This window comes from Dromiciops gliroides, chromosome 1, assembly GCF_019393635.1.
Source record: "Dromiciops gliroides isolate mDroGli1 chromosome 1, mDroGli1.pri, whole genome shotgun sequence".
Taxonomy (NCBI): Eukaryota; Metazoa; Chordata; class Mammalia; order Microbiotheria; family Microbiotheriidae; genus Dromiciops; species Dromiciops gliroides.
Genome location: NC_057861.1, coordinates 555,116,216 through 555,260,394, shown reverse-complemented (window position 1 = coordinate 555,260,394; position 144,179 = coordinate 555,116,216). Strand labels below are relative to the sequence as shown.

Here is a 144,179-nt window from a genome sequence, read left to right as displayed (position 1 = left end):
CTGGTATAGTCTCTTCTTTATACAAACTGTCATGTATTATATTGCTAGGATGGTTTGTGAAAAAATTCACACCAATTTCTTTAAAAAACCATTTTGAATTAATAGAAAAACAGATTTAAAAACACATGATCACAACTATGCATTTACATTTTCAGCTCACCCAAAAATATGTTGCAACATATCCAAGTTGTATCTAGCATCAGTGAAGACCAATATTAGGGCCCATGATAAGGAGCCATATCATTTATATCAGCCAATGTTCAAGCCCACAGTAAGAGAACTGTTTTTAAGCCTAATCTCATGTCTTTCAAGTCTAGTAGAATTTTCCTGGGAGGGTTGGAAAAATAGCTATGTGTTTTAGGAACCATGAAGTCTGTTTTTCAACTACTGTATTGATTGCCATATGACTTGACAGGAAGATAGACCATCTACAAGGAGATGAGGCAGAGGGAACCGGTCACATAAATATAACTGATTATGTTTTTGTCCAACTACTGAAGCAATTATTAGTATCTGGTACATAAAGCTTTGTGAGGAATCTAGCTGTGTGCAGCAGGGAGCCTGATATCAGTTATTTTTATTTTTTATACTTTCAATAAATTGAATGATAATAAATAAGCCTGTCCGACTGAAAGATGATCGTGTTTTCTACCATACTGTAACAATCATGTTATATCAAACCTCTGTTCCACAGAAAGAAAACAGATAAGAAAATTTCTCAGGTGTCAGTTCAATATCTTTCTAAAGTAAAGATCTCATGGGGAATTCTGTAAATTCTACAGCTAAGGATGGTGGATATCTAAGTATTCTGCTAAGGAACCTGCTGGCTATTTCTGCATACCTCAGATAGACTAATAATAATAGTTGGTATCTACATAATCCTTTGTAAAGTTTGTGCTTTACACATGAATTCATTTGATCCTTGAAGCAGCCCTTGGGGAGGAGATGTTATTCTTGTTCCTGTTTAATAGATGAGGAAACAGACTTAATGAGGTTAAATGACTTGGGGGAGGGGGGAAGGTCACATAACTAGTGTCAGAAGCATTATTTAAAACTAGGTCTCAAAGTTTGGAAACCTATCTCCCCTGCAACACTGCTTTAGTATAGAGTATATGTAGAATTGGATTCTTTCTTCTTTTCAGCTGATTAATGTCACTCATTATGTCTACTAAAGTGTTTAGGTAGTGATCTACCTAAACTGGTGTGACTGAAGTGATTAGATAAGCAACCCCACTGCTCAGATCATTTGAAATATAGAAAAACTCTTCTCTTAGGTATCAGACAAAGGCAAATTGTTTTATTTTTCCTTTATAAAATAATTTCCCCTTAATTGCAATAGGAATTGGATATTGAGTTCATGTCTTCAAAATGAAATCATATTAGGCAAGTTTGGAATTTCAAGGATCAGAGATAGAGCTATACCCATCTTAAGCTAATTGAAAGCTTCATTTCTAATATCCAAAGCCATAGTCTTTTTTTTTCCAATTCATAGCCACCACAAAGAGTTGCTATAAATATTTTTTGTACAATTTTTCCACCTTTTCTCTTCTTCACAATTACTATAGTTAACTCTTTCCTTCCATCCTATTCCCTTCCCCATGATATTTACTCTATTATCTAGCTTCTTTCACGTTATCCCTCTTCAAAAAGGATTTGCTTCTGACTGTCCCCTCCCCCAATCTGCTATCCCTTCTTTTGCCCCTCTCTCTTTATTCCCTTCCCCTCCTATTTTCCTGCAGGGTTAGATAGATTACTCTACTCAATTGATTGTGTATATTATTTCCTCCTTGAGCCAATTTTGATGAGATTAAGGTCTTTGAGCCAATTCTGATGAGTGTTAGACTAATTTACTGCTCATCTTAAATAGATTACTTCACCTATTTAGGTGTATGTATTAATCCCCTCCTTGAGCCAGCTCTGATGAGATTAAGGACTTTGAGCCTATTCTGATAAGTGTAAAGTTCATTTACTACTCCTCCCCCATCTCTTTCCCCACTCCATAAGCCCTTTCCTGTTTCTTTCATGTGGGATTTCACCCCACGCTGTCTCTCCCCTTCCGCTCCCCCAGTGCATTCCTCTCACCCCTCAATTTTACCCTAACAATTTCATCATGGAGCAGCTAGGTGACACAGTAGACAAAGCACCCACCCTGGACCCAGGAGGAACCCAGACCTAATCCAGCCTCAGACACAAGACACTCACCCACTGAACAACCCCAGGTATGTCACCTAACTCCAACTTTTTATGATTCTCTAGGGTCATGTATTTGAAAGTCAATTTTTCCATTCAGTTCAGGTCTTTTATCACAAATACCTGAAAGTTCTCCTTTTCATTGAAGTCCCATCTTTTCCTCTGAAAGATTATACACAGTTTTTCTGGATAGGTGATTCATGGTTGTAATCCCAATTCCTTTTCCCTCTGGAATATCACATTCCATGCCCTCCAATCCTTTAATGTAGAACCTACTAGATCTTGTGCTCTCCTGACTAGGGCTCCACAGTACTTGAATTCTTCTTTTTCGCAGCTTGAAATATTTTCTCCTTGACCTGGGAGCTCCAGAATTTGACTATAATATTCCTGGGAGTTTTCCTTTTGGAATCTCTTTCAGGAGGTAATCGGTGGATTCTTTCAATTTCTATTTTACTTTCTACTTCTAGAATATCAGGGAAATTTTCCCTGACAATTTCTTAGAAGATGATGTCTAAGCTTTTGCCTTGATCATGGTTTTCAGTAGACCCATAATTTTCAAATTATCTCTCCTGGATCTATTTTCCAGGTCAGCAGTTTTTCCAAGAAGATATTTCACATTGCCCTCTATTTTTTCATTCATTTGGATTGGTTTTATTGTGTCTTAGTTTCTCATAAAGTCACTATCTTCCATTTTTTTAATCCTAATTCTTAGACAATTGTTTTTATTGGAGAGCTTTTGTATCTCCTTTTCCATTTGGCTTTTCAAGCTGTTGACTTTTTCTCTTGTCTTTCCTGTATCACCCTCATTTCTATTTCCATTTTTTCCTTTGCCTCTCTAACTTTATCTTCAAAGTTCTCTTTGAGCACCTGTATGGCCTGAGACCAATTCATATTTTTCTTGGAAGCTTTAGATATAGGGGCCCTGATGTTGCCATCCTCCTCTGAGGGTGCACCTTGATCTTCCTTGTCACTAAAGAAACGTTCTATGCTCCTCACCTTTCTCAGTCTGCTCATCCTACTTCTCTTTTACTTGACTTTTAGCTCCTTAACGTGGGATACTGTTTCCAGGCTGCACTGTCCCAAGATTCAGGGGGTCCCAGGTGATATGATTTAAGGAGGAGTAGGTTCTTCACTTGCCTGGCCTGGTCCTTTGTCTGTAGATAACCCAAGGCCAACTTTCTAATAAACCAGGCAGCAAAACTTTTGTGTTCTCTGGTTGTCAGCTCTGAAAAGCCTGTGCCCTTCCTCTGCCTGGGCCACTGCTACTCAAGCCTACCTCTTGGTTCCCAATAGGGGTGAAAAACCCAAGTTCTGCCTCAGCACCAGCAGAAACCCCTGTAATCTCCTTGCCCCCTGCCAAGGGCTCAGCCCTCTCACCAGACCGTGAGCTTAGTTCCAGATGACACTGGCACTGCAGCTAATTCAGAGGCTCTGGGGGTCTCTTTCTCTGGCGAGGCCTTCCCGGGACTGTGGCCTTGGGCTCTACTCCTGTTCTGGCCCAGCATCTCCTTCCTCCTGACCATCCAAACTGTCCTTGGTTGGAAAATGATCTCAGTATATTCTTCTGTGGATTTTGCTACTCCAGGAGTTGTCCTATGGCATTATTTGGAGGTTTTTTGGAGCGATCATGTCATGAGTTAAGGAGTTCACTGCCTTTCCTCTACAATCTTGGCTCTGCCTCAGAACTCCATACTCTTTTCTACAAATTATGCTCAGTAGATTCATTGTCCACTATAGGGTTTTCATTTCTAAATAGAATGGAAGTCTGAAGGCTAGAGTAGTCACTGTTCCCAGGGCTCTCTCCAAACCATAATCTGACCACTGCTTGTTCCAGGCATCTTAGGAAGTATGAAGCTCAGAATTTAGGTATACAAAGGAAACTAATTAATTCAACTTAAAGAAGAGAGTCAAGAAAAAGATATGTTTACTTAAAATTTCTCTGATAAGGTTCTGATATAGAGTGGTAAGATAGAGGTATCAAACTCATGTTCAGTCTGTAGTGTGACCAACACCAAATAAAAAATATAATTGGGAAATGGGTAAAAAATTAAAAAAAATAAAATTTATAGAGATAATATTAATTTGTAGCTTTCTAAGTCAATATGTTGCATATAGGGATCATTTTCTATTTGAGTTTGACTTCATTAATGTAGGGAACTAACACAAATAAAAAATAACCAGATGTTATTTTTTAAAGAATAAGAGGTTGGGGAAGCTAGGTGGCACAGTGGATAAAGCACAGGCCCTGGATTCAGGAAAATCCAGCCTAAAACACTTGACACTTCTTAGCTGTGTGACCCTAGGCAAGTCACTTAACCCTCATTGCCCCACCAAAAAAAAAAAAAAAGAATAAGGGGTCAAAATGTTGGAAGAAACAGATCTCAAAAGAAGTCTTGCAAACTTCGAGGTGTCACAAAAATCTTAGTGCATAAAATCACTAAGGCAAGTGAAAATCAAAACAACCCTAAAATTTCATATCATACTCAGAAAATGGGCAAAGATAACAAAAAAAAGTACTAGCTGATGATGGATGAATTGTGGAGTTTTATATATATATACATATACATACACACATGCATATATATGTGCATATGTATATATATATATATATATACACATATATATATATATATATATATATATATATATACACATACATACATATTTCCATTTTGGTGAGGATGTGAATTGGTCCAAGCCTTCTGAACTGGAAATAATTTGGAATTATGCCAAGAAAATGACTTAAATGCTCATATCTTTTGGTCTCATCATTAGGTATATATCTCAAGGAGATCAAAGGTACAGAAATAAAGGGATCATATTCCAAAACATATTTATAAGAACATTTTTTGGTATATCAAAGTATTGGGACCAAAGTAGATTAGGGAATAACTAAACAAAATTTGGCATGTGAATGTAATGGAATATCATTGTGCTATCAGAAATGATGCATTTAAAGATTTCAGAGATGTTTAAATCCATACATGTGTACTATGTTCAGTCTGGATAGTTTGGTGCCTAAATATAGACATCATCCTTTAAAAAAAATTCTTCTGCCTTTAGATCACCATCTCATATTCCTGGGAACCATTTACTTAAAAGTTTGGCTTATACGTAGGGTGTCCTAAAATGAAAGAGTATAAAGTTACTTACTATATAATTAAATCAGGTATAAGATAGCTATTTATTTCCTCCATGCAAGAGATACACTACAAAACACTAGTCCTTTTAGCATTGTGCCATAACATTATTCCTGAAAGTTGCAAGGAGAGCTCTGAAACATGTTTCCTTGGGATCCTCATATGTACTATGGGATACAATCCCCATTACATATGTAATATCAATAAAAGGACTTAAAAAGTTCTCAGGTTTTATAAATGCTTTAAAATTCTCTAAATCACTACTTATTAGAGAAATGGAAATTAAAATAATTCTGGGGTAGTACCCACATATATCAGATTGGGTAACATGACAGAAAAGGAAAATTACAAATGTTGGAGGGAATGTGAGAAAACTGAGGCACTATTGCACTGTTGGTGGAGTTGGGAACTGATTCAACCATTCTGGAGACCAATTGGAACTATGCTCAAAAGACATACCCTGTGATCCAGCTATAATGGTACTATGTATCCCAAAGAAATAAAAACCATGTGCAAAATACTTACAGAAGTTCTTTTAGTGGTAGGAAGGAATTGGACATTGAGAGAATGTCCATCAATTGATGAATAGCTGAACAAGTTGTGGTGTATAATTGTGATGGAATGTTATTGTGCTATAAGAAATGATGAATAGAATGCTATCAAAAAACCTGGACTTACATGAACTGATGCAAAGTGAAATGAACAAAACCATCACAACATTGTACATAGTAAGATCGACATTGTATGATGATTAACTGTGAATGACTTAGCTATTCTCAGTAATGCAATGATCCAAGACAACTCCAAAGGACCTATGATAAAAAATACTATCCATCTCGAGAGAAAAAGCTGATGGAATCTGAATGCAAATTGAAGAATACTTTTTTCCTTTATTTTTGGCTTCTTTTCTTTTACAACATGACTAATATGGAAATATGTTTTGCATAACTGCACATGTATAACCTTTATTAAATTGCTCACCGTCTCAATGAGGGGTGGAAAAGGAAGGAAGAGAATTTGGAACTCAACATTTTAAAAACAAATGTTAAAAATTGTTTTTACATGTAATTGGAGGAAAAGTAAATTATTAAGTAGATATATTTAAAAATAAATATTAAATATGTGCTACTACTATTTTTGATAATTTTATAGGATATGTAGCACTGTGATCAAAGAGCCATGTATCTGCTTAGTAATCATAGACAAATTTATATTACAGCCAGTAACATTTTAATGCCTAAATTCTAAAATCACTGTATCAGACAATGTTGATCAATTACAAGAGATGTTATTTTTCATTCACATGACTACTGATGCACTTTACAGTATTCACTCAGGTTTGCAATCAGTTTTATTATCTATAAAATTATACTATCATTTGAACTACCTACTTCGGTGGTTTATTGGCAGGATCAAATATGAGAACACTTGTATGGGGTATTCTAATAATACTGAGCTCTATAAATGTTGGCTATTAATATCATGAAGACTTATGGTTATTCATGGTGTAGTCCCTGGTACATAGAGTAAATTAGCTGCAAAGAGTGCCAGTGCTTTAGGCACAGATCTCTTGTTGGTTCTCTCTTTGGTGTAGAATTTCTTGTCATCATGTATTTCCCCTATGGTGAGGCAATTTTCCTGCTTATTACTGAATTAACTGACTCAAGGAACTTCAAGAAAATTCAAGAGCTACTTCTGGGCCAGAAAGGATATGTGGTCTTGACTGATAGTGCAATCAGTGCAACTGGAATTCAGCAACTCAAGTACCAAAAACTAAACTTGTGCCTATCTCTTCTGTACTTAGCCTTGGAATATGCTACATTTTGGTGAATTTTCTTATATACATTTTCACATGAAGTCAATTCTACCCTTTATAAAATAAACTAGAAAAGGAGTTCTAATAGATTTAAGATGTTCACATCTAGATCTGGCAAAATTATAGTGAGGGACAAAAAGAAAAAGTAAAAATTTTATCTTTCTCCCAGAAGTGTTTTTAGAGCTTATTTAAATGTAAAGTTGGAATCTGTTCTCGGGCCATTACTATGTAAATATATAATGTTGCTATACAAATGATATGTTACATTAGAAATTAGGAATGTTTTGGAAGAGTGGTTTATTCCATTAGGTCACATATATAAAAACCAAACAATAATTTTCCAGCATTAGTAGTAGCAACAGTAGCAGTAGGAATGGTTGTACAAACTATGCCATGTAAATTTCATATTCCTGTTGTTATGAAAATGTGTAATATGGATTCAATTTTAAAAGAGTCAGGCTTTTAAGTAATCCATGGTTTCAAATGACTTATTTCAATCAATAAACTGAAAATCCTCTTTGGAATAGTCTTTTCCTACAGACCAAATAATTTACCAATATCTCCTAGATGTCACTTCTGAAGATTTAGAGCTGTTACTTTTCTTCTATCATCTCTTCCCACTGATCTCTTATGCCAACATTAACCAGTTGAACTTGTATATTTGACAGAATGTTTTGCATCTTAAGACAAACCCATATCCAGTTTGTCTTAGCAGGTCAAAAGTTTCACACTTCCTCTCACTCATCACAAATTATCACACCTTTTTAGCAAGTAGACTGTTGCCTGCTGTTGACTTCAAAAGGTCAATTGTAATTACAAACTTTACTTTCAAGCACCATTTTAAAGTTTGTTCATGCTGTGCACAGCATTCATTGCCAATGAAATTTCAGTTGGCTGGACTAAGGACTAAGGGGAAGAAAAGAGCAAAAGTTTTTAAAAGTGTATTTAAATAATGCTAAGATTACATATTACTTTAATTTTCTATGAAGAAATATAGGGTTAGTTATAAACTGATTACACACACACACACACACACACACACACACACAAATAGTATTAAATCTCTGCCCTTATGCATACAAATGTATATAGGCAGAGATTTTTCCCTAAAACTTTTTTTCTTGTACTCTGAACATGAAAAGGAAAATAAATCAACAGATATGCTTGAATGTTTTTAAATTATTTGGTTAAATACCTAAATAACGAATGAAGAAGAGGGGGAATATATATTTATATATATGTGCATTTATACACATATGTATACATGTATGTATATTCACATATACATGTGTATGTTTTACCACTTACAGTGATTAACTCTTCTTTTTGCTAAAGTGTGATTATCTCATTTGTTTAAGGTAAAAATATATCTGCTAAACAGCTGTCTGAAAACCAGCCTAGCTAAGTATAGAGGAGCCTACTACCAAAAGGTGTAATGCTAGGTGATGAATTCTTTGTTTAGATCAACCCTTGAAACATAGAATTGTAAAATGATTCTCAGTTCTTGGCTAACTTTTTCTACTTTCATGGTGATGGTGACAGAATAGTGGGAAAGTATGTAACTTTTTAGATAATCTACAATTTTTTTTAGAATTACCCATGAGCTGATATACTACCAGAAGAGCTACATATATATTTATATTCTCACTTTAAATTAATTCAAACAACAAAAAGAAATAATAGCTAAATAGAACGATGTCTCATCAGTTCTCTTCTGATAAAGGATTTAGTTGAGATGTTTTCATTGTATAGTCAAGGACAACAAGAAACACCATTTCATGGTATATTTGGTCATTTTACTTTACTGTGTTAATGATAAACAAAAGTAAAATGATCACTATAATCACAATTATATATATATATATATATATGGAGACAGACAGACAGACAGACAGACCTAGAAAGAATTCTGGGGATCATCTAATCCAGTCCCCTAATTTTACAGATCAGCAAACTGAGCCAGAAGGAAGTTAAGTGACTTACCAAAGGTCATATTGTTAATAAGGAGAAAAGTCAGAAATCTTGTGACTCCATGTTGAGTTCTCAGATTTTAGCTACTACTTTTTTTAAAAGGATGAAAAGGTATAGAAACTCTATAAAAGTTGATATAAAAGGAAAACATGACAAATGCTGAAGGAACTGTGAGAAAACAAGTATTTTGATGCACTGTTGATAGAGCTGTGAACTGGTCCAGCAATTAATACTGCAAAGTAATTTGGAACTATGTCCAAAAAGCTATTAAACTATGTATATATGATTTGAGACATAATTACAACTACTAGGTCTATACCCCAAAGAGAAAGGAAAAGGACTCAGATTATAAAAATATTTATAGCAGCTCTGTTTGTAATAGCAAATAGTTGGGAACTGGGAATGGGGTGCCCTTCAATTAAAGAATGGGTGCATGTTATGGTATATGAATTTAATGAAATATTATCATATGTAAGAAATAATGAAGAAGATGGTTTCAGAAAAACCTAGGAACACTTGTTTGAATTGGTGCAGAGTAAAGAGAGCAAAATAAGGACAATTTATACCATGATATCAATATTAAAAAGAATAAACTTTGGAAAGTTTAAAAACTCTGTTCACCACAATCACTAAACAAGACTTCAGAGGCCTCATGATCAAAGAGATATATCCTGATAAAGAGATGATAGACTCAGAGTGCAAGTTAAGGCATAATACTTTGGACATGATCAATGTGGGCATTTGTTTTGCTTGAGTATATAAATGTAAGAGAGATTTTGTTTTTCTTACTTTCTCAATGGGGTGAAAGGGAGAGAAAGCAGATCTTAATTTGAAAAAAAAATCTAAAAAGAAACTCTATGAAAACCTTGAGAAGAGCCTCAAAGTTAGATGAACATATACATTGGGAGTTGGCAATTTCATTATGAAGGTAGGCACAGGGAGGATGATGAAAATGTTTGAATTTATGGTCTGAGATTCAAAGAAAATTAAAAAGGTCAAAATCTGGTAAGTTACTCAAAATCCACATGATTATTTATAAAGATTTTCTTTACTAAGAGAATATGAAGTTACCTGAAATCGTGAATTCTAAACAATATCACAACATTTTAAAGTTGCAAATATTATAATGCATAGGAAATAACTGGTTACTAATAAGGAAGTCATTTTTAAAAATAACTGCTTCCTATCTGATTCCTGGCTTCTCTGGCTTCCTTCAGAACTCAGCTAATATCCTGCCATCATCAAGAAACCTTTCCAAGTCTTTCCCAATCTTAGTGCCTTTCCTTTAAGACCATCCCAAATTTATCCTTGTATATATCTTGTTTGTATATAGTCATGTGCGTGTTGTCTGCCCCTTTCTTGAAATCAAAGACTATTTTTTAAAATTTAGTTTTGCCTTTCTTTGTATTCTCAATTCTTTGCACCATATAAATACCAGGTCTTATTAAGGAGAATTGTAGCCCCAACTACCTGCTGTAGTATGGATGAGGGCATCATTCACTCTCTTCATCTCTTCACTGATAGGTTCCCCAGTGAGCATGATTTTTAATGCTTCCTTTAAGACTCAAATCAGGTGCTACCCTCTACATGAAACCTTTCCTGATGCCACTTATTATATCAATATTCTCCCCTAATTAAATCATTTTGTATTCATTTATCTGTAAGCATGTTGCTTACCTCATTAAATTTTAAGTTCCTAAAAAATAAATTTTTAAAAAATTAAGTTCCTTGAGATCTGGGACTTTTAAAAATGTATATAGATCTCACATGTCTACCTCAATTTTTTGGTCATAGCAAACGCCTGATAAATACTTGTTTTATTTTTACTCTTCAGTTCTTACACATATTGCCTTCTGGAGGGAATGATAACAGAATAGGAAGAATTCCTGAGTAACATCTGTCAGAATTCTTCAAGTATTTAAGTAATTTTAATGTAAGGGTTGGATTAGTCTTACCCATCAACTTAATTGTTTCCTGAGGTTTAATTGTTGATAATGCCTATTATTTAAGGCTATATAATATGTCCAAGAATATGCAGAAATGTGACTTAAAATATTTACTAAGATTATTTAGTCTGGAAATGTGAAGTTTGTGGAATTTAATGATGGTCATAAATTATGTAGATAATGACTACAAGGAAAAACTATTCTTTTTCTGTGAGGACAGAATAAGGAGATGTAAAGAAGTTTCAACAATAGTATGAAAGATTGTTGTTATACAAAAGAGAGAAAGTCTATGATAGTGAGGAAACATGATTAAGGTCTCACTGACCTCTTCTCAACAAAGTATTATTAGTTCCCATTATGCTGTAGATTAAGAATTTTGTAGCATATGAAGTTTAAATATTATGCCAAATTCTAAACCTCAAGGCAATAGAAGGAGAAGGAATCCAGATATCCTGATTACTTGGATGCATTATTTTCTTTCAAATATCTATGACATAATTATTTGTAAAGGGCTCCTATGATGCAATGGCCCAGGTTCTGAATACAACTGTCTGGTTTGGTTCAGAAAGAAGAGTATGACTCTAAAATGTCATCTAGGGGGATGTGACAGTGGTATAGTAGTTTATTTGAGTTTGTTCTATGAATGGGGGCTATTAGAATACCAAAGCATCATCTTCAATGGCCAACTCCATTTTGCAAAGGATGCTATAGGGAATTGCATTAAATGATAAAATATTTCCCTAAAGATGTAATGATTATAGGGGCAGGTAGGTGGCAAAGTGGATAAAGCACCGGCCTTGGATTCAGGAGGACCTGAGTTCAAATCTGGCCTCAGACACTTGACACTTAATAGCTGTGTGACCCTGGGCAAGTCAATTAACCCTCATTGCCTTTGGAGGGGGGCGGGGAGATGCAATAATTCCTAGTGTCTTACTATCACTTACTTTGCTATCTTCAGTCCTGGAGGTCAATATTGAAAACAGGTTCCTTTGGAACTAATGAATCTCACATAGAGTCCAAGGTACTCCTGGGCAAATCTAGTGCATCAAAGGGCAAACGGTGATAATGAGAACACAGCAAAAATCAGGAATGGGAAGAGGCAACCTGTGTTTATTTCTGGGATTCTGGTTTACATAAAATCTATCAAGCAATCTATCAATGAATGATTCAGTTTGTTTATAGGAGTACTTATAAAACATTTCAGAAGGCAATGTAGTACAGTAGAAAGAACGTTGCCCTGGAGTTAGAGGAGCTGCCATCAAATCCTAGCTCTGATCATTACTAATTGTGTGACCTTAGACAAATCAATCCCTTCCCATGGATTTCAGTTGCCTCATCTGTAAAATCAAGGAGTTTGACTGGATAGACTCCATATCCTTTATAACTCACCTCCTATGATGCTATAGAAAGGATTGGAAGTATGTGGAAGTATGTGGAATATGTGGAAGAAAACAAACAAACCTTTAGAACAGAAATGAGAGAATGCCTGCCTTGAGAGTTTGAATTTGAATTTTGAGTAACCCATTCCTTTTGTCACTACAATCTATATTTCTAAATAGCAAGGGTGGCAACAGATCTCTTGATTAGTTGGTATAAATTATCTGGTAAAACAATAATAACTTACAAAAGACAATTTTTAAAATCCCAAGTAATACCTGCAAGCATACCAATTGCAATTTTTTGAGGTAATAGGGTCACACAGCTAATAATTGTCTGAGGCTAGAATTGAATTCAGGTCCACCTGGCTGCCCCCAATTGCATTTTTGGGGGGACAATGAGGGTTAAGTGACTTGCCCACGGTCACACAACTAGTAAGTATCAAGTGTCTGAGGTCGGATTTGAACTCAGGTCCTCCTGAATCCAGAGCCGGTGCTTTATGCACTGTGTAACGTAGTTGCTCCCCCAATTGCATTTTAATATAGACCATCAAAAGGCATATAGTCTTGTCTATGACCACTAAAATAATTATTAAGGTTAACAAAGTTCATTCCTGACAAAAACTCAGAATAAGAGAGAGAAGACAGCATTTACAAATAGTTTTATAAATACAGATGAATATATAAGTGGAAAGTAAGCATGTGTGTAGTCTCACAAGTTTGACAAGCAGATTTTTAAAAATCTGGTAGATAAAAAGAATAACTATTAGGTGCTCTCCATTCTTGCCTATATTTATTTATTCCCTCCCTTTCTTGTATCTAAAGACCATTCATTAATTCAGTGGAGAAATAAATCAATTAAGTATTTATGATGTATATTATGTACCAGATACTGAGGAAGTTGCCTGAGGCACATAAAACTTGTTCCTTGCCTAGTGTTGGTCACACAGCTCATAAACAGCTAGAGTAGGATTAGAACCCAGGACTTCCTGACTTCAAGTCCAGACCTTTATTCACTATGTCATTATGCCTCTTTTCATATCCCTAGTGTGGAAGAATTATGGGCCATGAATTAGCTCACAGTCCTTTCTCATTACTTATTGATATTTATTAAACTTATTCTTTTATTCACACTGAGTTATTGCTATTCAACTTTTGCCCACTTCTGACAGTGAACTCTGGAGATAACTGAATGAGCATTGATATCTTCTATTAACATTATCTAAAATAATCATGGTACATTTGCTCACCTAAAGCACCCCATGTCATCCTAGCTCATGTTCAAGCAGTGTTTAATTCCTTTGTTCTTGTCCTCATCTTATTGGCTTTCCCTGGAGCACGTTCAGTGGCTTCTCATTGTTGGTTTGATTCTTTCCAGTTAAATGAGTAAATATTTCAGAGGCCAGCCTTTTTTTTTCCTTCTAGTTTTCACAGATCAAGCTGCAACTGGTTAATAAGAAAATCAACACAAGCATACAAATGTGGGATTTTCTGATTTGTGGAGATTTATTTTTCTGCACAGTTCTCTACAGAACTATTGAATATCCCTGATGGCAAAGAGTAAACAAAAAAATGCCATATGACCAAACTCAGGTTAAACAAAAGTGACATGCTGCACCCTCTGTGCTAAGATGGGCCTAGATGTCTTTTGCTTATCATTTGGCTTCCAGTATTGTTCAATAGCCTGAAAAGCTCAAACTCCAGTGATGTGGAAACAGCAAGACATACCATGTGTCTACAGAGAGCCTTAAAAACAAGATTGTGTTCCTATTGATAGCATTTTTGCCCCTAAGTTTAATTGATCTCTTTCACACCTGTAACATGGCTAGCCAGAAATTGGATTCCAAATATGTGATTGTGTGATGTTATAATTTGGGACTAACCAGTAGTTCCTATGCCCAGGGTACTGACATCGCTAGCGTGTCCTCGAATTTGGGACACGCTGCAGCTGAAGACTCTCTGTATGAGTTCCCACAATTGTCAATTGGCAACAAAATGCTTTTTAAAGGTGTAATTACATGGAAACTCACAGTCTCCCGGGGGGGGGGGGGTAAGGTGTTGAAGGGGAGGGAGGAAAAGGCTGCCACACAAGATTTATTAAAGAATATTCTTTAAGGCCAATTGAAGCCTCAGGAGGTCTGGAGGCAGGGGTTGGATACTGTAGTCCTCCCAGCAATCATCCAAATAGGTTAGTGCTATGCAGCTGGCTTTCCAACTTCCCCTTCTTAATAGGAAAGGTCCCATTTCAGTTGTAGATATTCTCTCTTTCAGGGGATTCCAAAGTGGTAACTGGTAGCATAAGGAATTTTCTGCTACCTCCTCTTCCAATCTTTGAGACTGTGAGCCACTGAAAACTGGCAACTCAAAAAAGACAATTTTAAAATCCCAAGTAATACCTTCAAACATATTAATTAACATTTTAATGTAGACTATTGAAAATGGTCTAGTATGCCCCAGTCCCTAGAATTCATGCATGGTAAAGTCTAACTGGCCCAGAAAGCCAGATATTGTTTGCCTTCCCAGCTGTACTATTGCAATCAGTTTCAAGCAGTGATTTGTGAGACTCAAATGCCATGCAGAGTGTAAACCATTTTGCAAATTTTGAAGTGCTGTATAAATGCTAGTTACTATTATTATTAGCTTGCAGTCACCTGGCCTCCAGTTCAGTAAAGATTTCTTTCTCCAAGCCTTCTAATGAGCTCTTGTTGAGTTCAAGCAAAGTTTATAAAGCAATGGAAGAGTGTGCTGGTAAAGGTTTACAAACTGAGAACCCCACCAAATGTATATACACATACTTTTTTTTCAGGACAAAGCGACTTGCCCAGGGTCACACAGCTAGTAAGTGTCAAGTGTCTGAGGCTGGATTTGAACTCATGAATCCAGAGTCAGTGCTTTATCCACTGTGCCACCTAGCTGTCCCCATACACACACTTTTAAGTTTGATATGAATTGCTGACACATTTCTAAATCTCAACATTCAATAAAACAATACATTAAGCTTTGTTTTGTGCTCATTTGCTCTCACAAGAGTATTAATACTGATCCCAGGACATCACCAGAATTAAGTTTCTGGGGTCCTTATCCCCTATTCTTCATTCTAATTCAGAGAATACCCTGATTTAAGTGGTCTAGAATACTCCACTGCCATTCCTCAGGGGTGATGGGATAGTCTCATATTGGTGCCACACCAGCTCGTTGTCTAATATTTTATATAAGTTCACGTTCTGGGTGACTTTGAGTGAGTCTTGGTTCAGAGTGTAGTTTTTTTTTTTAATTCAATTTTATTTTCATTCCCAAATTCCCTCCCTTCTCCTGTCCCTTTCCCACCTATTAATAAGGCAAGAAAAACAAAATCTGTTACAAATATGTATATATGTTCATTATATCTATCTATATCTATAGATATCTCCAAACTAAACCAATTCTCACATTAGATATATGTGTGTATATATATATATATATATGGAAGTACACATACACTTAAATCTACTATCTCGGTCTATTATCTCTTTAGCTGGAGACAGATGTTTCATCATGAGTCTTTTAAAATTATGATTGGTTCAATGTATGGATCACAGTTCCTAAGTATTTCTATTTTTTTTCTTTTTAATATTATTACTATCATAGAAATTATTCTCCAGTAACACTTAGTATCACATCATATAAGTCTTTTCAGGTTTTTCTAAAACTATCCCTTTATCATTTCTTAGAACATATACCATAATGTGTTCAGTCATTCTCCTATTGATGGACACCCCCCTGGTTTCTAATCATTTGCCACCACAGAGCTGCATGAGTTCCTTTCTTCTTTATTTGATATCTCTAGGGCATAGACATAGTAGCAGTATCACTGGATTAAAGGGTATGCACAATTTAACAGCTTCTGGGGACCACTTCCAAAATGATTTCCAAAATGTTTAGACCAGTTCACAACACTACCCACAGTGAATGACACATATCTGTTTTCCCATAGCCCTTCTAGTATTTGTCATTTTCCATTTTTGTCAAGTTAAGAAATCTGATGGATGTGCAGGACTACCTTGGAGTCATTTTAATATTATTTCTTTAATTATTAATGTTGGTTTAAGATAGGAAAGGGAGTATGAAAAGGCTGCATATTGTCATCTTATTTATTTAACTTCTTTGCAGAGTACATCATGAAAAATATCAGGTTGGACAAATAAACCAGAATTAAGGTTTCTGGGGAAAATATCAACAATCTCTGATAGGTAGATGATACCATTCTCACAACAGAACATGGAAAAGAGGGGGAAGCTAGGTGGCACAGTGGATAAAGCACCGACCCTGGATTCAGGAGGATCTAAGTTCAAATCCAGCCTCAGACACTTGACATTTACTAGCTGTGTGACCCTGGGAAAGTCACTTAACCCTCATTGCCCTGCAAAAAAGAAGTGAATAAGAATTAAGAACCATTTTGATAAGGGTAAAAGAGGAAAATGAAGCTTGAAGCTTAATAAAAAAATTTAAAAACCCTAAGATATTGAGAACTGGTCCTATTACTTCCTGGTAAATAGAGGGAAAAGAAATGCAAACAATATCATTTTTTATATTTTGGTGCTCAAAGATCACTATAGATGGCAACCGCAGTCATGATTTAAAAGACACTTGCCTCTTGGAAGGAGAGTTATGGCAAATCTGGATAGCATACTAGAAAGTATCACCTTGCTGACAAAGCTCCATTTAGTCAAAGCTATGATTTTTCCAGTAGCAATGTATGGCTGTGAGAATTGGACTATAAGGAAATCTGAACACTGCAGAACTGATGTTTTCAAATTGTGGTGCTGGAAAAGAACTTTAGAGTTCCTTGGACAACAAGGAGATCAAATTAGTCAATACTTAAATTAATTCAGGCTATACATTGGAAAGTCAAATACTGAATCTGAAGCTTAAATACTTTGGCCTCATAATTAGAAGATGAGATTCATTGGAAAAGACATTGATCTTGAGAAAGATTGAAGGCAAATGAACAAGGGGATGGCAGAAGATGAGATGGATAAATAGTGCCATCAAAAAAATTAACATGGACATGGATGAGTGTGAGGTTCATTCACTGTCCCTCTCCTCTGCCATCTCTGCCCCCACTCCATAAGCCTTTTCCTGTTTATATGGGGTAAATGGAAGGTTGTCTCAGCTAGAAAGCACTAGCTTGTGCTAGGTAGGAAAAGTAGAGAAGCAGAAAAGTCTTCTTATAGAAGTTGGAATTCAAGCTGTCTCCAAATAAAGACAGGGCCCATCTGTAGTGATGGAATGGGCAACTACCTCTTCAGAATAGAGGTTAATTCTTTCCTAGTGTAGGGAAGCTGGGGTTCAGCTTAAGATATCATCAAGCATAAACCAAAATGTTGGCAGGGTCAGTACAGGGGAATTTTTAGAGCTGAAAGGAGGAAAAGAACAGTTGCCAAAACATTCTTCTATCCCATCAATTCCTATCCATGATACTGAAATGCCCCTGGGGTCAAGGAAGGATCCATATATACACTTACTGATATGCCCTCAGGCATTGAGCTCATACAGAAATATATTCTGACCAACTTCTGTGGGACATTTCACAGACCTGAAATTCATTTATTGGAGGGATTTATATTATTTGAATCTTTCAAAATTCCTGGATTCTTTAGTCTTCTGAAATACACAGAAATAGATCCAGAGAAATCAGGCAGGGAAAAATTGGAAAGACAACATAGGTCTGAATGCTGCTGCCTCTGACAGCTACAAGCTATGTGGCTGAGGCCAATTTAGTGAAACTCTCTGAGCCTCAGCTTCCTCATTTGTAAATACACAAAATAGTATCTACCTCATTAGGCTGCTGGAGGGAATCAAATGAGATAATATGTGTAAAGTACTTTGTAAACCTTAAAGGGATATCAAAATGCTAGTTCTTTTTATTATGTAAATTGCAACAGCTGAGGCTGAGTCAACAGGACTGTCAGACATAAAAATGTTATGTCAGGGAAACCAGAGTGATGAAGGAAGAATGAGAAAACAATCATCGTTCTACTGAAAATGTTTGACATTTTGAAGCCCATGTTTCTTCTCTAAAGGAAAGAGAGGCAGCCTTGGAGTCAAGGAAGATGTGGTAAAGAGTTTTATCTCCATACTATCTAAATGAACATAACCAAGTCACTGAACCTCTCAATACTCCAGGAAACTTTCTAATATTATGAGCTGCAGCCCAGTTCTGGATGTGTGTTGCTAGAGGGAGTCTCCCCACAAGGAATTTCTTAATGTCAATGAAATCACAGTTATAATTTTTTTTTAAAAAATCCCTCTCTAAGAAATCTATATTACTCTTGTAATAGAAGAAGTTCAAGTTTGGGGTATTGAGGGATAAGGAGAGAACAACAAAGGGTGGAAAACTTTGTAACATCCATATCTAAAAAAGTTAATTCTCATAGGTATGAAACACCCATCTCAAAGAGGGGGAAAATGCCTTTTGAAATAAAATCACCAGGTAAACATACCACAATACATATTAACATTTAATGAACTGTTCCTGAGGAAAGTTACTCTGAACATGGGAAATTAATTGTTTTCAGTGAGCAAAAGTCACCAGAATTTCCAGGAGTTAAGAAATGCTTTTCTTTCTTTTTTCAGGGAAGGTCATAGACCAAAGGATAAAATTAGATTGTAAATTAATGATCTTGATTGAAGACCATCTATCTCTGGCTTTTCTCATTAACTAAAAATATTTAAAAGGTTTGTTTTTATTTGAAAGTATTGATATTTTTAAAAAGTATATGTGAGGGGGGCAGCTAGGTGGCGCAGTGGATAGAGCACTGGCCCTGGATTCAGGAGTACCTGAGTTCAAATTCAGCCTCAGACACTTGACACTTACTAGCTGTGTGACCCTGGGCAAGTCACTCAACCCCCATTGCCCCCCCCCCAAAAGTATATGTGAGCAGTGGTCTAGTTTTCAAATGTTATTTTAGGATATTTTTTCAAGTTGAAATGGTACATTAGCTGTCATATGTACAAGACCAGATTAGGTACACATTTGTTTAGATCTAATATCCATTCATCCTTTTTTTACAGGTGAATTTTGGATGACACTTTTATTTTGGTATTTCCTGATGATGTGACCCAGATGACCCTGGGTTCTCAGAGGTAGTACCCAATTGATTATGAATTCTGCTAGGTCCTGTCAAATGAGAAAAGGTTTCAAGTATGAGTTTGATGATGTGGGTTGCCCAAGAATAAACTTAGCTAATTTTAGACAGGCTTATCACCATATTGACTTCAGTGAACTTTTTTGGTTTCTCTCCAGGCACTCAACTGCATCTTAGTGTAGACAAAATTCTCCTATGTGACACATCAGAGAATGCTATGACCTGGGACTTCACCATCCTCTGTGCCCACTTGACAAGAGGCAGCTAGATGATAGTGCCTTCTTAAGGTCTGGGCCCTTAGAAAATCTGTTAAATTTTTGAACATCGCTTAGATTAAAAAACTGCAATACATATTCCAGATCAGTTTAAGCAATAGCTAGAATAGCATGCTGGACCTGGGATAAGGAATACCTGAGTTCAGATACAGCCTCAGACACTAGCTGTGTGACCCTGGGCAAATCACTTAACTTACTGCTTTAGTTTCCTTAAATGTAGAATGAGGATAAGAATCATACCTACCTCCCAGGTCATGAGGATAAAATGAAAAATTAATTTATAGTGCTTTGCAAATCTTGAAGTGTAGTTATTATTAGTTATCATTAATTATCATTATTACTGTTCCTATAAAATATAACCTCTCTTAAGGAGTGTCTGTGTTTTGATTTTAGAATATTCTAAATCTTAAAGTCCTGCTTCATCTGATTTTAAGATGATACAGAAGCTAGACACCCTTACTTTGGGCCTGAAGCAACAAAGGATCTTTGAGGCTACTCAGTGTGCTGTCTTCCCAGCCCCAGTCCAGTTAACAAATAGTTGACTTTACTGTGCCTTGGCCACAACTAAAGTCAATGTGCCTCATGAAGTCTCTGGACAAACTATGATGCTCACTCTTTACCTACGAATTCTTGAAGAAGGCTGATAACTACCCACTTCTCAAATACCAAATTCTGCCTACCAACCTTGCCCTCCTAGAAAATTAAAACATTAGAGGACTGAAGAGGATCATTCCAACACAGAAATCTCATTATTTCATGGGTGAAAGGAACCAACTTTAAAATGAATAGCTCCATAGCAGCTGAGGGTTTGGGAAAATGCCTGCAACCTCTTGTGTATTTGCACAATATAACTTGCTTGTTTGCATTACTTTGGGTAAGTGTATCTCTTACACCCAGCCTCAGTATCTGTTAAACCTATCTTAGAACATTATATTAATAAAATGTGACTTGATATATTAACACAGCCTACATAAATGGAATAGGGCAATAAATACCCATGTTACCCAATGAAAATCACTATCTCTATACCCAGGAAAGTTCCTCCCATATCATATATGAGTGATCTCTGAGTTTGCATGCCTCTCTAAGAATGATATCCTAATGCCCTGACAGAAAGAGAGAGAAATAAAGGAGAGAAAACAAAAAGGTGATAGATCATAGTGATTATAGTTCTCACTCCTCAATTCTCAGCTAGCTACTTTCTCCTAACCATAAGAAATTTGAAATTTGCAAAATAAAAACAGTAAGCACTACTCATTTCCCTTCAAAATGCATTTCCAACATCCAGCATCCTAAGGATCTGTATATTTAAGAGCCTTTCCCATCAAGAGAAATGCATTTCCAAATAAGATGGAGGTGGTAAGAATCAAAATCAGGGCCAATTTTTCAGATCTATGCAGCAATACATAAGGTTGAACAAGTCTTAAACAACATTAAAAAGCAATTTAACAAGCTTTGATCTGAAATAGCTGTCATGGGAAATATTCTTTTAATAATTTGCATTTCTTTTCCAGTCCTTGATTATGTTCTCTTTGATTACAAGCTCAAGCCTTATTCCTCTCACTTGCCTCTGACAGTTTTCTTTGAAGCCAGAGCATTCCCTACTGAACTTTTTCAACTTAAGAAGGTAAAGAAAGCTGCCACTTCTTTTCTTTTTCTCTACCTGAAATGAAGAAGAACAATCCACCTCAAAGTAATTTAGATCGTGAAGTAGCAAAATGAGGAAGATTTCTAAAATTTTGTCTGAAGTGTAAGAGTGTTATTCACTTTTTAGAAATACTTGATTCAGAAATAGGACTTAGAAATGAAGTCTTAGTTTTACTTGGATAATTAATCATTTGCTACTTTATCACTCTAGATACTCTTTCAACCAACATAAATTGCAACTTCAAAATTTTTCATCCTATGTGAAAAGTGTTCACATTTAAATTTTACTATCTGTTTTCCTTATATAGTGTTGGGCTTCCTTCTTATTCTTGTGTATTTCTAGGGTTTCTCTCCATCATAAAAACAACATTAACTGATTATTTCAAAGACCCCAAATTGTGAAATTCTATGATGTCAAATTACACTCCTTACAATAAGTTACTTTACAAAATTTTTAAAAATCATAACTGAAAAAACTAAAAATCATAAGGTTATGAGATGAATGTGAAACTTATTGAGAATGGGTGTTTTCCAGAGGTTTAGTCAAGATGACAAATAAGAGAAAGTACTCATCTGAACTTTCTCAACATTCCTCTCCAAACAACTATAAAATAATACCTCAAATTAAATTCTGGAGTGGCAGAGTCCATAAAATGTCAGAGTAATACATTCTATAGCCCAAAACAACATAGGATATAGGGAAAATGATATGTGACGTCAGGGTGGAGACTAGCCTAGAATTCATGTTAATAGAACAGTAGTGATGGGACTATGTGGTGGTGACAAGAACAGTAGCAGTCAAAGCAGTAGAGGATAATTTATGTCTCTAAACAGGTACTTCAACAAAAGAAAGAACAGATCAATGAATTGGGTATGCAACAAAACCCCAATTAAATACCAAAATGGAAATCCTGAAAATCAAAGAAGATATCAATAACAATAAAAAATGAATAAATAAAACTAGGAGTTGGTTTTATGAAGAAAAAAAGATAAGCCATTATTTAATTTGGATTAAAAAGAAAGAAGAAAACCAAATTACTAGTATCAAAAATAAGTAAATACAGTACTGATGAGGATGAAATTAATTATTAGAAGTTATTTTTCCACACGAGTCCAGGAGCAGCAGTCTCATATCTAACTCAGAACCCTTTGCAGCCTGACCATCAACCTAGATTTTCCCCCAAATGGCAACTACTGTCAAGGACCAGCTGATTCTGAATGTCCTAAAAGAAGACCAGGTTTCTCAAAACAAGATCACTGTTGTTGGGGTTGGTGCAATTGGCATGGCATGTGCCATCAGTATCTTAATGAAGAATTTGGCTGATGAACTTGCCTTAGTTGATGTCATAGAAGACATCAGGGAGAGATCTTGGATCTCTAACATGGCAACCTTTTCCTCAAAACACCAAAGATTTTTTCTGGCAAAGACTACAGTCTGACTGCAAACTTAAAACTGGTTGTTGTTACTGCTGGGGCATGTAGAAGGGAAAAAGTCATCTTAATTTGGCCCAGCGTAATATGAATATCTTTAAATTTATCATTCCCAATATTGTTAAATACAGCCCTAATTGCAAACTGCTTATTGTTTCCAATCCAGTGGATATTTTGACATGTGGCCTGGAAGCTAAGTGGCTTTCCCTAAAAACCATGTTATTGGAAGTGGTTGCAATCTTGATTCTGCCTATTTCCATTACATAATAGGGGAGAGACATGGTGTCCATTCTTCAAGTTGTCATGGATGGGTCCTTAGGGAACATAGAGACTCAATTGTTTCTGTATGGAGTGGTGTGAATGTAGCTGATGTGTCTCTGAAGAATCTTTATCTTGCTTTGGGAACAGATTCTGATTCAGAGAATTGGACAGAAGTTCATAAACAGGTGGTTGAAAGTTCTTATGAGGTGATCAAGCTGAAGGGCTATCCTTCCTGGGCCACTGGATTGTCTGTGGCAGATCTGGAAGAAAACATTATGAAGAATCTTAGGAGAGTGCATACAATTTCCACCATGATTAAAGGCCTATATGGCATTAATGAAGATGTCTTTCTTAGTGTCCCCTGTGACTTGGGGCAGAATGGCATTTCAGATGTGGTGAAAGTAACCCTGAATCCAGAGGAGGAGTCCCATTTAAAGAAGTGTGCAGATACTCTGGGGAATTCAGAAGGAGCTGCAATTTTAAAGTCTTTTAATGTACTGCCACTTTACTGTATAGAGAACATGACAGTAGTTAAGGGATTAGGTATGATGCGCTTTTCATGTAGGTCAAATCTTGCCTTTGATTAGTGACACCAGAAATATAAAACTTATGAAAATACTTTCCCTAAACTTAGAAATGGGGGAATAATACAGTTTGGCTATTTGTTAAACCCTGTTTGCCTAGTGATGCTGGATATGACTTTTACAGTTTTGAAGTAGCTGCAGTTAAGCAGAGCCAACACTGTCCCCCCCCCCAACCCCACCCACCCATGTATATAACTGCCTGCCTTGTAGGTGCTATAGGTTCTAGTAGATCCAGAAGACAACATTCCTGGACACAAAACACCATACAGTAGTAAAACTTTGTTGATACATTGATTATCTTTGTTCTCCACTTCATTAGGGCTCTCAAGCATGGCCCCATGTATCATCTTTCCAGAGGACCTGATTTTTTTCTCCATATCTATCTATCTATCTATCTATCTATCTATCTATCTATCTATCTATCTATCAATACTTGTAAATTGCAGATTAACAGAAGAGGAAATAGAATACTTAAATAATGCTTTCTTAGAAAAAGAAATTAACTAAGCCACCAATGAGCTCCTTATGAAAAATTTCCAGCACTAGACAGATTTACAAGTGAATTCTACTTAATATTTAAGGAACAATTCATTCCAATTCTACAAAACCTATTTGAAAAAATAAGTAAAGAAAGAGTCCTACTAATTTTTTTATGATACGAACATCGTTTTGTTACTTAAACCAGTGAGAGCAAAAACAGGGAAAGAAAATGATAAACTAATTTCTATAATAACTATCAATGCAGATATTTTCAATAAAATATTAGGAAGGAGATCATAGCAATATTTAACAAGGATTATACACTAAGACTAGGTGGAATTTATAACAGGAATGTAAGACTGGCTCAATATTAGGAAAATTATCAGTACAAATGACATGAATAACAAAAACAGCAAAAATCATATGATTATACCAAATGATATAGAAAAACCTTTGACAAAATACATCTATTCTTTTTTTAAGCTTTGCTAGCACTTCACTTTTTAAAATTTAATTTTATTATTTTCCAATTACATATTACATATAAGGATAATTTTCCACATTTGTTTTAACTAAATTTTTAGTTCCAAATTTTTCTTTTCTCCACCCCCCCCACTTCACTCCCTCCTCCCCAAAATGGAAAGCAGTCTGATATGGGTTGTATATGTACAATCACATCAAACATATTTCTATATTATTCACCTTGTGAAAGAAGAATCAGAGTACAAAGAAAAATCTCAAGCAAGAAGGAAAAAAATCCAAAAGTAGAAACAGTATGATTCAATCTGCACTCATAATACACAGTTCTTTTATCTGGACGTTGAGAACATTTTCTATCATGAGTTCTTTGAAACTGTTTTGGATTGTTGCACTGCTGAGAAGAGCCAAGTCTATCCCCATTGTTCATTACACAATGTTGCTGTTACTGTGTACAATGTTCTCCTGGTTCTGCTCCTCTCAGTCAGCATCAGTTCATTTTAGTCCTTCCAGGTTTCTCTGAACTCCTCCTGCTCATCATTTCTTACAGCATTACATTCATATACCACGACTTGTTTAGCCATTTCCCTACTGATGGGCATTCCCTTGATGTCCAATTCTTTGCCACCAGAAAGAGAGCTGCTATAAATATTTTTGTACATGTGGATCCTGTTCCCTTTCCTATGGTTGCTTTGGGATACCGACCTAGCAGTGGTATCACTGGATCAAAGGGTATGAACAGTCCCATAGCCCTTTGGGCATAGTTTCAAATTGCTCTTCAGAATGGTTGGATCACTTCACAGCTCCACCATCAATGCATTAGTGTTCCAATTTTTCCACAGCTTCTCCAACATTTATTATTCTCCTTTTTGTCATATTAGCCAATCTGGTAGGGTGTCAGGTGCTACCTCAAAGTTGTTTTAATTTTCATTTCTCTGATCAATAGTCATTTACAGCATTTTTTCATATGGCAATAAATAGCTTTGACTTCTTTATCAGAAAACTGCCTGTTCATATCCTTTGACCATTTCTCAATTGGGGAATGACTTGGATTCTTATAAATTTGATTTAGTTCCCAATATATTTTAGAAATGAGGCCTTTATCAGAAATGCTGGTTGTAAAAATTGTTTCCCAGTTTTCGGCCTCCCTTCTAATTTTGGCTGCATTGCTTCTGTTTGTACAAAAGCTTTTTAATTTAATGTAATCAAAATCTTCCATCTTGCTTTTCATAATAGTTTCTATCTCTTCTTTGGACATAAATTGTTTTCCTCTCCATAGATCTAAGAGGTAAACTATTCCTTCCGCTCCTAATTTGTCTATGGAATCACCCTTTATGTCTAAACCTTGAACCCATTTTTACCTTAGTTTTGAAAATACCTCTATTTTTAATAAAAAACATTAGAAAGCACAGGAATCAATGGAGTTTTTCTTAAAATGATTAAGTAGTGTCTATCTAAAACCAAGAAGCCTACACAAGAAGATGAGGAGAGAAGCAAAGATCTTCATTACACCACTATTATTTAAAATTTACTAGAAATGCTAGCTGTAACAATGAGAGAAGAAAAAGAAATTGAAGGGATTGAAATAGGGATTAATAAGGAAACAAAGTAATGATAATAATATTATTTACAAATAATTACTCAGAGAACCTTAAAGAATCAACTAAAAAAAAAAAAACTAGTTGAAATAAATAACAACTTTGGCAATACTGAAGGATATAAAATAAACCCACATCATTCATCAGCATTTCTATATACTACCAACAAAACCCCATAAGAAGAGATAAAAAGAGAAATTCTATTTAAAATAACTCCATACAAGATATAATACTTGGAAGTCTATTTGCCAAGACAAACCCAGGAATTATATGAATGCAGTTAGAAAACAGTTTTCACACAAAGAAATATTTAAACAATTGAAGAAATATTGATAGCTCCTGGGTAAGCTGAGACAATATAAGAAAAATGACAAGTCTATCTAAGTTAATTTACTTACTCGATGCCATACAATCAAACTCCCAATGAATTATTTTAGCTAGAAAAATAGTAACAAAATTCATCTGGAAAAATAAAAGGTCAGGCATATCAAGGAATCAATGAAAAAAAGCTAAGGAAAGTAGCCTAGCAGCTCCTTATTTCAAACTATATTACAAAACAGTAATCATGAAAACAATCTGCTAATGGCTAAGAAATATAGGGTGGATCAATGGAATAGATTAGGTACACAGTAAATAATAATAAATGACCGTAGTAATCTAGTGTTTGATAAACCCAAAGATCTAAGCTTTTGGGATCAAAATGCAACATTTGAAAAAATTGCTGGGAAAACTGGAAAGCAGTTTGGAAGAAAGTAGGCATAGTTCAGTATCTCATACCGAATACCAAATTAAGGTCAAAATGGATAGAGGATTTTTACATATAGAGAAATATCATAAGAAAATTAGGGGAAAATAGAAAATGTACCTGTTAGATCTCAGGATAAGGGAAAAGTTTATGACCAAACAAGAGACAGAGAGGATTACAGGAAATAAAATAGGCAATTTTGTTTACTTGAAATTAAAAGGTTTTTGCAGAAACAATAGTAATGCAGCCCAAATTAGAAGGAAACAGGAAAATGGGGCAAAGTTTAGAGCAAGTCTCTCTAATATCTCAACTGTATAGGTAACTGAGCCAAATTTATAAAAATAAAAGTCATTCTCCAATTGATAAATTGGTCAAAGGATATAAATAGGCAGTTTTTGGGAGAAAAAATGAAAGCTATCGATTGTCACTTTAAAAAATGCTGTGAATCACACTGATTTAAAAAAAATACAAATCAAAACAACAGTGAGATATCACCTCATAACTTTCAGATTTCTAACATGACAGAAAAGGGAAATTTTCCTGTTTTCCTTTTCCCATTGCATACACTATTTGTAATATTCCCCCTCCTAAAGGGGACTGCCCCTTTAGTCTTTTTTTTTATTTATAATATCCAACTAGTAAAGGGGACTACCCCCTTTAGTTTTTGTTAATGTGTTGTTCAAATTTCTTTTCTCTCTTTTCATTCCCTTTACATTGTTAGTCATCATAGAACCCTTTTTAGATCTGTAATGTTATTGTTTCATTTAAGGAAACTGTTTCTTAATGAAGCACAGGGGTGAGAAAATAATGGGTTTTGGAACTCCCAAAGACCCCAGCTTGAGGGGATTGATTGGATTGACTGACCTTGCTGATTAACTCACTTAGAGTTAATTCAATTAAAACCACACCTGCCTGGCCCTCAAAAGGGTCTGTTCTCAGAGGGTATGAATTCTGACCTCAACACGGGACTACCCTTAAGTCAGGTGAACCAATGGATATAGCCTATTAGCTTGAAGCAGGGTGTAAGGACTGCCTCTTCTACGGAGTCAGAGGGAGCTTCCACTAGGAGTTTGGCTCTCGGTAGGCTTGTGGTGGAGGACTTAGAGGATGAAGCAGGCCAGGCTGGAGCTCTAGGCTAGATAGGCCCTTTCTTAACTTTCTGCCCCAGGTTTTCTCTTTTTACTAACACTTGGTATGTTTTAATAAATTCTTAATGCCCCCAAACTGGTGCTAAAGCTTCTAATTTATAAGTAACAAATGTATTAGAAACCCCAGTTAATTTTCCCCAAACTTGGGACAGAAGTAAAGTGACCAGACATTTAGTTTTAATTGCCGCAGTTCCAAATTCTCTTCCTCCCTCCCTCCCCACCCCCACTTAAGAACTCAAGCGATTCAATATAGGTTATACATGTGCACTCATACAAAACTGTTAATATGAGTGTATGGATCACCTGCATTTGATGCAGCTGCCTTGTTATCCAAACGGATTTTATGAGACTCTGGATTAATGGGAGCAAAATGCCCTTTGACTAAAACTCCAAACTGAACCCAGATGGCTTGCAGATAAGTCCCTATTTCCTAACTTCTTTCCCCAAGAAAGAAGTATATAAAATAAACCCACATCATTCATCAGCATTTCTATATACTACCAACAAAACTCCATAAGAAGAGATAGAAAGAGAAATTCTATTTAAAATAACTCCTTTTGACTAAACTTCAAGTGGCAAGTCCCCATTCACTAACTTCTTTTCCCAAGAGAGCAAATAGATGTTATTGTTCTCCTCCAAAAATATAGGCATCCTTGTCCTTGGTAAAAGCTGCCTGTTATAGTATTTGCTTTGGGTTAATTAATCATGCTAATAAAATTGACATTACCATGTAATCAGTGAGCAAAGAAACCTTATATACCCTCAGAAAGGGGGAGTCTATGAGATTCTTCTTAGGAAGGAATTTCCAGCATGTTCATGCTTCTTTTTTTTCTTGGAACAAAATAAATTGGTACTATGTTTTTCCTGTCTGTCTCTTATCTGGTTCTTCCTATAGGAGACATTATGTTCTCTGATCTGTTTTGTTCATAGGAGGACAGGTATGGAAAGAAATTGTAGGTGATATTATAAAATTGATTTCTCTGATCTGTTTATTGATTTTTGTAGGAGAAAGGCAAATAAAAATGTATTTAAATTTTGATAAAATATTTCCACATTAGTCAGCTTGTGAAAGAAAACAGACAAAAAAAAACTTTAGGAAGAGGAACTAACAAAAAAAAATTATACTTCAATCCGTATTCAGATAACATCAGTTCTTTCTCTGTGGATGGATTGCATTTTTCATAAGTACTTCTTATTATACCCTTGGTCAACACCAGTTCAATGACACACCTGAAAAATTATTTAAATGTAGTCACATTTACAATCCTTCATGTATGATACTTATTTTAATGCTGTATAACACTCAATGTTTCTATTATTGCTCATTGTCATTATGGGATAATCCTTTAATTACATCCTTTTAAAATAGTAAGAACAATAACAATAACAACTAGAATTTACATAATGCCTTAAGCTTTAAAAGGTGCTTTTTATAGGTTATGTCATTTGATACTCACAAAAACCCTATAAGGTGTATAGTCAATCAAGTATCATTTGTTAAATGCCTACTATGTGCTAGAAAGCTCAGTGTATAGAACACTGGGCCTGATGTCAGGAAGAACTGAATTCAGATCCAACCTCAGACACTTACTAGCTCTGTTGATCCTGGGCAAGTCAATTAATGTCTGTTTAATCCGCTAGAGAAGGCAATGGCAAACTGCTCCACTATCTTTGCCAAAACAAAAACAACCCTATGAACAGTATAGTCCACAGGGTCGCTAAGAGTGTGATGAAACTGAACAACTGAGGAAATGAATAACAGAGAAAGGCCAAAGATAGCCATGCTCTAGGAGACCTCAAGGAGATTGTTTACAATGAGTCAGAAAAGACCAAAGTAATATTAGCTTGAGTTTCCATTGTATTGGTTTCTACTGTATTAATTCTGCAATGTAATTGATTTTGTGTTATATTTTTTAAAATGTTTTTGCACATCTGCCTAAAGCCATATTTCTTTGTCTTTTAGTTGAGGTCAGGATTTCCAGCTTTTCTTCTGATTTAGTTTAAAGTTATAGTTTTTTAAAAGTTGTTATCGCTTATACCAGTAGCCCCTGGGATACTTCCAGGACATCTGTTTGTTATCATTAAGCCCCACAGGTTAACTGCTCCCATCCCTAAAGGATATATCATCTGTCCTTACCTGTCCTTGTTCAATTATGGAAATCTTAAATTTCTTCTAAGATTACAGCAAATCTGGTAATTTTGATCCCCTAGCAAAGATTACAAGATGCAGATAGGTCCTATAAAACAATTAACTTTCCTAGATTTTCAGAGAGGGGTGTGATTAGCCTCACCTTCATGCCAGTCCACATTTCTTGGTATAGTCGATTGTAGAGTTGCATGACTGCCAAGACATCTCTGTTGCATGTCAATAGAGTACCCCTCCTTCTCATTGGGATCCATGGCTTTAATGAGGTTGCCAGCCTGATCCACTTTGTTAATAGTTATATGTGTCACTGTTAGTAAATCGATTTTGCTTGGAGTCACATACCTCAGTTTACCTTTATTAATTTTCTTTGCCATAAGTCTATTGGTAGATGAGAGAAGACAAATAGCTATGTACCAAGAAGATATACACTGGGTAAATTGGACCTAATCTCAGAGGGATGGCACTAAAATACTATTATCATCCTAATTTTAGAGATGAGGAAACCAAGGCTGAGAAAGGTTGAGTGACTTGCCCAAGGCCACATTATTAAGGAGTATCTGAAGTAGCATTTGAATTCAGGTTTTCTTGACTCCAAATCCAATACTCTAAACATTATTACACCTAGCTGGATTTCAAAATACTGGTGCTCCCCCAACTTGCCCCACCTCCAGATTAATCTCTCTCTTGTGATAGAGACCATATAATACATTGCACATCATATATATTCTTGATAATGCCTTTAGCTCTAAGCAAGTTATCATTAATATTATGTTTCAATATGATTCTCCCTATTCTGCACCTTACCAATGATCTTTCAGTTGTTCATAATTTTAATTCTGATACCATTATGTTCCTGACTCATAACCACATAACACTTTTGGTAAAGTTTTGATAATTTTTTAAAATGGCCTTTTAAAGAGGCATATGATTTAGCATTATTAAAGCAGAGTTTCCCAAATCAAATTCAGTTCAATCTCTTCTTCCTACTCAATTCTATTTTCATTAACCATTTTTGGCACTTGTCCAAGAAGGGAATATTGATGGATAAATTTGACAGGTTCTTTGCTCAACTGCAGGTTGTAATCTAAACTATTTCTCTATGAATTATTTATCTATATGCCTATACATAAATAGTTCAGCTTACAACCTGCAGTATAGGTGTCTATAGATATCACTCAGTTTTCTGGGTACAAATGGATAGTCAAACAACTTTCCTATTGCTGTGAATTTCTCTGAGAAATCTTTTCAGCAGTGGTCTTGGACTCAGTCTAATTTATATAATGCCATCTATGAATAGGGGCATTTGAAGAACCTTGCTATTAAGAAGAGATTCTTCTATTTGGATCCTATGGAGGAATTTTTCCATAAGCACTCGTGGTGAACAATAATAATAAGATTAAATGGGATACTATATGAACTTCACCTTTCAAAACCCAAAGCTTGATATTTGCTTTTCTCATTAATAGTATAGCTACATTTTGGATAAAGCTTTAAAGTTTGTAGAGTAGTGTTCTGACAACAACACTACAATGTAGATATCACACTGCTTCATACCTAGCTGGTATGAATTAAGTAAATCATTGGAAGAAGTGATTTTTAAAGACATGTCTGTTAGGGAGTTCATTTTATTTATATTATAATTAAAGATAAGGAACACTTTGTCTAATTATAGATTTTAAGGCTACAATTTGTTTAACCATATGAAATGCTTCCTTGAATTTGATTTAAAAATTTGACACAGCAGGATTTTATGTGATCCACACCTCTCCTGACTTAAGACTTCAGTATGGTCCTATGAAAAAAAAATAATTAAGAAATCCTAAAAGAAAAAAATAGTCTATGAAAGCCTACTTTTTTCTCTTCATATGTGCAAAGAGGCCTTCATGCATAGACAAGTCTGGTAAAGACAGAGAGGAAGCAGATGTATGAGTTAATAGTTGCTAATGTGGCCTTGATCAACTTTTTAAAAAAAAGCTTTTAATGGGCTCTCACTTATTCATCTGAGTTTGGGTCTGAGGACAGACCATTTTGTTTCTCTTCCAAAGAGTATCCTGACTAATTGAAAAGGGGTTCATGGCTCATCAGCAGGAAGACAGCGATCAGGTGTTGAATTTTTCAGCCATGTCAACACATAAAAGAGGAAAAAATTTTCTATGACAGTCCCTATGGCTTTTCCAGGATGCTGAAAAATGGCTGAAAAGGAAACACAGGGTACTCAGACTTATAATTTTAAGATTGCTTAAAAATGAAGGCATTAATTCTTACTATTTCCATTTCCTAGAGAAACCTGATTCAAACACACACACACACACACACACACACACACACACACACACACGCACACACATGCACACACGTCAGAGAGGGTGAAAGAGCCCAGAAACCATCTTAGAAACCAAATACTTTTTACTTAACAATAAAACACACTAGCTAGTGTAAACACTGGGTTGGACATAAACTCGTTTGTATAGTACTACCCAAGGGAAGATGACAGAAGATTGTTAGCAGTGTTGACTCAAAAAATTTATAAGAATAAAATAGGCCTGCAGCTTGGTTATGAGATCCACCTAAGACAGATTATTCTTATAATTTTATTGTACATTTCATAGGAACAAGGTCAACAGTGTGAATAAAAACACACAATTAAACTCTTTATCTTCCTTGAGTTACCTTATCCCATAAGATTGGAGGGGGAGGATAAAGGGTCTAAAGACAGAATGGATCAATCAATTACTGATCTGACCATTTCCTAGCCCTGACATATCAGTGATCCTTTTTATCTGCTCTACTTGCTGCCTTACTTTGGACTCTGCCACTACTGATGAAACCTATTTGCAGAGCTGACAAACTGGCTAAAACACATCCTGCTGTTTGCAGACTTCCCCTTCCCAACTTACAATAAACAAGAATACCCTGCTTTTGTGTATTAGCAGTTTCTGGAAAGGATTGCCCCTTCTCCTCCCCCTACACTTCCCAATTTCGCTGATACTGTGAGAAAATAATGGGGTTCTGGGGGACCCAAAGGCCCCTCTATTTGAGCGCCTAACCCAGAGAGCCTTGCCTGAACTTTTGAGCCTGGCCCAGAGTCAGTCAAGTTGGACCTTAGATTGTGAATACAGACAATAGAGGTTAAAACCACACCTACCTGAAAGCCTTTGCCTCCACAGGGTCTATCCTCTGGACTTGACCTCAGAAAGTACTGCTCTGGACCTCCCTCAAGTCCAGTAAACCAATAGATTTGAATGATGCTAGCCAATTAGCTTGGAGCAGTGTGGAAGGTCCACCTCTCCTCCAGACCTGGAAGGAGCCTGCACTCTCACACTCTCCCTTGCTCTCTTGGCCTGAAAAGCAGAAAGAGCAGACACGCAGTCATGACTCTCTCCTCTGAACTTTGTGAGCCACGTGCTCCCTCTTTACTAATATTTAGTATGCTTTAATAAATGCTTAATGCCCCAAACTGGTGTTTCTAATTTCTAAGTAACAATATATTAGAAACCCCAGCTAAATTCCCTAAAACTTGGGGCAGAGATGGGGGCCCCATAAATTTTCAAATGACACATGTGCATAAAAATCTCAGGCTTTGTCTACAGAGTGGGGCTCATTTATACTCTGTGTAGAGAAGTCTCAGCATGCATATGTTTTACTTTCTCCTGTAGTAAACTAAGTTGCTTCTCAACCTGGTTATAGTTTCATTTGGACTTTTGAACTCTGGTCTACAGCAGCCAGACCCCCCCCCCCAAAAAAAAGGTAATTTTGTGGAATTTATATAATGATCTGTTTTATTGACATTTGAATTCTACCACCTCTCTAAACATTGTACTAAAGGAGCTAGAGATGTTTTTTGGTTTTTGGTTTTTGGTTTTTGGTTTTTTTAGTGAGGCAATTGGGGTTAAGTGACTTGCCCAGGGTCACACAGCTAGTAAGTGTTAAGTGTCTGAGGTCATATTTGAACTCAGGTACTCCTGACTCCAGGGCCGGTGCACAATCCACTGCGCCATCTAGCTGCCCCTAGAGATGTTTTTTTTTTTTTAAGAAATCTAATTCATACCAGGAAAGCAGGGCTGGTTCAATATTAGGTAAACTATCAGAACCAACAAAATCATACAATTATCTCAATAGACACAGAAAAAGCTTTTGACAAAATACAACATTCAATCTTATTAAAAACTCTGGAAATCATAGGAATAGATGGAGCTTTCCTTAAAATGATAAGTAGTATCTATTGAAAACCATCAGCAAACATTATATGTAGTGGGGAGAAGCTAGAAGCCTTTCTAATAAGATCAAGGGTGAAGCAAGAATGCCCATTATCACCACTATTATTCAATATTGCTCTAGAAATGCTCCTTTAGCAAAAAGACAATAAAAATTAATTGAGGGGCAGCTAGGTGACACAGTGGATAAAGCACTGGTCCTGGATTCAGGATTACCTGAGTTCAAATCCGACCTCAGACACTTGACACTTACTAGCTGTCTGACCCTGGGCAAGTCACTTAATCCTCACTGCGCTGCAAAAACACACACACACACACACACACACACACACACACACCACACAAACAAAAAATAATAAATTGAAGGAATTCAAATAGGTAATGCAAAAATAAAACTATCATTCTTTGCAGATTATATGATGGTATACTTAGAGAACCCTAGAACATCAACTAAAAAGACTTGTTGAAATAATTAAGAACTTCAGCAAAGTTGCAGGATATAAAATACACCCATATTAATTATTAAAACTTCTCTATTCTCCCAATAAGGCCCCACAAGAAGCGATAGAAAAATTCCATTTAAAACAACTGCAGATAATATAAAATGCTTGGGAGTCAACCTATCAATATGAAGCCAGAACCTATACGAACACAATTACAAAACATTTTTTCACATAAATTCATACCTAAACAATTGGAGAAATATTAATTTATCATGGGTAGACTGAGCCAATATTATGAAAATGACTATTTTACTTAAATGAATTTACTTATTCAGTGCCATACCAATCTAATTGCCAAAAATATTTTATAGACTTAGAAAAATCATAAAAAAATTCACCTGGAAAAAAGGGCCAAGAATATCAAGGGAACCCCTGGGAAAAAAAAAAAAAAAACATGTGAAAGAAGGTAGCTTAGCAGTACAAGATCTCAAAATGAATTAAAAATGATAATCAAAAAATTCTGGTACTGGTTAAGAAATAATGTGGTGGATCAAGGGAATAGATTAGAAACACAATATACAGTAGTAAATGACTAAATGACTATAGTAATCTAGTGTTTGACAAGTCCAAAATGATTCTTAAGTGTTGGGGACATGAAATCACTATTTGATAAAAATTACTGGGGAAAACTGGAAAGGCCAAAAACTAGGTATAGACTAACAACTCACACTTTATAGAGAGATAAAATCAAAATGAGTACATGATTTAGATGTAAATGATGATATTATAAGCAGAATAGGGGAACATGGAAAAATATTTATCAGGTTTATGGATAAAGGAAAAGCTTATGACCAAACAAGAGTTAGAAATCCTTGTGTGATATAAAATGGATAATTTTAATTGCATGAAATTAAAAGATGTTTGCACAAACAAAACCAATTAAGTCAAGATTAGAAGGAAAGCAAGAAGGGGGAAGGGTTGGGGAGGGAGGAGAATTTACAGCAAGTTTATCTGAAAGAAGTTTTATTTCTCAAATATAATAGAAAACTGAATCAAATTTATAATAATATAAATCAGTCCCAATTGATAAATCATCAAAGGATATGAACAGGCAGTTTTCAGAAGAAGAAATCAAAGCTACTTATAGTCATATGAAAAAATGCTCTAAATCACTATTCATTAGAGAAATGCAAATTAAAACAACTCTTAGATACCACATCATTCCTATCAGCCTGGCTAATATGACAGAAAAGGAAAATGTTGAATGTTGAAGGGGATATGGAAAAAGAGACACTATTACACTGTTGGTAGAGTTGTAAACTCATCACACCATTCTGGAGAGTAATTTGGAAATATGCCCAAAGCACAACAAAACTGTGTATATTCTTTAACCCAGAAATGCCACTACTAGATCTGTACCTTAAAGAGATCAAAGGTTAAGGAAAAGGACTTATAGCAGCTTTTTTGTGGTGGCAAAGAATTGGAAATTTAGGGGATACCCATCTATTGGGGAATGGCTGAAAAAGTTGTGGTGTGCAATTGTGTGGGAATACTACTTTGCTGTAAAAAAAGATGAGCAGAATGCTTTCAGAATAATCTGGTAAGATATACATGAATTGATGCAAAGTGAAATGAATAGAATCAGGAAAATATTGCACATAGTAACAGCAACATGCTACAAGGATCGATTGTGAATGAGTAGCTATTCTCAGCAATACAGTGATCAAAGACAATTCTTGAAGTATTTACAATGAAAAATGCTATCCACCTCCAGAGGAGTCTGAATGCAGATTGAAACATTCTTTTTTAAAACTTTATTTGTTATTCCTGGTGGTTTTTTAACTACATTTTCTTTTGCAACATGGCTAAAATGGAAATCTTTTGAATGACTGCACATGTATAATCTATACATGCTTGCTTTCTCAAGTAAGGGAAAGGAGATGGAAACTGGAAAGGGGGATATGGAATTCAAAATTTAAAAGAGGAATGTCAAAAATTTTGGTTTACATGTAGTTGAGAAACAAAAGAAAAACTGAATCAAAAAGAAAAGAAAAGAAAGATAAACAAAGTCCAGTGGAATAACTGGTCCAAACCAAGGAGAGAGAAAATAAATCCACTTTTAAAAAAATTAACATGAATTTAAAAGCACTCAGTGACTGATTTTTTTTCACTATGTCTAAGCGATCTATATTGTTCTCTGTTCTGCCAATCATCCTTCTTCTTTGGAGTCACATAGATGCTATGGCCTATGGGATTCTCTCTATGTCCAAATAAGGAGAGGCTTTTGTAGCCTGTTCCACTTTCTCTTCTTGAAGAACTGAATCCATTTCCTATTTCTTTGGTTAAGGCTCAGTCTCTGCTTACCTGTATCCATCTCACATCAGCCAATAGCTCTACCAGGTTCATTGTAGAGACTTCCTGGGAGTATCGTTCTTTCTCCAGGTCCATAGATAGCTTGTTATCTTTGATATCTATTTCCCTTTTAGAGTGTTTAGCATCTGTTTCTTTTTCCTTCTGACCCCATATAATTTTATGATCAAACCCAAGGGTCATCTGCTAAACTGTGCTCTCAATCATTCCCAAGATATCAACTCATTTATTCTTCCTATTGACATGACTTTGAGGCTATGAATTTGAGTCAGTGCCAAGACAGTGATCCAGGAAAAAGAAGTTATGTATTGTATAGGGAAGCCACACCTTGCCCAAAAGACAAGCAGGAGCTTCCCAGATTCCTCTGGTCATATAGTTAGATATATCTAGTACATTGGAGAATAGTAACTATTCCTTAAAATATGGGTAGGATTGGACATCTTTTAAGTGAAAGAAGAAACTGATAGAACTTTATGCAAAATACCTGACTTTCTTGAATGAAGTTTGATAATAAAAATAATACATTTTCATTTCAAAAATATTTATTTCCATAAGCTAGTCCTTTAATGAAATACCTGTCATCTTAGTAAATATGGTATTAATCTTAAGAATTATTGAGACAGGGGCAGCTAGGTGGCACAGTAGATAAAGCACCAGCCTCAGATTCAGGAGGACCTGAGTTGAAATCTGGCCTCAGACACTTGACACTTACTAGCTGTATGACCCTGGCCAAGTCACTTAACCCTCATTGATGGGCAAAAACAAAACAAAACAAAAAACAAAACAAAAACAAAAAAAACCAAGAAATATTGAGACAATACTATCTTAAATTAAGTTGCTGTTGCTTGAAGAAAAAAGTCACTTATGGAATCTTGCAAACACAACCTGTCTTTCAAATGTTATTAATTCAGAAGTATCTTGATTTATATAATAGATGCGATTATGAAATTTGCCTGCACTACTCCAATAGCCTGCCGATTGACCTCCCTGAGTTAAGACTGTCCCCACTCCAGTTCTTTCACTCAGTTGTTAAATTGATCTTTCTAAACTGCAGGTCTGACCATGTGACCTCCTCCCTTCAAACACTCAATAAATTTCAGTGACTCCCTTTTACTGCCAGGATCAAATGCAAAAATCTTCTCTTTGGATTTCAAAACCCATCATAACTTGGTTTCTTTAATCCAGTGGCATTGGCCTTCATGCTGTCTGTTGTATAAAACACTGAATATCCCTGACTCCAGGCATTTTATCTGCCTGTCACCCATTTCTGGAATTCTCTTCCTCCCCATTTCCACCACCAGCATCTTTTGACTTTTGTCAAGTCTCAACTATAGTCCTGCTCTCTGTAAGAAGCCTTTTCTAGTCCTTCTAAATCTTAGTGCCCTCTTTTTGAGATTATCTCCAATCTAACTGCATATATCTTGTTTGCATATAGTTGTTTGCACATTGTCTCCCACTGGATGATGAACTCCTTTAAAATAGATACTATTTTTTTCTTTTCTTTGGATTCTCAGCACCTAGTGGAGTATCTGTCATGTAGCAGGAACATAATAAATGTTTTTTGACTAGGGAACTTTGCTATTTAAAGGAGCCCTATGTTGAAGCTTTTGTAAAGAAAAGAATACTTTTTTAAAATTAATAATCCCATTCTAACTGATCTATCTGGAAAAATCTGGTTTTTTGAATCCCTGATATTCTTGATGTAACAAACCTCCAAAATCTTCAGTGTTCTTTGCCAGTAACTAACTGAGCACTCTGGGAGTTGCTTTTTTTAATTTTTCTTCTTCAAATACCAGATGCTACAGGGCTGAGACTAAGGCCAAATCAGGATAAAATTGTTAAATATTTACTTTAGTTGTTTTCCTGGACTCTTCTCCTTTTATGACATATCCCCCCTTTCTCTTGCTGGGCCAATGAGGGTTAAGTGACTTGCCCAGGGTCACACAGCTAGTGTCAAGTGTCTATGGTCAGATTTGAACTCAGGTCCTCCTGAATCCAAGGCCAGTGCTTCATCCACTGTGCCACCTAGCTGCGCCCTCCTCCCCCCTTTTTCAGTAGGGAAATCCTCTTTTTCTCTGTCCAGTTCATTGATTATCCAGACCATTTTGGTCTTTGTTCCAGGTATACCATTTGTCTAAACCTACCCTTTCTGACCCAATACTTCCAGGTGGTCACCAGGCTGTTGGACCCATGGTCTAAACTGTAGTATCTTGTATATATCCAAGACACTCAGAACTTGATACAACCTTATTTCCCTCATAATCATTTGGGGATAGAGAAATTAGATTGAATAAACATTGGGCTCCACATTATGGCTCTGGCATTTACTGTTTGTATAATTTAGAGCAAATCATTTGGTTCTCTGATCCTTAGATTTTCCACTATAAAATGCATATAATTCTTGGATTACCTACTTCTTAATGTTGGGAGAAAAACTATTTGTAAATATTAGAATACTTTATAAATTTATATTATTGCTTTCAATAGAACTATAATCAATACCATCTAAAACTTCAATTAGGTAATCCAACAAATGGATCAATACTGATGTGCCAATGATAGGTTAGGGGAGGCAGCAAGGTGATGCAGTGGATAGAGTAGTGGAACTAGAACTAGGAAGATCTGAGTTCAAATCCAGCCCCAATATTTACTAGTTTTGTGATACTGGGCAAGTCACTTAACCTTTGTGTGCCTCAGTTTCCTTAACTGTAAAATGGGGGTAATAATAGTACCTATCTCCCAGGACTATTGTTAGACTCAAGTAAGAGTACATTTGTAAAACACTTATAATGCCTAGTGTATATAGTATTTGCTCAATAAATTCTCATTTCCATCCTTATTCCTGGATTTTTATCTGCTTCTAACTAACGTATATATTAATAGCATGCTGGAGATATTAGTGCTGTTTTGTTGTCTGCTGAGATATTTAATAAAAAGCATTTGAGGGCAGGTAGTAGGGAAAGTAACTTACAGAAGGGTCAGGGGAAAAATACATAGGGCCAGATGATTCCAGGTAAACCCTTCAACAGTTCTAATATAGATCATATCTTTTATTGGAACTGAGCTTATTATTTCAATAATATCAGGAAATTTTGAATGAGAGAACTCCCTTTACCAAAACAAATTGATTATCAAAACAAACAAGATTAGAAGGAAAGCAAAAAACTGGGAAACAATTTTTACAGAGAGTATTTCAGATAAAGCCTTCATATCAAAAATATATAGAGAAGTGAATCAAATATATAAGAATACAAGTCATCCCTCAATTGAAAAATGGTCAAAAGATATGAATAGGCAGCTTTCAGATGACAAAATTTAAACTACAGCAATATGGAAAAATGTTCTCAGTCACTACCGATTAGAGAAATGCAAATTAAAACTATTCTGAGGTACCACCTCACAGCTTTCCAATTGACTAATGTGACAAAAAAGGAGAATGATAAATGTTGGAGAAGATGTGGGAAAATTGGAATACTAAAGCACTGTTGGTGGAGCTGTGAACTGATCTAGCAATTCTAGAGAGCAGTTTAGAACCATGCCATACCACTACTAGGTCTACATCCCAAAGAGATCATGGAAAAGAGAAAGGGACCCACATGTACAAAAATTTTTATAGCTTCTCTTTTTGTTGTAGCAAAGAATTGGAAATTGATGGGATGCCCATCAATTGGGAAATGACTGGACAAGTTGTGGTATATGAATGTAATGGAATATTATTGCGCTGTGAAATGATAAGCAGATGAATTTCAGCAAAACCTGGAAAGACTTACATTAATTGATGCTGAGTGAAATGAGCAGAACCAAGAGAACATTGTACACAACATCAACAACATTTTCTTATGATCAGCTGTGATGGACATGGCTCTTCTCAGCAATGCAATGATCCAAGACAATGCTAAAAGACTTACGGTGGAAAATATTCTCCACATTCAGAAAAAGAACTATGGAGCCTGAATGCAGCCAGAAGCATACTATTTTCACTTTTTTTGTTGCTTTTCTGTTGTTGTTTTTGTTTATTTTTTCTTACATTTTTTCTTTTTGTTCTGATTAATGTGGAAATATGTTTAACATGATTGTAATGTATAATCTATATAAAATTGCTTACTGGCTTTGGGAGAGGGGAGGGAAGGCAGGATGAGAGAAAAATTTGGAACTCAAAAAATATCTTTACATGTCACTGAGAAAAATTAAAATTAATTAATTGATTTAAAAAAACAAAGTGGTTATTTTTCTGTAACTTATAGTTACTGAGAATTACTTATAGCACCAAGAGGTTAGCTGACTTATTCAGGGTATAGCAGTGTGTGTCCAACTTGAACCCAAGTCTTAATTGCCCTTAAATCAGCTCTCTATCCACTACTCCATGCTGTCTTTCACATGTTCTCTATGATCTCTAAAATGATTCATATCTAATAGGCATGTAACAATATAGGAGAAAATGGAGAATTTGGTTCTAGTTAAGCTTTCAAAATTAACTTTAACAAATTGTATATACACACACTTAGCCATGTAATCTGAAGGCTTCAAGGGTGCTTTTCAAAGACTCAGCAGGTCCCTGTGGTTAGGATTATGTTCCTTTTACTGATGGGGATAAAACCTTTAACTATTTTGAGTGTACAAAGAATGCCAGCAAGGGACGCACATTACCCTTATGAAAGCTTCTGAGAGATGCTTGAAGCTGTTCTTGGCAGGTGGTGTGTATAGTTAAGTAAAGCCCCATTCTGAGTATCTGTATAAGCAGTTCATGGAAGGGTTATACTCTTCACATGATTTAAAAAAAAAAAAAAGATTTGTTCATTCTTTAGTAGAAATGTACACATGCTCCTGATACCTTTCTAAGCAAATGGAAAGACAACAAAAACTATTTCCAAAGGAGAAAGGTCTAGATTCTTTTGAAAAGTTTTTCTATATCTAAATTTAGCAAATGTTCCTTAATAAAAGAGTAAATTGTTTTATGGACTGTTTTAATTGACTAACTATATTTAGATGAAGAATAAGAAAATGAATCTCTAATCCCAAATAGTATGTTAATTTTGGTTTTCTAAATGATTTTAAGTACCATTCATCAGTTACTTCACAATTGTGTAAACTGATCCCCCATCCATATCCCTCTTACCTACTAAATTATAAGCTCAATATGAGTAGGGACAATGTCTTAATTTTTTTTAATTGGTCCAACATTTAGTGATCAACTAACCAATCAAACATTTGTGAAATACTTACCATAAACTTATTAGGCAGTAGGACTACAAAAACAAAGAATGAAACAGTTACAACCATCAAATTTGTAGTTCATCAGCTTGTAGATACCTAAGTATATGCAAAGTATATGAAGTAGTGGTGGGATGAAGTGGCTGGTGAGCAGAGTTGTTTTTCTACTCATTGCCTAGATACATTTCCTGACATAAGCATCTTCTCTCTGATCTGGGAAGTTGTAACAAAAAGAACCTTTACTTCTCAAATTTTTAGCTCTGAGCCCCCACTAAGGAAAGGGGCTTTGGCGAACACTTAAGATCTAAAGTTTTCTCTATTCCTCCTGGGAAGCTCCCCTTCAATTGTCTCTTCTCAAATTGATGCTAACAGATGCCTGTGGCTAAAACTATAAAGAAAAATAAATGTTTAAAACAGAAAAAGTCAAACAGACTTTCCCCTTGCCTAGAGGAAGAGACTTCAGGCTCTTCAGGAGTCTGTGGTGTGATAATTAAAATTATGAGAAACTTACTTTCTGGGTAATTTAAGCATGTTATTAATAAGGTCATCAGGTTATTAATAAAAGGATGGTCATTGGTATTCTCTCTCTAACCAAAGATAATCATGGCAGCAGAATTCACAGCTTATATACCCTTGAAACAGTAGGTGGTTCATCAAACATCAGTCAAATCTAATAGGTTAACAACAATCAAATTTGATTGGTTAACTTAATTCAGAGGTAGGTTATATTAGCCCCAGCCTTGGGCTGTCAGTTCAAAGAATGCATACCTTTTTCAATGGGTAGTCTGAATAAACCCTCCTTAGAAGGAGAGGCCTTCCTATCTAGACAAAGAGATCTGTGTCCACTCAAGCTTGAGTAGAATATAATGAGCTTTTCCACCCTAGATTAAATTAATTGCAAGGTTGGATGGGCCTGATCAAGATTGAGGAGAGTCAATTTAATCTCATCAATAAGGACTTTGAAGTAGGGGTAGGGGGTGGAGTCAGGACTTTTAAAGAAGTGGGGAGTACTGAATCTCCCCAAGATATTGGTTACAAATAATAATTTCTCACAATGGGAAGAAAAAAATACAGAATTACAGCTTTGGGAAACTAGGGGCATAAATTTGGGGGCAAAGAGTGTTCAGCAACATAAAGTTTGTCCCCACATTCCTAATGATCAATAGGCCCACCTAGCCCTAAACCAGGAATCCTATCTCTGCTGGGAATTGCTAGGTCAAAGGATATCCACTTTTTAATAGTGTTGGGGCATAGGATTGAAATGCTTTCCGGAATAGTTAGAATATGGTCACATCCCTACCAACAATACATTGGTGTATCTGATTTCCCCTAGCCTCTCCAGCATTTTTAATTTTCCTTCTTTATCTTGTAATCTGAATGGTGTGAGGTGATACTGCAGAGTTGTTTTAATTTGATATATTTATCTCATAGATATAATTTGATAGTCTCTCTTTTCTTCTTCTTGAAAATTGGGAATGAATTGTTCTTTTAATGTTTGATAATATTAACATGTAAATCCATCAATTCTGGGGAATCTTTCCTATGGAGTTCATTTACAGTTTATTTAATTTCTTTTTCTTATATTTAAGTTATCTCATTCTTATTCTGTTAAATTATTATTCTGTTAAGTTATCTCATTCTTATTCTGAGTATTTTTTTCTAAATGTACAACACTTAATTCAAGTGATCATTTTGGAATATAAGTAGGCAAAACAATTTTTAGTAATTTCATGATTTTTCTTCATATCTTGTATATTCTTTTGGGGGGGCAATTTTATTCTCTCTATTTATTATATTTGCTCATTTTAGTCTCTTTGTCTCTGTCTCTATCATTAAGGACAATGCTTAGAGATATAAATTTTTCTCTAAGAACTGCTTTGGCTACATACCCAAAGACTTCTAACCTTTGCAGAGAGGTGATATGTGGTCACATATCTTTTCTTTTGAGCCATATTTCTTCTTTATAATTTTATAACATTCTTTTTTCAAAAAAATGTTGCCTTTTTTTCATTTACGTATCTTTAGTCATTGTACATATTGTTTGTTATCTATTTCTAACAGATGTAGAAAGGTTTCTTTTGTAGTTGCTTTTCATATAAAGTTCAGGGTTGTTTGGTCATGGTTTTCAGGGAGCCTTGTACAATACAAGCCCTTGACTTGTATTCCCAGTCAGTTGTTTATAATAGTAAATATTTTACATTTTCTATTTCTTTATTTGTTTGACATTATTCAAATATTTTTATTGTCTCAAGGACATACTGAGTTTTGATTGTTCCATTATTTTTCAACATGTCCACTACCTACAGAGCTCTTCTTTCATTTTTTAATGATTTGCTTAGTTTCTTCCAGTTACATTTCTAGGTTTCTGTGCAGTTACATACTTTTATTTTCCCTTAGATTTGTCTTAGACTTCTCTCAACTAATAGTGTTTCTTTGTTATTTTCAGTGTTTTCTTCTTTTTGCTCATATTTACAACCTCAAATTCTGAATTGGGACTTTGTGTTGGGCCAAACCTCCCCTTGGCCTTTCAAATGGGATGGTTTGGGTCTATTTGGTTTTGTTCCTTCTGAATTCTGGAAGCTATTTTCTCTGTTCTTCTGATTATGGTGGCTAAGACCAGGTCTCAACTTCTGAAGTAGTACCTGGCTTCTGGCTCAGTGTTCTAATGGATCAACTCAAATTTTTACATTGGCCCCTTCTTTGTTGCCTTCTCCTTGCATTTCCTAATCAGGTTCCATCCATTTCTGTTACCCTGACAGGGTAAGATGATGCTATTTGCCCCTCTATTCTAAAGTGCCTCTGACATAGGCTATGTTGGCATTGTGGACTTTAACTCTTAAGTCTTGTTTGTAGCTCAGAATATCTGCACATACGTGACAGTCTCTATTGAAACTCTGGATTGGATGTCCACTTCTTTTTTTATTTTATTTATGCTCATTCCCTCTGGTTAATTTTTAGAACTTTAATTAAACATTTTTGGGACATCTAAGTTTTTCTACTAACCCATCTCATTGCTCTGTTAACCAGGGGTCATTAACCTCCAATATCTTCATCAATATTTTTTCTTTGTCAATGTCTGCACCCCGCTACCAACTGCCATAGACCATAATTCACCTTGCTTCAGTACATGCAAGTCTTCCTAGGCTATTCTGAAACTATCTCTTTCATCAATTCTTGTAACATAATACTGTTCCATCACATTCATGACTATAACTTGTTCAGCTAATTTCCAATTCTTTGCCACTATAAAAAAGAGTTGTTATACATATTCTTGTACACATGAGTCCTTTCTACTTTTCTTTGATGTTTTAAAAATATAGACCTAGTAGAAGAATTTCTGGGTCAAAGGGTATGCAAAGTTTAATAGCTTTTGAGGCAAAGCTTCAGATTTCTTTCCAGAAGAGGTAGACTAGTTCACAGTTCTACCATCTATCATATTTAATTTTTCTAATATTCTATTCAATTCTTTAACTTCTTTCTTATTTATTTTATGGTTAGATTTATCTAATTCTGAGAGGGGAAGGTTCAGATCCTCCACTAGTATAGTTTTGCTGTCTTTTACCTCTTGTAACTCATTTAACTTCTCCCCTAAGAATGAGGATGCTATACCACTTGGTGCATACATGTTTAGTATTGATATTACTTCATTATCTCTCATACCTTTTATCAAGATGTAGTTTCCTTCCTTATCTCTTTTAATTAGATTTACTTTTGGTTTTGCTTTGTCAGAGATAAGAATTGCTACCCCTGCTTTTTTTACTTCAGCTGAAGCATAATATATTTTACTCCAACCTTTTACCTTTGCTTTGTTTGTATCTGCTTCAAATGTGTTCCTTGTAAACAATGTATTGTAGGATTCTGATTTTAAACCACTCTGCTATTCGCTTCCATTTTATGTCAGAGTTCATCCCATTCACATTCACAGTTAAGATTATTAACTGTTTCTTGCCCTTCATCCTCTTTTCCCCCTTGTTTGTACTTTTTCCCTTCATTCACCCTATTCCTCCTGACCAGTGTTTTGCTTCTGGCCACTGCCTCCCTCAAGCTGCCCTTCCTTTTATCAGCTGCCCTTCTTTTTCTTGCCCCTTTTTCCCTTGCCTCTGCCCTCCCTTCTATCAATACCATGTTTTCCCCTCCCCCTTTTGTTTCCTTAAAGAGTAAGCTAAGTTCCTTTACACAAATGGGAGTGGATTGTATTCCCTCCCTGAACCAAATCTGATGGGAGTAAGGTTGAAACAGTGCTTACTCCTCCCTTCTTTCCCTCTATTGTAATGGGTTCTTGTTGTGCCTCTTCATATGATGTAATTAATTCCATTCCATCTCTCCCTTCTTCTCCTCTGCCTGGTCTCCTTTTATTATGCCCCTTAAGTTTCTTTATATCATCACATTAAAGTCAATTTAATAACAATATCTTAAGAGAGATAAAGATCCCAAGAGTTAAAAGTATTATCCTCCCTCATAGGGATGCAAGCATTTTAACATCATTGAACAACCCTTTTCTCCCCCTTGTTTACCTTTTTATATTTCTCTAGAGTCTTGTATTTGGAGATCAAATTTTCTGTTCAGTTCTGGTCTTTTTCTCAGGAAGCCTTGGAAGTCCCCTAAGTCATTGAATGTACATCTTTTCCTCTGAAAGAGAATGATCAGTTTTGCTGGGTAGTTTATCATGGGTTGTAATCCAAGCTCCTTTGCCTTCCTGTATATTATATTCCAAGCCCTTCGATCCTTTAATGTTGAAGCTGCCAGGTCCTGTGCAATCCTGACAGTGGCTCCATGATATTTAAATGGCTTCTTTCTGGCTGCTTGGAGTATTTTCTCCTTCATCTGATAATTCTGGAGTTTGGCTACAATATTTCTTGAAGTGTTCTTTTAGGGTCTCTTTCAGGAGGTGATTGGTGGATTCTTTCAATGATGATTTTATCCTCTGATTCTACAATTTCAGGGCAGTTCTCCTGATAATTTCCTGGAATATCGTGTCTAGACTCCTTTCTTGATCATGGTTTTCAGGTAGTCTAATAATTCTCAGATTATCTCTCCTGGATCTATTTGCCAGGTCAGTTGTCTTTCCAATGAGGTATTTCACATTTTCTTCTATTTTTTTCAGTTTTTTGATTCTGCTTGACAGATTCTTGGTGTCTCATGGAGTCATTAGCTTCCATCTGCCCAATTTTAATTTTTAAGGCATTATTTTCCTCAGTAAACTTTTGCACCTCTTTTTGCATTTGGCCAATTTTTTCTCCCATTTGGCCATTTTTCCCCTCTCATTTGGCCAATTGTATTTTTTAAGGAATTGTTTTCCTCAGTCAATTTTTGTGATTCTTTTTGCAGTGTAACTATTGTTTCTCTCATTTCTTTTTTCCATTTTTCTTCTACCTCTCTCATTTGGTTTTTAAAAGCCTTTTTGAGCTCTTCAAAGGAGGCTTTTTGATTTTGAGACAAGATCATCTTCCCACTTGAGTCTTCACTTGTAGGCATTTTGAGAAACTCATCTGAGTTTGAGTTTTGGTCTTCCTTTTCACCATAGAAGCTATCAATGGTAAGGGTCCTGTTTTTGTTTCTTGTTCATATTGTAGCTTAATTTTTGTTTTTGGTGAGGCAATTGGGGTTAAGTGACTTACACAGGGTCAAACAGCTAATAAGTGTTAAGTGTCTGAGGCTGGATTTGAACTCAGGTCCTCCTGATTCCAGGGTGGGCCAGTGTTCTATCTACTGAGCCACCTAGCTGCCCCTATTGTAGCTTATTTTTAAAATTATAAAGTTGAAGTCTGCTTCTGTGGCACAGTTGCAAGATTCTTACTGCTCTCAGCTGCCCCACTCTCAGCTGTGTTGAGTTGCAGCAGTATTGAGCTGCCCACAGAACTTACCTGTGCTGAGCCAAGCTGCCCACTGAGCTAATCTGTGCTGAGCTGAGCTTCCAGCTGAGCAGAGCAGTGCTGAGATGCCCTCCCCTTTCACCCAGGTGAGACAGATCTTTCCTGAAATCTTCTAAATTATCTCAAGTAGTAGGATTGTGTCTCTCTGTTTTGTAGGTTCTGTAGCTCCAGAATCTGTTTAGAGGCTTGATTTAATGCTGTTTTTGAGGGAAACATGGGAAAGCTCAGGCAACTTCCTGGCTTCTCTCCTCCATCTTGGCTCTGCCCCAGAGCTCCCCATGAGGGATATTAAAAGGTTAAATTGTTTATATTCCTACATGGGAAGATGATACTTCTAACTCTTAAGAATTTTCTCATTAATAGCGAAGCGGAATGGAATATATGTAAACAGAGGGCACAGGTGTGAGTTGAATATGAAGGGATGATATCTTTAAAGCATTTCTTCTTCTTCTCATTATTATTATTATTATTATTATTATTATTATTATTATTTTTGCATGTGGGATTGTCAGGTTTGGGTGGCTTGCCCAGGGCCATGCAGCTGGTGAGTGTCAGGTGTCTGAAGCCAGATTTGGGCTTGGGTCCTCCTGGATCCTGGGATGGTGGTTTGTCTGCTGTGCCACCTAACCGCCCCATGATGACATCTTAAAAAATTAAATTAAATTAAGGGGTGAGAGGAATGCACTGGGAGAAAAGGAAAGGGAAAGGTGGAATGGGGTAAAATATCTCACATAAAAGAAGCAAGAAAAAACTTATGGTGTGGAGAGGAAGATAGGGGAGGTATGGGGGAGTGAGTGAGCCTTACTCTCAGTAGAATTGGTCCAAAGCATATGTTATATACATACTCAATTGGGTATAGAAATATATCTTGTCCTGTGGGAAACTGGGAAGGAAATGGGTTAAGGGGGGAGGGGTGAAGGAAGGGTGGGCAGATTGGGGGAGTGGGCAGTCAGAAGCAAAATACTTTTGAGGAGGGATAGGGTGAAAGAAGAAAGAAAATAGAGTAAATATCAAGGGCAGGGAATAGGATGGAGTGAAATACAGTTAGCAATAGTAACTGAAAAAAAAAATTGAAGCAGAGATTAGGATGGAACACTATTGTGCTGTAAGAAATAAAGAACAAGACGCCATCAGAAGGACTTATAAAAAATGCAGTCCATCTACAGAGAAACAACTGATGGTAGTTGAATACAGATTGAAGTATAATTTTTGATTAGTTCCTCTTTCTAAAGTTTTTTTTTTTGTCTGTTAAGTTTTGCATGACTGCACATGTATAACTTATATTGAATTGCTTGAGTTCTTAAGGAGGGTGGGGAGGGAGGGAGGAAGAAAATTTGGAACACAAAGTTTTAAAAAATCAATGTGAAAATTTGTTTTTACATGTAACTTGGGGCAAATTCTAAATAAATAAATAAGAAAAATAACATGCCCATGAAAAATTGATTCAAAGCACTAATAAGATAAATTCAAACTACTACAAATCTGAGGTTGTTTCCATCCATCCATCAGAATGGAAAAGGTGACCATAATAAAGTGACAGTTGTTAGAGTGACTGTTTTGAGAACAGGCACACCTCCACACTGTTGGAGCATTGTGCCATGTTTAAACTCTTGTGGTCACCAAAATTACAAGCTTTAGCACCAGTCTTTGGGCATTAAGCATTTATTAAAGCATACCACATGGAGTTCAGAAAGTTAAGAAAAGGCCTATCTAGCCTAGAGTTCCATTGTGGTCTGATTCTTCCTCAAGTCCTCTACCACAAGCCTTCTTCAATCACAAATTCTCCAGCAAGCTGATTGTGAAAGCTTTTTATAGGTCTGGAACAGAGGCAGTCCTTACACACTGTTTCAAGCTGATTGGTTAGTGTCATCCAAATCTATTGGTTTTGAAGGAGTTCTCAAGTTGAGTTCACAGGCTAGCTTCTGAGAACAATACCTTCTTAAGGGCTAGCCAGATGTGATCATGATCTAGTTAACTTTGAAGTAGACTAATCAGCAGTCAATCACTCTCACTTGATACAATCAGTTTAGATTAATCTCCAGGTGGGTCTTTGAGTATCTGCTAAATCCCATTATTTTATCACAATTGATATGGTCCAACTATTCTGGAAAAGACTTTGAAACTGGGGGCAGCTAGGTGGTGCAGTGGATAAAGGACTGGCCCTGGATTTAGAAGGACTTGAGTTCAAACCCAGCCTCAGACACTTGACACTTACTAGCTGTGTGACTCTGGGTAAGTCACTTAACCCTCATTGCCTTGAAAAAAAAGAATTTGAAAGTAAATCTTCAAGTAACTAAATTGTGTATATTCTTTGACCCATCAATATTTCTTAAACTTCCTTGTGCCATGGACTCCTTTGACAGTTCGATGAAGGCTATAGGCTCCTTCTCAGGGTGACATACATGCATACATACATATATATACATACATAAACACACACTGATATATGTGTGTGTGCAAATATATATAAAATGTATAGGATTACAAAGGAAATGAAATGTTGAAATAGTTATTAAGTTTATGGACGATGATTTAAGAAGCCTTGCAAGGATCTCAAGAGAACAAAGAAAGAAATGAAAAGTAATATTATTTGGTTTTAGCAAAGAAACAAAATGAGGGTCATCCATTGGGTAATAGCTGCACAAAACATAGTATATGAATCTAATATTATATAACCTTGTAAGAAATGATGAAAGGAATTGGAGAAACCTGAGAGGAGTTGGATATAGCACAGGGCCTGAAGGCAGAAAGACCTGAGTTCAAATTTTGCCTCAGACACTGACCAGCTATATGACCCTGGGCAAGTCATTTGGCCCTGTTTGCCTCTATTTCCTCATCTGTAAAATGAACTGGAGAAGGAAAGTAAGCCACTCCAGTATTTTTGCCAAGAAAAACCCAAGTGGGGTCTGAAGAGTCAAACACAACTGAAAACAAGAGCTTCTTTTGCTATAGGAAAGCTTATTTTTTGTGAGGGTGAGGGGTAGGGGTGGGGAGAGTAAGAGGTGAGGATAGTGATAGTGACACTAAAATTGAGGTGAGATTAAGGGAATTGGGATCATTCAGTCTGGAAAAGAATTACATAGTGGAAACAGCTGTGAGTCAGAAGACCTTGATTTACTCCTTGGCTTTGCTGCTTATCATCTGTGTGACCTGGGACAAGTCATTTAATCTCCCTGGGTCTGAGTTTCCTCCTTTGTAAAAAGGAGGGTGTGGCATTAGATGGCCTTTGAGGATTTCCAGCTGTAGACCTGTAAGAAGGGATTGTAGTAGATAACCTAAAAGCTCTCATCTAGCTCTGAAACCATGATCTTATGACCCTAAGGGCAAGTTAATAATGTTCTTCAAATACACACAGGCTGCATACCTGGAGTGGTGACTCTGTGTGAGCAGAGGACAGATTGAAGAGGAAAACAAGTTGAGGTGCACAATGGAAGATTTGAGTGTGATGTAGGAGGAAAATATTTCCTGACACTGAGAGTTATTGAACACTGAAATAAGTTCCTAAGGGAGGCTACAAAATAAGGTTAATATGCTCAAATGTACTGGTACTTTTTCTAACACTGTAACTGCTTTAAAAAGGAAAATAAGCCATAAAGACATCTATCTTATACTGCATTTGTCACATTGATGGTATTAAGCAAATAAGAAAAAAATTATGAGAAAAACTGATTTCACTATTAGATATATAGGAGATAAAGGCTTTATAAATTTTTGCGAAAAAATAGACATGAGCTAAACTTTCACCAAATCACAAAATTTAAGATTTAATTTTATTTAAATTTATTTATTCTAACTGGTGAGTGACTGTGGGAAGCTAGGTGGTATATAGGATAGTGTGCTGGGTCTAGAGTCAGGAAGACTCCTTTTCCTGACTTCAAATTCAGATTCAGACACATTAGCTGAGTGTTCCTGGGCAAGTCACTTAGACTGTTTGCCTCACTTGCCTCTTCTGTTCAATGAGCTGGAGAAAGAAATGGCAAACCACTTGAGTATCTTTGCCAAGAAAACCCCTAATGGAGTTACAAAGAGTCAGACATGACTGAAATGACTGAACAACAGCAACATGTGACTGAGAATGCCCTCTGCAATATCAGCGGCCATTCTTTTAGTACTTAAAGACCAATTCCAATTTAATTGAGTTAATGATAAGGACCCTATTAACCATATGGACATCAAGCAATGTCATTCATCTTTATCTACAACAAAAAATAGTATTTTCCTGCAGATGTATATAGATGAAGCATAATTAATAAAATACAAATTAATTTTAAAGTATTATTGAATTTATAGAAGTCATTTGGTATTATGTATTTGCTTAGTCAAAAGATGCTAAAAGTACAACTATTATCATATAAGAAGGGGGTCCTGAAATTTTTTGATATTAAGAAAAGACCATCACACTTGAAAGGTAAGTTATATCAGACTAACTAAGAGAGCTGCCCTTAAAGCTAGGAACACCCGGATGCAAAGCCTGCCTGACACATACTGGCTGTGTAACCCCGGGTAACTAATTTACTATCTCTGTGCTGCAATTTAAGACTGTAATTTGCAAAGAAGTAAGTTTGTAGAGGTATTTTTCCTATTTTGGGGGCTGCCCATGTCACAGAAGTTCTTAAACTTTATCCTATACTTGAAGAAGGGATTTAAAATAAATAATTTTATTAGTTGTATGACCATAAATATGATCTCTGCTATGGCAAATTGACTACAAGAATCTTATAAATTCCTTTCTCAAGAGAAAACAGGGTACTGGAATTTCAACAAGGGGAGATAGGCTGTACCTAGGCATGCAGGTAAGGAACAGTAGGGCAAGAAAGTAGGTGGAATAAGGGAACAAGCATTTACTAAGTGACTACTGTGTGCTGATCACTTTACAAATACCCTTTCATTTGATCCTCACAACAACCTCAGCAGATAGATGATATTATTATTATTATAGCTATTTTATAGCTGGGGAAACAAAGGTTAAGTTACTTGCCCAAAGTCACAGTTATTAAGTATCTAAGGCTGGATTTGAACTCTGGTCATCTAGTTAAATATAGTTTGATTCACGCACAGTATGCATAGTGTGGAAAAGCAAAGGTAAAGCTTCACCATGGTTGTAGACCTAGAAAACTGAAAGAATTTCTTTTGAGCTTTTTAAAACAGTTTGTATTTACTTATCTGCATATGATTTCCCTCTTCCCCAGTAGATGTTCCTTGAGCATAAGAGCTGTTTGTCTCTGCCTTTCTACATCCCAAGCACCTAGCCCAGTACCTCATACATGTCAAGTTGCTTAATAAATGCATGTTGAATGAATGAATGAACATAAACTATGTTTTAAATTTTTGCTGTTCTTCCTTAACTTCTAAGTACTTTTGCAAAGATTTTTGAATTGCTTACTCTAACCCTGAACCCTAGAGATATTTTGTGTTTAATTGAGAGTCTTAATGCTTGGAAAATTCAGTTATGAGCTCTTAAGCTCCTCTGATGATAAGCTTAACAATAAACTCTCTAATTTCCTCAGACTTTGAGATTTAAAAGAAATTGAATAGCTGAATAGGGATGATAGTTTTAATGAGGTACTAACAAAGTTAAAAAATGTATTGAGGAATTTTTCTTACAGATTTCATCATAATATTTTAAATATGTATGTATGGGTATACATTTCTGCATTGAATTTCATAATACATAATTTCTTCCAACAAACAAATATTTTACTAATTGTTATTTCAGTGGTCAAAATATTAACTTCTAAATTCAAGTATTTGTTTGAGTAACAACTATTTCCAAAGGGATGCAGCAATTTGAAAGTAGAAACTGAAAAAGAGTTACTTTTGATTCCCAGGAAGGCTATAGTCTTAAAATGAATCCAACAATGAATGAATGCCCCCTGGTGGAACCACTATCATAAAACATGCTGACTCTTGAAAGAGATGTCTTTCCAATAAAAGATTTTCAATGTCTGTAAGAAGAGTTTACAATATCTAGCTTAAAGAGTTAAAAAAAAAATGTACTTTCTCTAAGCAGGAGTATAAAACTGACCTCTACCTAGATTAATAAAATAAAGCTGCATCAATATTCATAGGTAATACCCTTTTCTTTTCTGAGGAATAATTAGCAGATAAGAGACATGGTAGAAATGTTTTAGATTGTAAATGTAAAACATCACAGTTAATGTAAGCTATGGGATGTTCTCCTTAGATTTTGAGAATAAGGCTTCATCTGCCTCCATAGTGGCAATACAGTTCTGAGAATTATAGAAATTTTGAAAATAAAAATTCTATCTAATAATTTAGTTCATTCTGAAAAAGCTATAATTTCCAAGGCTCTGTTGATAATTCTATGATGATGATAAAGTGCAATGATTTGTGGGAGAAAATTCAGGGGTGTGCTAGAGCCAAATCTAATTGGCTCTTAGCACTGTTAAATTTTCAGTGGGACCATTTACACCTCAGAAATCTGTAAGTTATAAACCAGAGATTTATCTATTATTTTATCATTGTCTAGACTTAAGAAAGTGTTAAAAATTCAAATTCAACTTAAACATGTGTCTGCTAACAACTTTCCCCAAGAGATGGCTGTCAAACATTTCCTACCACATTCCTAGAGAAAGACCAAAAATTACAATCTAAATACTTCTCAGAAGTATTGTCAGCATTCATTCATTCTGCCCCTTCCCTCCCCTCCCCTCTCTTTTCCTCCTCTCTCCACTTCTGTCTCTCAATTAGACCTAAGACTTTAACTGACATAAGGAGGAAGAAGCTATGGTGTTGTTTTTTCTGTATAATTATAAATAATAATTCATTTTTATTTATTGTTGTTCGAGTTTTGTATATGTCATTTTCTGATGTCTCATTCCAATGTGGAGTTGACCACAGATTTTTAAGGTTATGCCAATGGAATGTAGGTTTAGGCAGGTACATGAGAAAGACTTCAAGGGTGTGCCTGGCAATGGATTGTGTATTCAGAAGACAAGCCTAGCTAAATATGGAGATACTATTCACTGGAAGCCTAGCTATGTGATTTTTTTCCCCTTCCAACCACAGCTCATGCTGCTGTCTGATGTAATAAGGCCACATTAAACCACATTAAAATCTGCATCAATGGAAGGCTACTGACATTGATGAAATACTAGATCCTGGGTGTATTTGAAGTATTGTTTTAGTTATCCCAATCCATAATGCTCCAACTAAAATAGCTTACTATTGCTCAATGCTTTGATCTATGAAGTAGTGAAATTCTAACATAGATATATTAGCCAACAGATTGTGATTCAGTATAATCCCGTAAAGTTTATATGCCTAAGCCAAACTTCAGTTCTGTAGGGAACAATTGTAAAATACAATAATGGGAAATTACCTTGAAATCACTGGTGAGCTTTTTTTTTTCCTTCAGTATCTATCAGTTAATTATCACAAGTTTCCAAATGGGTCTCCTAAGGAAATATTCCTTTCTACCACAGTTAAAATCCATTTAGTGTTCTATAATTACAGGATTTCCCTTAGGTATGTCTGAGTTGGGGGTTCTACATCGCACCATTTGCATTAGTGGTTATAATGTTCTACTGAAACAATGCCTAACAATTCAAAGCAATCAACAGTAACTTTAGATCTTATGCTTAGAGGATATTTAAATGCCAAGAATGGCAGGTCCTTCTCACTTCCAGGGGTCTGACAATCATCTCTGGTACCCACAAAAGTGAAGAACACAATGTGGCTGGAGTAATATCATCCTGTAGGTAAGGTTAATCCATATGGTGCCTCCATCTATGATGAAATAAGAGGCACTTCCCATATGCTTGAGGATAGATATGAGCTTTACCCATTGTTGATTATCATCTTCATGTTCAGTTTTCTGAAGTATTCTGTTTCCAATCTGCCTAACACTTTTGTGTTTAGCAAAAGAACTCGTGTTAAAAACCAGCAAGCTGGTTTTAAACCAAGATTATATGATGTTACCTCAGGAAGTTTTTTTTAAGGATCTTATTCCTTTCTGTGCAATCATCCTTCTAGTATGTGAGCTTCATTTGCTTTGTCCATGGTCAGAATTTAAGATGGAGTTGTCTTGTCATCCCTGTTCATCAGAGGTTCCTAAAGTAGAGTGTCATTGATCTATATATAGTGTTTAAGGCAAGAGGTTTGGGTACCATATTCTACCAGTAATGAAAGGCAACACCCTGCAGTAATTAGAGAACCAGCCTGAAAGCCAACTTCAGGAATTAGATTAAAATCTTTCCTCTGATATATATTGCCCATGTGATACTGCATAATTTCTCTTTTTTCCTGTTAAAATTTTATTTTTAAGGGTAATTTCATGATACCTGAGTGGGTGCCAAGATGCATTAGTGGAAGGAGTTTCTGTTCCTGGAAGTTCCCTATACCAATGATAGCATAAGTCAAAATTCCTATCACTATCCTTATCTCTATCCTTAAACCTAGACCTTTTTCTTATCTATCACCCACTGGTTGAGACACCAGCATGATAGCTGTGACAAATGAAAAACCCAAGAGACAGAGTTCCTGGGTAATTAATAATCAATCAATCAATAAATCAGGTAGGCTAGCTATTAATAAATTGATGGTCAGTAGTTTGTCTCAGAAAACCAAAGACAAAACAATGGAGAGACTGAAAGCCTTGATCTACTTTGGAAAAGGGGATGCCCCTGACAAGTTAAAAATCACCCTTATTGGTAGACATATAATGAGGAGGTAGGCTAGAAATCTTAAGTTCCTCCTGGTGAGAATGTGGATTGATCATGAAACTCAGCAACCTCCAGCAATTTGAACAAGTGAATCCATCTCCATCCACACCACTCTGATTGGTTTTCTTCTTCATGAACTGGGGCATCCTACATTCCAGTGGAGGGGTCCAAGGACAGGGACTGTTTTCCTTGGGGCAAGAATTTACCCAAACTCTATTCTGTTTATACTCTAAACAGAAGCAAGGACTACTAGTTGGGTGGGGTCTGGCCCAACATCGAGGAGTATGTTCCCCAAGGTTTAGGGCAATCTCCTCAATCAACCTTCAGAGATTGATTTTTTTTTTACAGGACCTGGACCTCAAATGAGGAAATAAAAGGAAAAAAAGGCCTGGATCCTAGTTTGAAAATCGGTTATTAATATAGTAGTAAAATAATACATTCTCTCACAAAGGTATGAGATGAAGTTTAGATTACAGACATTTGTCACAGGCAGAGCTATCTGAGGCCCTATTTTTACTGAGAAAATTATGGTGTCCTAAAAGCAATGTATTGAAATGACAAAATAAAGAGGGTGGAGTGGTGACAAGGCCTTGAACTAAATCTATGATTTCATTGATATAAAGTACTATTGCACAGGAACTCCCTCTGTCAATGCAGGTTGGTATCTGCTTTGCCATTTATAGTCTTAGAAATTTGCTTAGAACAAGGGGAGTTTAAATAACTTGACCTGGATTGCATAGCCAATATATGCCACAAGGATTACTTGAGTCCAGGACTTCTGTCTTTGAAGACAGCCCTCTATCTACTATGTACTATTGCTTCTCATGGGGTGAGGGGAAAGAAGAAAGCAGATAAACAAACCTAAAATATAAACCAATAAGCATTTAGTACTGTTCTTAAATATAAATACTATTTTTTCATTCAGTTCTATTTTGGTAGAATGTTACAGAAATGTTGAATGTCCAGTTAATCTCTTTTTGCCCTACATTTTGGCATTCATATTTAAAGTATGTTTATGCTTCAGTAGCCAACATGCTTACTTAAAAAAAAACTACATTAATTTTTTGAAATATGGGTTTGCTTTGAATTTCTGTTTTTCAATACATTTTGCTTTTAATTAAATTTTCATATCGAGGTATTGTGTCTTAAGGGTTTTGTTCTATTCTACATTGAACTTATTTGAAAATGTATAATTTAATCTATTTGTCTTCCCAGGTCTGTTCACTCTATAAGAACAATGAATGCATGACAAGAGGAATTTTCTTTAGCCTACACAAAGTCTCTTCATGAAAATGTTTTTGAGATAAAGCCTCCTGAGTCTATTAGGACAGAATTTATAATGTAATGTCTTAAAGATAAACAAATATCATGATCTCTGCAATCAGAGGCCAAAATTAGTTTGTTAAGCAAAGAAAGACCAATGTGTCCATCATTCTAATTTATTTTTGATTCCAGTTGGTTCTCTGAGTAGAGTGTAAATCTCTGTGTAGTAGAGTAGAAAAAAAAATTGGTGTTAGAGTCAAGAAGATCAGAGTTTGAATCCTGTGTTTGAATACTACCTCTTTGTGACCTGGGGCAAGTCTCTCAGTTTCTATGAACTCTATTTTCTCCATCTATAAAAGGGACATGATAACACCTGTAGTACTTATTTCACTGGGTTGTTGTAAAGATCAAGGAAGATAATATATGTAAAGTGCTTTGCAAACTTTAAATCACCATGTAAGTAGCTCTTATTATCTGTGGAGCTATCTAAGATTGTTTGAAGTGTGGAGATAGATTTTTCTTTTCCTATTAAGACTACTATATATCACTGCTCACATTAGATATGCTCCCCAGAAATTTGCTGTCTGTGGTACACACTGAATTTTAATAGCTAAGGGTTTATTCTCCCTTTAGCAATGGTCTACATTTCCCACTGTTACTAATTGGTATTACACATTGTGGGTCAGAGTCCTGTCCTCTATAACTGTGAAACAATTCCCAATGATTATTAATAAAGAGGCTCTATAGCATTATGCTGTCTTATGTAGCAATCACAAGCAGCATGTATCACGGAGGCATATAGGAGTTGTTATTTTTGTTCCTGTTTTTAAAATTCATTGAAACAAAATCACTATGAAGAATCGAGTAGTATTTATGTTCTATTGGAGGTAATAACATGTACACATATAGGTAAATACAAAATATATAACTATTTAATTTCTATGGAAAGGGTTCAGATTTAATATTGAAGTACAGTTGGTCAGTAATAGAACAGGGATTCCAGAAAACACAATGGGATGATAAGGAAAGAAATGAGAAGAAATGAGGTTGATATGGATGGATATGATGGAGCAGAACTTGGTGTGGTGCTTAGGGAAAGGAAAGAACCTTGGTTTTCTAAATGGGACTTCAGAGTATTATACTGTCATGCCCGTCAGGGTAGAAAAGGTAATGTTGATTTATCAATCGCTGACATTAGAAAATAATTATTAATCATGGATTTTTAGGGGAGACCCAGATATCAGTCTCAGTCCTTTCTCCACCCTACCCTCTAACCCCCCAACCCTGACTTCAGAAAGTTCAGATACTGCCTGGGGCAAACCCAAGGAAACAAAAGAAATGGAAATTAATTCTTTTGTCTAGCTAAGTGAACTGATGGGATCAAACTGTGAAAAATAATTATTAATAATGGATTTCTTTGGGTGACCCAGGGACCCAGTTCTAGCCTTCCCCTGCCTGCCCCGCCCCACCCCCCCACACACTTTGGAAGTTTCAATCCAAGAGACTTCAGTTTAACCCAGGGCCTAATTCTCTTCAGGTCTAATCCTAGGACAGTGAATTGAGGGGATTAAGCTGAATTTGCCTTTGCCCCTCAGGAGGTCTCCCTGATGTCATCACATTACAGCTAATTTTAATATGGACCACCCTGAAGTCACATCAACCAATGGCATTGAATGATGCTAGCCAATTAGCTTTGATCAGTGTGTAAGGAGCTATCTCTATTGAAGTGAGGGAAAAGACTGGACCATGAGGGGCTTGCTCTCTTTTTCCTTGGACTCTCTTTTACTCTCCATATGCCCACTCCTTTTGGCTCAATATGCTGGGTATGTAATTGTTTAGGCCTGTAAACCTGTGACTAGTGGGGAAGTTGGGGAGATACACAGTCAATACTTTAATAATATGTGATATTAATTAATAATAAATATTTCTGTCCAAACTGGTGCAATAGCCATTATAATTTAGTATTATTTTAGAAAACCCAGCCTAGTCCCCAATAATTTATATAACACGAAACCACACCCAGATAATAGACTTTGCTTTAGTGAACTTGGGCAGGGGTCTTCTCCCTGATGTCATCTGTAGAGTTCATTTTAATTTAGACCACCTTCGTCATGGTCATGTCAAACAATGGAACTGAATGATGCTAACCAATTATCTTTGATCAATGTATAATGATCCACCTCTATCAAAAGGGGATGAATCCCTTGGCCACGCCAGGGTCCTTTCTCTTGGCTCTCTCTCAGCTGGTGCTTTGGTGCACCCTTGGCTTGGATCTCTCTCTTACAACAGCACAGGTCTTCTGAACTCTCTTAACTCTCCTTGAGACCATGTGTTAGAGGCAGCTTTTGGAGCTTTTCTCCTGCTTGTGTTAGTGCCATTTGGTCAGTTCTTTACTGGTATATATAATATTAATTAATACTATATAATATAAATTTAGTTTAGAAAACACAGTTGTAGTTAATTTAAAAAACAAACACTGAAAAAGTGGTTGAGAGGCCAAAGAAAGCTACCAATTTAATTATTTATAATACAAGAGGTGGTCAGGGGAAGGGGAATTTAGTTCATCTATAAATGATTGAAACATTGTAAAGCAATGGGGCTACTACCATCAGCCCACTAGCTTTCTGCATGTTTTCAGACTCCCTGCAAATACCTCATACAATTGTCATTGGAATCAACGGAAAGAGCATGGGCTCTGAGGTCAGAGAAATTATTCTTATCTCCACCTATGATGTTTACCTCTTCTGTGATTTTGGGCAATCCTCCTAACCTCCTTTTCTTCATCTCTAAAACAAGCTTTTATCTATGGTTCCATTGGGCTTTGGGTACTGTACCCCCAAATGGATCACCATTCAGGGATGAAATGAGTGAAAGCAAAATTTGAACTACCAGCTATAAGAATTCTTGTTCAAAGGGAAATTATTGCATAAAGAAGGGACGTAAGTTAACCCAGGGGCAGCTGAAGTTGGGAGGACCAGAGTTCAAATCAGACCTCAGATACTTACTGTATGATACCAAACAAGTCACATAATCTCTCTCTTGCCTCAGTTTTCTTTACTGTAAAATGGGGATTATAATAGCACCTACCTTCCAGGGTTGTTTTAAGGATAAAAGAAATAATATTTGTAAAGGTCTTTGTAAACCTTAAAACACTATATAAATATCACCATCATCATTATTTACATGGAAAATACAATAATAATATTATTATATATATACACATGTATATACTATATCTCCCCATGTATAGTACATACTCTAACTTTATAATTTCTCGCCCCAAAATAATCTGGATAGTGTGGTCATGTTTTCCATGCTCTCCCTGGGAAAAATACTTGTGTGTCATTTATTAGAGCTTCAAGCCACCAAAACACAGCATTACCAATAGATAAATCCTGGAGTTTAGAAGACTAAGTCTGTAGGGCATTTGGGAATAATACAGTACCAACTGGCAGAAACATGGCAATTTTTATTATCATTTCCCTGAAAGAATTTTTGCTTTATACTATATAAAAACTGAGAAGTTGTTGCATCATGTGACCTCATATGTGTTATTGAGTAAAGACTATGGAGTAATGATCCAAATCATTTGCTAATTGCCTCCCTGATGCCCATCCTACACTGGGCAGTTACTATGAGTTTGGGAAATATCTTTAGAATCGATTTAATGGGATATAGAAGAGAATCTTTAGGAAGAAATAAATAAAGGCAACAAACCACCTTTAACCTGATCAAAATATTCAATGAAATTTTCTCTTATTATTTTAGTTGATACACTTTTTTTAGTTTACTGGAAATGTCATACATAGCTAAAGCTTATCTGGGTATTTATTATGCATTAAAAAAATTTTCATGTGTGTCCTAGTGCTGTGATTAAATTATTTTGCAAAATGAAGTATTGCTGTGTAAAGGATGGAATTCAAAATGTAATTTAATGTGAGAGTAGTGGAGCACCTTTCCATGGGACAAAAGTTCACCAAATCCATATGCCTGATGAATAGAAGTTTATATTTAGCATACGAAACTGGCTTTAATATACTTCCAAAGTGCCTAACCATGAAATAGAGGTTTGGTCTCATTTGAAGCTTTGAATATCTTTGTTTCAACAGGTAAAAAAATGATTTTCCTAATGTCATAATGTAAAATCACATTCATTTTCTCAATGTGAATTTGGAAAGGAGTTGAGATTTCTGAGTTTAATATCAGTACATATTGTAACAAATGATCCTTCTGGTACATTGCACACTGCACCTGTTTTCTCTCTCAGACTACAGATAGGTTTCAAAAATCAGTCGTCCAGCAGAAATTCCACATGGCCAGCCAAATTTGCTCTGGCTGCATTCATAGTAACCTTTGCCAATCATTCCTTTCCCTCATCATTCTTTTCTCCTGCTGTTCTTCTCAAGAATCAAGACGGTGTCTTTGACATAGCACAACACAGGTGGAAAAGTGAAAAAAATAATAATTTACTAGTGTCATTAAAATCGAACATTAATGCACTGTATAGATGCCATTATTTTTACAATTAAAACATTATTTTACTATTATGATAGAGTGATGGTCTTCTTCTTGTAAGGAAGATTCAAATCTGCCTCAGACACTTGGTAGCTGTGTGACCATAGGTGGGTCTAGGTCTCGATTTCCCTCATATGTAAAATGAGGGGAATGGACTCCATGCCCTTTGAGACACTATCTCTGATCTTTTTCTGTGAACCAAACCAATTTGATCATTTCTTTCCTGGTCTAGCTCCCCTGCATGTGATCCACTGAATAATGTAGCTATAGTTGATTGACAGATGTTACCATGCAAATGTAAATGGCATGTAAATTAATCTACTGGGGCAGCTCTTCCTAAATAGAATTGATGGCTATAGAAACACAATTTTATATTAAATACCTGGTACTTAAACTCAAGTGTTCCCTGGGCTGGCTCCCCAACTACTCATAGGCCAGGAAGGCTGAACTACTAAAGAAACTATTTTTTTACAAAGAGAGATATATGAGCCTAGAAGAGGAGTTAGGTGGCACAGTGGATAGAGTGCTGAAGCTGTAGTCAGGAAGACTCATTTTTCTGAGTTCAAATCTGTTCTCAGATACTTATTAGCTGTGTGATCCTGGGCAAGTCACATAACCCTGTTTGCCTTAGTTTCCTCTTTTGCAAGATGATAAGGAAATGGCAAACTAATACTTTTGCTAAGAAAACCCCAAATGGGGTCACAACTGAAAAACAACCACATATGAGCCTAACACTGTTCAGTTGTTCCTGAAAATATTTATTATGGGGGCTTGCCTGTCCTACTTGCTCCAAATTACCAAAGATTTGGGTACACATCTCAAATCTTTGTTGTGATGGACTAATGAGATAATGCATTTAAAGCTCTTTTTAAACCTTAAAGTGGTGTCTAAATGTTGCATATTATTTTATTGCCCTCTATGGATAACCTTAAAAAAACCTGTGACTGAATGTAGCAAGTGTATTTAGAATCATCCCCCAATCATGGACACCTCTGACAAAAATTAGGATATAGAAAGAACATTAAATTTATTTTGAGTGCCCTACATGATTTTCTTAAAGCTTGTTGCCTGATATTGATAAGACCTAGTATGTGCCTTTTCTTAAGCCCAGTATGATTTCTTTTATACCTCAGGCCAGATAGTTTTTATTATGAGACCAAATTCGAGCCACAATATGAGATTTTTTTATGAACGCTTAGATTGAAAGACTAAGAAAAAGCCAAGATATTAGCCTAGAAGATGTGAACGTATGAACAAAGGTAATACCGGATTTATTTCAAACATATCCCTTTCAATAACAAACTGATATTTGCTAGCTAGTTTCTAGATTGGACTTCATGTTTTCTGCTCTAAGGCCAGGAGACAAAGCTTATGACAAGCTTCTAAACAAGAGGATGCATTCTGTTAAGTTCAGATTTGATCTGTGAGATGCTTGAACCATTGTTATCTATACATATTTTGTGGATGAATAGAAATCTTCTATGTGCAAGCCTGTGTACTTTGTAACCTACTAGAGTACTCTGTACTCACTTGGTTTTGGTTTTTAAAGGAACTCAGGGTGGATTACATTTTTTTCTCACTTTCATTTCTAGGCAAAGCATGACTCCTTTCTGGCTGCAGACCTGATTGAAATAGATGAATCAGCTCTGTCAAGAATAATAAAAAAGAGACTAAAAGGCTTCATAGAACCAGTAGCACCAGTTGCTTTAGGTTTCAAATCTTGCAATGTAATCCAATTCACTAAGATCTTATTAAGCACCTACTATATGCAAGGCAGTATGATAGAGTCTGAGAATACAAAGAAACTCATATATTCATGGGTATACATATTTGTATCTATGTATGCACATGTATGTTATATATGCATGTTCATTATCTCTGTCCTGAATGAGTGTGTGTTCCACCAGGTGGGGGTGGGGGTGGGAGAGAGAAAAGTTAAAAACAAAAATAAATAAATATATACATGATTATTTGAGGAGGAGGAAATTAATTCAGAAGCTCTAATCCCTAAGATGAGCACATATTAGACTGATGAAATAGTGTCTTATTTGTATAGAGTTATAAAGTTTACAAAATGTTTTATATAGATCATCACATGTGATCCTACCTAAAAAGAACCTTACACAACAGAATATTAATTATATGTATTCCATCGTCATGAAAGGGAGTTTACACCCCTTAACTCTTTCTAAAAATCTTCTTGGATACCATTGGATCACCTAGTACTTAAGCTTCAGATGTGCCCCCAGTGCCTGACACATAGTAGCTGCTTAATAAATTGATTGATTGAAATATGATCTTCAAATAAGTGACATTCTAGATCAGCAGTTCTCAAACTTTTCAGTCTCTGGACCCCTTTATACTCTTAAAACTTATTGAGGACCCTAAAGAACTTTTGTTTATGGGGGTTATATCAATAGATATTTACCACATAAAAATTAAAACAAATTTTCATATATTTGGTAATTCATTAGGAAATAACAATAATATACTTACTACATGTTAACACATGAAACATATTTTTTGAAAAATAATTATGTTTTCTAAATTTATTGAAAAGAGTGGTGGTTTTTATATTTTGTAAATTTCTAACATCTGGCTTAATAGAAGACAGCTGTATTATTATATCTACTTCTGCATTCAATCTGTTTCAATGTATTGCTTTGATTGAAGTAGATGAAGAAAATCTGGTCTCACACAGATAAGTAGTTGGAAAAAGGAATATTTTAATAGCTTTTTCAGATAATTGTGGATAGCCTTCTTTGGTATTACATCAAAACCGAACAAGTGGTGGTTCTTAAAGATTAGTTGCAATGTGGAATCTTAAACAATATCAACGAACTTTTCATACTCTATTCATTAAACTCTATTAGTCTCTTCTGCTTTAAATGGATTTTTTAGCCAGGGGTAATTTTGTAATATTCATTGGTTATTTGGAAAATATTGGTTCATTGAGTTATGCAAATCTTGAAAATGTTGATCCATCATACAATAAAATAGCACATTTGTAAATATTACCACTGATCTCCTCAGGAAAGTCTTTAAGTAGCAGGAAGCTATTAAGCTCATGGTGATAGATGCAAGTTTTCCAAAGTTCTACTTCATGCTGGAAAGCCTGAATTTTATCATTGGCAACAAATACTGGCAGTTATTTTCCTTGAAGTGACAGGCTCACTTCATTCATTTTTGAGAAAATGTCTGCCAAATGACTAAGTATGATTAACCATAGTTTGTTAGTCATTCAAGTAAAAAATGATGTTCCTTGAAGAAAGCAGCTAGTTCCATCCATGCCTCATTAAATCTGCACATGGAATTTACCTAAAGACAGCCATACCTTTGGTAAGTAGCAAAAATGTTTTCTGTGTATATCCCATTTCATTATGCAGAATATTTAGAAGGTGTGTATTAGAGATTCAAAATTTAATAAAATCAATTTTTTAATAAAAAAACTTTAAAACTTGCTTTTTAAAAAATTTATTTCTCTATTTTATTGCTAATGCATGCAATGAAAAATGCAATGATGATTAGTAGAGTTTGATGCTATGACCTTGATTTGTGCTAAGGGTCCAGTATTTTTATCCACCATTGATTAATTTTGTACAATCAGTGCAAATAACAACCAATTTTTCCAATATTAACCATGAGATCCAAAAAAGTTCTTCAGTACTTGGAATATTTCAACACCACCTGCGTTTTTTGCAAGGTATTGATATAAAAGATCTTAAATGATGAGTCAGCTCTCATACTGTATGAATGCAAGTAAAAAAGCAAATCTAGCCATATCTGCAGAGTCATCCATGCAGAAGGCAAAAATATTATTCTGGAGATAAGATATTCACCAGTAAATATTTAATTCATAAGTCATATAGACTCTGGAAATTCCACTATACACTTGTTAGGGAATGAGAGTGAAAAAATATGATCTTAGCATTATTGTGTTAGTATTAGTATTATATGGCAGCTAGGTGGTGCAGTGGTTAGAATGCCTGGTCTGAAGTTAGAAAGATTCATCTTCCTGAGTTCAAATCTGGCCTCAGACACTTACTAGCTATTTGGCCCTAGGCAAGTCATTTAACCCCGTTTTCCATAGTTCTTTATCTATAAAAGTAGCTGGAGAAGGAAATGGCAACTACTCCAAGAAAACCCCAAATGGGGTCATAAAGAGTTGGACATAACTGAAAATAACTGACTAACAACTCTACTATTGTGTAAATAATTTTGATCTCATGGACCCTTTGATAAGGTTCTTGGTACTCCTACCAGTTCATGGACCACACTTTGAGAACCACTGATCTAGAAAATGCATCCAATCAGTGGCTAAGCCTGCATGTTAAACTAGGTGTTTTGACTCCACATCTTCCATTAATTTTTTCACTATTATACAGTGCTTCTAAGTACATTTATGTATAAAGCACCTATGAACAATATTTGTATGAAATTTGTACAAGTAGCCAAATACCTAGGAATAAGTAACCATGCATAGTCTCATAGATCCATGTAAACCTTTATTTGATTAATCTATAGCTCTTTTTCTAAGCACACAGTGTACAATTGCTTTCAAAGAGGCAAATTCATTATATTTAGTAATAGCATTTTAAATTTACCAATGATGTTATCGAAATGCTGTGGATTTGTGATGTATAGCTTTAGCTTTAATTATGTATCCCAAATCTGTGAGACATTGTTTTATTGATTCTGTGATCTTATTGAGATATATATATATATTTCTTGCATCAGCTGAATCACAATCCATCCATCCTTTTAAAAATTCTGTATAATCCTTGTCTATATTCTTCTATAAAACCTTGACAGAGTATCTACTCAACATGATGGAGGTATTCCACTGGGTTTTTATAAATTTCCAAGGCAATGGTGTCAAACTCAAAATAAAATGGAGGCCATTTAACCATACATCGGAATCTCTGCTGGCCACATATTGACTTAGCAAAACACATATTATCTATATTCTATTGTATTTTTATTTATTTTTGAAAAATATTTCAAAATTAAAATTTTAATCTTATTTGGGCTGCACTTGCGAGTAGAGGAGGTTGTATTTGTGCTTAGCATTTCTGTTTAAGGATACCAGCACAGTATCTCAGTTGCCTATAACAGAATTTCTCACTCTGATTACAGAACTAGCCCACTTTCTTTTCTCATCATATATTTCTTCCAAGGTGATCTTTAAATCATTCCTCATATATAAGATGGAATATATATATAATATATACACACATATTTATATATGTATAACTTATTTTAAAGGGATTAATACATGGAATTACATATATAATTTTTAAAAATGTATATATAATTTTATTAATCTCTTGAAATATATATGTATATAATGACCACCTATATACAAGTGGGGTGTGTGCGTGTGTATTTATATTGAAATTGAGTGCAGTAAATTATAATGACAAAACTTTGTCCCAAAGAAAGGGTAAGCTTCCTGGGGAATGTGGTAGCAATGGAATAGACGTAAGATTTTTCCATAGGTTGTTTAGTTTTCCTAAACTTTTTTCCCTTTTCATATTAATTACATGAGCTGACTTTCTGGGAAGGGGTTAATAGAAAATGTAGCTAATGTAAAAATAAAATATCCATAAAATTTTATATTTTAAAATGTGTCCATCAGATTGCAATTTGGGATTATTGAAAGAATTTAAATTTATCAAATGTGATGCAGATTACTGTTTAATTCTGATCCTAGTTCATACTTGCAATGACTGTCATTAATGCATGTGTGTATGTATGTGTAAATACATGTGTATATATATAAAAACACCTACCCACAAATGTGCATATAAATATATGTATATATGTGGTATGTATTATGAACATACAGTATAATATACTAACTCAGTGGACCAGTTATCAAACTGAAGGTCATAGTCTGAACAACAGGGGTTTTTAATCTATTTGGTTTTGCCTATTTGGATTTTTAGGCAAATCTCTTTTCAAATCATTATGAATTTCATTGAAGAGCTCCTGTAATATTCTGAAATTTGTTGCAATAAGTACAATGTCCTCCATAAACAGGTGCATTTGGACAACTACATCATCTATAGACAATTCCTATTCCATCTGGATGTAGCCCAGGATGCCTTCATGAGATTGACTAACACATGTGGTATCATCTGTCTTGTTTGGTGTTAATGCCCAAAGAGTTACTGAACAAAGTTTTCTCTATGGCTGTGTATATAAAATATGATCTCTTCTGTTTAGAATTTTATTTTCCAAAATATATGTAAAAACAAATTTTGACATCATTTAAAAAAAAAAATTTTGTGTCCCAACTTCTCTTCCTCCCTCCCTTCCCACCTGCCACCCCAAAGAGCTCAAGCAATTCAATATAAGTTATACATGAGTACTCATGGAAACATCCCCACATAAAACTTCAGATTAAGGAATTATCAAAGAAAAAAATGTGTTTCAATCTGTTTTCAGATACCATCAGTTCTTTCTCCATAGATGGATTACAATTTTCATAAGTCCTTCAGGGTTATATTGGATGATTGCCTTGCTGAAAATAACCACGTACTTCCCAGAAGATCATCTTACACTATTGCTGTTATTTTGCATACAGTACATTTCACTCTGCTTCAGTTCATGTAGGTCTTTCCAGGCTTTTCTGATAGCATCCTGTTCGTCATAATTTTTATATAGTACTTTAAACTTGACAAAGAATTTTCTTCACAATATCCCAGCAAAGTACGTACAATACATTTTGCCATTATGGTCAATCATCATAACTATTTCCCTTCATCCTATTCCCTTCCCATGATATTTACTCTATTTTCTATCTTCCTTTACCCTATTCCTCCTCAAAAGTATTTTACTTCTGACTGTCCCCTCCCCTGCTCTACCCTCCCTTCTTTCACCCTTCCCTCCTTATCCTCTTCCCCTCCTACTTTCCTGTAGGATTAAATAGATTACTCCTTCCAATTGGGTGTGAATGTTATTTCCTCCTCGAGCCCACTCTGATGAAATCAAGGACTTTGAGCTAATTCTGTGTTCTAAATTTTTCTTCCCCCCTCTTTCCTCAACTCTCCCTATGAAATCAAGCAATTCAATATGTCATACTTGTGCAGTTATGCAGAACGTCTTCACCTTCCTCAAAAGTGTTTTGCTTTTTACTGCTCCCTGCCCCAATATGCCCTTCAATCCTTCCCCTCTCTCCCTCCCCCTTATCTCCCTCCCCTCCCACTTTCCCTCAGAGCAAAAATATATTACTATATCCACTTGAGTATGTATGTTATTCCCTCTTTGAGCCAATTCTAAGGATAGTAAGGTTCTCTCACTCCCCCACTCCTTCCCCCTCTTCCCCTCCCCTCCATAACATTTTTTTCTTGTTTCCTTCATGTGAACTACCTCTCCCTAATCCACCTCTCCCCTTCCCCCTCCTCCAGTCTATTCATCCTACCTCTCAACCCTATTTTAAAGATGTCATCACGGGTTAGCTAGGTGGCACAGTGGACAAAGCACCAGCCCTGGACCCAGGATGCCCCAAGCCCAAATTCGGCTTGAGACATAAGATACCCCATCCTGTTTGCCCCACAAAGAACAAGGATAAACAAAAAATAAATGCTTTACAGCTATCATCCCTTCATATTCAGTTCAGACCTTTGTCCTCTGTGTATTCCTTACTGAGAAAGTTCTTATGAGTTCAAAATATTATCTTCCCGTGTAGGAATGTAAACACTTTAACCTTTTAATGTCCCTTGTGATTTCTTTTTCCTGTTTACATTTTTATGCTTCTCCAGGGTCTTCTATTTGAAAGTCAAATTTTCTATTCAGTTCAGGTCTTTTCATCACAAATGCCTGAAAGTCCTCTTTTTCATTGAAGTCCCATTTTTTTCTCTGAAAGATTATACAGAGTGTTTCTGGGTACATGATTCTTGGCTGTAGACCCAGTTCCTTTGCCCTCTGGAATATTATATTCCATGCCCTCTGCTCCTTTAATATAGATACTGCTAGATCTTGTGTTATCCTTACTGTAGCTTCACAGTATTTGAATTTCTTTTTTCTAGCTGCTTGCAATATTTTTTCCTTGATCTGGGAGCTCTGGAATCTGGCTATAATATTCCTGGAAGTTTTCCTTTTGGGATCTCTTTCAGTAGGTGATTGGTGGATGCTTTCAATTTCTATTTTGCCATCTGCTTCTAGAATATCAGAACAATTTTCCCCGACAATCTCTTGGAAGATGCTATCTAAACTCTTATTTTGGTTGTGGTTTTCAGGTAGTCCAAATTATCTCTCCTGGATCTATTTTCCAGGTCAGCTATGTTTACAAGGAGATATTTCATATTCAATTTTTTTTAATTCATTTGGATTTGCTTTACTATGTCTTGATTTCTCATAAAGTCACTAGCTTCCATTTGTTCAATCCTAGTTCTTAGGCAATTATTTTCTTCAGATAGCTTTTTTATCTCTTTTTCTATTTGCCTTTTCAAGCTGTTGATTTTTTTCTCATCATTCTCCTGCATTGCTCCCATTTCTCTTTCCACTCTTTCCTCCACCTCTCTAAATCTTTCTTCTATCTCTCCTACTTTCTCTTCAAAATCCCTTTTGAGTGCTTCCAGGGCCTGAGACCAATTCATATTTTTCTTGGAAGCTTTGGATGTAAGGGCCCTGTGGTTGCTATCCTCTTCTGAGCGTGCACCTCGATCTTCCTTGTCTCTAAAGAAATTTTTTATTGTTCTCAACTTTCTTTGCTTTCTCATCTTGCCTTTTTAAAATCAACTTTAAATTCCCTCTTCCAAGCTACACTGTCCCAAGCTTCAGAGGGTCCCAAGTGTTTTGATTTGAGGTAGGGCAGGTTTTTCTCTCACCTGGCCTTTTCTCTGGTTCAAAGATAACCTCAAGCCAACTTGCTAGTTAACTAGCCAGCAGAGTGCTATGGTGGTTCTTAGCTTCCATGAGCCTGTGCCCCTCCCCCATGTGGGCCTCCAGCTGCTCAGGATTTCTTTCTGGTTCCCTGCTGGGTTGGGATAGCTGAATTCCTCCTTAGGTCCCACAGACACTCCTGAATTACCCCCACCCCCACCCCTCACCACTGCCCATCTTCTGTCAGCTATTCAGCCCTCTCACCTTACCATAAGCTTAGATCCAGAAGACACCAGTGTTGCAGCTGATTTGGAGTCTCAAGGGTAAGTTCCTCTTTTCCAGCATGTCTGGGGTCTGTGTCAGTGTGATCGCAGAGTTGGATTCTGCTCACAGCCCAGTACAACCCCCTTTAAATAATCTCAACCTGTCTTTCTGTGGCATTTTGCAGCTCCCGGGCTTGTTTTATTGCTGTGTTGGGGGTAATTGTGTCAGGAGCTCTGTGCGTTTTTCCAAATATAATCTCTTAACATATGCATATACATCATAGATTCCTTGAAGAAAACTCTTTAACTTCATGTTTCACTTTATGAAGTAAAATTAAAATATATTTGTGTATATGTGTGTACATATATATGCACTGTATATATATATACACACAAACATACAATAAATCAATGAGAACTTGTGTGTTAAGTATATAAAAAATTGCTTATGCAAACTCATCTTTTTCCTTTTTACCTATGCACCAAGGTTACCTGTGTATATATATATGTGTGTGTGTGTGTGTGTGTGTGTGTGTGTGTGTGTATAAATCATTTTCATAAATATTGTAGAAGAACAAGAAAGTAGGAATATAGGTCAGTATTTATTGATGTCCTTTTGGTGATTTTTTAAAGTTGGTAACTTAGCCTACCCCTAACCTTTCCCAATTCATAATGATAATTTCTCCAAATAAAGCAAGGTCATGACAACACATATCAGCTTCTCAATAGAATACATATGAATATAAAAACTCTCATATTGCTGGAGAGAATTCCCATCATTGTCATTTCAAATTTTGAGGTCTTAAAACCCACAGACATTAATTATATTATGAAAATTTTGTTCAATAGACATTGTTTTTGTATTGTAAACCTAGATAGGGACTTGGAATACAAAGAAAAAAATGAAAACAGTCCCTGTCTCTGAAGGCATTTAAAGTAGACAAGGTTAAAAGTATAACCAAGCTATATGATACGGTGTATGAGTAGATTTAGAAACCAGTTACTGAAAACCTGAGTTGACCAATTAATTGTTTCCCTATACCAAAATGGCATCAAACTTTTTTCTTTTATTTTTCCCTCGAACTTTCCCCCATTCCTAATTTCTCTGTTACTTTCATGATTCTCGGAGTTTTCACGGTACCATCATTATCTCAGTCACACAGGATTGCAACCATGGTGTCATTTACAACTCCTCACTTTCTCTCACTCTTCATATACAATCTGCTGCCAAGTCCTATCAATTTGACTTTTGTAAAATCTTTCTCATAGGCTCCTTTCTCTCTTGTGACACTGCCATCATCTTGGTACAGGCTCTAATCACCTTGTACATAGATATGCAATAGCTTGCTGTATGGTTTCCCTGTCACAAGTTTCTCCATACTCCAGCCCCTCCTTTATTCAGCTATCAAAGGACTCTTCCTAAAACATGTGTCTCACCAAGTAGAACAGTAGAGTACTTCAGAAGGCTATAATTGTTGGATGGCATTTTGGACCCAATGGTCATATTGTGTAACAACAGAAGCATCAGTTTATGGCATTTGACTGCTCTTTAATGAAATTTCATCATAAATCTAGTTTATCATGACCAGCCCTGCTGTGGCAGATTCTGAGACATAGTCTGATGCAATAGAATGAATCCTAGATGTGGAATCCAATTACCTCAGGGTAATTTCCAGTTCTGACAACACCTGTGTAATGTCTAACAAGCCATTTTATCTTTCTAAATCCCAGTTTTCTCCTCTTTGAATTAGTGGGTTTGATTAGAGCAGAGCTGTCACACTCAGGCCTCAGGCCATACTGTAACCCCACAACACTCATAAGTGCTGGTTAACTATATTAAAATGCAATTGGTAAATATTTTACCAAATAAATAAAAACACAATAAGATATATATGTATATGGATACATATACACACACACATACATACATATATGTGTATGTGTGTGTATATGTATCTATCTATATCACCTTAATATGTGGTTTTCTAAGTTAATATGAGTGATCCTTATGCATGCTTTAGTCTGCTCTTCCCTTTCCCCTGCCTTTCCATTTGAGATTGATGCCTTTGGACTAGATGACCTTGGGGCTACCTTTCCAATTCTCAGTCTATGATCCTGTATTCTATTAAGATGTATTTACTTTCAGTGTAGAAACCAAAGCTGCGCTTGTAGGTTTTATTTCAACACTTACAAAATTTAGGATAAACTAATATAGGAAATGTAATATTCCTCAGTGCTCAAGGCTGCATGTAATTGCAGTAAGCAGTATCCATGTGTGAACATGTAAAATATCTGCAGAATATAGGTGACTGAAAAATAACACCTTATATTTACATAGGACTTGACTGTTTATTAAATACTCAACATATTTCATTATCTCATTAAAATGTTAGAATAATTCTACAGGGTTTTTTTAATCACCTGGAAACTCAGGCCACATAGCTATTAAGAGGATTCGAACACAGATTTTTAATGCTTATTCCACAGAATCAATTACTCTCTAACTCTCTAATAGAGCTATAATCTCATCAGATTAATATTTCCTCCAGTGATACACATTTGCAAACGAACTGTGGACTGTAGCCCATTGTATATATTTTGTCCATTTCCTCTCATCAATCAACCTCAGAGAACTCAACATTATGAGTTTGTTCTTTGAATTCTTTTTACCTCACATTAATATGAATGGAACATATTTATCATCCATCAATTATCCCTTGCATTTGCTATATGATTGGCTCATTTTCTTTTACAATCATATATTTCTCTTATATTCTTTACACTATTTCTCCTGTGGGGGCAGCTGGGTGGCACAGTGGATGGAGCACTGGCCTTGGATTCAGGAGGACCTGAGTTCAAATCCAGCCTCAGACACTTGACTAGCTGTGTGACCCTGGGCAGGTCACTTAACCCTCATCGCCCTGCAAAAACAAAAACAAAACAAAAAAAAACACTATTTCTCCTGCATAATTCCTTGTTCAGTATCACAGCATATTCATGTCCACCATGCACCTATTGATCACCATTTGCCAAATCCTCAATTTCAATTGTTTTGATACTGTAGCAGTCCATGACTTTCATCCATATAAGTATATTAAAATGTGTGTGTTTATGTGTGCATATATACATATATGCATATACATTATGAACTGGACAGTCATTAACAAACACAAACATTTCCATATATAAGAATAGAAAAAGAGAATTGGATACAAAATTATGAATTAATCAGTACAATAAAAAAATTAAAACAAAGAGCATCAACTTTTAGATAGTGGTACATATAAGTACTTGTTCAAAGGAAATGGTGGCACTATCTTTAGGTATGAATTATGAAGTTAATTATACTCAAATTTGTGGTTTCAATTGTGAAAAGTGTAATAAGAATGAAAAACAATTAAAATTTTGTTTATTGGGGCAACATATAGGATAATATTTGAAGTTACCTTCCTCTTTCCTAGAAAAAGCAAGAGACTCAACATTCTGTGAAATGATCTGTTAGTGAGAGGCAATAATGGAAGAACAAAAAGACCAGACTTAAGAAACACCAAAATGACTTGGTTGAATTTTATGTGGCTAGGAAAAGAGAACATACATAAGGGAATGATAAAACTAAAAAGGCACATTAAAAGATTAACTTGGGGCAGCTAGGTGGGTCAGTGGATAAAGCACTGGCCCTGGATTCAGGAGTACCTGAGTTCAAATCTGGCCTCAGACACTTGACATCTACTAGCTTTGTGACCCTGGGCAAGTCACTTAACCCCCATAGCCCCATGGAGGAAAAAAAAAAGATTAACTTTGTTTCCAACTATAAATCTAAACTTTTAAAACCCTATTAGTCTCTCTTTGTCTCTGTCTGTCTCTGTCTCTGTCTCTCTCATGTCAAAACCAAAATGATCTCAAATAAATTGTAAAGCATGACCTTATGAGGTGCTGCACATATTTTCTCTTCATATTTACAGCTTACTACCTAATTCCACAGCTAATACCTAGATTCCTCTTAGGACCTCTTTGTTCACACATATTTCCATTCCCTGAATTGAATATTTTCTCCTGTGCTTTGCAGCTCTGTGCTTGAATCACCCAAGGAATGAAATAATTTCTGAGTCTTGGTAGTTTCCATTTGACATTTCCTTTATCTAATCAGACACAGACAGCTTGGGAAAGGCTGTTGACTCCTCAGGTGTGGGACTTATGTCCTGAGATATGTGCAGAAATTCATTGCTTGCTTCTTCATCTGTCTGGATTTCCCTGTGGCTGAGACATGGCTGTGGAAGAGCAGAGAATTATTACAACCTTTTCAGGGACAATTTTCCAGTGCAATGGATGTACAACATCCCTCTGTTAAGGATAATTAGGTTTGAGGATTCATTTAGGAAACATGGTTCTGAGGGAGAATAGGTGATAATGCTAATCTGATTATAGCACAGTATTATGTATCTTTAGGGAGCTAAATATTAAATAGTTGTAGTAATGAAAACTCAAGTGATCTTATTCTGTTGTGGGACAGTGAAGGCTAAATTGATCCAAATCACTTGTTAAGTTCTCTCTTTAGCTACTGCAAAGTTGAGAGAATTCACTTTTAGTGAAAGATGATCATCATCCAGTTCCTTGGTTGGACAGTTGAGGAATTTATGGGCAGAGAATATCCTCCTACTATTTGGCAAGGATGTTGTCTTATTGATGGCCAAATTTTAAAAAAAAATGACCTGAAGGAAGCCAGCTGGAGCTAATTACTATGTGCAATATATTTAAATTCATAAAAAGGCTTTCCTGACTTTCCAATGATAAATCTCCTGAGAATATAATACATTTATTAAGGACAAAAGAACACCAGTAATTTGTGTTCCTAAATATTGCATTTAAAATGCAATTAGGAATTCATTTTATGTTTTATAATGACTTGAAATATATTTTTTCATCATCAAAAGGTGACAAAGTAAATTGCCAACATTAAAACACTTATAAAGTATAACATGTTTTGTTTCCCAAGCAGTAATTTAAAGAAGAAAAAGACTTTGAACATTTAATTCCATTTCACTGGTTGATATTAATAAACAATAAGGAAGTGTTTTTCCCCAAAGTGTGTATAGGGGTGGTGATGATCTTTGTTACTAAAATTATCTAAAAGCAGTATCGGGGGCAGCTAAGTGGCACAGTGGATAAAACATGACCCCTGGATTCATGAGGACCTGAATTCAAATCCAGCCTCAAATACTTGACACTTACTAGCTGTGTGACCCTGGGCAAGTCACTTAACCCTCATTGCCCGCCCCCCCCCCCAAAAAAAGGAAAAACACCAGTATCGGAAGAGAGCTACAGTCTGGTTAATTCAAATTCCAATAATTTTAACTTGGACTCTACAGCTTTCCCCATAATTTTATCTTTTCACCTAATAATTTGTTTTATATTAACAACAATCTAACTAAATCAGAAGTGAAAATGGAACTATTAATGGTATCTCAAATGCTCCTGAAAATACTTTCATACAACCAGACTTTGAAAAGGCTATATGCTCAAGGACAAAACAATAAAGTCCTGATTCGTAGCCTTTGCCAATTGCTGAGGTGTAATAAATACTTACACTGAAAATTTTACAATCAACTTTTGTGAGTTTAATCAACGAATCTATCACTCTCAAGTTTTGCTTATATGCTATAAAACTATGTACATTTTAAAAATGTATTACATTCTAATAATTGAAATCCCTGAATGGGTTACAGCATAGATATAAGTAGATAAAATGATATATAGTTATCTGATAGAGAAAATTAGATAATATTTATAAAGCACTTAGTTCAGTACATGACAAACGAGAGATACCATATAAATATTATTATAAACATTTTATTTTATTAATGTATATACTCTATCACAGAGACATAACTAAATGAAAATGCATCTCATTCATATTTTCATTCTGTTCACTTTGCTCTGCATCCATTCAGAACAATCTTCTGAGTTTCCTTTGAAATTATCCATATCTTCCTTTCTTAGAGAAAAATTATTTTCTATTATATTCATATACCACAATTTGTTTAGTCATCATCCAACAGGATACCATGTAGTTTTCAATTTTTGACTACTACTAAAAAGCTGCTGGGGCGGCTAGGTGGCGCAGTGGATAAAGCACCGGCTCTGGATTCAGGAGTTCCTGAGTTCAAATCCGGCCTCAGACACTTGACACTTACTAGCTGTGTGACCCTGGGAAAGTCACTTAACCCCATTGCCCCGTAAAAAAAAAGTAAAAAAAAGTAAAAAAAAAAAAAAGCTGCTGTAAACATACATAGAGATATTATACTTCTTTCTTTGATTTTTTTTGAGGTGTAGGCCAAATAGTAACATAGCTGGATCAAAGAATATATGCATCTTGGTAACTTGCTGGGCATAGTTCCAAGTTACTTTCAGAGAATGTCTAGATCAATTCCCAGCTCTACCTATAGTTTAGCAGTGTAATCGTTTTCCCACAGCCCCTCCCACATTTGTTATTTTTCTTTTTGTCATCTTTGACATTATAATAAATATAGGGTAGAATCTCAGAATTGCTTTAATTTATATTCTCCAATTATGAATAATTTAGATCATTTATTCACATAATTGCTATGCTTCTATTTCTTTCTTTGAAGACTGCCTGTTTACACAGTTAGTCAAGTAAAATTTATTAACAGTATACTAAGTGTCAGACACTGTGTTAAGTGATGGGAATATAAAGAAAGATTTTTTTAAAAAGTCCCTGCTCTTGAGGAAGGAAACCAAAGAAGCTGGAAGGCTGAGATGAGGAAGGAGAGAATTTCAGGCATAGTGAGCAGCCAGTGGAAAGAATTCCAAGTTGGGAGATGAAGTGTCATGTAGAAGTACCATTTATCTACTGGAAAATAAATGGCTCATAATCTTTTAAACTGGAATTAGTTCCTTACAGATCTTGGAAATGAGACCCTTATTAGAGACACTTATTGCAATTTTTTCCAGTTACCTGTTTTCCCTTCTAATCTTTAATACAATATACTTGTTTATACAAAACACTTTCCAATTTATGTGATGAAAATATACATTTTTTCTGGTGTAATCCTCTGTATAATATGTTTAATCATGAACTCTTCCCATTTTGATTAAAACTTTTATATCTAGGTCCTGTATCCATTTAGAGTTTATTGTGGTTTATGGTGTGAAGTTTTTGTTTTGTTTTGTTTTTGGTGAGGCAATGGGGGTTAAGTGACTTGCCCAGGGTCACACAGCTAGTAAGTGTCAAGTGTCTGAGGTCAGATTTGAACTCAGGTCCTCCTGAATCCAGGGCCGGTGCTTTACCACTGCGCCATCTAGCTGCCTCTGAAGTGTTTGTCTACACCTAATTTCTTCTGCTAGACTGCTGCCTAGTTTTCTCAGCAAATTTAAAAAATAAATTTTAATTGATATCTTCTGATATGTATGCATATGTTTTGTGTGTGTGTGTGTAGCTATTCCAAATATCCCTTCTTCTTCCACTCTTAGGAAACCATCACATATAAAACAAAACATTTTGAGAGGAAAAAAAATCAGTACATCTAATCAATACATTCAAAAAGTCCAAAAACATGTGCAATTTGTAACACCTGTGGACTTTCCACCTCCATGAAAGGGTGGTTTGGAGATGTCACTTCATATCTCAATTCAGTCCTGCTTGATGTTTACAGTTATGTTAGATTCACTTTTAATTTGGGGGTGTGTAGTTGTTCTTTCCATTTACATCATTGGAGTTATTGTGAATATTTTCTTCTTAGATCTGTTTACTTCATTCTGCTCCTCTGTATTCCTCAAAAACATAATTTCTTAATGCATCACAATATTCCATTACATTCATGTACCATAATTGTCCCATTGTATCATATAATCTCCAAATGATTAACATGGACTTTGTTTCCAGTTCTTAGCTATTACAGAAAGTGCTGCTATAAATATTTTGGAGTATTTGAGTAGTAGGCTTCTGCCAGTCGCGGACAACCATGGATCAGCGCCCTGAAGAGCCACAGGCCACAGTGTGGCTGTGCAGTTCGATATGGGAGCCACAGCTCCTGCTGCAACGAGGACATCGGAAAACTGCGCTCTCTGTTGCCCCTCGGTTCCTGCGTCTCATTTGTTTTTCTTCCTTCAGAGCTTGGAGGCCCATCTCAACTGCATGCAAGCTGCTCCTGAGTACTGAACTCCATCTGGCGCGGTCCTTGGCTATCTCCTCCCAGCTGTCTATTCCCAGATCCCTCAAGTCTCGCTTGCATACTTCTCTGTAGGGAAGCTGGGGGCGTCCAGCAGGTCTTTGGCCTGGGGTTAACTCGCCATAGAGTAGGTCTTTAGGAATGCGCCTGTCTTGCATGCGGTGCACATGACCGAGCCAGTGCAGCCGTCTTTGTTTCAATAGCATGTAGATGCTCCGAAGTTGTGCGTGTTGGAGCACTTTTGTGTTGGTGATCCTATCTGACCAAGATATGCCAAGTATGCACCGAAGGAAGGAGTATTTGAATACTTTCTTCTTATCAGTAACTTCCTTGGAGTAGAAGCCCAGTAATGGAGTCCATAGTATGAACATTTTAATCACTTTATTTCCATAGTTCCAAATTGCTTTTCAAAATTATTTTTTACCATTTCATTCCTCCAGGAACAACATGTTAGGGTGCCTATCATTCCACAGACCTCCAACACTGACTACATTTGTTTTCTATCAATTTAGCCAGTTTGTGGAGTGTGAGCTAAAACCTCAGGGATGCTTCGATTTGGAATTCTCTTATTAGTGATTTGAAACATTAATTCATGTAATTATAAACACTTTGAAATTCTTCTCTTTTCTAATTGGAAGTGGTCATTAGTCTATAATTATTCACTGCTTATATATCTTGAATACCAAACCCTTATCAGAAATATTTGATCTGAAAGATTTTTCCCCCATTTGATCACTGATCATCTTAAGCACATTATTTTTGCTTCTACAGAAGCTTTATGGTTTCAAGTAATCAAAGTTATTTATTTTTATCTTTTAGAATTGCCTCTATCTCTTGTATGGTTAAGAATACATCTCCTACTGAGAGCTGACAGAGTTACGTGATGTGTTTCTCTTTGATTTTTTAAAACAATATGATCTTTAATATTGGCATTGTACATCCATTTCAAATGTATTAAGAAATATGGTTTAAGTTCTTGGTCTAAGCCTGATTTCTGTCAGATTGTTTTCCAGTTTTCCCAGCAGGGTTTTTGGGTTTTTTTTTTTTTTTTGGTCAAAAGAGGTTTTCCCCCTAGTAACTAATATTTTCTACTTTATCAATATTTTGTTATTAAGTCTATTGTTCCCGACTCTCCCTTGTATATTCTATTCCACTGAGCTATCTCTACTTTTTAGCCAATAACAAATGTTTTTGATAACTGCTGCTAATATAATTTGAGATCTCAAAGGGCTATTTCTCCTTTCTCCTTATTTCCTTTCATCATCTCCCTTGATATTCTAAATCCTTTGTTTTTCAAAATAATTTTATTATTATGCAGTCCTATGAAATATCCAATTGATAATTTTATTGTTATGGTATTAAAAGTATAAATTAATTTTGTTAGTATTTCCATTTTGATTATATTGACATTGCCTAGCCAAAAGCACTGAATAATCCTCCAGTTATTTAAACTGTACTTTATTGCTTTAAGGAGCACTTTGTAAATGCAACTATACAAGTCTTCTGAGCGCTTTGGGTTGATGCACAAATATTTTATGCATTTTGTTGTATTTGAAATGGGATCTCTATGTCTATTATTGCTTATTGTGTTTTGTTAATATTATATAGAAACACTATTGATTTTTTTTTTCCGGGCAGTGGGGGTTAAGTGACTTGCCCAGGGTCACACAGCTAGTAAGTGTCAAGTGTCCGAGGTTGAATTTGAACTCAGGTTCTCCTGAATCCAGGGCCACTGCTTTATCCACTGAGCCACTTAACTGCCCCTCAAAGCTATTGATTTTTTTTTTTTTTTAGTGAGGCAATTGGGGTTAAGTGACTTGCCCAGGGTCACACAGCTAGTAAGTGTTAAGTGTCTGAGGCCGGATTTGAACTCAGGTACTCCTGACTCCAGGGCCAGTGCTCTATCCACTGCACCATCTAGCTGCCCCAAAGTTATTGATTTTTGAGGATGTATTTTGTAGCCTGCAACTTTGCTGAAGCTATCATTTGTCTCTATTACCTTTGTCATTCCTTTAAATTTTCCAAGTAAACCATAATTTCGCCAGGAAATAAATTTTATCTCCTCTTTGCCTATCTTTATGCCTTTAATTTCTTTTTCTTAACTTATTGCTGTTGCTAGCATTTTCATAATTATATCAAATAATAGTGGGGTAAATGGAAATTCTTGTTTCACTCCTACTGGAAAAAGATTCTATTGTATTCTCATAACATATGATGCTTGCTTTTGGTTTTAGCTAGATGCTTTTATGATATTAAAAAGTTCCTCTATGCCTATACTGAGTGCAATTTAACCATATAAGAGTATTAGGTTTTGTCTAAGGTTTTTTTTAAAAAAGTATCTATTGAAATGGTCATGTGTTTTTGGGTAGTTCGATTTTTAAAATATGGTTAATTTTGTTGATTGTTTTCCTAATTTTGAACTATCCTTGCATCCCTGATATAAACTATGGGTTCATAAAGAATGATTTCCTAGATAAATCTCTGCACTCTGAAAGGATTTGTTTAAAATTTTTGAATCAATGTTTAGTAAAGATATTGGCTTATAATTTTCTTTCTGTGATTTACCATTCCCTAGCTCAGGTATTAGAACTATATTTGTCTTATAAAGGGATTTTGGTAAAGTACTTTCTTATTTAATTATTAAGAAAATTTGGGAAGTTTAGCAATAAACTCTTCTTTTAAAAATTGATGGCATTCTCCTGTGAATTGATCAGGATCAGGAATTACTGCCTTTGGTAATTATTTTTACAGCTAGATCTCTTTCCTTTTCTGAGATTGATATATTTAAGCTCTCTACCTGATCTTTTGACAGCTTGGGTATTTTATATTTTTGAAATCATTCCTCTATATTTTTTGTGATCTCTGTTTTGTTATATGACATATATTTTGATTATTTTAAAAATTCTTTTTCTGCTGTGATTTCACCTTGCTCTGTTACTATTTTACAGTTTGAATTTTTGTTCTCTTCTTTTTAATCAGATTAGTTAACTTTATTAATGTTACTAGTTTTTTCTAAGAACCAGCTGTTAGATTTATTTATTATTTCTATGATTTTTAAAAAATATATAACATCTTATTTCCCTCCTATTTTTAATATCTTTTCTTTAGGGCTCATTTTAGATTTGTTTGTTTGTTAGCTTTCCATTTTTAAACTGCACATTAATTTCACCAATCCTCTGTTTTATTCTTTTGCTAAAGTGTATTTGGAAAGATATGATTTCCCCCAAGTACTGATTTAGCTATATCTCAGAAATTTTGTATATTGTTTTATTATAATTTTTGTTTATATAATTACCCATTGTTTCTATAATTTGTTTTATGACCCATTAATTAGGTTTTTATTGTTTAGTTTCCACTTGGTTCTGTGTTTTTTGTTTCTGACCCTTGAACTATATACTATTTTCATTGTTATATTCTATAAAGGACATAGTAACTATTCTGCCTTTTTACATATATTTAAGATATTTCTATGCCTAGTATATGGTCAAGTTTTGTAAAAGTCCAACATGGTGCTGAGAAATATGTATATCATTTTGCTGACCCATTTAAAAGATGTCATAATTGTTTGAACTCTAGTTTCTCTAGCGTTTTAAGTTTCATATTTTTCCTTTAGTTTACCTTTCTGCTAGACTTATCCAAAACCAAGACAGGGATATTGAAGTTTCCTGTCACTATTGGGTTATGGTCTATGTCTTTTTATGCTTCAAATAATGTTACCTATATGAATTTAATGCTAAAGCACTTGGGGCATAAAAATTTATTACTGATATTAGTTTGTGGTCTATGGTTCCTTTCAGAGTAATTTAATTTTCTTGTTTATCCGTATTTACTTTTGGAATTTTTTTGTTTTGTTTTGTCGGCATCCTTGCTTTGATTTTTTTTTTTGACTCATCTGATGTTTGGTATAAATTTTTTTTTCTTTCCCCTAAGGTTTATTTTGTGTATGTTTTTGTTTTTCAGATGTGTTTCATATAAGCAACAGACTTAGACTTTTTTTCTTATCTAATCTGTTACTGTTTTAAATTTTATTAATATTAGTTAATCTAATATTAATGCTAATTAGGTTTATATTTTTCTCCATCTATAACATATTTCTCTTTATACCTTTTTTCACTCTCTCCATTTCAGGTACATCTTACATGTTATAATGTCATGTTCTCCAAAAAGGAAGATTCACCTGTAGGCAGGATGTCACCATGTTCTGTCCATAATTGCATGCCTATCTCTTCACTATTACTTCCACCTGACTTTTGCCCTCACCCCTGTTTCCTTGTGTACATTTAGGAAAAAAAGTCTCCTATTGGTCTCTTTGCTATCATTCTGTTGCTGTCCTTGCCTGCTTCATTTAGTCATTCCTCTTGCATTTCTATTGTTTGGGGTATTTGAGAAGCAAATCTTTTCAGTTCTGGTTCATTCTAATTTTTTTTCAAATACCTCTTTCTTAATGAACATCCATTTTCTTCATATATAGTTAAGCCCAGATTTGCATGTTAGGTCATTCTGGGGTGGGGGTGGGGCATTTCCTCCTACATTTTCTGTTGGTTGTTGAATAGTTTTGCATTATTTGATTTTCCTTTCCTACTTATGAAGGTCTTTGTCCTGATTGTTTGTTTCTGAATTGAGTTGTTGAATTTAACCACAATGTGTCTTGGAGTTTGCAATATTGGGTTTTGTTTTTGTTTTTTGTTTTTCTAGAAGTGAACTGAGAATTCTTTAAATTGGCATAAATTGGCATTTAATTTTCTATGATCAGAATTTCTGGGTAGTTCTTTTCAAGTACTGCTTACATTATGATGTTAAGGGTTTTTGCCTTCTGGGAGACCTGTGATCCTTAGATTGTCTTTGCACACTGTGTCTTTGAGATCAGCATGTTTTATTTGCATTGTGAGCATATTTTCTTATAGTGTTACTGTGTTTCATAAATTTCCTTCTTCTTGATTGTCCTTCATTTCTGTATATTTGCATTATTTTATTTTATTTTTTTTTTTTGGAGAGGCAATTGGAGCTAAGTGACTTGCCCAAGGTCACACAGCTAGTAAGTGTCAAATATCTGAGGTCAGATTTGAACTCAGGTCCTCCAGACTCCAGGACCAGTGCTCTATCCACTGTGCCACCTAGCTGCCCCATATATTTGCATTCTTCATCTGTTGTTTCCTCTTTTGTTTCTTTGCTAAGGCTTGCCATCACAGATTCCATTTTTTTTTCTCTTCTGCCCATCATGTTTGATGTACATGCTATGCATTCTGCTCTCATAATTCTCATTTCTCTCTTAAAACATTCAGGAATAGCATGTTCTGTTTCTGTGTTCTCCTCACGTTCTACAGAGTCCTCTGTCTCATCAAGTGTTGGATCATTTTCCTTTCTTTTTCAGTGTCTACGCATAGAAGCTTAAACTTGCAACTTCTGAAGGCCATATTTCCTTCTGTGGTTGGTTTCCTGATGATTTATCTGCCTTTGTTCAAGAGCTTTACATTTTCTTCTTCCTCAGATCACTGGTAATTGTAGTCTCCTCCTTCTGCTTATTTTCCACTGTTGTGTGCTAAATGCTATGCTCTTTCCCTCAGGCTTAGTGAAATACTGCACAGCCCCATCGCCCAACTCCATGCCCCACATGGTGTCTTGTCCTGTCTCTTTTCCTCCGTCCCTTTGTTCTTTGTCCTAGCACAGGCAGTTTCAGAATATTACAGCACTAGTACTTTAAGGTTGTAGCTCCTGGCAGAGGACCTCCTAAAGGGCTATGGCCTAGCGGGCTATCTGGGGAGTCCTGGGCAAATTTCTATAGCCTGGAGCCAGGGTCTCTATAACACTGGAAAGAGGAAAAGGGAACCAGAGGGTAGGATTAGATTATTTCATGAGTCCTTGGGTCTGCTTGTTTAGCCTCACTTTTGATAATGGAGTAAGTGGGAAGGAGTGCTGAGTGAAGTCAGGGTCAGTGAATGGCAGTTCATGATATTTTTTAACGTTCTTTTGGATTCTGTGTATGCTAAACCATGGAGACAGCTGAACTTTATCTTTGGCAAATAATTTCTGTTTTGGAGAGATACGAGAAGTTGTAGGGATTCAGAGAAAATATCTAGTCCTCTATCTTATTTTGTATGTGACCTGGATTACTAAACAATTTTTGTCACATAATGAGCCCTCCAAATACTGAAATCTTTGAGTTTATTTTGGTTTTACCTAACCAAGAACAATGAATGTACCTCCACTTAGAACTATATTTTTTTCAAAAGGAGTTTTTTTTTTTTTTTTTGCATGGAAATGAGGGTTAAATGACTTGGCCAGGGTAGCACAGCTAGCAAGTGTCAAGTGTCTGAAGCTGGATTTGAATTCAGGTCCTCCTGAATCCAGGGCCAATGCTTTATCTATGGTGCCCCCTAGCTACCCCCTCAAAAAGAGTTTTATTGTTATGTTTATATAGCTCTTCTGGTAAATCTTAGAAGATACATTCTCAGATATTTTATAGCTTCTGTAGATATTTTAAAGGAATCTCTTTTTCAAGCTCTTCTTCCTAATTTTGGGGGGGATATATTTAGGAATATTGGTGATTTCTGTGGACATCTTAAATCCTGCAACTTTGCTGAATTTTTATATCATTTCATTCAATTATTGAAATTATATTGAAATAATTGACTCTCAAGGGTTGTCTAAGTTTTAGCATCATGACAATTTCACAAAGCAATAATTATGTTTTCTCTTTGCCTGTATACAAAAATTAAATATAACTAATCTGAAAAAATTATATCTGTACTTATATGAAAAATTATAACTATAGCTGAAAAATTCTAATTGGGCCGTAAGTCCCATCTGGGTCGTCATTCAAATGTAAAAATATATTTTAGGGGGCAGCTATGTGTCACAGTGGATAAAGCACTGGCCCTGGAGTTAGGAGTACCTGAGTTCAAATCCGGCCTCAGACATTTAACTAGCTGTGTGACCCTGGGCAAGTCACTTAACCCCAATTGCCTCACTAAAAAACAAAAACAAAATATATATATATATATATATATATATATATATATATATATATATACATATATATATATATATATATTTTTTTTTTTTTTTAACTAATTGGTGGGCCTAATCTGTGGACTCTTGAGTGGCTGGCTATCTGACTGCTATTAATTGTCTGAGTCAGTCTGTTAGGGACATTTATAAAATCCTCACAATGCTCCTCCCAAATTGATAAGCAAACTCTTCTTTTAATTAAATAATCAAAGCAGGGTTACATGAAACAAACTTAGAACTGAATACAAAGAGAAATGTATAAGACCTGACTGCCTTTAATATAATAAAGGCCATTGCACCCTCTCACCTTTCACCTGAGGGTATGATGGCTGCTGCCCTTGCTGCAACTGCTGCTTAGAGCCATGCCTCACTCAGACCAGTTCGCCTTCAGTTCTCTCCAACTTTCCCAGTCCTCTCTTTTTCACTCTTTAACTTCTCTCTACCTTCTAACTGAAAAGCCTACTGCTTCACGGCTCGACTCCTTTCTTCTAACTCCAAGCCCCCTGAAAACCCCTTTAGCATCCTCATCCCCCTGGTGTCTCTCTACCTTCTTGCTAGCTCTTTCTCCATTCCCTGCTTCACTTTGTACTGTAGTGTCTCTGCCTCCCGGGCTATATATCCCTTCTCTCTCAGGTGATACTCAGGCTTGTCCTCCCAGGGCCAACCGAGCCCTGTGCTGCCCGCACTAGGAGCTGGAGGCTGGGAGAAGCAAATCTGGTGTCCCTCCAGTTTGTGTGTGTGTGTGTGTGTGTGTGTGTGTGTGTGTGTGTGTGTGTGTGTGTGTGTGTGTGCCTCTATGCTGTGCACATGGGCCATGCCATGCCATACCCGGGGCCTGGGGTTTTTTGTCCATGCAGCTTAGCCGGGCTCAGAGGCCTCCTGCAGCTGAAATGGAGAGGGAGGGGCAGCTCTGCTCCAGGATCCTGAGGCTAATTTTAATGCCCACACCTGTGCTAATTCCCTTAATTTTTTTCCTCTTATCACTGCTATCACTAGGGTTGTTATCCATCATTAATATAATTTTTATTCCCAGAACTAGCACCCTCCACACAATATAAATGCTTTTTGAATGATGAAAAGTATATTTTCCCCCTATAGCCCCTCCAAAATGTATCATTTTTCTTTTTTGTCATCTATATTTACCATTCTACTAAGTATAAGGTGGAATCTCAGAATCATTTTAACACCTCTTCTTTCAATAGATGGTTAACTACAGATGTTGATGTAATCCCATCCCAATCACTTTTTAAAAATATTGTACTTCATTTATGGGGAGAAGATTATACTTTTGAAATGGAGTAGAAGGGTTAGTTGGGACTTTATTGTTGGAATTTTGAAGCCTTGAGAAAGTAAAATTGATAAGTATTAAAGAATTAAAATAAACAAGAGGAAAAAGGAACTTATATTAGAGTTTCATTCTAATGCCATGCTTGGGATTCATGTCATACAGGTAAGAAAATCTTACAATGTTTTCCTTTTGGCAATTCAAATCAATCCTTAATGAACAGGGACCAAGATGGACAAACCTTAGCCTATATTCCTATCTATGGTTAATAGGGTGAGAGTGATGTCTCATGATAAATGTTTTCATTTTCCTATACCCTTCTATGCCTTGGTTATTGTCTCACATTTATATGAGTCATAACAATTCAATAGAGCTCAAAAAATTCTTTCCATTAATTATTCTTCCTAAACATCCCATAAGTTGATGTGATAATAACATTCTTATTTTACTAAAGAGGAAATGAAGATTTGGATATATTAAACAACTTATGTAACCTAGTATCTACAATCATTTTAATAACTTTTAGTTCTTCTATGGATTTCATTGATAATACTTTTATTGACCTGTTGTACCTATGATGTTTAAAATCTAATGTGTGGTTGCCTTACTCCTGTCCCAAGTGTGGGGAAAACTAGCTAGGGTTTACTTATAAATTAGAAGCTTTAGCACCAGTTTTGGGCATTAAGCATTTATTAAACCATACCAGGTAATAGTAAAAAGAACACCTGGGGGGCGGCTAGGTGGCGCAGTGGATAGAGCACCGGCCCTGGAGTCAGGAGTACCTGAGTTCAAATCCGGCCTCAGACACTTGACACTTACTAGCTGTGTGACCCTGGGCAAGTCACTTAACCCCAATTGCCTCACTAAAAAAAAAAAAGAACACCTGGGTCAGAAAGATAGGGAAGCCTATCTAGGATCTATGGGAGAGAGAGGAGAAAAAGAGCCACCTTCCCCTATGAGTATCAGGCCAAAAAGAGAAAGTTCCTGTGCCTCTGAGAGCAGGCACTCCCTGTGGTCCAGAAGACAGGCGGTCCCAACACACTGCTCCAAGCTAGTTGGCTGGTAGCATTCAAATCCATTTATTGACATGACTTGAAGGCAGTCCATGAACAGAATGTGCTGATGTCAGAGTTCAGATCCTCTGACAGGAACAAGGCTTTGTGAGATAACTTCTTGACACTGGGCTGACCTTAAAAAGGTCAGCCAAGCTCTCTCAGCAGGGGGGCCCCTGAAAGTCCCAAAATTCTTATTATTAATAATTTTCTCACATACCTCTGTCATGAAACATAGGAAACATAGGTTAAATGGAAAAGGAGTCTCTCTCTCCCAATAATATAGTTATAGATAGAGATACAGAACTATAATGACAATGGAATTCAGTGGATAGACAGCTGGCCTCAGAGCAAGAAAAACTTGAATTTAAGACACTCTGAAAGGGTCTTGGGAACTTTTGAGCATCCCCAAACCATGTTTCAAGAAATGATGACCTACAACAATATCACAGGTACAGTCATTATTTCTATCCCTATAGCTATATAATGCTAGATCAATAAATACAGTTAGATATTCAGATACATAAAAATCTTCTAAAATGTTTTTAATTGGAAGAAAGCTTTATATTGAATCTGGAAAGGCAAATGTTAAGATTTGGGTCAGAAAATTCAAGGTCTTTCTTTAACCAAGAATGTTTTCCCCTTGATTCTTCTCAAATAAATAGTTCATAATTGAAATACTAGGAAGAGCTGATGTGTTAGAGAAATTTTTACACATATCAAATGTTGAAGATTCCTAGTTATATGAAGGAAAGCAGATGAAAATATTTATACCAAAGAGATGTATTTGCCTCAATAATATGGATGCTCTATTGCTTTGTGTGGTAGAATTCCAAATGTACTGCCAAGCAGTGTCAACTTTCTGAGCCAATATTAGATAATTTAGAGCAATGAGGCATGATTTGTTTAGTAGATCAAAATAAATCTTTGAAGTATCTTTTATTGAAATACTTTTGAATTATATCATTGCTATAGTTAGGATGTATGCATTGGCATGGCTCATTGAAGATGGACACACTAGGGCCTCATTTTTCAGGACATCTGACACTCCATTGCATAAAGCATCAGGGATAAAGAATATTGTTTCTTCCTTAAAGTAGATCTATTGAACTCATTGTGAACAAGTATTATGTGTTAAAGTTCAGCTAGCTCACACAATAATTAGTACTTTAAAATGTATTTAAGGTATTGTAGCTGTAAAAATATTTCAAATATGCAAAACAAATGAACTATCATTTCCAATTTAAGCTACTTTTAATATATATTATTAACAAGATAACATAAATAACTTGTAGCTTCTTTATCTTTATAAAATCTGTCATGTATTTTTTTAGATCTTGTTTGCTGTAACATTTACATAAATGTAGATAAACCAACCAGAAAGCTTTCATAATAATCCAGGCATGAGGTGATGAGGGCCCATACCAGGTCGGTGGCAGTATTGAATGAAATAAGTAGGTCTATATGAGAAATGTTACAAAGGCAGAATCCATAGAACTTGGCAACTCAATGGATATGGAAGGTGAAGAACAGTGAGTAGTTAAGGATGCCACCTAGATTGTGTGCCTAAGTGACTAGAAGGATGGTGGTTCCCTTAATGGTTATAATAAACTTAGAAAGAGGGGAGAATTTTTGGAAAAAGATAATAAGTTCAAATTTGGACATATTGAGGTTAAGAGTACAGTTGGAGATGTGAGACTAGAAGATAGGGGAGAGGTTAGGGCTAAATAAATAAATAAAATCTAAATAAATAGATCTGAGAATCAACTGCATAGAGATGATCATTAAATCCATGGAATAAGTCACCAAGTGAAATAGAAGAAATAGAAGATGGTCAGACAGAAGCTTGGGGAACACCCATGAGTAGCAGAGATGTTTTAATGTAAATTCCTTTGGGGTGTGGGTTGGATTAGATGGCTGATGAGATCCTGGTCAGCTCTCAATCCTGTGAAAATTCTTGTTCAGAAGATTTTTATTTCCCATTTGTTTCCTTAATAAATAGCTCTAGTGGTGGCATCACTAGGAAGTGGAGCTTGAAAAGAACCTTTGTTCTTAATATATAATACCATATTATGTCTCAAAGATATTTTTAAAGTTCACAGCTCCATAAATGATATGATTGCATCTTCATTCTCTGCCAATAATGGATTTCATCCTTATTTTTTTTAAAAACTTATTTAGCAGGTGTGAGATAATAGCAAAGATTTTTTAAAAATTTACATTTACATGATCAACAAATAGTTAGAATATTTTTCCAGGCAATTAATGATGATTTGTGTTCCTTCTTTCAAGAACTGCCTCGTCATAGCATTTCACCATTTATTCACTGAGTAATAGATATTCTTCATAAATTTGTGTTAGTTCCTTATATACTCTTGATGTATCATTTTCATTAGAATCTTATAATAATTTATAATTTTATAATAAATTTCTCAACCTGCTTTTTTATTTTCTTTGAAATTGTGAATACATTGCTCTGTATAGTGCAAACTTTCTATTTTTATATAATTACATCCATTCATTTTGTGTCATTTTTTCCTCCCAAGATCTAAACTTCTAGCTGTAAAAAAAGACATTTCTTGGCCTCAAGGGTTAGCTTGCAAATAAGCCCAAGTTTAAGAATTCATAGATTCAGCCTCCTATCCAAAGAATGAGATTTTTTAAGCAGTGTGGTTCTTAGCAAGATGATTGTAGATTTGATTCTCTGTGTTGGGAGGAAGAACAGCAAGGGTCTAGTAATATAAAGAGTTAGGATTGGAAATGCTTTAACCCTTCCCTACCCTGAACTATTACAATCAGTCAATCAGTGAAGAATTAAAGCGCCTACTATCTTCCAAGCACTATATAGCTTACTCATGAATTCATGAAGAAGTGAGGAATTCTCTTGATGTGGTAGGTAGATTCACCATGGTCAACTTAATGGAGCACATGGACAAGAGTCATCCAAGATGAGAAGGCATGGCTGGATCACAATCTATATTGCTGGAGAGAACACCCAGACAGATATTAGACTGTGAGCTCTTTGAGGGCAGGGACTGTCTTTTGCTTCTTTTTGTATCCCCAGTCGTTAGGACAGTGCTGCAATAAATGTTTATTGATTGAATGATTATCTTCACTGGTGAGATTATTTAATATTTTTGAATGTCATTGAAAACAGTCTGTTTTCTAAATATATTTTCCAGTTATAGTTTTAATTTAAGGTGAATATTAATAATTCATTGTATTTAACAATATGTCATAGCTATATTATTTTATAAGTTGGGAAATTGATGACAGAGATATTGAGTAATTTGCTCAACATTACTAGTGTTGACAAAATCTGTTTCCAAAGAACTCATCCTCTTACATATTCCCATTTTAAAAGTTTCTCAAGGATGGATTCTGAGAAGGCAGTAGAATGAGATGTTTCATAGGGACAGCTTTCCTAACACCATAACAAATAATACAAGTTTAAAAAATGCTGAAAATTCAGCAATTAGGAGAAGAGCATAAGTGAAAGAATTTGTCACAAATGTTCTTTTGATGTGATATGGAAATAACTGAAAATCTGTATATTAATCAGTAATCAATACCTCTCCCTATATAACCATTTCATCTCTTTTTTCAGTCATATGCACTAAGGATGATTTATTTTCTAATGCTCAAGCACAAGTTATAATTGCTAATGTACAGCATCTAACTTAATATATTGTCCATAAAATTGATCTGGAGTGATATGTAATCTTTATCCATTTTGTACATTATTAATCTTTCAATATTTTCTGATTGGCAATGGATCTTATTGAAAAGGCCCCATAGTGATCTGGGGTGTGAGACAATAAGTACAATCTCATCTACAAATAATAATATGTGGAGAACCTCACCATTTACAAGGAGTGTCTTACACTTGGATTTTGCAGGTCATCCTCCATAATAGTGATTTATACTTTCAATGAGCACATCTTCCTGTTTTATCCCTCATTTAATATTGATAAACATTGAACAAAGGAGAAATGCAGAAACCAAGAAAACAAAGGAAAGAAGGAGAATTTGAGAAGAAGTCATCAGTAATCACTAAAATACAATTTGGAGGATCCTATATACTCAGTAATTATGTTTCCCGCTTCATAGGGGATAAGAAGTGCACCTGGGATTTCATTGATATGGAGACCTCTTGGATGAGGGAACTTCCTCTACCCTAGTAGATTAGCATCTACTCTGCAATTTGTACTCAGTTACCTGGAGCAGTGGTCTCATATTCCAATAGAAATGGGCACTAAGTATATGTACAAAGTATATAAAGATCCCTGTAGGTGATACTGACTTAGAAAACCAAATACTAACATTATGTTCTATTGTACTTATATATTTTGTTAAATATTTCTTTCAGGTTCCTAGACTAGTTCTCTACCCACTACACTGAATTTTCTTGGAATTTTTAGGAATTCAGATATTAAGTATCAGTTTTGACAAAAGAGATGTGGAATTCTATGTGTGTATATCTTCAAAATATATAGTCACAGCTATATAACTCCACTAACTGGTTATGCCACATGCCTCCATTCCCTGAAAATGGACTTGCCTAGGGGCAGGTAGGTGGCGAATAGCTGTGTGACCCGGGGCAAGTCACTTAACCCCCATTGCCCTGCAAAAAAAAAATGGACTTGCTTAAAATGAGTAATTTCTAAGTGGCATTCACAGAAATACATAGAAGTTTAAAAGACTTGATACTCTAACCTGGAAAAAAGAAATACATTTCCATAGGCAATATCTTTCTTCTTTTGAACTTAGAGAAAAAAAAATCCAGATGGTATCATCTGCATTCTTAATCTGTTTTTACACTAACAGCCTTAATCTGTCTTTACAAAATTTCAGAATTTACAGAATGTTCTTGTCATATTTTTCCATCTGTTCTTCAAAGCACCACATGGGGCCCTACTCCCAGTTGTATTCAAGTATTTAAACATTGTAGGAAAACGAAGGAAAGGACTGAACCACTGATCAATGGATCTCATAGAAAATTCTTTTGATTTGAGAATATTAGAGTTCTAAAACTGAAAGGCACCTTACATTAATACATAAATCAAGTATGCTTTAGTATATATAAATCTTGGCTTACTTCTCGTCCACTATTTGCTAGCCTGATGACTACTTTTCAAGTAACTAAACTTTGTGCTTCAATTCTTCCTGGAAAAATTGAGGGGGGAAAAACCATGCTGCCTCTAAATGATGTCAAAAAGAGAAAAATAGCTTATCTTCATCTCCTACATTTTAAAGGAATGCTATGATTTAGAAAAAACAAACAAAACTTTGTCCTTTTCTCCTTTCTCCCCACTTTCTTTGTTTAAATATTTTATTGAAGTCTTTTGTTTTACATTGTCTAACTTTACCCCTGAATCCCTTCACCCTTCCTCCCAGAGTTGCCTCATGTCACAATTTTAAAGAAAAAAAGGAAGAGGAAAATGAAAAAAAAAATCAGCAAAACTAATAAATATATTTTTTAAATCTAAAAAAGAAAGAAAAAACCCACAATGTTCCAAACCTACCTCTGAAAAGGTTTAGGGTAAAAATGTCTTCTCATTTCTTTTATTTGGAGACATATTATAATTTTGAAACTGTCATCTTCAATTGTTTTATGATTATTTTTTCCATATACCTACTTGTAGTCTTTTTGTGTAGTTTTAATGACTGTGTTTACTTCACCTTGTTCATATATATCTTCCCAAATTTCTCTGTAATTATAGTATCTGTCATTTCTTATAGCACAATATTAATTAATTATAATCATCGTTATATTGTGTTCACCCACTGTCTAACTGATGAGCATCTACTTTGTTTTCATTTCTTTGCTTTCATAAAACAACACTGCCATAAATATTTTCTTGTATATGGGATATTCTATTTTAGCAATAGCTTTCTTGGGGCATATGCCTAATAATGGAGTCTTTGGGTCAAAGCACATATAGAAGATAGCCATTTTATTATCACAATTCAAAATTGTTTTCTTTCTTTTTTTTCTTTTTTTTGTGGGGCAATGAGGGTTTTGACTTGCCCAGGGTCACACGGCTAGTAAGTGTCAAGTGTCTGAGACCGGATTTGAACTCAGGTCCTCTTGAATCCAAGGTGGTGCTTTATCTTTTGTGACATCTAGCTGCCCCCAAACTGTTTTCCAGAATAATCATATTCATTCAAAAATCCACTGTGAATGAACTAGTGTGCTTATCTTTCCACAGCCCATCCAACATTCATTAGTTTCTTCTTTGGTCATTTTTGCCAATCACAGATAAATATAAAACAAATCTGTATGATGAGTATAAAGCAGTGATTTATTGATTTATTAAAAAAAAACATTTTGGGGGGGGAGTGGGGGGAGACAATAGGGGTAAAGTGATTTGCACTGGGTCACATAGCTACTAAGTGGCTGAGGATGTATTTGAACTCAGGTGCTCCTGACTTTGGGGCTGGTGCTCTAGCCACTGTACCACCTTGCTGCTTCCCCAAAATACATTTATTAGTAAAAACTATGTGCCTAGTATTTTACTAGATGCTGTAATAAATACAAAAGAAATTTAAAAGAGGATAATGTCACTTTGTATCTCCCCCAGGGACCATCACCGCACTCTGCATTTAAGAAATTTTGGTCTAATTAGATTAAATTGATCTGAACGTACTTACGATTTCATTGGACAAGAAATACAAACCTGAAGCAAATGGAGAAAAGTTACAAAACTTTAAGCTAATGTATGTTTGACACTGAAAGAGCTTGGAGAATACAAGATAAGGAATAGATTACAGTTGAGCTAGGTTAGTCAGAGAAGGTTTCATAGGGTACTGGAGAATTGGGATGGTACTTAAGGGCCATTTAGATTGGTGAAGAGTGAATAAATGCAAGTAGGAGGACAATATATATCCACATAATGGCAGGAGTGATGGAAAGCTTTAAAATGGAATGGAATGAGAATTTGCAATTAGTGATAGTGTAGAATTTGAAGGGGTAGGAAATGAAATTAAATAGGTATCCTAGTCACATGTAAGGAGTGAAGCATCTGTGATTTGATCACATGATGCCAATTTACTAATGTGTTCTGTCGTGAAAATTTCTAAGTTGCAGGGTCTGATGAAGAAAAAGAAACAGCAAAGTCTCCAAACTGTAGGAAAATAGGTTTATTGAGAGAGGGCCTATCTCACAATAAGCTAGTCTTAGGCAGGTCTAGGCCCTGAAAGACCCCAAATCTCTGGATTCAAGGGTATTTATACCTAATGGGCTCCTCTCACATATACAACAGATTAAAATAACTCATGTACATAAGACACAGGGATCATGGGCACATGTAGGGGGCAGCTCTTGTCCAAAAACTAGTTCTGAAACATGCAGTCCCTGGATCTCTTAAAGCTGATTGGTCCTGTCATCTGAACAGAAAACACTATTCTGGGGCAGCTAGGTGGCACAGTGGATAAAGCACCCACTCTGGATTCAGGAAGACCTGCCTGAGTTCAAAGCTGGCCTCAGATGCTTGACACTTACTAGCTCTGTGACCCTGGGAAAATCACTTAACCCCCATTGCTCCGCAAAAAACAAAACAAAACAAAACAAAACAAACAAACAAAAACAACAACAAAAAAACCCACTATTTTTTTTTTTTTTGGTGGGGCAATGGGGGTTAAGTGACTTGCCCGAGGTCACACAGCTAGTGAGTGTCAAGTGTCTGAGGCTGGATTTGAACACAGATCTTCCTGAATCCAGGGCTGGTGCTCTATCCACTGCACCACCTAGCTGCCCCCCAAAACCCACTATTCTTAAGATCTTATTCTTTAAATCGTGTCCCATTCTTTCTCTAAACCTGATTGGTTCCTTCAGCTTAGAAAATGCTATTTTTAGCACCTTGGTTGAACATTTAACTTCAACAAAAGGAACATCAGTTATAATGGTCTTAGAAACAAGTTTACAATAAAATTGATACATAAGAACATATTACTACATTTGCTTAAGCCACTAAAATTATGTAGAGTAAACTGAATTTTATTTCAAATTGAACCACTGACCTCTAAGGGTTGGGGCAAATCTCACTCACAGGTGCAGTGAAAAGGTTGCTGAACCTGGAATTAGGAAGATGTGAGTTCAAATCTGGCCTCAAATACTTACTAGTTGTGGGACTGGAGGGAAATCATTTAATGTCTGTCTGCTTAATTAGGGGCAGCTAGGTGGCGAAGTGGATAGAGCACTGGCCCTGGAGTCAGGAGTACCTGAGTTCAAATCCGGCCTCAGACACTTAACACTTACTGGCTGTAAAATGGAGATAGCAATTTTTTTTTTTTAATGGAGATAGCAATAGCACCTGCCTCTCAAGGTTGTTGAAGACAAAATGAGTTCACATTTCAAAGCACTTTAAAAAACTTAAGATACTACCTGCTACTACTATGCTAACTACTGGAACAATTAGCAAATATTGCTGTTTTTTTCCTTCTTGACAGTTTATGGCATCTTTTTTTTTTAGGCATAATGGAGAGAGCTGATCTTAAAATCAGCAAGATGGGGGTTCAGTTTCTGCTTCTGACACATTCTGACCATGTGTCTCTCAGAAAGTCATTTAATCTTTTTTCCCCATAAAAGTATTTTATTATTTTAGAGTTACATGTAGACATAGTTTTCAAACAATGGTTTTATAAGATTTCCAGTTTCACATTTAATCTTTTGATGCAGCTCTCTGAGACTATAAATTAAAAAGAAGTTGCTGACCTACACTGTTAGAGGAAGTTTACCCACCTGGGAGATCTCTATGCCAATGAAAACATAGACCTAGTACCCATCTTGACTCTTTCTTTTAGGCATATCATGCTTACTTATAAGCAAGAAGTAGAAGAGGTCCCTAAGATAATTTACTTTTCTCCACAATCAAACAAACTATAATGACATCCTTTTAAAATTTAGCCATATTCAATTCATGTCTTCCAAACTCAAGCTTAAAGTATATAAGAAATGAGATGGTCCTGAATATCTATGGAGACCACTTTATTAGACCATTTCTCTTCATTTCTCATAGGATGGATGAGTAAGGGACAGAAAGATAGAGAAAGTTAACTGAATTATAGTACTTTGGAGAGAGCATATTTCAGTGATTAAAATTCATTATAGAAAGAGAGAGGTACTACTGACCACTATATCGGATATATTTTAAAGAACAGATAGTATTTTTACATATGGATTTATACACACACATACATGTACACACACACACACACATATATATATACACTATATATAACATGTTCATATAGATATGTGTGTGTATATATATATATATAAATACATATGTATTTCTGATTAAGGAAATATCCATTAAGGAAGTATTAAAGAAATACCCAAACTATTATGTACCTCCATTCTTGAATGAAAGGAAAGGATATTTTTGCTTTCAGACTTTTGCCTGGAGCTAAATAAGCTTCCTGATCTTTGAAATATAGAATCATGCTCTGGAATATGAGTTTTTGATTTAATATACTAATAAAGCTTATGATGTAGGCAGAAATAATTATGTCTTTCAGAAGGACTGCCCAAAACTAATTAAGTAGGAGCCCACAATTAGATGGCTTCCCCAAGGTCCTCTAGTGGCCAATTCATTATTGCTGGAGAAAGAACTACATCTTTTCATTCCCCTATTCTGTGCAATTAAGAACACATTTTGAGTTCAATATTGTCCACTGAGAGGAATCAGTGAACCATTGTTTGGCATGTAGAAGGCTGACACAGTAATCATAGAACAAGTTGTTATTTGTTGAATGAAATGTTTAAATTATTTAAGAAAATTAGATCCTTCTCCCTGGATAGAACTGGAAGGGACCATATAATCAGGCTGAACTTGAACTACTGGGGAAAGCCAATTGTTAAATTTTCACTATGAGTATTTACACCTTGGAGGCAAATACTATGAATCATTGGTTGATTTATTGATTTGTTGATTGTCTAGATGATAGGGAAAAATTCTTAATGATGCAACTTAAACTTGAAGTTGTATAATGTCTACACCACTGAGCTACACATATCATCTAGTTCCATTCCTTTATTTCACACATAAGGAAACCTGATGTTTAGAAAAAGAATGTGCTTTTACTAATGTCACATGGATGTCTGAGTAAAGGTTGGAACTTATATGCTCTAACTCAAAATATCCCATAGTACTCTATCACGATAAGACATTGATTTCTCCTTTTTCTTACCTTATTTGCAGATCATTACTGACCATCCATGAATTCTAGCATATAATTATATCCTCTTTTATAACTGAACTGTGTTACGCATGTATATCCTGTCACAATAACAGAGTTTATGCCTTTGTATTTCATAGGATTCTTCAAATGAAGTGGGTGCTTTGAAAATACTTGTTAGAAAAAGAATGAATTGATCTAGAAACTGTATACAGTTATAGAAGGATAAACAGGCTATTTAAAGAGAAAATGTATTAATAACACATATACCAATAATAGCATTTATCAAATAAGCTTCACAAAACATTATATATGCACTCACATATGTATATGTGTATACATATATATGTGTATACATACATGTGTGTATATATACATGTTACAGACACACACAGATATGAATAAATTTGATCCTCTTAGTACTATGAACTAAGTTCAGGGTGTTCAGCTCAGATTGGCTTGTTACAGACAATTGTTAAATTTTCAGTGTGAGCATTTACACCTTGGAGCAAATGATAAAATTAAGGCTTGATTAATTTTTAAAATTGTCTAGTCATAAGAGATTGTTGGAGAAAAATTAATTATGCAGATTAAATTTAAGAGTATTGTGAAAACAAGATTTTGGGGGGGAGAGCTGATTATCAAACATTTTCTAGCACACTGCTAGATTGGAGTTATGTTTAGCCTCATTATGCAAATGAGAAAATTGAGACTGAGAGAGGTTAAGTAATTTGCCCAGGGTCACAGGAAGCATCTGAGGCAACATTCAAACTCGAGACTTCTGAATTCCAAGTCCAACATTCTATCCACTGTGTGACCCAGAGTAGTATTTTTTAAAAGTACTGTTTTCTTTTTTCCAATTATATGTTAAGACAATTTTTAACTCTCATTAAAAAAAAAAACCCTTTTAGTTTCAAATTTTCTCACTTTCTCTCTCCTCCCCTTCTCTGAAACAGAAGCAATTTGATATAGGTTATATATGTGCAATCATGTAAAACATGTTTCCATATTAGTCATGTCGTAAGAGAAGAAACAGACCAAAATGGGAAAAAAAAAAAAATTTGCTAGGGCCCCTGGCTAAAGAGCATGCAGGACCAGAGGGTCCAGATTGGGCCCTTGGTCTTTGTGATGGCTGTGATAAAGAAGAGATGGAGGAATAAACATTTATATAGCACCAATCATTTGATTCTCCCAACAACCCCTTGGGGTAGGTGGTGTTCTAATGCGTATTTTACAATTGAATAAATTAAGGCAAACCTAGATTAAATGGTTTTCCCAGGGTCTAGTGCCTGAGGCCAAATTTGAATTCAAGTCTTCCAGACTTCAGGGCAGGACACTGTATCCACTGTGCCACCTAGCTGTAAGAAGTTGTGTTTCCTCACTCCTTATTGATGTGGGATAGAATTTGGGTTCAAATTGATGGTGAGTTGTCCCAAAAGAATTACAAGACTGAGTGACTCTGTTTCCCAAGTTTTATTGCAATACAGTGGGTGACCACAGTGAGAGAACCAGAATAGTGGAAACGTATCTCTCAAATAGTGAAAGGAAAGACAGTTATATTTATAGTATAGATAAATTGATTTATCAGTCTCATTATAATAATCTCCACCTTGGGGAGGGCCTATACTTGTCATTTTAATATTCCCACCTTTGGGTGTTACAGGGGAGGGCTTATCCTAATTTGGAGTTCCTGGGGTTCTAAGCCAACCCCCGAGGTGGGTATCTTTTTCAGTGGAGGTGTGTTTTGAGGGTTTACACATCATAAGGTGAATCTGGGCACAACTTTAGCCTTTTCTGCACATGTCTCTTTCTGATTCCCATGGCTAGTTTCAAAATATCTCCATTTTTCATTAGAATTTCTATACCCTTGTCATTTCCTTTATTTTCTTCAGGTTTCTATGGCCTAGGTCCCTCTGTTCCTGTTATGGGTACTGATTTATGTGGGTACGAGAACCTAATATGCTGACTTGTAAGTTATCCATTAACTAGGGTCTGACTCCCTTTTAGAGCTAATATCTGAATTAAAGCTTGGGTCTTAGGTTTTTCTGTTAACCCCTTTTTGCCTCCTACATCACTTATGTCCCATAGTCAGTAGCTTTTCCTGGTTCAATCCTGGCAAAACTTCCCCATCACAAGGAACCAACCAGGAGCTTCAGGCTTCCTTTTAGCAAGGGACTTGAGGGACTGAGGGATTTGATCAGAGCACCTAAAATAGAGCTGTTTTTTTTTTTCCTTCTTGAGGATTTGTCAAGTGTAGGGCTTAGTAATCTTTTTTGTCTCCTGGAACCCTTTGGCAATCTGGTGAAGCCTATGGACTCCTCAAAATAATGTTTTTAAATAATTGAAGGAAATGTTAAATTCTACTTAGAGTTTAGTGAAAAATAAAGATGTATTTTCACCATTTAAATTCATAGGTTCTCTGAAATCTATGTGAACTCCAGGGTCAGAACCTGTAATCTGTTATTAAGATTTGCAAAAAAATTCTTCACAACAAACACAGGAGGAGCCTGAAATTAGGAAGTAAAAAATTTGCCCTGCTCTCAGGTGTCAGAACCAAGATTTGAACCCAGGACATCTGCCTTCAAGTCCAATATATTTTCTACTACATGATTTCAAAAAGATAATTTCAAATAGTTAAAGTGGCAAGAATTACAGAGTTGTTTTGTTGTTGTTGTTGTTGTTTGGTGAGGCAATTGGGGTTAAGTGACTTGCCCAGAGTCACACAGCTAGTAACTGTTAAGTGTCTGAGACCTGATTTGAACTCAGGTCCTCCTGACTCCAAGGCCAGTGCTCTATCTACTGTGCCACCTAGCTGCCCCACAGAGGTTTTTAAGATATATATGAGAGAGTTGATAGAGTGATGAATCTGAATTAAAATTCTACTTCTAATTCTTTCTGGTTGTCTCTCTGAATATCAGTTCTGTCATCTGTAACATGGGGATTATAATACCTAGGGTTTTTATGAGGTTCAAATAAAAAATACATTAAAACATTTTACCATCCTTAAAATGGTTGGTTCTGCTTGATTTCTTAGTCTCTGTGATGGCTGGGGGCTGTGCCAAAGAGAGTGCCCCAGAAGAGACAGCTATTATTATTGGATTCTAGCCTAAGGAGTTGTAATTTGATTGGTCTATCAACAGGACAGAATTATAGGTTTTTGTGTAATATAATGACAATGGAAGCAGTGTTTTGGGGAGAAACATTTTGTGGTTCAGAAGAGTTTTAAGGGGCCTGACCCCATCGGGGATCAGTGCAATAGTCTAGACACAAGATTATATGAATCTGGATTATAGGTTAATGGTGTCAAGAAGTAAAAGGGAAGATTGAATGCGAGACACCGTAAAGGTAAAATCAATCAAGCAACTAAAAAGAATCTATTGATGCTCACCTTTGGCCTATATCCTTACCATATCCCATGAAAAGATTAGTTGGGGAGGAGGGAGGTCCAAGGATTGCTCTAAATTCTTGTTTCAAGCTCTTAAACTGTGAAATTTAGAATGTCATAAAAAATGTTCTGGACCTGAGCCAAAACCAATTGAGCATCATAATAGATGGCTATGATTTTACTATTTCAGATCTCTATATAATGCCAGAGAATGATATACAATTTTCTATTATCAACTCTATCACTGAATTGGCATCATCCTTTAGTAGCCTACTGAAACCTGGTTAATAAGTACATAGGTAATGGAGGAGTGAGTTATTATGGTCTTTCCTGCTCTCTCTGTTTTAATGAAGTCATAATGATACTTCAGTAGATACAGGACACCTGGTTTAGAAAAAAGTAGTTGTGATGACGGAGAAAAGTATTTACATTTTCCCTACTGTCTATTTTTTTTTGCCTAAGTGATAATGCCCAAAACAGAGAAAGATGCATTTTAAGAAAGACTTCACTTAAAGGCTTTCCTATGGTTCTTAGTTGTTTTCACCTTGGGACAAAACTAATGCTTTGTTAATTTGACATTTCTGTTTCCGCATTAGAGGGCCAAGTATAAAATTGCTATTTATCTCTATATGCCATCAGTGGTATATGAACAATCTAATTCCATTTAATTTATACAAATTCACAAAAGGTAGCATGGATACATGGCATTTTAACACAAATTGGCATAACATCACTATTAATTTTAAGTAATTTAATTATTATTTCTCCCCTTATTTAATAGCTCACTGCTAAAAGAATGAATGGTAACTTCAGAAATTTTTACATTCAATCAACCATTAAGCATTTGTTAACCAACATGTTAGGTGGTAGGGATAAACACAAATACAAAAATGAAACTGTCCCTCACCTCAAGTAGGATATATTCTATCAAGAGAGACAGTATTCTCATATATAAGCATATATTGCTGTTGTTGTTGTTCATACTTCATTTGCAAAGAAGACCAATCACATCATAGGCTAATGACGTATGTGAATTGGATTTAAGAGAGGCAGAGTTGCACAAAGACATCAGCCTCATTCTCACTTCTGGAGTCATCAGAGTCTATTGGCAAGACAAAAGTCAAGACTACCAGTGATGGCACACCATCCAGTAAATGACATTGTCATCTTCAATATCTGACCAAGCTCTAAGCACATTGCCTGACTCGGCCACCTCTATGGTCATTGGAACAAATTGTTCTCATCTAGCCATTCCATCAGGATGAAGTGTTTACATGCTTTGGATAGATTTCCCCTTCACTCACTGATAGGTTTGAGCCTATTCTATAATATCAACTTGGTTTCACATTTCTGCCTAGACAGTTTTACCAGGGTATGGCCACTGTACATGCTACAGCTTCTTGGAGTCACAGGTAAGAGTTTAATACATATTTTGTTGTTTGGTCTTTTCATTCATGTCTAACTCTTTATGACCTTTTTGGGGTTTTTTTTGGCAAAGATACTGGAGTGGTTTGCTATTTTCTTCTCCAGAGTATAAGCATATTTTAAATATACTGTAATGAATTAAAGGGAGAGAAACAGCATACTAAAAGAGCATCTTTATAAAATGTATTTTGCTTTTTTGATATTATTTAACTTTTTATATATTTTATATGGTTTGATATAGTTTAACATTTTGATATGTTTAACTTGGTAATTGGCTGAAGAAAATAAGAAAATGTCCTTCCAGATTCTTAACTTTAATGTGTTTTCATATTGAGAATGTGATTGATATATTTTTGTTCTCCTCTTTTGTCATGCTCATTTTCACTTTATCAAAGGCTGTTGTATTCTATTTCTTTTAAGCACTTAACAATAGTTCATGTATCTTGGTATTAAAAAGAGATGGAAATTCAGTCTCTGGGAGAAACTTGTGATCATTAAAGGAAGTTTTTAATTTACTGAAGGTAACCCAGTCTGCATTCCTGCTTCTGTTTAATTATAGAACAATAAACGGGGAACAGAATTAGATATACTGATTCACAACTATAGTGGGTGTGCACAGGTTGCAACATATAACAAATAAGAAACTTTGAAGAAAAACCAGAGCAAAAGATGTCATAAAGGAAATGCATGAGAAGGTAGATTCATTACATGGTGAGAGAAAAGGGTAACAACTTGAGTGTACTAGTATTCTCTTAATGTCAGGAGACAGTGAGGAAGGTCCCCATTACATTGGTAGGATGTTGCCAATAGTTACACAGGAAAGGTAGACATGAACAAATGTCAATTTCCCCCATTAGAGAGAATATATAATTTGAAAATACCATATATGCATTTGAGTATCTATGCAAGGTGAAGTAAAGATTTGAGAATTACCTTAAAAATTCTGACATAACTTCACAGAGCGACTTGGTTATACCTTTCTTATGAACTGGCTTCTGATTTTCTGAACTCACATCAATATGACAAGGATCTATGACTTTGTCTATGTGAAGACTGTCTGCCAATACAGAATCTAATAGCACAAATCATAACTCTTCTATAAATTAACTGATATCTTAGAGAATTTTCTGAGACAGAGAAGCTAAATGATATTACCAGGGTCATATAACTATTAGGAATTTGAATTCAAGTTCCCTCTGGATTAAAGACTGGCACTTTATTCAATAGTCAATCTATCTCTCCTTGTGAATTTATGCTGTTTGTTCTATTGTATTAATTTTATTATGATCTATTCTAATATGTTGTATTACATTACGCAACATATATTGTTGCTATATTATAATTATATTATAGCTATTTGTGTGTTTTATAGATTTACTAGATTTTTAAGCCCCATGAGGTAATTATTATTCATCTCTTCAATCTCCAAATCTAACATAATGCTTCATACATAGTAGGTGCTTAAAGGATGTTGATAGAAATGAATTGAATTTTTAAATGACATTAGTGAAGCAAAATCATTTAAGTTTCAAATGAAACTGTTTTGTTTACTGTTCTGGATGTCTGTTGTTAGTATTTATTTACCCTCCAGAAAAAATATCACTCACCATTAAAGACACTGGGTAGCTGCTAACTCCTCCACTTTATGTTAAGCTACTTTTAGAGAATATAATAAAAAAGTAGTTTATGAAGCAAGTAATATTATTTGCAGAACTATATTCATTTAGTATTGTTTTGTTTTCAGAATTATGATTTTGCTTTTCTGTTGTTTTTTAATGGTTCACAGATGTCACATCTGTTTGTAATTTATAAGCTGGATTCCAAATATTTTCAGGTTTTTATCACTGCCATATTAATGTTTGGTTTGGAGAAATATTCTTACAGAACTTAGAATTTAGAGAATATATTTTTTTCATATGAGGTCCACTGATTTTTAAATGTAAGGTAATCAAAATCTAGTGTATGTAAAAAAATATAGAACACATGAGGAAGCACTGTATAGCCAAAAAGGAGATGCTGAGATATTTCAGAACTATGACACTAAGCATAAAAACACTACAGGTAGCTCCCCAAACAGAAAATAAGATGGCATAATCCTCAGGTTTTTTCTTTTTCTTTTTAACCGGAAAAAAGGTTTGGATAATGTATTTACCAGTAACACCAGAAAGAATAGTAAGAAAGACTAGGTATAGCATTTTCCACTCATATCTAAAGTGCATATCTTTATACCCTGACTCAGAGATGGGAAGTAGATGTTCCAGTTTGAGTTGAGAACTTAATTCAATTCACATTGAATCATACACCCCAAAAGAACAGAACTGTAATATTCGTGCTTTGGACAATTTGGTTTCACTGGTCACACTTAAAACAAATGAGTCAAAGAAGTGACTAGCAAGAAGGCAAGAAATTATTTTCTACAACCCTCAATAAGCCCAAAACTCTTAGGGGAAAAAAAAAGAAGAAATTCACACCAGAAGCAGAATAGTTGAAGCTGAATTCACAATATGATAATTTAGAAATACTGTGCAGAATACAAAGCTTATGAAACAACATCAGGGAACTTAGATACTTAGAAATCCTATTTGGTGTTCCCACTTCCCACCCCAATCCATTCTGTGCTTTTGGTGCAATGAGTACAAGTAACCACACAGGCTAGTGATACAGGGTCTGGCTATGGGAGTTTCTCTTAGCCCCCCACATCAACAATTGAAACTGAATGCTATCCCTACCCCCTGCCCCTGCCCCACAAGAGACAGAAGAAATAGATTCTACCAAACCAAATGAAGGAGAGGAAGAGAAACTAAAAGGGAGGGAACAGAAATTGCAAGCACGGTAGAGAATAGCCAAAAGGTAATAAGCACCACTCACAACAGAAGGAGATTTGGAAATCCACCTAAAACCAATAATCACCCCCGCCAGAGTTTATTCTCATCTTTGATGGACTGATCTGTGACAATCAGAGCGCCACCATCTTGCTGAGAAAGACATTGTGACCTTTCTGGGGTTTCAAAGGTTGGATTGGCATCCAGAAGTCATGTCTACCACCCGTGGGTTTTGCCTATCAATGCTATCAGCCAATTAGCTTGGAGCTGTGTGTATAGGGACCAGGCCTGGATGACCCTCAGGGGACTTCTGCTGGAGAGAAGGGCCTTGTTTTCCTTTCCATTTAAGTTGGTGAGAGGAGCAGCTTCAGGTGCAGGGAGTGAGGTTTCTTGTCTTTCTTTCTCCAGGTGTTCTCTTTACTAACCCTTAATATACTTTAATAAATACTTAATGCCCAAAGACTGGTGCTATATGTTTCTATTTTTTTTTTTTTTTAGTGAGGCAATTGGGGGTTAAGTGACTTGCCCAGGGTCACATAGCTAGTAAGTGTTAAGTGTCTGAGGCCGGATTTGAACTCAGGTACTCCTGACTCCAGGACCGGTGCTCTATCCACTGTGCCACCTAGCTGCCCCCTGCTATATGTTTCTAATTTAAGGCGGCCACACATTCGATTTTTAGACATCACAGTTAGAATTTTAGGCTCCACAGATCTTTACAAACCATCCTCCCCCCAAAGGAGAGGACTAAAGACACCTACTAGGTTTAGATTTTATGGATCTATAGAATACAGAGCCAAAGAGGGAGGAGGAAAGCCTAAAGCAAGTGATTAGTGATAAAGTACCAAAAACAAACAAACAAAAACAAAAACAAAAAAACTAAGAACCTGTACTTCAGGAAGTTCATCCAAGAAAGAATGACAAAAACAGAATGAAGAATGAGCAAAACCTTCAAGAGAGTCCAAAGCACCATGACAAAGTCTTACACATTATGCAAGGAAATGAAGGGAAGTTACCTGATTCAGAAGAGAATACTGTGGATTCCCCAAAGATAATAGAGAAACAACCAGAAACACCAGAATGGTAAAAAAGAGAAATAAAACTGTTAGGAGAAAATATTAGAAATTAAATTCAATCAATTCAGAAGTCTCAATGAAAAAATGAAATAATATAGCAGCAGAGTAGGACAAATTGAATGCATAATGGAGAATCTCTTTCAAGTAGTAGTGGCTCTGGGATAAAGAACACTCAAAGAGGCTTCATTACTGTAGAATTCATGTAGACTTTTTCTCTGCTGTTTTCTTTTGCTTCTCTCTTATGTCAAATTTCCCACTGCTCAGAAATAGAAAAATAAGAAAATGGTAGAAAAATTAAAATGAGAGAATCAGAAACAAAGGTAAAAGATCACATTAATTATATGCCAGTCAAAGTGAGATTATGCTAAAAATATGTTACTAAAAAGGTTTATGCTTTTGGATCAGAGATTCCACTGGAAGTCAGTCAACTGGCATTTATAAGTGCCTACTATATGCCATACACTGGGGCCGCAAAGAAAAACAAAAACCAGTTCCCGTTGTCAAGAAGCTCATAGTCTATTAGGATAGAACTATGCAAAGAACTATGTGCAAACAAGATTTATATAGAAGGAATTAAATGAATCTGGTGAAGCCAGGAGGTAGAAATGAGTAAGAAGAAAGTTCCAGGCAGGAGAGAGAGACAATGAAAACACTTGAAGTTGAGAGAAGGATTATGTTCTGTAAGAAACTGCAAGCAGGCCACTGTCATGGGTGGTGATGGGAGAGTTGTAAGATAGGAGAAGACTAGAAAGTTAGAAGGCACCAACCAGATTATGAAGGGCATTAAAAGCCAAACAGAAAATTTGATGTTTCATCCTGGGGGTAATAAGGAGTACTGGAGCTGATTGAACAGGGCAGTGACCTAGTTTGACCTGCATTTTAGGAACTTAGACATCTGGGTGGAGAATGCATTAGAATGGACAGAGACTTGTGGGAGGGAGACCCAAATATGAGGTAATGAAGGCCCGCACCAAGGTGATGGCAGTGTTAGGTAAAAGAAGGGCACATACATGAAGAATGTTGGGAAGGTGGAAATAACAGGACTTGGCAAATGATGCTGACTGAGGAGCAAAAAGCATATGTCAAAAAATCCCTGGATGTGGAAGGAGCAAGTCTTTATTGACTTGGTATACTCAATAATTATTGAACAACCTGCCTGAAAACATCATAACTTCTACATTGTCTTATTGATAATTGAAAAGTCTTTGACTCTGCCCTCAACTTATAACTTGTTTATGTACTATGAGTATGCAAAATAGATCCAAATATAGAGAATATTTAGCATCCAAATGTTAAACTCTTTTCTATTTAAAACTTGCTGGCAACATAATAGTGTTAAGAAGAAATTATATACAATGAGGACTTTTTCAGGGAGGAAATTAAAAGTTCATTTGAATTCTATTTAGGGGAAGCTAAATGGCTGAGTAGATAGAGCTCTGTGCCTAGCCTCAGGAAGACTTGAGCTCAAATATGGCTTCAGACACTTAACTAGCACTTTGACCCTGGTAAGTCATTTAAGCATTGCTTGCCTTAATCCACTGGAGAAAGAAATGGACAACCACTCCAGTATCTTTGCTAAGAAAACTCCATGGATGGTATGGTCCACAGGGTCACAAATGGCTGAAAAACAATGAATAATTCTACTTAGCATTAAGTCCACTATAATCTCATAAATAGGACAAACTATGGGTTCCAAGCTAAATAAAAAGTCTACTCAAATATATAAATCATTTAATGTGAGATTTGGTGCAGTGTAGTAGAGAAAACATTGGCCTTAGCATCAAGAAATCTGGGGTTAGAATCTTTCCTTAGACACTAAATTTGTATAAATCTACCTCAGTTTTCCCATTTCTAAAATGGGGAAAATAATAAAGCTTACCTCATAGGTTGATTGTAACTCAAATGATCTAATATATGTAAATAGTTTTGCAAACTTTATAGTGCTATGTAAATATTATCTATTATTATTTGAAGCTTACTGATAATACATAGTATTAAGAACAATTTATATAAAATGTGACATTTTTCAGAAAAACAATTTAGCTCATTATGTTTCTACTTAGCTTTAAAATCCATTATCATCTTTCCTAAATAGAACTATGTATAGTTACCAAGTTATAAATGGAGAAGGCATTGTGGAGCAGTTTATGGGATTGAATACCCCCTCAGAACCTTACAAGCTGTATGATCATATACAAATCACTTATCATCTCTAAGTCCTAGTTTCCTTTCCTGTAAAATAAGGGGGCGGGGTAGACTAAATGACCTTTAAGGTCCCTTCCAGCTCTAAATCTATGAGCCTATCAACATAGATTATGTCATGGCTCCACCAAAAACATATTAAATAGTTCATTTATCTGAATAGTAGCTATCTCCAATGATAGAAAAATATCATTTTGACTCAGTAAGCTTAAGAGTCTTAATGGATGCCAAGGTTGATAAAAGCTGAAGATTGAATTTGGAGGTCACATTGAAACCATGAATAAAGGCAAAACTTATACTTCTATCCCTGCTAGGCAAGACATATCAAGTATATATGTCTTTGATAAAGATATCAAAATGCTAGCTATATGGATTATATTTTTTAAAAATGACCGGCATCCAGAAATCAAAGATGAATGAGAACATGTTTAAAGCAACAAATACTGATACAACAATACCAAGGCATGTCCTAGTGGCTAGGATTGCACATCAGAAACTCATTTTCTTTCATGGGCTGGTAGATAACAAATCCTGAAAGCACAAATATCTTAAAGAGTTGACTAATATCATAGACTGAACTGTTACCCACAATCACTCAAACCTAAGGAGGCATGTGAATTAAAAGGTTTCAAAATAAAGAGATTTAGGCAAGGAGTTTAAAATCATTTGGGAAGAGGAGAAGGTAAATATAATTTCTTTTGTCTTGTCTACTACTGGTACTAAAGATGCTTTTGGCGAACCTATAGAGAATGAGTTTACATAGTAATTCCTTTTATTCAACTACAAAATGCAGTTTTTTTGTTCATATCTGTGACTGCCCATACAGTATGAAATATAAACAAATAATAGGACAACTAGTTCCATATTCATTTCTATCCGAATCTCCTTGAAAAAGGTAAGAGGAAACGATGATGATTGATGATGATGATAACTCTGTACTCAACACCCTTACCCCCAGGTAATAAAATGATACAGTGGGATGAGTGTTTGATTTAGGATCAATATAAATAATTTTAAAATGCCACAAGATAGACAAGTCAACAAGCATTTGTTAAGGAATTATTATATGTCAAACACTGTGCTAAGCCCTAAGAATACTAAGAAAGTAAAATAATTGTCCCTGATCTCTAGGAGCTCACAATCTAATGAGGGAGACAATATAGAAACAACTATGTACAAACATTATATTTAAAGGATAAAATGGAAATAATCAACAGAGGAAAGGCTTTGGGGCTTCTTGTAGAAGGTATAATTTTAGCTAATATTTGAAAGAATTTATGAAAGGCAGGAGGTAGAAACAAGGAGTAAAATAATTGCAAGCATGAGGGAAACAGTGAAAATATATGTATTTGAGAGATGAAATGTCACATGTGAGGAACAACAAAGAAGCCACTGTCACTGAATTTTATAGAGTACTTGGAGGGGAGTAAAGTACAAGAAGATTGGAAAGGGAGGGAGGGACCAGATTATGAAAGGCTTTAGAAGCCAAAGAGAAGATTTTACTTTTGCTCCTGGCGGTGATTAGGAGCCTTTAGATTTTAATTGATTGAGGGATTGGTAGTGGTAGGGAATGATATGGTCAGACTAAATATTAGGAAGATCATTTTGACAGCTGGGATGGAATGAGGAGCAATTAGTACAAAAGTCAAAGCAGAAGGCTATTTCAATAGTTGAGATATTATTACCATAAAAACAACAAGATATTAGTATCTGACCCATCTCATATTCTTATTTGGGGTATGGTTTATGAAAAAAGCACTGGACTGGGAGTCAGGAGAATTCAGTGTTGGTGCCAGCTCTTCCACTAACCAAATTTGTGGTCTTAGTCAAATAATTTCATTTCTCTGGGCCTTGGTGAGGTGATTTGTAAGATTCCTTTCAGTACCAAGGTTCTAAGATTATCCATTCTTTCTCTATAGACAGCAGGACAAATAGTCTGGAAGTCAGCGTGTTAATTTGGGGTATAAATTATATTGTCCCATGTTTTATCTAGGCACAAGGGGAAAAACCATATGTAATAAATAGCATGAGGGCAAGAATAGGAATTTTACATATGGAGAACAAATAAACAAATTTGGCTAGAAATTAAAGGGAAGAAAAATCTGTAGTAGTCTTTTTTCCTGCCCCAATCCCTGTTTTGTTGTACAAATTTTTCTCAAGGAGAAACCGTCCTTGAAATTCATTTTTATAACCAATTTAATTCCACGCATAATTCTTCAATCCCTCTCCATCTTAACAGGAGAAGGTATTAATTGATTTCTCCCTTTTAAAATTGATATCTCCCTTTTATTGATACCTGCCTCAATTTATGTTAATTTCTGAAGCTAAATAGTAAGTAATTTTGAAATGCCTCAAGCTAACTATATAAAATCTCTCACCAGATGGAAGTATCTAACAGCTTTCCTTATTTTTGATGTAGTGGGGGAAAACTCCCTACTGTATTGGAGGTCAGGAGGTGTCATTTTCAACATATTTTATCACTCCAGGTAATTTGCTGCGATAAACAGCTAAAGAGGATATTGGCTATTGCCCAACAGGTGAAATATTTTTTTTTCTCCTTGATTACTGGTGCTAGGAAAGAAAAATAAAAAGCTTTTTTAAAAAAATTAATCCAAAGATCCAACTTATCCAAGAAAAGGATTACCCCTGAAGAGTTGGGCTTTTCTTATCCTCAGGCTCTGGTTGAAGATCAGACATTGAAATCATGTCATTGTTGGGCACTTAATAGAAACACATAATATCTTTTTTGGATTTTGTGATTGTCACCTTTGAACAAAATATGTGCGGATACATTATGAAAAAAACTAACTGAGAAATTATTCTAAAAGACATGACTGATGTTTACTACTGCCACAAATTTTCAGTTTGAGCATTTATACCTTGGAAATTGGCAAACACTACAAACCAGAGCTTGATTTATTGTTTTGTCTAGACTTAAGAAAGTGTTGTTAATGTTAATTAAATATAAAGTGTTGCAGAGGCACTTTTTTTCAAAGTGGAGACTGTCAAACATCTATGTGTATACTGTTGCTTATAACACATGATATTTTATGCTCCAACTTACTTACAGAAGTGGATACTGCTTATATGATAATTAGAAACAGAATGCAGTCAAGTTGTACATTTTATTTCCCTGTATTCTTAATTTTAAATAGTATCTCATAAATAAACTCTGCTTTGATTATTTAGTTAAGAGGCTTCTTGATAAGCAAAATTATCAATTTGGGAGCAATGTGGTGGAACTTTTAAACATCCCATATTAAATTAATAGCAGTCAGATAGCCAGTTAGTCAAAAGACCCACATTAGTCCTCCAGTCAGTTTAGCCCCCAAATTAGGCTAGTCAGTTAAAATATTTCCACACTACTGGCCTGATAGTATCATTCCACCTAGAATCCTTCTTCCATGGCTCAGGCTCCCAGGCTCAATGACTTTGCTACCTATGAAAAGGAGAAATGAAATAGAGCAAAAGCCCCAGCTCCATTTTCAAGAACCAAGAGTCTAAAGAACGGAAGGGAGGAGTATGGGAGAGTAGAGGTAGAAGGGCCACTCTCCCACTATCCATCTTAGTTCATGGTATCCATGCTATTCAGTGCCTTTACCCCCTGGGATATACCCACAAACACGCAGATAAATAGATGGACAGACAGAGAGAAAGAGAGGGAGATAGAAACAGAGATAAACATAGAGAGATAAAGATGTTTCTGCCCATGTGACAGAAGAACATAATGAAGCAGGTCCATGCCCTCTCCTATATAAGTACTTTCATCTTAGATAATGTAAGCATATGCAAAACTCTGGTACATTAATGTTTTTGACTTTAAAAATAATCTTGGGGGCAGCTAGGTGGCACAGTGGATAAAGCACCGGCCCTGGATTCAGGAGGACCTGAGTTCAAATCCGGCCTCTTTCCACGGGCTGGGCCTGGAGCTTTTTTAATATAAGAGGGGCCTTAGCCGCCTCTTGCCTTAGGGTATGTTTCACTTTCCCTGCTCAACTTCTTTCTTTCTTACTCCGAGCCCCCTTTCACTTTGTAAATCCCTCTGCTTCTAACTTTCCTCTCCTTACTGAACCGCTGAACCCCTGTGTTTCTCTCTCATTGAACTCTCCTTCTGCTCTCCCAGTGCTCCAGTCTTTATACTCTCTTAATCTTTGCTTTCTCCAACCTGTACCCTGTGCTGACCACTTCTGTGCTCTCTGCTGCTCCCTCTGCCACTTTTGCTGCCCTTGTCAGCCACCCTTTAATCTTGTCTACCTGCCTCCTATCTTGTCCTTCTGCCTCCACTCACAGACCTTCTAATCTTGTCAGTCCTCCAGTCCTCTTAATCTTGTCTGCTGGCCTCTCCCAAGCTCTGTACATCTGCTTCTAGTCCTTTAGCCTTCTCCTGTGTCCCTTCCCTTAAAATCTTGTCAGTCCTTCCCTCCCCTCTTTTCTTGCTCTTAGCTTTTTCTCCCCCTGCCCCCCCCCCAGGTCTCTTAATCTTGTCAGCTCCCCTTAATCTTGTCCGCTGGCCCCCCTGAGTCTAATTCCCAGGTCTCTCTCTCTCTCTCTCTCTCTCTCAATATATATATATATATATATATATATATATATATATATATATATATATATATATATATTTTTTTTTTTTTCCTTTTCTCCACTCAAATCTCAGGGCTTTTTTTCACCCCCACAGACCCCAAGCTAATCCGCCAAGCCAGGGCTGCGGCTGGGCCTGGGGGTGACGCTTGAGCATCACGTGCCTCAGCACAGGCAGCCTGGGCAAACCCAGGATCTCTGGGATAGATCCACTCAGGTCAGAGGGAGCTGGGGGCTTTTCCCCCCAACTGTCTGACCTGGAGTCTCATATAGCCCAAGGGGCTTTTTGGCTCAGCTGAAGCGGAGGGGGAGGGGCACCAGCACCTCCTACACAGAAGAAACCCTGAGGGCCTAAGGCTTTCTAATCTCAGCACAAAGGTAGGGTCCCCATATCAAAATTAATTTCCACAGTAGGAAAGTCCTGAGAAGCCAGGTGCTAAAATGCAAGATTGGGGTGGGTGGAAAGATGAACAGAGGAAGTTGGGTAGAGAGGGGATTTGAACGTGGAACTGAGTTTGGTAGTAAACCTAATCCTCTACCTTCCTTGAAGACTCAGGTGGGTAGGGAATATTATGTACCCCTATATGCCGAGAAGGGGGAAATATGTATATAGCTGTTCTTGTTATAATTTTGAAGTAAATATTCCTTTATAAGGCCTAATCTGACTTTTAAGTGGTTAAGTGGAACTAGGATACAAGGGGACCCTAAAATTAAAGAGACAAAACAGGGACTTGAGCCAATGGCAGAGAGACTGGTTGTCCCTAACACCTTTAAGAGTACTAGAGAACCCTGGGGGAATAGTGAAATGTAATACTCCTCACCTTTAAGGGGTGGGGCCTAGGTAGTCACTGTTACATTAAAAAGAAGGATAAGAAAGAAGAAGATAATGGTACTTTCTAGGAATTAAACTATAGGTTCTCAAGGCAATTATCCATCATAAGATTTTTATATTAGTCATTTCAGAAGACGGACATTCATAGGATCATAGGTGAAGAATTAAAAGGAACTAGGAATCATCTAGTCCAACTCATTCAATTGTATTGGTGAGGAATCTGAGATCTAGAGAGGTTCAGGAACTTACCCTAAATCTCACAAACAGAAATGGGCAGAGTGGGGATTTGAACTTAGCTACTATGATTCCTAATTCAACACTCTATATTTATTAATTATTTAAATACCATTGATATTAGAACTGCAGCTCAGTAGGCAGTAAAATAGGAGAACCTGATGCAAAGTATAGACCCACTATGACAGGGAAGGCTCTCTCTCACTCTCTGAAGTTTTCAGCAGGTGACAGAGTATGAGGCTTAGACTGGTAGGTTAAATGGCAGAGGAATCTAGCTGCAGAAAGTAGGTAGGGGTTCAGGTGTTCAGTTGGTATCAGGGTTGTCCAAAAGCAGATGGAAGGGATAAAGCTACAAGGACTGGGATTTAGGGATAAAAGTGCTCTCTCTTTGAAGACTGGTGAGACAAAGACAGGGTTCCAATTCCAGAATTCAGTCATGAGCAAGTAAGATGGAAATGTAGCAATTCCTTGCACGCCATGGAATTGGGACACTAACACAAAATCAAGTCACATAGACACAAGCTCATAGGAAGACTATATGCCTGGTTGACTTGATGTTGAGGGACCTGTTTTTTTTATTTTTTATTTTTATTTAATTTTGGCGGAGGAAATGGGGATAAGTGACTTGCCCAGGATGTCAAGTGTCTAAGCCATATTTGAACTCAGGTCCTCCTGACTCCAGGATTGGTGCTCTATCCACTGTGGCCACCTAACTGCCCCAAGACAACTATTTTTATGACCCTTAATTTCCATCCTGATCTAAAGCCTTGCCTTTGTACACTGCAGGTTTCAAATCTGAAAATTCCTTGAACATCTAGAACTTACTATGTCCAAGAAAGAACTCATCTCACCTCCCTCAGTATCCACCTACCTCACTACAATTCCCCATCTTTGTTGAGGGCACCCCAATCCTTCAAGTCCCCCAGATTTATGCCTTCCATATTATTATTTTCCTTTTGTATAACTCATTTTATTGAAGCCTTTTATATTGATATCATAGTGATTTCCCCCTTCCCCATTTAGGTAGAACCCTCGCTTATGATATAGAAAACCAAATAAATAAAAACATCTGCCACTGTTGCCATACCTGACAACATGTACAATATTCTGTCTGAATAGTCCCTGGCTCTCTGCCATGTGGCAGAGGTATATTTCATTGTTCTCTAGTATTTTCATTGTCATTTTAATTACTTAGAGTTATACTTCATTTTAGTGCTATTTTCATTTAAATGCTTGTAGTGATTGTGCTTATTTTCTTGAAGTTTATTTTACTTTTCATTAGCTCATATAAGCTTCCATGGTTTCTCTGAATTCCTCATACTTATCATTTCTTTACATTCATATAGCATAGATTTTAACAGCTAGGTAATTCAATGGATAGAGCATCAAAATTGGAATACTGAGTTTGAATCCTGAGTCAGACACCTACTGGTTGGTTACATGATTCTGGACAAATCAATTAACTTCTCTTGGACTTAGTTTCCTCATTTGTAAAATCAGTATAATAATAACACCTGCCTCACAGGGTTATTGTGAGGACACATGAAATAATATATGTAAGGGACTTTGCAACCCTTGAATCACTATGTGAATAGAAGACATATTATAGCATATTACTTTTTATTACATTGTCATATCACAATGTTTTATTATGTTATACTATATAATAGCATTTATTATTTTCATCCATTCCTCAATAAATGGGAACTTACATTGCTTCCAATTCTTTGTTATTACAAAATATTCTCATATGCATATGTATGAATATTTTAGCATATATTGGACCTTTGACTTCCTTGATGTCAGCAGGGCCAATTGAATATAATCTAGTAACCCTAGTTAAAGGGAATAATCCTGTTCTTTGCTTTTTTTATCACTTACTATTTTTTTTAATGTTCTGTCATCCTCTTTTTGAAGTTAAAACCCCCTACTCAATCTTCAACAAGCTTGGACATTTCTCCTAGCTTTAGAGGTGGTTCAAACTGAGATACTTTTACCTATATTGTAGAAGGCAATGTGGAGAGTCCCCTCTCTTCCTCTATCACAATTCTTTACAAGACTTGTCTCATCTCCTCTGGCCTCTGTGAAACTGTTTAGTAATACTATTAGATTGTACCCTTTCTACTAGCTATTGTTCCCTCTCTTCTGGCTATACCCAATTCTTTCTTACCTCTATGATCTCTCTTCCAATTATCTATATTGATTCTTTTACCACACAAAAGGCAAAGGGGAAAATTGGAAGCCTCTTATCTGCCTATCCTCTTGATTTCTAAACAGCCATTAACTGATCCCTGGACCCATCCTTTCCTCTTTCCATTTGAGAAGCATTGATTTGGGTTGGCCCTCCAAATATTACTGATTTTCTAGTGATGGAATGAGATTTTTGCAAAAAAATGTTAATTCATTTCTTCCACTCACTATCCTGACTTTTCACTTTTCTGCCATTTAATTCTTACATCCTTAGCCCATAGACACTCTTTTTATCTTCTAATGTTTCTAAAATAGCATGTAAGATTTTTTAAAAGAAAATCAAACAGCAAAAAGATTCTCCTCCTTCACATTCATGACCTTGTCTTGCCCATAGCACATGAGAGCAAACATTTCTTTTTTTTTTGTCTGTCCTAGTGATCTTAATATATTTAACTTCCTGCTGTTTGATTATTTTGCCTGGTGAATGAATACCCTGATCTCTAGTACTTTTGAATGAATGAATAAACCTTTCCCTTTTACTGAACATCTTTCTTTTTTTAATGCCTAGACTGTGCTTTGCCAGAAATGTTATACTGGAGACATATTATATAATATTGATATTGATATTGGTTCTTTGGGATTTTTCCAACTAGTTCTTTCCAATTTTCTTTATAATTGATTATAACCACAGAGCAGATCACTGGATTTGGAAGTCTGGAAAACCCAGGTTCAAAACCTGACTCAGACAGGAACCGACTGTGTATCGCTGAACAAGTTTACTAATATCTTTCATCTTCAGTTGTCTTATCTATAAAATATTACTAATTGTAGCATCTATTTCATAGGATAATATATGTAAATTGCATTTCACATCTTAAAAGTGCTGTATAAGTGTTTATCATCATCATCCTTGGAGCACTGGCTTTGTTTTCTTGCTGCTTACTAAATTTGTTCTATTATGTTGTAATTTTGATATTTGACTCTAAAGTTTTTTATGCGAAAATTAAAATTTGTATTGATTATTATCTATTATTTTTCAACCTGTCCTTTGTTATCTGCTTTCAATAGTTCTGAGCTTTTTTTCTACATGACTTCTTGAAATATGGCATCTAAAACATTTTATTCCATTTTTTTATGGAAAACACAATATTTAGATTACCTCTTAATATCCTGTCTTCAGGCTCATTAGACTTGTGGAAATCTTGGGTTTTACAATCATGTTGCTTTTAAATTTTGTTCCATTGGTTCTCTTTCTCTCTGAATTTTTTCATTCCATTTTTTTTCTCTTTTTCAGAGAATTTACTGTTTTACAGAGTGCTTCTACTTTTCAAAAATTAATAATCTCAAGTTAGATTGGCATTTTTCCCTTGTGTGCTAGTTTTCCCCTCATTTTGTCAGTGTTTCCACTTAATTTTTTATTGTTTTTTCCATACCTTTACAGAAGTTGCTGGATTTCTTCTATAATCATTAGAAATTATTTAATGAAATTTGTTGTAATGATGCTTTGCTCTTAGAGGGATATTAACTCATTTTCCTTTGTTAAGAAAGAATTGGCTATTGGAATAGTTCTTTTCTTGAAATGTTTGTTCATTTTTCCTTCCTGACCAGCTTATGTTCATCTTTATAAAAATTTTTCTATGATGTCCTTGTTAAAAATGTACTTCTAAACCTCAAATCCTGATTTCCTTAAAGGCCCAGTACTCTTTCATCCCTCTCTCCACCAGCCTTAGCTCTTGGTCTTTTTCTTTTTTCCAGCAGAACATTGGGGTTGGAAGAGGCCCATACCCTTCAAAGGAAGATGGTTGCCAGTTAGAACACAACTATGGAGAAATTCTGAAATGTCTATTTGAGTCTATTCTTCAATTTTGCCAGTGTCACATTTCTGTGCTCCACTGTCTTCTCTATAAATTACATTTTTCAGTTCCTAATTTGATCCCTAGAACATGATCAAGAAGGAAGTAGTGGATAGGTTTCTTGGCTACTGCTGACAGGGTGTTCCAATCTGTCTTTAAGTCTCTTCTTCATAGTTCATTCACTCCTCCAGACCATTTGTTCCTTCCTATAATGTATTAAATAGTTGTGAGCAGAACTGTAATTCTAGTCTCTTCCCTCCTCATTAGCCCTATTCCTTGAAGTCTATATTCTCAGTACCCATTCCCTTCCCATTCTCTTCATCTCAAACCTCAGTGCTGATCTGAGTAACAGGCTTCAACCCATCCAGGGAAAACAGCTTTGTTTCCCCTGAGACATGGAAAAAGGGTTAACTCCAAACATGAAAGTCTAAAATTGCAGCAATGATAGGGAAGTAACCCCCCCACCCCATGGCCAGCCAAGGCAGCAATGGAGGAAAACCTAAGGGAAGGGGTGTTCTGTTTTAGGTTTTGTTTTATCTCTAGAACACAACACTTTGAATTGCACATAGCAGGAAATTAACAAATATTTTAAATGAATTAGATTGAATTATTATAGTTTCCTTGTTCAAGAGCTATATTTCATCAAAAACCCAGAAAGCTTGAGATAGCAAGTCTGAGTTGAGTGGCCTAGTCTGGCAACTTGAGAAGTATGATAGCAATGAATCAAGCTAGTTGTTATGGCTAGGAAAATCAGAGGTGAGGAAGTAATACTGATGCTAGAGGAATGGAAAGAATGCTAGCATGTAGTGATAGTGACAAGACAACAAACAGATGAGAAATTAGACAAGCAAATTAGATGAGGTCCAACAGAAGAAGAAATAGCAAGATATAGAGATAACTATCCTAGAATGAAGAAAAATATGGAGTCAGAGACATTCCCGAGTTTTCCAAATAGATTTCCTTGAGAGCAAGCGGTAGGCAAAGTCAGTAAACAAGAAGAACTGATGATTTGATCTTATAACAAGGCACAACTTCACCAAAAATGATGGAACCATCAGAACAAGAACAGGAGTGATGAACCATGTTTAAATATTTAGTAGACTAGGCACACATGCAATAGATATTCTCCTGAAAAGTTGTGGGGAAATTGAATTTTGGAGAGGTCATTTAAATTATATTTAAATGTACCAGATGACATATGTACATAGATAAAAGAAAACAACAGGAACTATTTTTTCAGGATTTTGAAAATTGATTTTTACATGAATTTCATCTGCTCTTTTCACTCAGATTTTGTTAATTTGATTTCCTTAAATCAATAATTACAACCAATTTAACATTTCAGTGTTTACAAAGTCTTTTTGTGGAGGAAAAAAACCTACGTAGCAGGTATTAGAAAAAAACGAAGCTTCAAAAAATGGGATATTATTCTATCTCTGACACTTTCCCCAATGCATAGTTTAATGTTCTGTCCACTAGCAAATGCTGCCTCTGGATATGCATATCTGTAAAACTACTATTGTCTCCTTGGGGTCCTCAAAGATATTTTTGGACTATGGCAGGTAGGAGCAGAAAACAAAGAACATGATGGTGAGGGTCCAGGTGTGGCTGCAAAGCTGTAACTTATCCTAGCTTTAAGTGTTAAGTATAAGACATAACTATTATCAGTAAGTTCTTTTTTCCTCTGATAATTCTGGAACTCCTTGAAGGATATTTCTTAAATGCATTTGCATGTGATTATTATAGATGGCAAGTCATTAAATTATTATGTCTTTTATATGTGATATGCTGCCAAGGGCTAATAAGCAGAAGGCATATCTAATCAACATAATAAACTAATTAATGAGATCTAAATAACGGATATTTAATGAGCTCTGTCTAATGGCTTCATTTAGGAATTTCATAGTGAGCTGATTAAAATGGTACACAGACTCCAAATTCATCACGGTCATCATCCCAATGAGCACAGCTGTACCTGAAGGAGCATTAGAAACAGAACCTTCACAGTGCTTACCCAAGCTGCCCTTGCTCATGAACACACACACACATATACACACATGCATGCACACACACACACACATAAAAACAGTTTAAAGTAAGTATTCATGGCACTTTGAAGGGGGAATGACATAAAAACACAGAGGGCTGTGTGTGGGAAGTGGTTAGATGCAATCCTGTTCCCTTTACTTTGGAGATGGAGGTGGTAAAGTATATGGTACACATGAAAACGTATATGTATAATATATGCACATATGTATGTGTATCTATACTACTTGTAGTAAACACATATACATATAAATGGGCCAATTAGTACAAATAATAAATTCCCCCAAATAGTCAAATGCATTTATTTGAATTTGCAGTATTTGAAGTAATAATTATGCAAAATATGGTCACTGGTTCCAGCCAAGTGGAAATATGCAGTACAAATTCAAATAATCTAACTACTTCAGCACATTCATTATTAGCACTTATTGGGGCCCAGCTATCTTTCCCTCTCTGTCTCTGTCTTTCTGTGTTTGTCTATCTTTTCTATCTGGCTGAGATATATTTTTTAAAACACAAAATGAGTCACTTCCTCTTTATCTGCTAGTTATTTCCTTTAGTTGAGGTTTAAAAACATAGGTTTCTAAGAGTTCCCCCCCCCATCCCCCTCAAAGGTCACTAACTTGGACATCTTCCCTGATATACTATACCTTAGGGACAGTTCTGTCAACCATCACCCTGGTGTAAAATAAAACATTCTGTTCAACTTAATTCAATTCAACAATTATTAAGTACTTACTAGGTACAGTCCATTGATAGGAACTGGAGGTGATTCTTTGGTGTTTATTGTGTTTCAGTCCTGTCCAACATTTCATGAACCAATTTGGAGTTTTCTTGGAAAAGATATGAAGTGGTTTGCCATTTCCTTCCTTCTCCAGCTTCTTTGACAGATGAGGAAACTGAGGCAAACAGGTTAAGTGACTTGCCCAGGGTCACACAGCTTTTAAGTATCTGAGGCCAGAGTTGAACTTGGGAAGATGAGTCTCCCCTACTCTATGCCCAATACTCTATTCATTGCATGACCTGTTTATTGTCTAGCAGCCCAAGTTTAATTTGCATTAATAAAATTTTAGAATGAAGTCAGACAACATCTGGCATATTGTATTCAATTCTGGTCACTACTCTGTAGGATTTTGACAAAATGGATTTGCATTCAAGGGAGGGTAACTAAGATTGTGAGAGAAATGGAAAACATTTTGTATGAGTAATGCTTGAAACAACTGGTAGTGTAATTGTCTTTGAACTAAACCACTCAACAGGTAGTAAGAAGAAAGAAGAGAGGAAGGAAAAGAAGGAAGAAAAGAAGGAAGGAAAAAGGATGGAAGGCAGGGAGGGAAGAAAGAAGGGAGTAGAGATGGAGGGAAGAAAGGAAAGAAGGAAGGATGGAAGAAAGGAAAGGGGGAGGGAAGAAAGATGAGGAGGGAAGGAGGGAGGAAAAAGGAAGGACAGAGTAAGGGAAGGAAAAGAAGCAAGAAAGGAAAGAAAGAAAGAAGGGGAAATGAATAAAAGGAAAGAAAAGATAAGAAAATAAACTTCAATTTGCATTCTGAATCCATCAACTTTCTATCTAGAAGTAAACAACATATTTCATTATAAACCCTTTGGAATAATGTCTGGTCATTGTGTTGACTAGAGTTGCTAAGTCTTTCAAAGTTGATTATCTTTATTGTATAGATTGTTCTCATTCTGCTTATTTTACTGTGTATCAAGTCACACTAGTCATCCCAGATTTTTCTGAAACCATCCCCTTCATTATTTCTTACTGTATAACAGTCTTCTTTCACATTCATATATTGTTGACTTGTTTAGCCATTCTTCAATTGATGAGCATCCCCTTATTTCTTATTTTTTAACTTTATAAATTTACTTTATATATTTGCTTTTATAAAAATGTGTATATATACACATATTATATATATACACATATGCATACATGCATGCATTTATAAATACATATGGATCTTTTTCCTCTTTGCTCTCTTTAGGGAATAGATCTAGTAGTGATATTGCTAGGTCAAAGAGAATAATAAAATCTTTTCCAGACATTTCTTGCCACAAGTCTCAATGCCAAGTATTTTTTTTTAAATCACCAAAATGTTGAATTCTTTGGTCTTATATCTTGATAGCAGTGCTTGATGGGCATCTGACATGGTCCCAAAGAATTACATTCACAGTAGGTGAGGTTCCAGAAAGCAGAGAAGAAGGAGCAAGCAGAAAAGATAGGGACTTGGGAGGAATAGGGCTGAGCTTGGTAGAAATGAGTATTTCACATGATATAGCAGGGAAACAAGTATATAGTGAGAGAATCACAGAGATTAGAGCAGTAAGAGGTAGTAATTTTATGGTCATGATGCAGGGAAAACACTAAGCAAGGAGACAATTTTAGACTAAATCTGAATCATTATTCAAAATAAAATATTAGAGTGATGAAACCACAGTTGATATTATGTCCCTGGTCAATATCTGTCCCATCCCCTCTTCCCTCCCCAATTTTCTTCTTACAGAGAAAGGGATGACTAGGGTTTATGACAGTCAGGGAGGCCTTGAAGGTGAATGAAGGCTTCTGCTGATAGTGTCTTCCCCCTTGTTTGCCTGTATCATGGGGGTGGGGGGGAAGAACTTGACATAGAATCATAGGAACATAAGATAGGATAGATAGATAGATAGATAGATAGATAGATAGATAGATAGATAGATAGATAGATAGATAGATAGGTAGATAGGTAGATAGATAGATAGTGTTAGAAGTGACCTCAAAAGCCTTCTAGCCTAATTTTCTAGATGAAGAGATTGAGTCACAGGGAATCTAAATGATTTGCCTAAGATTACACAGGTAGTATGCTCCAGAGATGGGATTTGAACCTTGGTTCTCTGATGCTAAAAGCAATGCTCTTTCCACAGTATTGGTTTTACATTGCTTATTATTTATTCAATTGCTTATTCATAAATAAAAGAAAAGGACGTATGCACTTAAAGGATGTTTAATCCCTATTTAGCTTTTATAAAAAGTAAGATAAAAACAGATTCCTTAGTGAACAATATAAATATCTTTTAAAAAAAAATAAAGACATTCTATATTATCATTTTTCTAATAATCAGAAATTTTACAATAGGAAAAAGAAAACTATCATTTAACATGCTTGTATACATGGTATTTAGCTTTGCCATTTGCAAAGAAATCACATGTTAGGAAAAGCAATGTAGCTGAACTATGGGGCAGAAATAAATAGGGAAAACTGTACAAGACATTATGCCAGCATTTTGGCCCATGATTATAATCAGCTCCCACAGTTGAAAACAAGGGAGTAATAAATATCATCAATATCTGATCTCTTTAATTTTGAATTTTATTTAATAATTCTGTGTCTGTTATAGAGTGAGTGATTAGAGGAGAGTGAAACAATGAATTAGAGGCAACAGGTCACAGCTGTTTAAGAATTTCGAAAAGGTCCCACGATCCAGCTCTCATCCAGAACCTCAGAGCAGTTTGCAGTCCTTTGATGATTGCATGTCCAAAAAGACACCTTGCCAAGGAGATTAGTTCATTTTTCTTGAATACACACCTTTTTTAGGTCTGTAGCCAATCAAAAAAGCTCCTCTTCATTACATGGCTAACAGATTGAAATCAAGTAGAAAATGTCCTGGCATGCTCAAAATTTCACTCAAGTGAGTTCAAATTTAACCTCAGGCAATTGCTATAAATGTGACAGTGGTCATGTCATTAAACCTATCTCAGCCTCAATCTCCTAATCTGTAAAATGAGGGAGTGAGCCTCACTGGCCTCATGCATGCTTTTTAGCTCTAAATTTAGGATCCTCTTGTAAGGGGGTGGAAAGTAAGGAGATGGGTAAGCATTCATTATTATGCTGGATTGATATAATTCTCCATGTGGAAGAACCTGGAGAACCTTCTCCCACAGAGGCAATGATGTCTTACCTTGGAGAAAAGCTGTGGATAATATAGAAAAAGCATTTTGAAAAAATTTTAGCACTATATAAATGCTATGATGTAGTAGCAGTAGCAGTAGCAGTAGCAGTAGCGGTGGCGGTGGCGGTAGTAGTAGTAGTAGTAGTAGTAGTAGTAGTAGTAGTAGTAGTAGTAGTAGTAGTAGTCCTCTGTATTTTCCTGTTGGTTGAGCAGCTCAGTTAGGACTTTTAGGAATGGAGAACCATATAAGGTAAATATCTCTGATAATCTGATAAATCTATTTAACAAGGTGAGTAAAAGTTGCATGCTTAACAGCATTTTCTGTACCTCTTCCCATGAGACATATCTGTGTGGAGAATCTGAGAAACCAAATAGTCATAGTTCAGAGACTGCTTTTGTTTTTTCCTAGACTCAATGCTTTTGATTTAATGGAGCTGCATGGTTTATTCACAAAATCTTGGAGCTGGGACTTGGGAGTCACTCAATTTCAACCCATAACTCGGTAGGAATCCCCTCTACAATGTTCCTTATAATATTGGGACTGCTTTTCCCTCTAGTGACAGGGAGCTCACTACCTATAGGGATAAACCATTCTCTTTTCAGAAAGCTCCTATGACTCTGAAGGAGAGAGTGAGGCTGATGGCTTTGTACAACTCTGCCTCACCCGAATCCAATTCACTTGCGAGTCAAGACATTACCCTCCTGATGTCTTTAGTCCTCTTTGAGGACAACAAACAAACAATAATTTTAACAAAGTTTTGTTGTTGGTTGTTTATCTTAAATATTTCTCTCTTAAATTTCCATTGTTCCTGGTTTTGTCTTCTTGAGCAAAACCGAAAAAGTCTAACCTTTATGACTTTTAAATATCTGAAAGTAGTGATCCAAATCCTTACAGCTCTCCTGATACTACCACTTACTGGTGTAGTACCCAGCCTGCAATTATCACTAGAGTCATTGGAAACTTATGCCCTGAGCCCCAAGGGCCAGTCTTGAATCTTCTGAAGTCTCCTTGTGTCTGGATGTGGCAAATGCAAGCCACACAGAGCCAGGAGGAGTGATTTTCTCCAAGAGAATATCCAGGCTTTGGTCATGTTGGGTCTTGTCTCCCACTCGATCATGGTTCGCCCACTGGGCAGGTAGTGACAGTTGAAGTTATCCTTTCTTCATACTGAGAGGGACATAGGGATATGACCATCCACTGAGATGGAAAGTGCCCCCCCCTTCAGCCTAGTGATCTGATCTCAAAGTCTTAAAGCCCCTTAGAGCCCCCTATTTCTCTCCCTCTCTGTTTTTTTTTTCTCTAGAGAGAGGCAATAGCGGGAAGCTACTATCCCCCTTTCTAAATATAGGCATATCAACTTAAAAATTGCTTCATAGGGTCTGCACCGAGATATTATGTAGATATGATAGATTATTGCTGAAACAGGAAATTTTGCAAAATAACCTACGGCTGAACCCCTGAGGATGGGGCACTCTGAGCCAGGAGAGAGACTTATCACTGAACAACCCAGGAGAGAGAGAGTCTTATCGCTGAACATCCCAGGAGAAAAATTTATTGCTGAACATATAGTATTAACCCAATTACCACATTTTGTTCAAATTAGATGTCTTTAAAGACTATTTAAACTGCTTGGTTTCCTAATGTCGGTGTGTCACACCTCCTGGTTGTCCCAGTGAGTGTGGTACACCTTTCTTTCAAAAGAAATAAATCAGTGCTTTGGCCTCCTTTCTCCTCGAGTCTCTATTACAGGGGTCAGTGGCTGTACTTCCCATCCCACTCAATATCCTGTACTGAAAGTTGTGTAGAAATATTTTGATGATTGGGCCTAATTTGGGGGGCTAATCTAACTGGAGGACTAATCTGGGGACTGTTGACTAACTGGCTATCTGACTGCTATTAATTTAATGTGGGCTGTTTATAAAGTTCCACCACACTGCTCCACTCTCAAAATTGATAAACTAAAGATTAAGAAGCCTCTTAACTAAATAATCAAAGCAGAATTTATTTATGAGATACTATTTAAAATTAAGAATACAGGGAAATAAAATGTACAGCCTGACTGCATTGCAGTACATCTCTTTCCACTGTGTCTCTTTCCCACCTGCTCTGCTTGGAACTTTTTTAATGCAACAAGGGCCTTAGCCACCTCCTGCCTCAGGGCACGTTACACTTTCCCTTGTTTGTAATAAGGCCTGTAACCTTTTTAATACAATAAGGGTCTTAGCAGCGTGTAGCCTCAGGGCACTCAGGTCCTTGATTCTAACTCCAAGCCCCTTTCACTTTGTAAATCCCCCTGTTTCTAACTTTCCTCTCCTTACTGCCACCACTGAACCCCTGTGTTTCTCTCTCATCGACCTTCTGTCTGTCTGCTCCATCAGTCTGCCCTTCAGCCTCTCTTTTCCCTGCTCCTAGTCCTTCTCGTCTTCTCCTACGTACTTGTAGCCCTGTCTCTAGTCTGCCTTGCTCCAACCTCTCTAATCTTGTCAGCCCCCCACTCCCCCCCCCCCCCAGTACCTTGTCAGCCTCTTGAGTCTAACCCCCAGGTCTATATATACCTTTTCTTCTCTCCACTCAAATCTCAGGGCTTCCTGCGCCCCACAGACCAAGCTAATCCACCAGCCAGGGCTGTTGCTGGTGCTGGGGGGATGCTCCAGTGTCACGTGCCTCACCACAGGCTATCCAGGATCTTTCAGATAGCTCCGCTCAGGTCGGAGGGAGCAGGGGGCTTTTTTTCCCCAGCTGTCTGACCTGGCGTCTTGTACAGCCCACGGGGCGTTATGGCTCAGCTGAAGCAGAGGGGGAGGGGAAGAGACCCTGAGGGCCTAAGGCTTTCTAATCTCAGCCTAAAGGTAGGGTCCCCAAATCAAAATAAATTTCCACAGTTGTCTGGTGGAGAAAACTCAAGATAAGCTCAATATGTCTTCATGGATTCTTGCAACTTCACTAGATTTCTAGGACTTCTACCCTGGGAGAACTGAGTTAATACGTTGGAATTTTTCTTTCCCTTATGCAAAAGGATTTTCCAATATTAAAAACAAACAACGGGGCAGCTAGGTGGCGCAGTAGATGGAGCACTGGCCCTGGAGTCAGGAGTACCTGAGTTCAGATCCAGCCTCAGACACTTAACACTTAATAGCTGTGTGACCCTGGGCAAGTCACTTAACCCCAATTGCCTCACTAGGAAAAAAAAAATTAAATATGCTAAAACTCTATTGAGTCCTTAAAGTCACAGCTTTTTTCTTTTCTTTTCTTTTCTTTTTAAAAATCCTATGTTTTAGGTGGGATTTAGTCTGGGTAGCAAAGTGATACAGTGGATAGAGGGCTGGGCCTGGAGTCAGGAAGATTCCTCTTCCTGAGTTCAAATCTGGTCTCAAATGCTTAGTAGCTGTGTGACCCTGGGCACATTATTTAACCCTATTTGCCTCAATTTCCGCATCTGTAAAATAAGCTGGAGAAGAAAATGGCAAACCACTCTAGTATCGTTGCCAAGAAAACCCCAAAGTCAGACAGGACTGAATAACTACAACCATATTTTAGATCATTCCTGTGGGAAGAGCTGGGCAAAGGAAACATCAACACCATTCCTGAATTGTGCTTAAAAAGTCATGGGGGGTTGTAGAGTCCACATTATTTAGTCAGCCACAGTTTATAGAGTGTCAATGTAGGAAAAATGCATGAATTGACAGCAATCTATCTCACATTTTTCAGCTCATTGAATCAGATGCTAAATTTGACAATCATTTGTTTTAAAAAAAAATCTTCATTTTTATTACATTTTATTGTTATTACCCAAAAAGTCCTATTAAGGGAGGATTTATGGTGACAAGATAATGGTGATATAGGAATAGAAAGAGTATAAGTTTAATGGTATAGATAAAATTTAATGAAATGTTATACAATGGAAATAATACTGAAATAAAATAATATTCAGTAATGATATGTTATAATTACCAAAATAAACACAGTGGTAATCTCTGAATTGACTTGCCTACAATGTTTGTCTTGAAGAAAGTTTAGAAATGAAAAAGAAAAAAAAGAACTTTTTCTTTATAAAGAAATTATACACATCCTGTAAACACATCCTGTCTTAATTAGAAAAGCAAACATTTTGTTGAACATCTGGGAACTAGTCTTCCTTTGGCAATCTTTATTAGTCCTTGAGATTTTTATTTCTCACTCATTAATAAATTACTTGAAGTGTAGTGCAGTGGAAAGGGCACTAATTACATATTTAGAGGACCTGGGATAGAAATATATCTTTTCTGTTGACTACTTGTTTGTCTTTGGACATATTCACTTAACTTTCCTGGACCTCAGTTCCCTCCTTTATTAAATAAAGTGACTGGAATAGGTGGTTCCAAGGTATTTTCTAGGTCTAAATATATGAATCTATGATTTGTAGAGAAGGTAATGTGGTATGATGGAGAGAGAGCTAATCTTAGAATTGGTAACACCTGGGTTTGAGTCTTGCCTCTGATTTGTGAACCTGGGAAAGTCACCTGACCTCTTAGCACCATATTCAACTAAGACTATAAACAGAAGAGTAGTTGCTTATCTGCATTGTTATAGTTTCTTTACTAGGAATTTCCTGCAGCAATGAAATACTAAAGGGCCAGTAATGAATGTGTGTGTGTGTAACAATGAAAGTTAAGTACACTTGACCTTTTATTGCTTTCTTTCTTCCACAAAATTTTTGGGTGCCTATGTTTGTGAAAGAAAGAAAAGAGGGAAGGAAAGAGGGAGGGAGGAAGAAAAGGAAGGAAGGAAGGAAGGAAGGAAGGAAGGAAGGAAGGAAGGAAGGAAGGAAGGAAGGAAGGAAGGAAGGAAGGAAGGAAGGAAGGAAGGAAGGAAGGAAGGAAGGAAGGAAGGAAAAGAAACAAACAAAGAGACTTTTGGATGTTAGGTGAAAGAAAACTTGTGGGTTATTTGGGGCTTGCTGCCTTTCACTTTTCATTTTTATACCTTAACTTCAAGGGAAAAAAAGGAAAACAGTGGCTGAAGTTACAATTCATTGATCTTGCCTCCATTCATGTTGAGAAACACATATGCTAGAGGTCAGGACATCAATACCTTTAATCTAAGAGAGGAAAATGGATCATGGATTCATTGAATTTCAAGTTGGAAGGGATCTCAGAGCTCCCTAATCTATATTGTATCCACTGTGTGAATTGTAAAATATTCCTGACATGTGGTCATTTAACCTCTGTTTGGTGATGTCTTATGAAAGGAAATTAATTTTGTTTTCCTAAGGCAACCTATTCCATTTTTGAAAGCTGTAATTTAATAGGAAGTCTTTTGTGTCAGGCATAATAATAATAATAATAATAATAATAACTATTCAGTCAAAACATGCCTTCCTATAATTGTCACCTACTGTCCCTAGTTCTTCCCTCTGTAGTAAATCAGACTGATTCTTCTGATGCATGAAAATCTTTCAAATATTTGAGTATTACTAGCATGGCAAAACCCTTCCTTTATTAGACTGAACATCCTCATTTAGTTCGACCTACACTTAAATGGTTTCAAGATTGACTCAGCACCATCTCAGTGACCTACCCCTGAATGTGATTCAGGTTATAGATGTTGCTGCTAAAATGTGGCATCTATAAATGGATATATAATGTGATGTATATGCTCTGAAGGAAGTGACATAGTGGGCTACATGCTGAACTCAGAGTCAGGAGGGTCTGAGTTCAAATCATTCTGTGGACGTGATTGCTTTGTGATGCTAGGAAAGTCATTTAATCTCTCTGTGTGTCAGTTTTCTCATCTGTAAAATGGGGGTAACAATAGTATTTATGCCACACAGCTTCTATGAGGATTAATAAGATTATGTATACATAAGTATTACTTTGTAAACTTTAAACTGCTATATAAAGGCTAGCTCTTAGGTTGATGACAATGATGATGATGTTGAATCTGAAGTGAAGGACTTTCAAGTGGAAATCTAACATTTTTTTTTTTAGTGAGGCAATTGGGGTTAAGTGACTTGCCCAGGGTCACACAGCTAGTGAGTGTTAAGTGTCTGAGGCCGGATATGAACTCAGGTACTCCTGACTCCAGGGCCGGTGCTCTATCCACTGCGCCATCTAGCTGCCCCGAAATCTAACAGTTTTTAAAAGGTGATGGTCTACTGACAGAGCAGATAAATTCTTTTTTTTTTCTTTTTTTAGTGAGGCAATTGGGGTTAAGTGACTTGCCCAGGGTCACACAGCTAGTAAGTGTTAATTAAGTGTCTGAGGCTGGATTTGAACTCAGGTACTCCTGACTCCAGGGCCAGTGCTCTATCCACTGCGCCACCTAGCTGCTCCAGAGCAGATGAATTCTGAGAAAGACAGGAAAAGGAGAAAGACAGGAAGACTAAACCTTAGGTATGAATAAAATGTGTTTTCAAAATTTTAGAGCTATCCAAAATTTGAATAGGCTTTTAGGAGATAGGTGGTGAGTTTCCCATCACCAGATATCTCAGAGCAAATACTAGATGACCACATGTCGAGAATATCGTATATAGCAGCAAGAGGAAGTGAGCAATCCAACTTTTTTTACATATGGAATTTCCATAGGTTGGACAGGTATAACCAATGAAATCTTATCCTTTTTTTCATTGAAACCCAAAGATGCCTAATGAACCATGGGATTGAGTGGAAAGACTTTTAAAAACCATTGATTTAGAAGTTACTGATTAGGAATTATAACCCTATAGTCCTATTAATCTTTAATAACTTATTGAATATAGGTTTAATTTTAATGATTATTCAAAATTTATTAAGTCTTTCCTGTGGCCAGAGAACTATGATAATCACTGAAACAGGTACAAAGTTTGGATAGAATCTAATCCTTGTCCTTTTGGAGATGATGAATAAGTGCATATGAAGCAAAATTAAAGAATCAAAATCCATAATATTACATAGAATTTTTTATGACATTAAGCCTAAATTTGCCTCTTTGCAACTTTAACCCATTGTTCTTGGTTCTATTCTCTTGAGACCAAATGGAACAAGGCTAATCCCTCAAATGTATGACAGATCTTCATATATTAGAAACAATAATCATGTTCTCTTAGGCCACCTACTAAAAGTGAATGAAGAATATGTATTGCTCAAATTTGAACATGTAACTGAAAAGGGGGTCCATCTCCTTATTGCATATGTGTGTATACACATATAATATACACATATAAATGTGCATATATATACATATATGCGAATATACACATTAAACAAGCCTTATAAAAGTACAATAAATTGGGCCTAGAGTTTAATAGATGGAGAAGATTGAATTTGATGGAGAAGATCCAACATTTGGGACTGTGATTTAAAGGATGTGTAGGAAATCAACAGGTAAAGAGAAAGAAGGAAGATGTTTGTGTAACTATTGATATATAGCTATAACTATAGATAGATGAATAGATGATAGATGGGAAAGGAATATAGCACCTACCATGTTCCAGGCACTGTGCTAAATCCTTTTCACAAATATTGTTTCATTTAATCCTCACAACTACCCTGCCAGGCAAGTGCTGGCATTATCTGCATTCAGAGTTAAGGAAACTGAGGCAAACAGAAGTTAAGTGACTTGCCCAGGATCATACAGTTAGTAAGTCTGAGACCAGATTTGAACTCAGATCTTCCTGAAGCTAGATCCAGAATTCTATCTACTGTATCTATCTACTGTACTGTAGATAGATAGATAGGTAGGTAGGTAGGCAGATAGATAGATAATAGATGGATGGCTGCCTGGCTGGTTGGGTAAAATAGAAACACAGACATAATGCTACACATCAGATATACATAGATGAGAAATGTCAGTCCTGCCCTCAAGGAGCTTACTGCTTTAGTTAGTGGTGTAAAGAACATGTATGCAAATAATCATAATACACTGTAAAATGTGATTAAAAAAAAAAAAGCAAAGGAGAATTACCCAAAATGCCTTGAGAAATCTAAGGAAGTACTTCCTAAGATAGAGATGGAGTAGACCTTTTTTAAGTATGGGAAAGGATTATGCTCAAAAACATGGTAACAGAAGAAAACAGGACAAGAAAAGAAAATGAGAAGTAATCAAGTTTGCCTAAAACACAGCTTACATGGAGAATAGTGAGATATGCTGTGTTGAAGAAAAAATTAATATACCAACATTTTGTGTGCAGGTTTGTCAGAACCAGTTTTATAGTTTCTCCTTTTGTAAAGGAGAATACTACCCTGCAGCAATTAACTTCCCATCAGGATCCAATAACTCATTTTGTGTCCTTAAAGCTATATTTTTGTATTCATTTTTCAAGTTTTTAATAAACAAATGTTCTTTTCTGACTTTTTAATCACCAAATCACTCTTGTGAAAACAAGGCATCATATTATATCTTTCACAGGGTAATTTCAATCTTTTTTTATGCTAAAGTTCATTTTCTGTCTAAAACTGTTCAAATGTTATCTAAAAACTTTCTTTATATTCATATTTTAGCAGTGCTTATTAAACTGAAGATCTTATCCTACTTCTTTTAGTAATCAAAATGTTTATCTGTAACAATGACATTTTACATTTTTTATAATTGATTTAAAATTTTATGTGCTTTTTTGCGCTTTTTGGCATTAAATTGCTTGATATGAAATGTGTTGAAAAGGGACAGTACCTATAGCAACATTCTTCCTACTATAACATAATACGAATTTGGTTGTTCTGTAGGCAATGTGTCCCTAGAGCTTGGACAGGGATGGACATATCAATTCTAGAAGCATCTGTAGAGAAGGGATAGTTGAAGGCATGGGAGGGGATGAAATTTACATGAGAAGGGTACAAAGAAAGGTGAGAGAGGCCTAAGAGGGTGCCATTGGTGAACACCTACCTTACCGATGATTGGAATTCTCCACTTAAAGCTTTGTAGGAAGAAAAGTTCCTCTTCGTCATTCTCTTTTAGGGGGTAGAAAATAGAAGATTTTCTATAGAGATTTGCAATTAAATTAAAATTCTTTAGTGCCTGTACAAGAAATAATATCTGTCCTCATCAAGCTAATAGTCAAGTATGTGGATAAAACAAAAATATCAGAAAAATTAATTTAATACATGGCAAGTATATCATAGAGTCACAAAGTAGTGCTACTTGAGGTCTGAACATGGGGCTAAAAACATGAGGAGCCAACTGGATCTTAACAATACTGAGGTCTTCAGTCTACAGATTGGAGCAAGGTGAAGAAGAAGAAGAAGGAGGAGGAGGAAGAGGAGGAGGAGGAGGAGGAGGAGGAAGAGGGCAACCATAAGTGACATTTGTATAGGACATTAAAATTTATTAAGCACTTTACAAAGTATCTTATTTTATCCTTCACAATAAACCTAGGAGGTAGATACTATTGGTATCAAGATTTTACAGAAAAAGAAACTAAGGCAGAGGTTAAGTGACACCCAAGGTCAGACAGCTTGTAAGTGCATGAGGCTGGATTTGAACTCCAGGACTTTTTGACTCCAGGTCCATTGCTTCATCCACCTACCTCTCTTTATAAGAGGATTCTGAGTACTCAGAAATTTTGTAATATTAATATTCTTTTTGACACTTCATCATATTTATATATCACCTTTCCTCTGAAGAGCTCAAGCTACATTTGCATAGTTCCTCATTTATCTTCATAACATTCATATAAACTCAGTAGGACTAGGAATTAATGTCATCTCTTTAGGCAGAAACAAGTTGCCCCATGCAGACTGTTTATATTGATCAGAATTAAATATCAAGGCCTAGAAATAACTGGAGATGGAAGGAGTTGTAACCAAGAAAATTTAAACAGGTCCTTGCATTATTTAAATAATTACATGGTGATAGTTTGATGAATCTTTGTTTCTAGAGAAAATAATTGTATAATATGTTCACTGAACTGCTTATAGGATGAATGCATGCTCCTTAGTTACAACCATTAGTGATAATTGTATACAGTAATGTACACCACAAAATCCATCTGTTTTTACAATTTGTTACCTTGTATATATTGAAGGAAATGAATAATCTTCAGTAAATAGTATTTATTGTGTATAATTTTCATATGATCATATCATTTGTGCAACATTTAGAAACTGTGATGTTGAAAAATTTAAATTTCTTTCACACTAATAGTTTACTTCCTAATGTGATTCCATAGTTTGATTTTTCCTAAAACCAAAACCTACACAAAGTAGTGTGTATGGGTGTATATATGCACATATATTATATATTTATAATCAGTCAATCTATCTATTTAGTTGTTCACTCATTTCTCAGTAGTGTCTTACTCTTCTGACTCTGTTTAGTGTTTTCTTGGTAAAGATATTAGAGAGGTTTGTCATTTCCTTTTCTAGTTCATTTTATACATGGGGAAACTGAGGCAAACAGGTTTAATTGACTTACCCAGGGTCCCACAGCTAATAAGTGTCTGAGGCCAGATTTGAATAGAAGATTAAGACTGAAAAGGAAGATGAGTCTTCCTGACTTCCAGACTCCAGGTGTTCTATCCACTGTACCACCTAGCTGCCCTATATACAAATTTATATGAAATATATAACGTCTATATCTGATACTTCAGAAAACACTAACAAAAATAATTAAATTGCTAGAAAAGCTTTAGAAAAGGAAAATTTACTTGAGTTCTAAAGCCACCAGTATCTCTACACCTCATTACATATATTATATATATTTTAGAAATGATATTATATATTGGAATTCTATTATATATTCTTGAAAAATTGGCAGACAGATCAAATCCTAGGCATCACTTTGCTACAGCTGGCAGTTTGATTTCTCTTAAGCCAAAGGACCTGAAGCAAGAAACTTCTTCCAATATTGTTATAAATGCTGATTGATTTTGCTTCTGAATTGCTTTTCCAGTCTTGGCTGATGACCAAAGTCCAGTGCCATTTATGTTCTAATCATAGCATCCCAAATTTGCTTGCTTCTTATACTCCATACTCCAGATCTCTTTTCTTTTAGGAGAATATTTTAGTCACTTAGTCAGTAAGCATTTTTAAGGTACTTACTATGTGCTAGATACTGTGCTAAGTAACAAAAGGAAAGAAAAAAAAAGAAAAAAAGAGGAAGGTAAATGAAAATCAATGAGCTGCTATGGAAAAGGTACTGCAGTCAAGTATGATGGTGTATACCTATAATCTTTTCTACTAGGGTGTCTGAAGCTGCTGGATTCCTTGAATTTGGGAATTCTGAGCTACAGTAGGACTAAAGTTGATTAGTTCTCCATAGAAAGTCCAGCAACAAAATAGTTATGTCTCTAGGAAAGCTCCATACTAGTGTATGCCTAATGAGTCAGGAAGAGGCCCAAATTAGAAACAGAACACAAAGCTTCCTGGACAATAAGTAGAGGGATCAGGTTTATGAGTGGCTTTGTTGATATAAGGAGAACCAATCTCTAAAAACACTGAATTTTTAACCAAAGGACCTGAGTTCAAGTCCTAGCTCTTCAATTTACTACTCGTGTGACTTTGATGAACTCTAGATTTCAGGGTTGTTTTTTTTTCATCTATGTAATAATAGGGGTAGTGGTACTACATGAACCCTTAAGGTTTTTTCAAACTCTAAATTTATAAACGCATGGTATTGAATTATTTCAGATATTTTCTGGTATTGACTGCCATTTAAACCAAATACATTTTATCAGAATACAGACATTTAACATTCTTTCCCTTGAAAGTCTAAGATAGAGGGGGCAGGCAGCTAGGTGGCACAGTGAATAAAGCACCAGCCCTGGATTCAGAAGGACCTGAGTTCAAACCCGGGTGTGTGACCCTGGGCAAGTCACTTAACCCTCATTGCCCTGCCCCCCCCCAAAAAAAAAGAAAGAAAGAAAGAAAGAACGTCTAAGATAGAGACACCTATCTCCTTTGGGTGATTCTCCTTATGGCCTCATGGTATTTTAATAAAACTTGGGAAGCTGAAAAAAAAAAAGTAAGTCCAAGATAGTTATGTAGATAAATGTGTTGTTTTTCTTTTTGATTAATAGGGGTATAAGAATGTAGACACTGAAAAAAAAACACTCATAAGGAGATATATTTGATATTGTGCTCTGGAGTTCACTGAGGAAGACCTTACAAAAGATGATTGAGTGAGAAATCACAAAAGTATCTGCCTCCTCAATATTTCCTTTCAGAAACAGGAACAGAAATGCCCTCAAGGAAGCAAAACTAATGGCAATTCCAGAAAGGTATTTAAAATTATTAAAAAGAATGAGGAAATAAAAAGAGTTATAAAACAATGAAGATATCTCAATATCGATAGATATATAATTTATAGATATGAAAAGAGACAAAATATGAGAAGAAAATTAAATGAAATGAGTAGCAATAATAGGATTAAAACAAAGCTATGGCTTTATTGAGATATGGAAAATATTTAAATTAGAAATGAAGAAGAATGGAATTAACACAAATATGATCAAAATAATTCAGTTCAGCTATAGCATCTCTGGATACTATGGTGATGGAAATAGAAAATTAATTTAAATACAAATAGAAAAAGCAAAATTATAAGAATTAGAGAGAGAAACAGCCCCCCTTCCAAAATCTAGGCAAATCTAATAATAATGAAGAAAGAAGAAAAGGACATGATGAGCTTTTTAGAAAAGTCATATGTGATAGATAGATTGCTGGTGGTAACTTAATGGGTATATAAAGGAGTATACATATTTCCCATCAATGTATTGCACCTTTACAAAAATTGACCATGAGCTAGGGCATAAGACACTTATAAATGTAGAAAATCAGAAATATTAATTTTTTCAATTACTATGCCCCCCATTTTATAAAAAAAGAGCTTTTGATGGAAGGATTAAAATGTAAGTGAATATTAAATAACTTATTCCTAAAGAATTAGTATGTAAAGAAAAATAAAAGAAATGACATCAATGCTACAGTAAAAAAATTGGGGATGCAGTCAAAGAAGTACTCAAAAGAAAAATTATTTGTCTAAACACTTTCATCAATGAAAGAGATCAGTGAAGGACATGCAACTAAAAAGGGGCTAGAATAAAAATTTTAATTCCAACATAAAATAGAAATTCGAAAAATTAAGGAAGAGATAAAATTGAAAGCAAAAAATTGATATTGAATGAACAGATAAGAGTAAAGCTTTTCAGGGGAAAAATCACTAATCTGATTTTCTTAAAACAGAGTTCTAGTGCTTTCTTTATGAAGTCTACATATGGTGCTATTTTTTGGATATTCTGTTTCTGTATATTTTATTCAATGATGCAATTGCTTCTTCACTTTTGTTTACTATCATTCAAATGTCCTACTGCACTGAAAACTGTTGAGATACATTTGTTATGGGATGTTCTTGGCTGGGCCTTATTCAATAAGTTCCCTAATAGTTTAGGATTGATACTGGTAATAGATGAGGCACTTGTATGTCATTAAATAGTTAACAGAAAGAGATTTCCTCAGACCTAGCAAGAAAAGGATATTTATCATGGATATGCACAGAGGACATTTCTAGGTGATTTAGCTAAAACTTCTTTCCCTGAGTATACCAGCCAGGCCTCCAAGAACATCTAGAGCTCCTTCTGGTTACTTTGTACTTAGGGGCTGAGGCTTTAGTTTTCTCAAGCCACCATGCCTTAAAAAATGTCTTAGTACAGTTTAAAAAAAAAAACTTGCATGAATTGAGTGGTATACCTATCGCATGAGAAATTAAGTTTTGCTCTTTCTTCAACTTGTTTAATTTTAACTTAAACTTAACTGTGTGGTAAAGAGACTGACTTTTAATTGGTTGAAGAGCCAGAACTTCCAGTTCAGTTTGTATCAAGATAATAAATATCAATTCTGTATCATTTTCTTATTGATTTTATTTATATGTAATTACTTTTGTCCTGTCAACACTTAAGTATTTAGCTCTTTGTCTCTGAACTTGTTTCAGAATTTAGCTGGTTTGTAATGGATTAAGTTAAAAACTGCAGCTCTCCTGCTAATAACTAATTTATTCTTGCCTCAAGGAATTTAACTGACCTTGGGGATGTGTGTGAATATAAGAGAGTCAGGCCTGATATCTTTACCCCATCAAGGTATCCTTCAAAGATGTCTGGTTTGCTGTCCAAAAGTTCTGAACCCTTATCAGTGACCATGCTGGGAGAGTTGAAAAAAGAGATGGGGTGTCATCATTAGTCTCCATTATCAAACTTCCAACCAATTATGTGTCCTGAGCCACAGCTTTGTAACCAATCATATTGTCCTTAATCCCATGATGTCCTCTATTCTGTTCTGTTCTTTTTTCTGTATTCCCGAAACCTATAAAAAAGGAATTGTACCCTTACTCAAGGTCTTTAGCATAAATGGAGACAATCCATTAATGCATCTGTTGACAGGCAATATGCCCCTGTTAAGAAATGTTATCTTTCTGTCCATTATCACCCCTATTATTTAATATTGTCCTAGAAATGTTAGCTTTAGCAATCAGAGAAGAAAAAGGAATTAAAGGAATTAGAATAGGCAAGGAGGACACAAAACTATCACTCTTTGCAGATGATATAATGGTATACTTAAAGAATCCTAGAGAATCAATTCAAAAATTACTTGAAACAATGAACAACTTTAGCAAAGTAGCAGGATATAAAATAAATGCACATAAATCATCAGCATTTCTATACATGACCAACAAAGTCCAGCAGCAAGAGATAGAAAGAGAAATTCCATTTAAAGTAACAGTAGATAATATAAAATACTTGGGAGTCTACTTGCCAAGACAAACCCAGGAATTCTATGAAGACAACTACCAAACACTCTTCACACAAATCAAATCAGATCTAAATAATTGGAAAGATATCAATTGCTTATGGATAGGCAGAGCTAATATAGTAAAAATGACAATACTACCTAAATTAATTTACTTATACAGTGCCATACCAATCAGACTACCTATTTTATAGAGCTAGAAAAAATAATAACAAAATTCATCTGGAAAAACAAAAAATCAAGAATATCCATGGAAATAATGAAAAAAATTCACAGGAAGGTGGGTTAGCGGTACCAAACCTGGAGCTTTACTATAAAGTGGCAGTCATCAAAACTATCTGGTACTGGCTAAGAAATAGAGTGGAGGATCAATGGAATAGGCTAGGCACAGGAAACGCAGTAGTAAATGACACTAGTAACATAGTGTTTGATAAACCCAAAGACTCCAGCTTCTGGGATAGGAACTCAGTATTTGACAAAAACTGCTGGGAAAACTGGAAGATAGTATGGCAGAGATTAGGCATAGACCAACAGGAAAATAATAAATGTTGGAGAAGCTGTGGAAAAATTGGAACACTAATCCATTGTTGGTGGAGCTGTGAACTAATCCAACCATTCTGGAGAGTAATTTGGAATTATGCCCAAAGGGCTATAAAGCTGTGCATACCCTTTGACCCAGCAATACCACTTTTGGGTCTTTTGCCCAAAGAAATCATGGAAAGGGGAAAGGGACCCACATGTACAAAAATATTTATAGCTGTTCTTTACATGGTGGCAAGGAATTGGAAGTTGAGGGGATGCCCATCAATTGAGGAATGGCTGGATAAGTTGTGGTATATGAATACAATGGAATACTATTGTTCTGTAAGAAATGATGAGCAGGAGGAGTTCAGAGAAACCTGGAAGGTCTTGCGTGGGCTGATGATGAGTGAGATGAGCAGAACCAGAAGAACATTGTACACAGTATCATCAACATTGAGTGTTGATCTACTGTGATGGACTAGATTCTTCTCACCAATGCAATAGTACAGAAGAGTTTCAGGGAACTCATGATAGAAGAGGATCTCCAAATCCAGAAAAAAAAGAACTGTGGAGTATAGATGCTGAATGAACCATACTATTTCTTTTGTTTTTGGTACTGATGTTTTTCTATTTTGAGGTTTTTCCTCATTGCTCTGCCTTTTCTCTTATAACATGACTAATGCAGAAATATGTTTAATGTTATTATGTGTGTGTGTGTATATATATATATATATACATATAGATATAGATATAGATATATAGATATAACCTATATCAGATTGCCTGCTGTCTAGGGGAGGGGGGAGGGAGGGGAGGGAGGGAGAAAAATCTGAAATTGGAAAGCTTGTATAAACAAATTTGAGAACTATCTTTACATGTAATGGGAAAAAAATAAAATACTTTATTAATTAAAAAAATTAAATGTTATTCTTCTTGGAGATTTGCCTCAGTTTACCCTTTTGTTAGGTTTAATTCTTGGCATTTTTTTTTTAGTGAGGCAATTGGGGTTAAGTGACTTGTCCAGGGTCACACAGCTAGTAAGTGTTAAGTGTCTGAGGCCCGATTTGAACTCAGGTACTCCTGACTCCAGGACTGGTGCTCTATCCACTGCACCACCTAGCTGCCCCAATTCTTGGCATTATTAAAAAAAGCACTAACAGACAAAAGCAAACCTTTGTTCTGTCTTCCCTTAATATTTTCAAGGGAGAAAGACTAAATGGGGAGAAACTTTAGGCACTCCTCACTTGGGGCCAACAGGTCCCTGCTTTGTCTCTGCATTTGTCCTTTTCTTCTTTGAAGTAAATGTAGGAGATAACTATAGCCTTGTTGGCTTTAAGAAGTCATAATAGTGAGCCACCTGATATCTGAGACTCAGAGGCTGGGATGGATCTTGTAGTTGGCAATACCACTACAGAGAGAGAGAGAGAGAGAGAGAGAGAGAGAGAGAGAGAGAGAGAGAGGTGGAAGGGGGGGGAGGATAGATACAGATATAATAAGATGAATGTAGAGATAGATATATCATGATATATCACACAAACATATATACACATAATACATGGGTGTCCATATAAGCATGTATATGTACATTGTTGAAATATTTTGTTAACTGACTGTCCTAAATTAGGGGGCCTAATCTGAGTGGGGTACTTAATCTGGGACTGTTGACTATCTGACTGCTATTAACTTAGTATGGGCTGTTTAAAAAGTTCCACCACACTGCTCCACTTCCAAAATTGATAAGCGAAAGATTAAGAAGCCTCTTAACCAAATAATAAAAGCAGAGTTTATTTATGAGATACAATTTTAAATTGAGAATACAGGGAAATAAAATGTACAACCTGACTGCTTTCTGGGCATCTCTTTCTACCTGCTGGGCCTGGAAGTTTTTTTAATACAATAAGGGCCGCTGCCTCTTGCCTTAGGGTATGTTCCACTTTCACTGCTCAGCTCCTTTCACTAACTCTGCCTGTATGTACCCTGTGCTGACAGCTTCTGTGCTCTCCACTGCCTCCTGTTCTGCCTGTCTGCTCTGTCAGTCTGCCCTCTGCCACCTTCTCCATTCTTCTAATCTTGTCAGCCTCCTCTCTGTTCTTCTAATCTTGTCAGTCCCCCTCTTAATCTTGTCTTTCGGCCTCTCTTGCCATCTAACTCCCAGGTCTATATATATATATATATCTTACTTCTCTCCACTCAAATCTCGGGACTTTTTGCACCCCCATACACGCCAAGCTAATCTGCCAACCAGGGCTGTGGCTCATGGTGGGGTGGGGTGTGCTCGAGCCTCCCCTGCTTACCACACCCAGGGGTCCGGGGGCCCGTGCCCCTGCTGCGTGCCTGGGACCTCAGCCTGGGCTACGCCAGAGCCTGGCCTGGACAAGCCCGGGATCTCTCGGATAGATCCTCTCATGGTGGAGGGAGCTGGGGATCCCTCCCTCAGCTGTCTGACCTGACATTTTACAGCCCATGGGGCTTTTTGGCTCACACAGAAGAGACCCTGAGGGCCTAAGGCTTTCTAATCTGCTTCAGCTGAGAAGTTGGAGAGAACTGAAGGCGAACTGGTCTGAGTGAGGCATGGCTCTAAGCAACAGTTGCAGCAAGGGCAGCAGCCATCATACCCTCAGATGAAAGGCGAGAGGGTGCAATGGCCTTTATTATATTGAAGG

At 35.9% G+C, this 144,179-nt stretch overlaps 1 pseudogene; it reads left to right on the top strand.

Annotated features, from left to right (window-relative positions):
• Positions 1-22,795: 22,795 nt before the first annotated feature.
• On the top strand, positions 22,796-23,767 carry LOC122751618 (annotated as a pseudogene).
• The last annotated feature ends 120,412 nt before the right edge of the window (positions 23,768-144,179 follow it).